The sequence below is a fragment of the Microcaecilia unicolor genome, chromosome 3, assembly GCF_901765095.1.
Source record: "Microcaecilia unicolor chromosome 3, aMicUni1.1, whole genome shotgun sequence".
In the NCBI taxonomy this organism is placed as follows: Eukaryota; Metazoa; Chordata; class Amphibia; order Gymnophiona; family Siphonopidae; genus Microcaecilia; species Microcaecilia unicolor.
The window spans coordinates 185,739,879-185,872,366 of record NC_044033.1 but is presented as its reverse complement, the minus strand read 5'-3'; the positions used below and the strand labels follow the sequence as shown (position 1 = coordinate 185,872,366).

General features: G+C 45.2%; 1 protein-coding gene and 1 non-coding gene across 5 annotated transcripts; one reads left to right on the top strand and one right to left on the bottom strand.

Annotated features, from left to right (window-relative positions):
- Positions 1-62,214: 62,214 nt before the first annotated feature.
- TRNAS-CGA lies at positions 62,215-62,296 on the bottom strand. Its single transcript has one exon. It is a non-coding gene; the product is annotated as a tRNA-Ser (tRNA).
- Positions 62,297-62,602: 306 nt separating this feature from the next.
- On the top strand, positions 62,603-121,357 carry SMARCC2 (SWI/SNF related, matrix associated, actin dependent regulator of chromatin subfamily c member 2). 4 transcript variants are annotated; one of them, XM_030196765.1, is made up of 28 exons: positions 62,603-62,732; positions 63,649-63,768; positions 65,608-65,693; positions 65,884-65,965; positions 66,069-66,161; positions 71,085-71,154; positions 71,488-71,557; positions 71,811-71,886; positions 72,733-72,864; positions 74,261-74,376; positions 74,511-74,635; positions 74,781-74,840; positions 74,928-74,965; positions 75,279-75,409; positions 75,630-75,701; positions 75,943-76,056; positions 76,638-76,791; positions 86,255-86,374; positions 86,462-86,524; positions 88,489-88,747; positions 89,231-89,395; positions 89,607-89,668; positions 89,880-90,006; positions 99,624-99,790; positions 100,249-100,383; positions 100,516-100,873; positions 100,999-101,403; positions 117,821-121,357. In XM_030196765.1, the coding sequence occupies exons 1-28, from the start codon at positions 62,622-62,624 to the stop codon at positions 117,961-117,963; spliced, it is 3,654 nt and encodes a 1,217-aa protein (XP_030052625.1). In that variant the 5' UTR covers positions 62,603-62,621; the 3' UTR covers positions 117,964-121,357. The 4 variants fall into 4 exon arrangements, with proteins under 4 accessions (XP_030052625.1, XP_030052624.1, XP_030052626.1 ...); XM_030196764.1 differs by having other exon boundaries at positions 89,604-89,668; XM_030196766.1 differs by having other exon boundaries at positions 89,604-89,668; positions 100,999-101,088; positions 117,821-121,356.
- The last annotated feature ends 11,131 nt before the right edge of the window (positions 121,358-132,488 follow it).

Below are 132,488 nucleotides of genomic sequence, written 5' to 3'. Positions count from 1 at the left end.
CCATGCTGAGATCTCAGCGCCATTCCACTTTTCTTAATTATGTCCCGACTTGGAGAGTGTTTGAGGCTTGGTATGCCAAGTTTGATTCTTCCCCCTTTCAGACCTCCATTGCACAGATTCTGGATTTTTTGCAGGGGGCTCGAGAAGAGTTTTGATGCTGTCCTCGCTTAAGGTTCAGGTCACAGCTTTATCGTGCTTTAGGGATTGGGGCCAGGGTAGGTCCCTGGCTTGTCATCCAGATGTAGCTATTTTTTTTTTTTCCTTTTAAAGGGGGGAATGTCTTGTGCAGCCTCCTGCGCGGGCTATTTTTCCCTTGTAGAACCTTAACTTTGGTTCTTTCGGCCTTGTCTCGTCTGCCTTTCAAACCTTTGACTTCCTGTACTTTGAAGGATTTGACTCGCAAGGTGGTTTTTCTTGTAGCTATCGCTTCAGCTAGGAGAGTTTGAGTTGCAGTCTTTCTTGTCTGTCCCCGTTTTTGAAATTCGCAAAGGACAGAGTGGTTTTGCGCCTGGTTCCTTCTTTCATTCCCAAGGTCTTGTCACGTTTTCATATTTCTCAGTCTATCGTTTTGCCCGTCCTAGGGTCTTCCTCGGGGTTGGAGGAGTAACATCACCTCAAGTGTCTTGATATTAGGAGGGCTCAATGTGCTAACATCAAACCGTAAAAGCAGCTGCCAATCCAGTAACTATACAGATAACAGTGTAGAGGACAGGGGGATCAAAAAAACAGGGTATAAAGGGTAAAAGTGGTCAATATGGTCCATCAATTTGCTGTGTTGCAGAATATAGGGACTTATGTTGGATCCTTGGGGTAGGCCTTTCTGAATAAGCTGGTCTTGAGTGATTTCCTGAAATTAAGATGATTGTGGATTGTTTCCACAGCTTTTGGCAGTGCATTCCATAGTTGTGTACTTTGGAAGCTGGATGCATAAGTGGATTTATATTTGAGACCGTTGCAGTTAGAGTAATGGAGGATTAAGTATGAACGGGATGATCTGGATATATTCCTGGAAGGTAGATTGATTAGGTTTGTTATGTATCCAGGGGCTTCTCCGTAAAGAATTTTGTGGACTAGGGTGCACATTTTGAAGGTGATAAAGCCAATGCAGTTTCTCTCGAAGGGGTTTAGCACTATCGAATTTGGATTTTCCATAGATTAATCTGGTTGCTGTGTTTTGGGCGGTCTGTAATTTCTTTGTAAGTTGTTCTTTACATCCTGCATATATTCTGTTGCAGTAGTCTAAGTGGCATAATACCATTGATTGTATTAGATTATAAAATACTTCTCTCGGGAAGAAAGGTTTTATCTGTTTAAGTTTCCACAATGAAAAGAACATTTTCTTTGTAGTGGAGTTTATTTGGCTTTCGAGTGTTAGATTGCGATTGATTTATAACACCAAGTATTTTTAGGCGTTCAGAGATAGTAAGGGTAAGATTTGGATGATTACTTCTGCTTATCTGTTGGCAGGCAAACCGGCTCCCAAGGGGATAAAGGCCCACTCTACTAGGGCACAGGCAGCTTCTTGGGCTGAGTGGTGTTCCCCTGTTGGAAAACTGTAGAGTGGCAACTTGGTCCTCGTTCTTTTTCCAAGCATTACAGATTGGTTGTGCAGGACCGTCAAGACATGGTATTTGAGGTGCAGGTTCTCACAGCGGGGTTGCTGGGGTCCCACCCATGACTTCACTGCTCTTGCTTCCCGTCAGTCACTCGCTGGGCCGGTCCGGAGGGACGCTAAGGAAGGAGTTAGATCTTACCTGCTAATTTGCTTTCCTTTAGTCTCTCCGGACCGGCCCAGATCCCTCTCATACAGTTATATATTTTTCATGGTGCATTTTTTTTTTTTTGTCCCAAAGAGTGTGGTGGTTTTTCTCTTGAGGAGAGTCATCTTGTTGGTTATGGTTCCTTTTGGTTGTACAAAAAAAGCCCACAATTTTAACATGCCTTACCATTTATGCTATATTCTAGTGCTGAAGTGGGACATTGTTTTGTAAGCGTGTCACATGGATGTGTTAGTCTTGTCTTTGGCTGCTCAGGTTCCCAGGTGCACAGTTTGTCTGTTTTTCTGCTTCGTTACTGTATACTGGAATCTTCTCAATTTAGCAAGGGCTCTTATTGGCTCTCTCGGATGAGTCCATTTTCAGTCTCCACGTGCTGGAAGGTGTGCACAATCCGTCAGTCACTTGCTGGGCCGGTCCAGAGGGACTAAAGGAAAGCAAACTAGCAGTTAAGGTCTAATTTCTCCTTACGTTTGCTCTTTTGTGATTCATGTACAACTCCTTAACCAATGTTTATAGCTCCTAGTATATATGATTTATTATTCTTCAGACATCATGGAGATTAAATGTTATAGCCCTTTTTTATTTTCTTCTCCCCAGGGCCACCAATAGTGTCCCATCCTTCAACATCTGTTGCTGTAATCTTGCCTTTTAGGTAATCCAAGCAAACATGGCAGGAAGCACCAGAAGAGTGGAGATTATACATCGCATTGCTATGGGGGCAAGGTCCACAGGGCTTCTGTTTTGGAAGCTCAGTAAGTCATTATTTGATGACCCTGTTTAGAGTTTGAGATTGTGGCCTGTGTTTGATATGAACCATATAAGATTTTAAGACAAAACAAGATACATCTTCAGTGGTTATTCATACAGTTTCAGTAGTCCATTGTTTTTGACCCATCCAGAACTAATTTGGCTGCTATGTTCTATAACAGCTGTAGTCTGTATAGTTGTTAATAAGAGAAACCTAATCCTATATAATAATTTGTACCTCCAACATTCCATGTCTGGCTGCCTGGGTTCGTAACATCTCCTTACGTCAGCCAGTCTCCAGCATTCCCGCCCCCCTTACTGTCCCGCCCTTCCGTCAAGATGTAATGACAGAGCGCGGAACAGTGAGAGGGAAGGGAACGCTGGAGGCGAGCTGACATCAGGAGGGATGTTATGAACGGAAGCCAGCGCTAGTCAGAGAACGTTCAGCTACAAATCGAGGGGCGGAAAGAATCGCGGGACATTGAGGGGAGGGCAGGGAGGAGGAAAATTGATGGACAGGGAGGGGAGGGCAGGGGAGAGAGAAAAAAAAGCTTACATGACATCCTTCCTAGGGCCCATTTCATTGTTGAAGAAGCGGGCATGGTTCCACTAGTATTGTAATAATTCAAGACTGCATGTGTTTCTCAGATGAGATTGTTAAATTATTTTATTGTATTTGATATACTGCTATAACTGTCTAGCAGGTCGAAGCAGTATATAGCAAACTTTTAATCCTAAAAGGAATGCCTTTTCTGATAGGAAAGTTCAAACACAAGAACAGACATATCCTTAAATAAAATCTCAATATTCAGCTTGAGAGCTGAAACCTAAAATGCTTTTTAAAGAAAGTGGATTTTAATAAAACCTTATATTTTAGAAAGGATTGTTCCGCACACAGAGCAGGGACAGAACATTCCATGGTTTTGGAGCCAAAAAAGGCAGCATGTCTTGTAGATTTATAACAAGCTTTTTTAGGACCAGGTAATACTAATAGGAGTGACATCTCAGGGTCCTTGATGGGGTATAAGGCACAGTAAGAGATGAAAAAAAGATCTAAAAAGTCTGAAATCACATCAAGAATCTTAGATTCATTATATAGAGACTCAGTACCTTCTACCATTGGGGAGAAGAGGTGATTTCTATGTTCTGACCCCTCCCCCATCCACAAAACCTTAGTTCTCTCATGATTTAATTTTGACTGTTCAATAAAAAAGATTCAACAATAGGCCTTGTTATGGGGGAGGGGGGAAGGTATGTAACTACATTTGTTTCAACATTTTTATTGATGACAATTTAGAGTAAACATACAGCCAACATTTCATATGTTCTCAGAAAATCATAGCAAAATATGCATATATAAAAAAAGACAATTATAAATTACCAATTTAACAATCTTAATCCCCCCATTTCCTACCATACCCCCCCAATATTTGATACTATTTTTAATGTCTTAGCGAGCTCCATTATACTGAGTCCACACATGTTAAAGATCCATGCATATGACAAAGATCAAAGTGATACTCCATCATCACAGCAAGAGAGGAGCCTTTAACCCATCATAAATCGAACTCTACTCCCCTAAACTGTACCATGGCTAATCCAGTGGTGGATGGGAGCACATTGAAGCCAAAAGTATAAAAACTTTTAATTGGGAGCATCTGTGGGATGAGCAGCACTGTACAAAAGAGCATCCCACAAAAATCAGTCCCACCTACCCCCCCCCCCCCCCAAAAGAAAAAAAATCCTGAACGATTACTTCCACTTCTAAATCTATAACAAATCCTCAATCTCACCAAAATGAACTCAGACTTAGTTTATAATCTCCTAGAACCTTCCAGTCTCAGAGGGGCTTTAAACCTAAGTATCTGTACCCTTAACCTATATTCCCCCCCCCCCCCCCCCCCCAGGATAACCCTATCCTGTCTCAGTAGACGACCTCCAACAACCACTCATGAATGTAATTTAACAAAGAGCTATGTCCTGAGGGTGATAAAACTTGAAGATAAGAATCCTAAATAATCAAAACCTCTGTTTTTGTGTTTACTTGACTAAGAGGCATCTCGAGCCTCCCAAAAAGCCAAAGCATGTTTACTCCACCCCTCCAAAAGGAAGTGATATCCACAGAAACCTAAACATCTAACACATTTTAAAAGCCACTAGTCTCAACTTTCAAAATAAAAGAAATTTCCCTTTCCCGCCCATTGTCCCCACAGCTATGGCTCCTAATATGCCTGTGGGGGTCTTAGGCACCAACAAGCGCATGGCAAAAACAAAAAAAGGTGGTTAATGCCTTCCAAGAAGTCTGAACCTTCAGACAGCTCCAGAAAGCACGAAAAAATTATTTTCCTCTGCAGAGTATTTAAGACATTGTGCATTAGGTACAAGCCCCACACAAAAAAAGTTGCAACTGGAAAATGTAAGCCCTGTGTAGGATTCTAAAGTGTGTTTCTTGTAAGAGTTATCACTACCATATGTGGTGTCTTTTCAAAGCCAAAAGTAGATCCTGGTCCTGTTCCCATCTAGTTTGCAGCCATTCAAGATCCTGCTCCGCCAGTCGCTCATTAAGGGCTCTATGACGACCAGCTATAGACAGCTTTTCTTCAAAGGTGGGGGAAAATTTGCTGACTTTTTTCCCTTCTATCTGTACTGCTAACGCTGCCCCGGGGCACACTAGAAAAATAATGCCTTAGCTGCCAGTAAGCAAAATGGTCTCCCCAGCCCTAGAATCCAAGGCTCTAAGGTCATCTAATGATTTCAACTCTTCCACTTGAGTGAGTATACATGTTCCAATAAAATCCAGCCCTGGGTTTTCCACCTAAGAAATGCTCGATTTTTCTCATCCTAGCAGAAAAGTAAGATTGCACCATTGAATCCCCACCTAACATGCTCACCACCAAACTTCCCATAAAAGCTGAAGTACACTCTGACCCCCAAAATGTGGAAGGAACCAGTATGAAGCCTGCAGCAATGAGAGGAGGTGGAAATAGGCCCTCTCATAAAAAATAGGAGTGTAGTCTTGTTCTCTAAAAAATAAAAAAATAACAATCTTATAAATGACATAATAGACACACCTAATTATTAAGCCGAATGTTGGGGAGGCCTAAATCCCCCGCAGCTTTATTTATTTATTAGGATTTATTTACCGCCTTTTTGAAGGAATTCACTCAAGGTGGTGTACAGTAAGAATAGATCAAACATGAACAATAGACAATTACATCAGTAAAAATATTCAAAAACAATACAAAGCATGGTATACTACTTACAATGTCAACACAATACATAATAGAACATTATAATTGATAGTGAAGGGTAAAGCAAAGATGTAATGTATAGATAGGTAAGAAAGTAAGAAGAGTTAGAAAGTAAGGTGATTGGTTTAAAGAAAGTTGCACATGAGGTTAGAGAAATGGTTAAATACTATCTCAGCTAGGGTAGGAGTGGATAAACATGTCCTACTGCAGTATATGCAGCCTGAGTCACTCCTTGTGTGTGTGAGTGAGACCAATGAGTTAGTTACTTCTTCCATTAAAGGCCTGGGTGAAGATCCAAGCTTTCACCAGCTTCCTGAAGTACAGATAGTCTTGTGTTAAGCGCAGCCTTTCAGGCAGTGCATTCCAGAGTGGGGGGGGGGCTAATCCGGAGAAGGCGCCTTTGGGTATCACATTGTGTAATGTCTTTTGGAGAGGGTGTGGTTAGTGAAAGTCCTTGGGGAGGACCTTAGTGTCCTTGGCGGTGTGTGGAGGATCATCCTATTTTTCAGATACTCGGGGCATATTTCCTTTGAGGGCCTTGAAGATCAGACATAGAGTTTTAAATTTTGCCCTGTATTGTACTGGTAGCCAATGAAGTTTTTGCAAAAATGGTTTGATATGGTCATGTTGCTTGCAACCTTCTACGAGTCTTGCTGCTGCATTCTGAATCAACTGGAGCTGGTGCAGGCCCTTTGTAGTCAGACCATTGTATAGTGCATTGCAGTAATCCAGTCTTGATGTTATGGCATGTACAACTGGGATAAGATTTACCTTCTTGATGTAAGGAGAGAGGCAGCATAACTGTTGCAAATAGTAGAAGCAGCTCTTGAAGGTTGCTTGGATTTGGGGAATCAGAGTAAGTGTTGAATCTAACTGTATTCCAGGTTACTGACTTGTGATTTGAGGAGGAGTTTGTACTTCCCAAAAGGAATTGTGATGTCAGGTAGGTATCCACTTGTGTTAGGGACCCAGAGAAGCTCGGTTTTACTTGGGTTCAGGCAGTTTGTTGTGTTTAGCCCATTCTTGAATGATGTTAAGTAATCAGTTTATTCAAGGCTGTAGGTAAGTCAGGCTCAATGGGTATGAGTAACTGCACATCATCTGCATAGATGTAGAACTGTGAGTGTCCATTGACCGAATCAACTCAGCTAGTGGCTTGAGGTAGATATTGAACAGAATAGGTGACAGTATCGATCCTTGTGGTACCTCACAGGTCAGTGTCCATGGTGGTGATGAGTTGCTGCCAAACATTATGGATTGTTGCCTGTCTGATAGGTAGGATCTGAACCAAGCAAGTACCGTTGCTACCCGTTTGTCAGTCATGCTAGCAGGATATCATGATCCACAATTGCCCACCAACCATTCATATCTGATCTTGGCCTTCTTTTTTTTTTTTTTTTTTTTTTTTTTTTTTTTGCCCAATAAAATCTTGAGCAACTGAGATGAGCAGAGGAGATCCTTATTTAGTAGTCATGAGGGAAGGGTTTGAAGAAGGTACAGCCATCTAGGAAACAAAATCATCTTAATCAAATTTATCTGGCCCATAAGAGATAAAAGTCTCCAACTAGCATTGTGTCTCCTCCAGAAGTTTAGAAATATTCATACTATATAGCTTGTCAGAACTCATCCCCAGCTGAATGCCCTAGATATTGAAATGTGCCCATTGCCCAACAAAAAGGAAAAGTATCCCCCAAAGCTGCCTAATGGTGTCTCCTCCAATTTCTGCAAGTAAAGCCTAAAACCAGCAAAATCACCATATTCAGAAAAACATTCCAACAGGGCAGTCCGTTAGCGTAGACATCTATGATCAAAGGATCCAAAGTTAATATAATTAACAGTAGAGAAGGTGGCATCCATGATGGGTGCCTCAGAGGATAGGAAAGGCATCAGAAAGAATCCCATTGACTGCCATATTGGCTTTGGGCTCAGTACATAAGGCAACTAATCGGTTAAAATGATGTCCAAAGCTGTAGGCCTTTGATACTGGAAACAAAAAATCCCACTGAACCCTGTCAAATGCTTTTTCCGCATCAAAACTCACCAGTAGGGAAGGCAGATTCGTCCATTCCCAATGTTTTAAGGAGGCAAAAATTTTGCATACATTCTTAACAATAGTGGCCCTTGACAAACCCCACTCGGGCCTCGTGTAAAAGGGTAGGCAATAACTGTGCTATCTTATTTGCCAAAACTTTACCAAGAGTTTAGTCTCCACATTCAAGACAGAAATCGGGCAGCATGAGTGACAGTAAGTTCTTCCCTGGTTTCAAAAGGACAACAGTGTGGACCGTATTTAACTCACCCAGTAACTGATCAGAGTCAAGAAGGGTATTTAAACAAAAAAATCAAAAGTAGAATTACCTCCTCTCCCATTATCTTATAGAATTCAATGCAAAATCTGTCTGACCCTGGTGCCTTAAGCATGGGCTTTGATTTAAAGCCCAAACCACCTCATCCTGAGAAATAGGGGCCCCCAAAGCCTCCTGCTCCTCCGTCGATAAGCAGGGAAGAGTCAATCCCTCCAAATATTGTTCTGCTCCCACCCCCCCTGGCAATTCTTCATCGGTAGGTGTAGTATAAAGGTTCTGCAGATGAGTAAGAAAACAATTTGCTATCTCCCAATCTGTGTGAAGAAGCCTACCCCATAGCCGATATGGTATTAATCCGGCGAGGGCCAGTTGTACAGGATACTAAGCACACCAGTAAACGACCCCCCCCCCCCCCTTATCCTCATGGTGGTAGAGACAATATTTACAGTAAGCCAGGGACTTGGTCACCTGTTGGTGTAGGAGTTTGTTTAGTGACACTTTGTTCCAGCAAGCGTTGTTTATCTGCCACATTAGCAGTTTTACCATAGTGACAGACAAAGACAACCTGCCTCTACAACCTGATGAGCTCCTGATCCCTCCTCACCCCGCACTCTTTTGCAGCTTTCCAGAACAAGATTGGCCAATGGGCTGCATTGTGTTTATAATCTTTCCACTTTTGCAACAAAGAATCCTGAAGGAAGCTATTAGAGCTAAAAGAAAATCCTTCAGAAAATGGAAGAAGGATCCGACTGAAAATAATAAGAAACAGCATAAGGAATGTCAAGTCGAATGCAGAGCGTTGATAAGGAAGGCAAAGAGGGACTTTGAAAAAAAAATTGCATTGGAGGCAAAAACACAGTAAATCATTTTTTGTAGGTATATTAAAAGCAAGGAGTCAGCAAAAAAATCTGTTGGATCGCTAGATGATCGAGAGGTAAAAGGGGCACTCAGAGAAGACAAAGCCATAGTGGAGAGATTAAATGAATTCTTTGCTTTAGTCTTCAGCGAGGAAGATTTGGGAGAGTTGCCAGTGAGTCATAGAAAATGAAATCTCTGTAAACCTGGAGGATGTAATGGCGCAATTTGACAAATTGAAGAGTAGCAAATTGCCTGGACTAGATGGTATTCTTATGAAACAGATGGCATCCAAATGGCAAATGACGTTTAATGTGAGCAAGTGCAAAGTGATGCATGTGAGAAAGAAGAACCTGAATTATAGCTACATAATGCAAGGTTCCACATTAGGAGTCACTGACCAGGAAAGGGATCTAGGCATCACTGAAACCCTCCGCTCAGTTTGCGGTGGTAGCTAAGAAAGCAAATAGAATGCTAGGTATTATTAGGAAAGGAATGGAGAATAAAAATGAGGATGTTATAATGCCTTTCTATCACCCCATGGGGTGACTGCACCTTGAATGTTGTGTGCAATTCTGGTCACCGCCTCTCAAAGATATAGTGAAATTAGAAAAGGTACAAAGAAGGGCAATGAAAATGATAGAGGATGGGATGACTTCCCTATGAGGAAAGGCTAAAGTGGCTAGGGCTTTTCAGCTTGGAGAGAGGACGCTGAGGAGAGATATAATAGAGGTCTAAAATGTGTGGAATGGAACGTGTAGATGTGAATCGCGTGTTTACTCTTTCCAAAAATACTAGGACTAGGGGGCACGCAATTAAGCTACAAAGTAGTAAATTTAAAACGAATAGGAGAAAATATTTCTTCACTCAACATGTAATTAAACTGGAATTCATTGCCAGAGAATGTGGTAAAAGCAGTTAGCTTAGTGAGGTTTAAAAAAAAGGTTTGGATAGCTTCCTAAGAACATAAGCCATTATTAAAATGGACTCGAGGAAAATCCACTGCTTATTTCTAGGATAAGCAGTATAAAATGTACGGTTTGGGGGTCTTGCCAGCTACTTGTAACCTGGATTTGGCCACTGTTGGAAACAGGATGCTGGGCTTGATGGACTTTCGGTCAGTCCCAGTATGGCAGTACTTCATTAACCAAAGTGGAAATCTCCACTGGGAAGGACTCCCTTGTTGGGAGCCAAGCTGCCAATCCATACCATGGCGTGGTCTAATATCCCACATGGTCCCATCTCTACCTGCTGCACCCAGGTTAGAAGAATATCTGGTATTAGAAGATAATCCAATCGTGATTGAGATGAGTGCACTCGAGAGAGATGTGTAGTCTCTGTTAGATGAATGTAAAAAATACATTTTGACTCAAGTGGGGTAAACCCTGGTGAGAAACCAGCTATTCCCTCTGGGGGTTATGAGATCTATCCAGCTGTGGGTCCAAAACATTAATGAAATCACCCCCCAACCACTAGTGGCATCTGTGTATAAGGGAGCAGATGGTCCAACAAAGATTTATAGAAATTCTTACTAAATTGATTAGGGTCATAGACATTACTTAAAACAACACTGTCTATGAATGGTGATCTGACATAAGATCACCCGGTCGGTCTTCTATGTCCTTATAAAGTGGCTGCAGACTATCTAGGACCCACTGGTGGAAGAGAATTGCAGCCCCCCCTTTTTTTTTATTGACTGCAGGGGATTTATGTTTAAACTGTTTTATTGACGATTATCACAATACAGATTAACTTAGAACATTCATATAACATTGCTTAATATACAAAACAGCATTCTTACAGCTTATACAACATCGCCAAACACTTTTCTTCCCCATTTTTCTCCCCCCTCCCCTCTGAACAATTACTTGTCAAGTGCTAATATCAGATGTTAAATGGCTTCTATTCCCAATATCATACACTTTAAGTACCTCGTTAGGTGCAATAGTGCTTATCACAAAATATCAGAAAACTAAACATCCAAGCTCTAGAGCACTGCCAAGCTTTAGCCGTATACATCTCACTCAACCCCTTCAACCCCCCACCCAATACCTCCCCCCCTTGCAAGCAGGATTCCCCTCTGAACTAAATTTACCACTCCAGGCTACCCATACTCTCCATTATTCCACTATTTATCAGACATTAACAAGCAGACTACGTCCCCTTGGACTGAGAATTTGCAGGTATGGTGTCCAGATCTGTAGAAAGCGTGCTCTGCGCTTAGGCGATTGTTTTGAGTCCCTAGCCTCCCAAGAGGCCAGGAGATGCACCTGATTGCGCCAATGCCAATAAGCTGGCCCTTCCGATGAGAACCAGTACTGCATAATGCATTTCCGAGCTACCAAGCTCAGCTTCCTACATAACATTATAGCTGGGGCACCTAATGGAGCAAACGCTCTTGGTTGGTCCAACAGAAGCTGCCTCTCCGTTCCTTGAATTCTATTCCCCAATCGAATCAAAAACCCTCTTACCCTCTGCCAGAACATACGCACCTTGGGGCATTGCCATAATGCATGATATAATGAGCTGGGACCCCCTCCACATTTAGAGCACCCCGAGTTGTCCGGCCCCAACATATGAGCCAGTTGTGCTTTAGACATATACCCCCGAAGGACCACTCTATAACCACACTCCCTCAGCCTCTCATCTGTCACCAATGCCCGGATGCCTTTCAAGGTAGCTGACACATCCCATGTTGCCAGTGAGGTCCCAAGATCTTGTTCCCATTTACGCTTAAGATCTACATATTGCCTCTGGGACCTACGCCTAACCAGAGCCCCATACAATGCTGATACAGATTGCTTCTCCATTTGCAACTCCTCAAAGAAGACCCTTAGCAGTTCCCCCATCCGCCCCCTCAGGGGTACCTGGCTCAAAGATTTCATATAGTGTCGGACCTGTGCATAAGCAAATCTATTGCCCCAAGCCGAACCCACTTTGTCTTGAAGCGCGTCAAATGTTATCATTTCCCCATTTTCCAATAACAGGTGTTCCAATCTTGTGATGCCCAGCCCTTGCCATCTGCCAAATGTCGGGTTGTCTATCCCTGCTTCAAAAACAGGATTGCCTACGATTGGGATTTGATCTGTAACGTGTGGTTGGCCCCCCATTTGCCGCATCCACCACTGCCACGTCTCCCGAAGGGGCTGTGTAGTATTATACTTTTTTTAAATTTAGAAGGGAGCCGACTGCGAGGTAAATGGAGCAATGCTAATATATCATATGGAGCAAAAAAGGCTTCCTCCAAGTCCATAGGTGTATAATACTGCGTGGTGTTCACCAGATCTCCTAGGTGACGCAACAAACACGCCTGATTATATAGGAACACATCCGGGACACCCATTCCGCCCTGTCTCCAGCTCCCTATTAACATATTTTGGCTAACTTTGGGCTTTTTGCCTGCCCAGCAAAATCGACTAAAAAGACGCATCATCCGTTTCAAATCAGTCCGTGTTAGGCGTATGGGTAAGGTTTGAAGGACGTACAACCAGCGCGGAAACAGCACCATTTGGACTAAATGTATCCGTCCCATTAGTGACAGTGGAAGACTCATCCAAGAGTCCAATTTAGCTTTAGTATATTCTAGTAAGATTTTAACATTCAACTGATATAAATCTAATGTATTCATTGTGAGTCGGATTCCTAAATATTTAAAAGACTCTCTAGCCCATCTCAACAGAAATTCAGGGACCCAGTCCCTCTGGTTCACCTCTGGCGAAGCCAGCGCTTCTGATTTGTCTAGATTAATACGGAAACCTGAGTAATCGCCATATTCACGAAAGGTTTCCAGTAACGTGTCTAAGGATTCCCTTGGGTTTGTGAGATGTACCAAAATGTCATCCGCAAATGCTGCAATCTTAAACATGTGGGTCCCTAAACCAACTCCCCGGATCAAAGGGTTTGCCATGATATCTCTGATAAGGGGATCTAAAACCAAAACAAAGAGAAGAGGGGACAATGGGCACCCCTGCCTTGTGCCCCTCCTAATACAGAAACTTTCCGATTCTACCCCGTTTTACTCTCAGGGTGGCACATGGGTTGGCATATAAAGCATGAATTGCCTCAACAAATCTCCCTGAAAATCCATAATGTTCCAGCGTATCAAAAAGGAACTTCCAGTGAACCTTATCGAAGGCCTTTTCCGCATCAAAGCTGATCAGCAATGATGCTACCTTCGCCTGTGAGCTGTGTTCTAGTGACGTCAGTATTGCTCTCAAGTTTTTACTCACTGCTCTACCTCCCACAAATCCCACCTGACTTTCATGAATCAACCTTGGGAGCAGCCTCGCCAGTCTATTAGCCAAGATTTTTGCCAACAACTTGGTATCATAATTTAATAGGGAGATAGGCCGGTACGATGTCGGCTCTAGAGGGTCCCTCCCCGGCTTCAACAAGACTATTATTTGAGCCCTATTCAAGTCTGGGGGTAACCTCTGTCTCTCTATCAGTTGGTTCAAAAATCTAGTAATTGCAGGTATAACTCCTCCTTCCATTAATTTATAGAATTCTCCCCTTAAACCATCAGGTCCCGGGGCTTTTAGTCGCGGGCTGCGGGCAATAACTAGACTGACTTCATCCTCAGTAATTAATTGATTGAGACTGTCCAACTCTTGTATTGTAAGCTTTGGTAAAGCCAGATTTTCTAAATACATCTGATTTAACAGACCGTCTTCCTCTGGGGAAGCGTACAGCCCTTGATAAAAGGCCCGAAAAGTTTCACATATTGCTTTATCTGATGTGTGGAGCCCTCCCCCCCTTTGCCTCAGTGCCAAAATGTTCTTAGTCCCTCCCCGGGGGTTAATTATTTTTGACATTAACTTGCCTGCTTTATTACCGTGTTTATAAAGCATATATCTATAGTAGAGCTGTGACTTGTGTGCCCTTTCTTGCAAAAGTACATTTAAGGCGGTTTGAAGCTCTAACACTTGTTGTTTATCACCTATCGCGTGTGTCTCCCCATATCTCCTCCGTGTCTTACAAAGTTGGTTACTTAAACGCAAGATCTTTCTATCTCGTGTCTTCCTCACAAAGTGCGTGTGACTTATAACTTCGCCTCTAAGAACCGCCTTAGCCGCTTCCCAAAACAAAACTGGGTCTTCTATGTGTTCTTGATTATGAGTGCTATATTCCGCCCAGCGGACTGCAGGGGATTTAATACAGTCCCCCACCCACTAGTGCTTCAATTTGGAATGTTCAATGTCAAGTGTATTTCTTGTAGCAATACAATATCTACATTATGTCTCTGCAGGGCTTGCAATATTTTAGAGCGCTTAATGGGAGAAGAGAGACCCCCTACGTTCCAAGTAACTATTTTAACCATGGTGATTCCAGTTTGCAGAAAAAGACTCAAAAAAGAAAATGGAAAAAAGAAAGTAATAGCAGTCTGTCCTAGCCTCCAGCCCACTATAATAGAGTGCTCAACAAAAGAGAAAAAGGTCAGATTGATGGACCAAAAATGTTTCTCTACCCCAACCCCTAGATAAGGGTATCCTAGGCCATCCCCATCCAACCTACTCACGCCCTTATTCCCTCCTGTTCAATCATAAACCCCAATATAACAAACAAAAAAGGTCTCGCACATGAGACTGATCACTATCCAACACCTATCCACCCTGACACATTCATACCCCCATCATAAGCCCTTAAAGCTCGATGTTTGTTTAGTAACTGCCTCCTTCCAAAGGGCATCAGGCTGCTACTCAGTCGAGATACCAGATGTTCAAAGGCTTAGCCAGAGGGAGGGGGGAGGGAACCCAAACCCATTTATACACTCGCACACAAAAAAGCAGAGAAAGGGGGGGGGGGGGCTCTCATAAAAATACCGAAGGAAATCTAAGTACCAAGCCCCCCACCCAAACCTTGTCACTATTCCAAATTTATATTAAACAGTAACCAGGACATTCACACACCCCCAGTAAAAGATAGCAAAATATCTAAGTATATCTCTTGTTGCTTCTTGTCCCAGCAAACAGTCCAGCTAACCAAATTTCTCCTCTATTAAACAGACAACTACGCAGGAGGGAGCAATTTCAAACATTCATACACTCACATTCTCAATGAAAAAGAGGGAAGGAGTGGGAGGGGGACCCCAGGAACACCCTGAAGGGAACCTAGCTTCCAATCCCCCCTCCACCCCCCCCCCCCCAAAAAAAAAAAAAAAATTTGACACAATATACAGTAACAGGGGTGCTCACACCCTTAACAAAAGGTAATAAAAAAGACACACCAAGTGGATCTTTGCACAAGCAAGCCTGTCTATTGTTGTTTGTGTCCCAGTTCTGTGTGATAAGCTGGCACCCTCACGGATAGGGCTATATATATATAAATTCCATGCAATCCGTATAAGGGTCCCTGAATAAAAAGGGAGTAATAAAAGCCAGAGCAAACCTTTATTTATTTATTTATTTCATGCAGTCTCGAACAGATTGGTGTAAAGGTTCGTCCCTTTGCCGCTACACTGGCCGCATAGTCCTGGAAGCATAACACTCTGGACCCCTCAAAGGAGAGGGTTTTACCCATTCAAAGCACATGCAGAACCATCTTGTGTGTGGAGCAGATGCAGCAGGATCACTGCTAGAGGCTAAATGTTGGATGGTTGTTGAGCCCTGATTCTATGTGTGCGCTCTATACGTAGGGGGCCCGAGGTACCCAATAATTGTAATTCCCTCGTGAGCCAGGTTTCCAGCATGCGGGTCAGATCTTTAGCTTAGATCTTTAGCTCCAAGGGTCTCTGGGTGGCTGATTAGGTGTAGATTATTTCGCCTAGACCTATTTTCAGGGTCTTCTATTTTTTTCTTCCAAGGCCTCAAGCGTAGATTGGTAGCATTCATGAGTATCTGTCACTCCCTGCATTCTATCTTCAAGGTCATTAGTGCACTGTTGAAATGTAGCAGACTCTCTGCCAACCTCATCCAACTTTATCTTCACCTGTTCTATGGCCTCAATAGGCTGCAGCTTTTTCACCAGCACCGCTTCTAATGCCGTGATAATCTCCGTAGCCCAGGCCGAGTTCTCCGAGGTGGAGGGGCTAGCTGGCGCCACTATTTTTGAGCTCCTGAGGCCAACTGCAGTCCTCCTGTTTGTGAGCAGGTTTACTCACCATTAGCAACAGGAAAAGTAGCAGATGCCTGTACACCTCACCAGCAAAGCCTAATCACCACCAAAGGTAAACAGTCAGAAGAAAGCAGATGATGAAAAGGCAGAGGTGCCGGGGTGAAGGCAGGAGACAAAATTGATCGTCTCTCCTGCAGCATGGTGTCACGTGATCTCTAACTACTTCGTTTAATAGCTGGTGGCAACTCCTTGAGCAGCAATAGCTTTAACTGTAAATGTTTGTCACATTGCTCTTAAGTCTTGCCACACCATTTCAGTAGGATTTAGGTAGGAATTTTGATTTGGCCAACCCAAGAAAAATAATCTCCTTTGCCGGAGCCGGTGATGGGAGGCGGGACTGGTGGTTGGGAGGCGGGAAATACTGCTGGACAGACTTATACGGTCTGTGCCCTGAAAAAGACAGGTACAAATCAAGGTAAGGTATACACATATGAGTTTATCGTGGGCAGACTAGATGGACCGTGCAGGTCTATTTCTGCCGTCATCTACTATGTTACTATTCTGTTGTAGATTTACTTGACTATTTAGGGGCGTTATCCTGCTAAATAACCCACTTTCAGCTCAGACAGATGGCTTCATTTTTTTCTGATTGCTGCATTGAAAGACTTCTGCAGATTTTTAGATGTTAGTCAAATTTTGTGGCTTGGTAGATCTTTCCATTTTGTTCTTGGGGTGATCTTGGCCAGAACTGCCACTTCTGGGTAGTAGCTTTTTCCATCTTTGACAGTGGATGGAGCCATGGCTGTATAGTTAATCTGTATGGATTTTTAATCTTCTATATAGATCCTCTGCCATTTCTTTTGATTGTGGAAAGGTGAGTTCAACCAACTTTCTGTTGAAGGCAAACACAAACCCTTTGCATCATCATGTAGTGCAGGGTGCCAAAACCTAGTTCTGCTGATTTTCCTCTGCAGGGTAGTTTACTTTTACCTAGTTAATTAAGCACCCAATTCTAATTAGCCAATTATGCTAAGGAATCTTGGGGGTCACTTAGTATTTCACACTGGTTCTGAATTTGCCTTTTTTTCATATTTTGTATCTCAAACATGAAATTGTTTAATTTATACCCTTTCTGTATAAGGAAAAACTAGTCTTGGACAAGGATATCATAGCAAGAACTTTGAACCTCAAGTACGATGAGAATTAAAAAATCTCAGCAGTGTTCTTGTATTTTGGATATTTTGATTAATTTTCAGAGCACATGGAAGCTATCAGACTTGAGAAACGAAACTGTACTTACTACTTGCCCTGAATTAGATCATGTTCAGACTGATCCAAAATTTATGGTGGTAAGGGGACAGAAGGCAGTAGCTGGTTCCTTCTAGCAGGCATAAGTCAACTTTTCAGAACAATAGGAGCCTAATGGTGAGGAGCAGTGGCCTGACAATTACAGAAAACCAGGTTCAAGTTCCACTGTGGCTCTTAGTGATTGTGGGTAAGTTATTGAACCTTTCTTTGCCTCAGGTATAAACTTAGATGTAAGCTCTCTGCAATAGGACCATATGTACCTTAATGTAGCTAAATTCAAATTCCCTCCCTGCCCACAGTGAAAAGAGTTTGCTTAATATTTGGAGTGCTCAAGTATCCCTAGAGGCCCCTAGTATGGTACCAGCTGGAAGTCTTAGTGGAAATGTAAGTCTTTGTGCAGCTGGGTTTGTCTGGCATGCTGTGCAGGGGACCTGGGGTGTTCAGTTGATCACTAAGGTATTGATGGCTATTTAGATTTATAGTGCTTAGGCATGGGAATGGTGATATGCTGGAGGGAAACTGAAGGAATTTTGTATGTGCATCTACATGAGTATGGGGTACAAATAGGGCTGACTTCTTGTGGGTGGGGTATAGCTATATGGGGAAGCATGCAGATGGGGTTGCTACCCCCTCTGTCCTACAACATTTAGAGAAAGGAAGCTAAGGGATGATGGTACTGGCAGAAGATTGGGTGGGGATGTGAGAGAATGTCATGCAGGGACAGAGATCTTTCAAGTGGTTTATTCAGGTTTGCGGTTGGGGTTATGTGCTTTCCAGTGTCGTGAAGAATAACTGGGAAGACTTGGACAGCTGTCATCTACTGTTACTATAATTTAGCAATAACACACCTGTTCTCTTGTGGTGTGAAAGCCTCAGACTAACTGCTTGTGTCTCATTTGAAGAACTGTACTTTCCTGATGGAAATTGTCTGGGATTGTGCAAAAATCAGAGGCGAGGTTGGACAAGCAGCTCACAACAACAGGAAGCTCATAAGCAGAGTGGTGGTGCTTGAAATTACTGTGACAAGCCAAAGATCTGCTGCACAAACTATATCCCCCTGCTATACACCCATCTGCTCCGTGATGACAAGGGAATATTTCTGTAAGAGACTATTACACCTACTGCTACTAGCTGAGGGGAGGGAGGAGGCCCTGTCCTGGGCCATTATGGACCGTCCTGTGTGTTTGAGTTAGAGGTCTACACATTGGTGAGTTGATAAAGCACAGGAGTGTATTTAAAAAGGAAAGCTTACATTTACCACCATTGTTTGTGAGATTGCTAAGGTAGTTGAATAATAAAGTTCTCAAACTGGGCTTTGGTGTCTGCCCAGCCCCACCTGTTTCCAAGATATTATTAATGACTATGGATAAGTGAAAAATACATGGTAAAAGTAAATGACAGCAGGTTACAAACCACTTGACTTATCAAGTCTGCCCAGCTGACTTGGTTCTGTGCTTCTCTGTGACAATGGGAAGATGAGCAAATAAATTCTCATATTTAACCAACTGCATTTCTCAATGTGTCTTTTTACATAAATTTTCACTCTGTTCTTACTGCCCTTTTTACTGTACCTGTCCCCAAGCAACTTTAAATTCTGTTCTAGCGCTGGTAGGCTGAGACCTAGTCCTCTTCCAGTTTGGCTTGTAAAAGTCCCATATTGAATTCAACATCCAAGCCCCCCCCTTCCATATCTTATTGCCAACTTCCTTAGCGTCCCTCCGGACCGGCCCAGAGAATGACTGATGGGTTGTGCACGCCTTCCAGCAGGTGGAGGCTGATAAAACTGACTCATCCGAGAGAGCCAATAAGAGCCATTGCTAGGTTGAGAAGAATCCAGTATTGTCAGTCTCCGGCAGGTGGAAGGTGATGAGCCTTGTCAGTCTCTCACTAATTTCTCTTTCTTTTTTTCTGGCTATTTAGTCTGTTAAAAAAAAAAATAATAAAAGATTTATATCTGCAGAGTTAATCATTTTGTCTGTTCTATTGTTTCTGCTGCTGGGAACTTGGTTTGGAAGCATAGGTCTGAGGGGGGCCTTTCTTTGCCTTGGGGGTGCCACAACTGGGGGGCTGGATCCCTCCCCCCACGTCCTCCTTGCATGGTTCGATTCCCTTGTGGACCGGGTTAGCACCTCAGACTCTTTGAGGGAAGAGTTTCTGAGAGTGGGAGAGGCAGCCGCAGTTTGTTTACAAAAAAAAAAAAAAAGTCAGCCGATTTCCTTCTTAGGATGACTGACAGGCGAAGCGGCTGTCCTCTCTGTTCTTGGCTTCTGCCGGCTGGTTCGGTGGCCGTTGTTTAAAAAAAACCAAACACCTCAGCGGGGAGTCAAAGCCATGCTACAGCTGTCCTGCCAGCATGGCAGAGAAGCTGTGTCGTGTGGTCTGTCAGTGCCATGGAGTTGGAAGCAGCGGGCGCTGTAAGTTTTGTACCGTGGTAGAGGGAGCATCGGACCCGGGTCCCTCTGTGGCGGTTTTGCCGTCCTCAGGGGTGGTTGATGCAGCGGTACACAGTGAGGCATGGGCGGTTCCCTTTTTGGCGGGGAACTGCCGCCATTTTGTCCTCATTGGCTGACCATTCCCTTTCTCACTCCCCTCCTGTGCAGGCTCAGTCCAGAGGACTCTGAGGGAGGTTTTCCCCCAGAGTTTGTAATGCAGATGTACAAAGCCTTTTTGCTGCATAAGGCCAATCCTCTTTCCATTTCCACACAGGCTCTGGGGCAGAATCAGCTGGTTGTCTCAAAAAGACCTAGAAGGTCCTTTGTCCCAGACGAAGCATTGGACTCAGATCTAGACCAGGACATGCCCGGTCTTGTAGATCAGGAATCCTTTCAAGGGGATGCTTTAGAGGAGGACTCGGCTGAGTTAGGGGCTGAAATGGATTCCCATGTTCCCAGGGAGGATTCTTCTGTGCTCAGAATTTTCCATAAAGATGGTTTGCAAGAGTTAATTTCCTTAGTTTCATCCACTTTGCATTTCGAGGAGGAAGAACCTACGGTCTCTGAGCCTCATAAAGTGGACCTCCTGCTAAAGGGAGTTTGCAAACCTGGTCGAACTTTTCCCATGCATCAGGATATTATGGATGTGATTCAGGCTCAGTGGGAGGCTCCAGACTCAGCATTCAGGCCTGCCAAATCCATGGTTCGCCTATATCCAGTTCTGGAAGTTGACAGGTCCCTGTTAAAGCCCCCTGTGATAGATGCCGTTGTCTCGGCAGTCACGAAGCGCAATACAGTGCCAGTAGATGGGGGCACGGCACTTAAAGATGTTCAAGATCATCTGCTGGAAACGTTGCTCAGAAGTAGTTTTGATGTTTCCGCTTTGGCAGTGCAGGCAGCTATTTGTGGGTCTTTGGTAGCTAGAGCTTGCTTTCGGTGGTCCAAAAAGGTGCTTGATAGGTCTTCAGATGACTTAACAGGTATAGATTCAAAAGTCGCTAAGTTGGAAATGGGTTCCGCCTTTTTAGCGGACGCCCTCTACAATCTGTTGCGGGCGTCTGCTAAATCTATGGCCCTTGCAGTAGCTGCCAGGAGATCTCTATGGCTAAGGGGTTGGTCTGCGGATGCAGCCTCCAAGTCTAAGCTCAGCAAGTTTCCCTTTCGAGGTTCGTTCTTATTCGGCAACAAGTTAGAAAAGTTGATTCGCAATCTGGGGGATACTAAAGTCCTGAGGCTTCCTGAAGACCATCCTATGGCCGCTGGTCGGGGCTTCTTCTCAAGTAAAAGTTGAGGACGCAATTCCTGACGCTTCAGGTCAGGCAAGTCAGCTCCGGCGCAGCGGTCACATTTCTTCCAGAGGAATCAGTCCTTTCGGGGGCGCGTAGGGGAGGCAAGGATCCAGGAGCCTCTTTACAGTCTCCCTCTCAATGAAGGTTTGGGGGCCCAACCTCTGGTTCCAGTAGGAACGCGTCTGTCGTAATTCTTCCAGGGGTGGGCCCAGATTACCTCCGACCAGTGGGTCTTTGAGGTTATTTGAGAAGGGTTAGAATTTGTGCGCCCCTTGTCAGACGCTTTCCTGGAGGCCCTTTGCCAATCTCGCTCCAAGGCGGTCATCAGGGGTACTCTGGAAAGGCTTCTCAGCCTCTAGGCCATTTCTCCAGTTCCTCTTTCAAAACTCAAGCAGGGGTGGTATTCAATTTACTTTGTAGTGCCCAAAAAGGAAGGCTTTTTCCAGCCGATTCTGGATCTCAAAGCAGTCAGTCGGGCTCTCAAGGTCTCTTCTTTCCGTATGGAGACTCTCCACTTGTGGTGGTCAGACCCGGAAAGTTCCAGTCAGCTCTAGATCTGATGGAGGCCTATCTGCATATCCCGATCCGGCCATTCCACCAGCGTTTTCTGTGCTTCGCAGTTCTAGATCAGCACTTTCAATTTCGGGTGTTACTATTCGGCTTAGCCACAGCTCCCCGAACCTTTACCAAAGTGATGGTAGTTGTGGCGGTGGCCCTCAGGAAGGAAAGGATTCTTGTTCATCTTTATCTGGATGACTGGCTCATCAGGGCCAAATCTTTTCAGGAGAGTGTCCAAGTTAGAGTGGGTAGTCCAGTTCCTCCAGCCTCTAGGCTTGGTAGTAAACTTCAAGAAGAGTCGTCTGCAGCCCTCACAGTCCCTGGATTACTTGGGGATACGTTTCGACACCCTCTCAGGCTGGGTGTTTCTCACAGAGGCAAGGATTGTGAAGTTGCAGTTTCTGATTCATTGGTTCCTTCAATTACTACTACTACTTATCATTTCTAAAGCGCTACTAGACGTACGCAGCGCTGTACACTTGAACATGAAGAGACAGTCCCTGCTCGACAGAGCTTACAATCTAATTAGGACAAACAGGACAAATAAGAGATAAGGGAATATTAAAGTGAGGATGATAAAATAAGGGTTCTGAACAAGTGAATAAGGGTTAGGAGTTAAAAGCAGCATCAAAAATATGGGCTTTTAGCTTAGATTTGAAGACGGCCAGAGATGGAGCTTGACGTACTGGCTCAGGAAGTCTATTCCAGGCATATGGTGCAGCAAGATAAAAGGAACGGAGTCTGGAGTTAGCAGTGGAGGAGAAGGGTGCAGATAAGAGAGATTTACCCAGTGAATGGAGTTCCCGGGAAAGAATGTAGGGAGAGATGAGAGTGGAGAGGCACTGAGGAGCTGCAGAGTGAATGCACTTATAGATCAATAAGAGGAGTTTGAACTGTATGTGGAAACGGATAGGAAGCCAGTGAAGTGACGAGGAGAGGGCTTCGGCCAGAGACTACCTTCAAGTCCTGGGGTTCATGGCAGCGATGATAGAGGCAGGGCCCTGGGCCAGATCCCTCCTCTCCAGGTGGTCTCCTCAGAGGGATCCCCTTTGCAGAAGGCTGCCCCTTCCAGCTCAAGAGCGGGGCAGTCTCTGTTAGTGGCTTCAGCAGTCCAACCTATCCAAGGGCATGCCTCTGGATGCACCGCAGTGGGTCATGGTTATAACAGATGCCAGTCTGATGGGTTTGGGGGGGCACATTACCTGGGACAGTGTGCCCAATGTGTCTGGAGGAGGCGACCAGCTCAATCAATCTCTTAGAGACGAGGGCAGTCGCCTGGCACTGTGGGCGTTCTGTCCCCTCCTGGAACGTCAACCAGTACGCATCATGCCCGACAATGCCACGGCGGTGGCATATATCAATCAAGGGGGTACAAGAAGTCTTTGATGTCATGGATCTATTCGCCTCCGCGAACTCTGCAAAGATACCAATGTTTTTCACTTGTCGGAGAGACCCGAGAGCTCGGGGCATAGATGCCCTGGCCAGAGGGCTTGCTGTATGCATTCCCTCCTTGGCCACTGATAGTCTAATCCAAAAGATAGAAGCACACAAGGGTCGAGTGATTGTCATAGCTCCGGATTGGCCTCGGAGACCCTGGTACGCCGACCTTCGGAGTCTGTTGGTCGGAGCTCCACTCAAGTTCTTGGAGGGTCCCGGGCTTGTTGGTTCAGGGTCCAGTAGCTCATCCAGAACCCGGTCGATTTTGTCATACGGCATGGCTCTTAAGCAGGCAAAGTTGACTAAGAGGGGTTATTCAGCTGCAGTGGTGGCCACAATGCTGAGATCTCGACGCCGTTCCACTTCTCTGAATTTATGTTCAGAATTGGAGAGTGTTTGAGGAGTGGTGTGACGAGTCTGATATTTCCCCTCTTCGAGCTTCTGTGGCACAGATTCTGGATTTTTTGCAACGCGGGCTCGAGAGAGGTCTCGCTTTGTCCTCTGAAATCTGTAGGGCAACAACTTGGTCCTTGTTGCACTCTTTCACCAAGCATTACAAGTTGGATGTGCAGTGCTATCAAGACATGGTTTTCGCAGTGCAGGTTCTCACAGCGGGGTTGCTGGGGTCCTACCCTTGATTTTACTGCCTTGTTACTTCCCATCAGTCATTCTCTGGGCTGGTTCAGAGGGACGCTAAGGAAGGAGAAATTAGACCTTACCTGCTAATTTGCTTTCCTTTAGTCCCTCCGGACTGGCTCAGACCCCTCACATGCAGCTATAGATATGTTTGCATTTTTTTTTTTTCTGGACGCAAGTTTTGCTAAGAGCGCAGTGTTTTAGTTGCTTTCAAGGAGAGTCGTTTAGTCAGTTTCTGGTTCTTTGTTATTCAAAATTAAATAATATTTATCAACACACAAAGTTGGCATGCTCCGTTCTAGTGCCAAAGGAAGCATAACGTTGTCATGTTCCACGGACTTCTTTGGTCCTGTGTGCATCTACTCAGGTTCCCAGGTGCACAGGTGGTCTGTCTTTCTTTCTGCTTGGTTACTGTATACTGGATTCTTCTCAACCTAGCAGGGCTCTTATTGGCTCTCTCAGATGAGTCAATTTTATCAGTCTCCACCTGCTGGCAGGCGAGCACAACCCATCAGTCATTCTCTGGGCCGGTCTGGAGGGACTAAAGGAAAGCAAATTAGCAGATAAGGTCTAATTTCTCCATTTGTAAGAATCTACACAGCCAACAAATCTTGACTTAGGAGTGAGTGCAAAACTAACCCATTTGGAGACACTGCCCCTGAGAGAAACCACCAGCACTAGCAAGGCTGTTACCTAAAACATCCAGCAACCCTTTGCTTATTGATGTCAAAAAGTTAAGAGCAGGGCTTCTGGTCTACCACAATCCAGTGGCTATGGTAAAAGGACTGCAAATTTAAGACCTTGAGATTAAATTGCTACAGGCGATGGGGATCAGGATGAAGATGCAGTGGGTACCTGGAGCAAAGACAACCCTTCTGTTCTCAACCCCACCCCATCATTCTTTCGCACCATCTAGGGCTTAAATACTGTTCTTTGTGCATGTGTATAAATTGTGACAGTCAGGCTCTGGAGAGGAGGATGCTGTCTGATGTGGTGGAGAGGGGTAGTGGTTAGGGGAAGGAGGATAGAAAGTGACCAGTGAAATGTTGTAGACACACTTCCATCTCTAGAGAAGCATTGAAAATGTCAAGCAGTGGAGCTGCCAGAACTCCCCTAAATTCAGTACCCTTGAATGTATCCCTTCATTTTGTACACCTTTTGTTTAGCTAGATTTAGACTGCCCCAATTTGACTGCCCCTATCGGACTGACCGTTCACTTGTCTATTAGATTGTAAGCTCTTTGAGCACGGACTGTCTCTTTTTGTTAAATTGTACAGCGCTGCGTAACCCTAGTAGCGCTCTAGAAATGTTAAGTAGTAGTAGTAGTAGATTCTATGAACACAGTCCTCTGAAAATTGTTAAGAGACTACCATGCCTTTGTTCCTATTTGTTTGTCTTCTGTGGCCCTACTCCAGACCCTTCAGCTGTCAACACAGAACAGAAATATTTGTTAAGCAATTCTGCCTTATCCTTATTAATTTCTACATATCCATTCCCTTCATTCTTGAGTCTTACAATGCCACTTTTGTACTTCCTCCTATCACTAATATCTAAACAATGTCTTGTCCCTCGTTTTACTGTATTGGCTTTTTCTTCCATTTGTATCTTTGCTTTCCCGACTACTAGCTTTTCTAGATATTGTTGCCTGTTTTCCTCTTTCTGTGATCTCTTCATGGTTTATAAAGGCTGACTTTTCAGCTACTACTTTTGAAGAATCTAAGTGGTTGTCTTTTTTCCAATCAATTTTATTAAATTTTCATAACATCCAACATACAGTTTGTGCTTAAAAACATCCCACAATTGAAACATAAGTGCAGTACCTAATCTCCACCCCCCCCCCCCCCCCACACACACAGCATCCCTCCCCCTTCCCCCACCCTGTTAAAATAACATAATCACCAGAAGGCCTTGGCTGTTAGCCCCCTGAGTCAGTAACCCTCCCTCTCCCCTACCCTATCAAATTCCAGGAGACATTCGAATGACAATAATCGTATGTAACAGCAGAACCAAATTAGATATTCAAAATAAGACTTTGTCCAAGTGGTGTCAATTACTGTAAATAAAGGGTCCAGATCTGCTTAAAGAGTTTCTTCCATTTTGGGGAGTCATGAGCATGTTTCCAGTGCCAGTACATGTGGGGATGATTGGGGGGGGGGGGGGGGTGGGGGTTGGATTTCAAGGTCCATGATTGCAAACTACATTTTTGTGCCAATAAGTACAATTTGTGAAACAATGTCCCAACTTTCTCTTTCCCCTGAAAAGATCCTGGTTTATCCAATAATGGTTGTTCAGGTGCATCCTCAATCCTGCAGGCTACAATAGTAACCATGTAGTGCGTGATCTGTCTCTAAAACCCGTGAATTACTGAGCAATCCCAAAAAGAATGGTAAAAAATGTTATGCCCTGACATTTATGACAGTTTTGATACTAACCCCCCCCCCACCCACTTCATAAAGTTGTGTCTGAGAATAGTATGCCTTATGCAGCATCCATAATAACATTTCCTGTATCACACGCAGGCGGTCATCCCTGGAAGATCTTTGCTATTATTAATCAGATCCCACTGTCTTAACTTCTTCCCAAGCCTCATTCCCACCATTGTTTCACTCTTTGTTGCCTTCTAAGTCATACAACGCCTTGTGCAACCCAGAAATAGTCTTTTACCCAATTGGAGACAAAGCAAATTCTTGTTCAGGGAATTTATGTAATGTTTTAATTGACAATAAGCAAATCTTTCACCCCCATCAAACACCCACCTGTTGTCTTGGGAATCGTAAGATAAAACGGATCCCTCTGCATCCAAGACACGTTCTAAAAGGCTGAAACTGTTTCCCATGTTAAAAAGGTAGGGTTGTCCAACCTTGTACAAAAGCTATATTCCCTTGTGTGGCTAACAGATCAGTGACAGTTGGATCCCCACCAAGCTTCCTCACAAAACACCCAACAAGCCTCCTGCAATAGGTGTAGAATATTCTGCCCCAAATGATACGGTAGCAAACCCCTCTAACCTGCATGAGTGAAAGAAAACTGTATGGTGCATAAAATCCTCTCTCCAGATTTAGTGGGGTGAATTGCTGCTGGTTAAGCAACCAATCCCTGAGATGTAACAGACACACAATATTATAAAGCTTTACATTAAGCAACCCCAGCTGCCCCCCACCCCCTGAGCCCAGTTCCCCATCAAATAAGGCAATCTCGCTTTCGGCTTTTTCCTGGACCAGCAAAATTTAGAAATCAACTGATTGTATCTCCTCAGATCGTTTTGCAACAAACGAATTGGCAGTATCTGTAACATGTAAAGACATCTTGGAAAGATGACTATATGTATTAATCTTATACGTCCCATCAGAAATAGTGGCAAGCTGGTGTTCAGTTTTAGCCAACATGCGGGCACCATTAATATATAGTGCAAAACGTCCAAAGTTCAACTTAGACGCCATATCGAAAAAAAACCCTTCTTTGTCTGGCAGCTGGAATACAGTTTGCTAGTGTTTGTGTATTAATCATTCTCCAAAGACAAGCAGGCTGATATTCTCACAAGTGGGTGACGCCACGTCGGCCCCGGAGGATTTTAAAGCAAAATGTAAAAATCTCTTCTACGGCGTTCTGTCGCGCGAGCGAACACACTGCGCATGTGCGCACACCTCTTCCCGCTCGCCGTGCGGACACGCCCCTCAGTTTTTCTTTTTCCGCATCTGAGGAGACACGGAGTTCGTTAGTGCTTCGTGTTTTCTTCAGGTCCTCGGAGTAAAATCTCTTTTTTTATTTTACCCTTTTTGGGTGTTCTTTATTTTTTCATTTGATCCTTTCATGGCAGGCTCATTGTGGCTTATATATACAGGTACTTTTTTGTACCTGGGGCAAAGAAAAGTTAAGTAGTTGCCAGAGTCACAAGGGGCTGTGCCTGAAAGGAAAACAAAGCATATAAGCTTCTCTTTTTCTTTTTTCTTATAAAAGTGCTGGCATATTGTTATCTGTGGGCTCTCACTCGCCAGCAAACTAAACAAGCCCACATTTTTAGGATCCATTTATTAAAACTTTACAAATGGCTCTCCAGAGCTGTGAGAGCCTGCTCCAGCACACCACTGTCTTTAAGCCACACAAGTGGTGAAGGTGTATGTCACAGGAAAAACCAGGAACCTAAGCAGGTGCATTCCTGGTCAACCACTGAATGGGCAACCTGGTGACACAATATCAGTGGTGTAACCTTTGAAGTGAGTCTCCACCCGCCTCGGCGCCTCCTGCTATGCAGGTCATTCGGGCGCATCGGAGGATGTGTCTTGGGCCGGATCATCTCCCTGTGAAGCGCAAGTAGTGTCTCAAAGACGAGACGTATTCTACTCTGCCAGGGATGCCCAAAGGAGATCATTCTGGAGTCCGACAGAGACCGATGCACGCTGGGTATAGTTATGCATCGAATAGGTCTCCACCTGCCTCGGCGCCTCCTGCTTGGCAGGTCATTCGGGCGCATCGGCGGATGTGTCTTGGGCCGAATCATCTCCCTGTGAAGCGCAAGTAGTGTCTCAAAGACGAGACGTATTCTGCTCTGCCAGGGATGCCCAAAGCAGATGCCCAGAGCTTTGCTCCCTCAGTTATGGAGGTATCCGGGCTTCAGACATCAGTCGGTGCCGAGAGCGTTGCTCCCTCTGTTATGGAGGTATCCTGGCATTGGACGTCGATGCACCGGTACATCGGTACCAGATATCGGTGCCGTGGATACCATCGGTGCCAGGTGTCATGGGTACCGTCGGTACCGAGGAGTATCGATACCAGGAACATTGGTACCATGGTCGGTGTCATGGGTCCCGTCGGTACCGGGTATCATCGGTACCATGGGTCCCGTCGGCACCGGGTATCATTGGTACCATGGGTGCCATCGATGCCGAGTGTCATCGGTGCCATGGGTGCTGTCGGTACCGGGTATCATCGGTGCCATGGGTGCCGTCGGTACCGAGTATCATCGGTGCCATGGGTACTGTCGGTACCGAATATCATCGGTGCGTCGGTACCGAGGAGTATCGATACCAAGAACATTGGTACCATGGTCGGTGTCATGGGTCCCGTCGGTACCGGGTATCATCGGTACCATGGGTCCCGTCGGCACCGGGTATCATCGGTACCATGGGTGCCGTCGATGCCGAGTGTCATCGGTGCCATGGGTGCTGTCGGTACCGGGTATCATGGGCACCATCGGCACCAGGTATCATGGGCACCATCGACTATCGGTACCAGGTATCATCGCCCATCGGTACCGAGTATCATGAGTGCCATCGGTACCATAGTATCAGGTATCGTCGGTACCGTGGATACATGGGTATCAGGTATCATGGATGCCGTCGGCACATGAGTACCGATACCAGATATCATGACCAGGTACCATCGGTGCCATGGGTGCCATTGGTACCAGGTGTCATGAGCACCGTCGGTGCCATGTGTACCATCGGTACCGTCGGTGCTGTTGGTGCCGGATATCATGGGTACCATCGGTACCACATGTCATGGCTACCATCGGTACCAGGTATCATGGGTACCATCGATACCAGATATCATGACTATCATCGGTACCAAGTACCATGGGTACCATTGGTACCGGGGTCCATCGATACCATGTGTATCATCGGTACCGTCGGTGCCATGGTCTAGCAGTCTGGTTTCGATTCTCTTGCATTTCCAGACTTTGTCCTTGGCTTCGGGACCATGGGTACCATTGGATGCCATGGGTGCTACCGCCTCCTGCGGCATCTAGCTTTTCACCTGGTCTCCTTCACCGATGCTGCCTCTGGTATGGGTGTTCGCACCCTACTGGGGCAACTTCTCGACCCATAGTAGCCTCCATATCGGACGTGTTTGGATCTGAGCTGCTCTGTTTGAGTAGTTAGTTCAGTTCAATGATGGTCATCTGACATTACAGTGGAGATTGTGAATCCCAATGCCCAGATGCTAGAGGTCCTGGACTACTATCTTCACCTGAGTCTTCTGCACTCAGAACAGATAGGAGTTCTAAGAACTTACTTCGGCGCCCCCGGGGCCAGAGCATACATCCTTAGCCTCTTTTGGAGAATGGCGTACCAGGCTGGCATGATCGCATCCCAAATCAAGTCTTGTCAGATCTTTACGAGCATTCCCACCGGAGTAGGCTAGACCTTTTCACCAAGTGGTCAGGTAGCACACGGTGTGTCGCAGGTTCCTGTCCAAGGGCATTTTCGACACTTGTAATGTAATACCTAGATTTCTGCTCTAGGTACAGTGATGCGCAGACTCTCATGACTGTGTGCCTCTCTCCTGGAGGAGGAGACTCATCAGAAAACTGTAGATATACTGTGCATACACTTCCTCATCTTGGAAGTTCTTTAGAGAGAGGAGTAGTTTTTCTTGTGCCTTAAGAGGTCGTACCTATACTCCTACTTCTCGACAGCCGGTTCGGGCTATGCCTCAGCACGCTCGTTCTAGTCAGCGGCGTGCACCTAATCAGGCCCCTGCAGCTATTCCCCAGGAACCAGAGGGGTTTTTTGACTGGCTCCAATTCAGTATAGCCACTAACAAAAAAAAAAAAAAAAATGTCCGTACCGGCCAATCTGCCTGTCGGGGGGGGAAGTTTAAATTTTCTCCACCAAAGGTGACTTCTTTTATCCTCCAACCGGTGGGTTTTTTCAACTAGTCCGGTTAGGATACATTCTCAATCTGGAATCAAACCCTCCACATTGTTCATTGGAAGCTTCATCCTTTAGCTTCCATCAAAAGTGAGTACTTGCAGAGGAACTCTCTGCTTTTCTCAGCGCCAATGCAGTCGAGCCCGTTCCACCAGGGCAAGAAGGGTTGAGATTCTATTCCAGGTCTTTCCTTGTGGGTTGCGTCCCATCATAGACATAAGGGGCCTAAACAGATTTGGTTCAGGATGCTTTCCCTGGGCATCCTTCTTCCCATACTTCAGGAAAACGATTGGTTATGCTCTCTGGATTTACAGGATACTTATACTCTCTTTGCATCCAGAGTATGTTTTTTCCTAGTGCCTGGCTGTTGTTGCAGCGTATCTTCATGGACTGGGAGTGCATGTGTTCCCTTAACACGATGATTGCCCGTCTCAACAGATTACAGCACAGTACATATTGAGACTTCTAGACACATGGCTTCCACAGTTCATGTAACTCCCATGGCACTTTTGCACATGACATCCGCTCAGTGCATCCTAGCTTCCCAGTGGTATCAAGTTTAGGGTATCTAGAGGATGTAACCCAACTGTTCGCCAGTCTTCGGTATTCCCCTCAGAGGTGGTTAATTCTCTCTATTTTGATTCTGAGGCATCTTACTCAGTCAAAAGCTGCTGACGAAGGTTGCATCCCTCCTGGCTATCCAACCAAATTATTTTAATTCAACAAACAATCGGGTTGTGATGTACTCGATAACAAAGGAGTACTGGATCTTGCCCTCTGAGTCAGGATGCCATGCAGATGTAGCGGTGGGCCCGCAATGCGGCATGTTTTCTCCAAGCCACTTATCTAATTGGCGTAAACAGCAGTCTGGCCGACAGGCTGAGCAGGATAATGCTACAGTTGAGCATGCCTATAGTTCGAAAGACCCCTCAGTGGATCTTTTTGCTACTTAGTCCAATCGCAAAGTCCCTCAGTTCTGTTCCAGGCTGCAGGTTCACGGCAGGCTACCATCGGATGCCTTTCTCCTTCTTTGGGAGACAGGTTTTCTGTATGCGTATCCTCCCATACATCTGGTGGAAAAGACTTTGCTGTTTCTCAAGCAAGATTGTGGAGCCATGATTCTGATTGCTCTTTTCTAGCTGCGTCAAATAGGATTCCCTCTTCTTCTGGAGTTGGAATGTTTTCCAGCTCTCATTACGCAGAACGAGGGGGCACTTCTACATCCCAACCTCCAATCTCTGGCTCACACGGTCTGGATGTTGAGAGTGGGGTTTCGTTGAGTTTTCCAGAGTGTCTCCCGACTCTTGCTTGCTTTCAGAAAAGATTTCACAAAGAGGTGTTATTCTTTTTCATGGAAGAGGTTTGCCGTCTAGTGTGACAGCAAGGCCCTAGATCCTGCATCTTGTCTTATACAGACCTTGCTTGAGTTCTTTCTACACCTGTCTGAGTCTGGTCTCAAGACCAACTCTGTCAGTATTCATCTTTGTGCAATAGAGCTTATCATCAACGTGTGAAAGGTCAGCCTTTAGCTGTCCACTTCACGAGAGGTTTATTTCTCCCCCAATATTGAGAGAATTCCTTGTATGTGTCTAGGGGAGATTATTTCTGTTGGGCTTAGCACCCACAATAATTTTGACAGTTGGCTCTTATGCTTCGGTCAGAGTTCCTATCACTCCTTATCCAGTATCTTGGGGTCCCAATGTCGTTTTCATCCAGCTGCTGCAAGCTCAATTCGGGCCACTGGATTCCTGCCATCTGAAGTATTGGACCTGGAAGGTCGTTTTCCTTAGTGGCTGTTCCTTCAACTCGTAAGGTCGGTGAGCTTCGGTCTCTAGTAGCTCAAGCGCCTTACCTTACTTCTCATCTTAACAGAGTAGTTCTCTGCATGCAGACAAAGTTCTTACTGGCGCTGGTATCAGAGTACCAGCTGATCCAGTCAGTTGTCTTGCCAACATTCTTTCTCCCTCATCTTACAAGCCCTGGCGAAAGCAAGCTCCGCACTTTTTGCGTGGAGCAGACGAGCTCCCTCGGACGGTCCGCCCAGTTGTTTATTTCTTTTAATGCCAGTTGCTGTCGGAAACTGCATAATTTCTTCTTGGCTAGCAGAGTGCATCTCCTTCATTTTTGTCCAAGCTGGACTGACTCTAGAAGGCCATGTCACGGCTCACAAAATTAGAGCCATGGCTGAGTCGGTGGCTCATCTAAGATCAGTCACTATTGAAGAGATCTGCAAAGCTGCGGCGTGGTCATCAGTCCACACATTTTCATCTTACTACTGCCTTCAGCAATAGCCGACTCGTCAGTCGGTTTGGGCAGTCGGGGCTGCAGAACTTCTTTGGGGTTTAGAATCCAACTCCAACCCTCCTAAGCCCATTTTTGTTCTGTTCCAGGCTACACTCATTTAGATATTTCTTCTTTTCAGGTCAATTTTATTCTGGCCTCGCCGTTGCGAGACTCAATTGACCACTGTTTGTTGTGTTGTGTAAGCCTGGAAGCTAGGGATACCCCACTTGTGAGAATATCAGCCTGCTTGTCTTTGGAGAAAGAGTAGTTACTTACCTGTAACAGGTGTTCTCCGAAGACAGCAGGCTGCATATTCTCACAAACCCTCCCACCTTCCCCTTTTGGAGTTGTCTCCTCCATCTTTTGGATTTAACTGAGGGGCGTGTCCGCACGGCGAGCGGGAAGAGGTGTGCGCACATGCGCAGTGTGTTCGCTCGCGCGACGGAACGCCGTAGAAGAGATTTTTAGATTTTGCTTTAAAATCCTCCGGGGCCGACATGGCGTCACCCACTTGTGAGAATATGCAGCCTGCTGTCTTCAGAGAACACCTGTTACAGGTAAGTAACTACTCTTTTGATGAATTGCCAAATCCTGGAAAATCCCACATCTAAACATAAGAATATCCATACTGGGTCAGACCAATGGTCCATCTAGCCCAGTATCCTGCTTCCAGCAGTGGCCAATTCAGGTCACCTGGCAGAAAACCAGATAGTAGGAACATTCCATGCTACCAAACCCAGGGCAAGCGGTGGCTTTCCCCTATGTCTATCTCAATAGCAGACTATGGACTTTTCCTCCAGGAACTTACCCAAACCTTTTCTAAGCCCAAATATGTTAACCAGTGTTACCACATCCTCTGGCAGTGAGTTCCAGAGCTTAATAGTATGCCATTGAATGACAGGAATGATCCCAGGTACACCAGAAAAGACACACCCAAAACTAACTTTAGAAAGCTAGAGAAGAAAGCAGAGGCCAACAGGAGTAGTTGGGCAGATAGGATGGATTAATTGATCATTTTCTGCCATTACCTGCTATGTTACTATGAAATTTAAATGTAAAGAAAGTGCCTTAGGAAGGCTTTTTAGCACCCCCATATTCATAGGCCCTACTGAGATTTTTGAAAACAAGGAAGAGGTTACCATAAACTGAGTTTACAGCTCTACTTCACATTTGTTGCTGCTTCAGGCTATCAGAATTGGTTATTAATCAAAATATTCAGCTGGGGGCAGCAAGTAGGATGATGATTTTGATGCCTCAGTTCATATTTGGAAAAATTGGTACCAGGTCCCTGTGGTCTGCTTGTATATATGTAGAGAGTGCTAGAATGTGTAGGGAGGTGATTGCAGCAGCTCCCAGGCCAGTTTTCCCTCAGCTGGAGGTGCTGGGCCTGCACCCCTCGCCCTCATATTCTGCCCTGTATCCATCTGTTAGTGTTTTTTTTATTTTTGTTTGTTAGACCTTTATCAATATCTCCCCTCAGCTCTCTCTTTTCCAAGATCCCTCATGTGGAATTATTCCATCAATTTTGGTTGCTTTTTGCTGTACCTTTTTAAATTCTGCTTATCTGTTGTTGAGATGTGGTGACCAGAATTGCTCACATTACTCAAGATGTGGTCTCACCACAGAATGATAGAGGTATTGTATGCTTTTTGTTTTATTATCTATTTACTAATAATTCCTAACATTCTGTTTTTGTCTGCCGCTGCCCACTGAGCAAAAGATTTCAACACATTGTCCACAGTGACACCTAGATCCTTGTTCTGGGTGGGTACTCCTAATGTGGAATTTAACATGTAGCTGTAACTTGGGTTATTCTTCCCAATATGCATCACTTGACACTTGTCCATGTTAAATTCCATCTGTCATCTGGATATCCAGTCATGCAAGGAAGCCCTCCTGCAATTTCTCATAGTCTGGATGCGAATAATTGTCATCTGCAAATTTTATTGCTTTACTGGTTGTTCCCATTAATCAGACATAAATAGGTTAAAAGCACTGGTCCCAGTATTGATAGCTGGGGCATTCCACTGTTCACCTTGCTCCATTAAGAGAATTGTCCTTTTACCCCTACTCTTTTTTTTTTTTTTTAACCAGTTCCCAGTTCACAACAGGACATTTCCTTCTATGCCATGGCTTTTTTTTTTTAAATGTTTATTTATATATTTTAACATACACTTCAAAGTATATTGCTGTAATTTACATATGAACAATCCCATATCCCCTCCCCCCTCCCTCCCTTCCCCAACTCCCTGCCCGTATGTCTCTTCCATTTTCATTCTGCAATAGTCCCAACACTGCTGCACCCGTGGTTAAACTTATGATGTATTTCGGTCCTTGCACTTTTAGTGGCGTTCAGAGCCGTGGTCTATGCCATGGCTTTTTAATTTCCTCAGGAGTCTCACATAAGTCTCTCTGTCAAAACTTTTCTGAAAGTCCAGATACACTACAGCAACTAGCTGACCTTTAGCCACATGTTTATTCATGCCTTTAAAATAATGAAGCAAATTGGAAAGCAGGGGCGTAGCTACGGGTACGCTGCTGGGTTGGTGTTTGAAGTGCATTGCCTTGGTAAAATAAAAACAAAAAGTTTTAAATTTAATGTAGGTGGGTTTCTGGGTGGACTCTGCAGTGCCCAGGACATTACAAAAAATAAAGGGTCATATTTAATGCTGGTGTCCTTTGGGGGGGGGGGGGAGGGGAGATGCCAGACCATGGGGGGATGGGTAAGGGGGTAGGACAGGGCTGACACTAGGCTACAGGGAGGTGTGGGGAAAGGGTAGGGCTGATGCCTAGCTATGGGATGGATGGTGGGAAAGGGAAGGGCTGATGGTGGGCTATGGGGATCGATAGGAGGGTACGGAAGGGAAAGAAGGGCAGATTCAGGGCTAGGGAGATGGATGGAGGGGTAGGGAAGGGAAAAGCTGATTCCGGTCTACGGGGATAGATTTGGGGGAGGGGGGGTAGGGAAGGTCTGATGCCGGGTTAAAGGACAATTTCTAATTTTTGGTCCTTTATTCTGTAATTGTTGAGGGTTGGTCTGTGTTCTGCATGTGACCATGTAGGTGAGAAATTATGCTGGCATGTGGCTTGTGTGGGGATCTATGAGTCTGACTTGTCTGGCTTTTACAATGGGATGCGTAGTGCTGTTGTGTATATTCACTGCTGCCTTTGTAAAGCTACTGTTATTGGAATTGGTGTTAAGGTTTGCAACATAGGATCTGAGAAGCCTCTATGCAGGATTTAGTGCTACTTTACAAAGTACCTGGCAGTGAAGGGATTTTGTTGCTATTATTGAGGTGCTACCAGAATTTGAATACATTGTTATATGTCATTGCTGTAATTATATTGCAGGATTCTGTCATGTGCATTGAGATGTTTGCCATTATAGTAGACTTATGTCTGGTCAAGTTTGATATGGCATAATGTAACTATATTTAAAAATATCAGTTTTTCCATTAAGTATGTCTGTGGTTTATGTTGATCCAGGGCAGCTGTTGGGCAGACTACTTAGAAATCCATCATCAAGTGCATTCTAAGGCATTATTTTGTAGTATCCCAAGAAACACTACTCATACCTATATACACAGTGCCCACCCATATTAGCTCTGGGCCCCACCCCCCCACCCCCCCAAAAAAATGTCAGGTCTGGCTACACCCACTGTTGGAAAGGCAAGACTTCCCTGAGCTGAATCCACGTTTGTCTGTGTTAAGTAATTTTGGGGCCCTTTTACTAAAGCATAGTGTGTGCTAAATATGCAGCCCATTTAATACCTATGAGCTATGTAGCACTGCTAATGTCCATTAGGGCCCCTTTGTTCTTTATAAAATCTCTACCATTTTGTCCTACACTAACATCAGACCTACCAATTTATAATTCCCAGATCACTCCTGGCTCCTTCTATTTACTTTATTTAAAAGTTCTTATATCCCACTTTACTTCCAAACCTAGGCAATGAACGAGACATATACATAATTTAAAAACACAAATCAATACACCCGATAACAGAACAAACATTAACACAGTCAATACAAGACTTTTTGTGTTGTAAGATAATTTACATCATGCATTATGACATCACAAAATATTAATTGAAGTGCCTGTATACAATCTTCATGAAAAAAGCTTGTTGGGGGGGGGGGGGGGGGAAGCTTTTCTAAATTAAAGCAATGATAGTATTGAACATAAACGATGTTGCAAAGCATTGCACAAAGGCCAGTAACTATAAAAACAGAATCTTAATATACATCCAGTCTAATGTGTTTAAGGCATATCAAGGAGGCCATATCTGCAGAACACAATGCTCTTGCTGGTTTATAGATTTTTAAAGTGGTGGCAATACATAAAGAAGAGTTACTGTGCAGTGCCTTAAAAATCAAGGTCAGGATCTTTAAACAAATTCTCCATATAATGGGAAGCCAGGGTTACTGGATCAACACAAAAAAAAAATATGTGCTCAAATGAGGAAATCTTATAAACCAGGCATGCAGTTGCATTTTGAGCAATTTGCAGTGCCTGGAGTGAATTCTGAGGAAGACCTAACAGAAGCTCATTATAATAATTAAATAATGGAAATACAAAAACCTGCACAATAGTCCAAAAATTAGTAGGACTTAGTCATATAAATGATGAAGCATTTGTATCTTAGAAGTATTATCCAAGGAATAATTTCAAAGAGAAAGAAGAGTCTAAATTGACTCCTAAATACCGCATTTCCCAAACAATAGGAATTTCAATGCCATCAAATTGAAAAGAGGCAGGAAAATCAGTAGTACTTGAACTACATAAAAACAAAACATCTGTCTTTGCAGTATTTCAACTAAACATATTTTGCAGAAAACTAGATTTTCACTGTTCATAGACCAGAAAAGCAATAAAACCAAAGACTGCTCAATGTGGAAAAAAAATTGTAAATCTATTGGTATACAGCCAGTATCTCATGCCCAGACATCCGTGAACCGTACTAATTAGAGTTATATAAATATTAAAAAGCAGGGTGTTACATTGGCTACTTTCCAATCTTCAGGTACCATATATAATTTTAATGATTGATAGGTTTCAGAATATTAAGAAATCTGCAATTTCATTTTGGTGTTCTGTCAGTACTCTGGGGTGTATACCATCTGGTCCAGGTGACTTGTTGCTCTTTAGCTTGTTAATTTGCCCTATTACATCATCAAGACCTACTAAGATTTGTTAGTTCCTCTGAATTGTCACCTTTTAAGTACATTTCTGGCATAGGAAGCTCTCTTACACCCTCCTTAGTAGAAGACCAAAGCAAAGAATTAATTTATTCTCCTGCTATGGCCTTGTGCTCCCCGAGTGTCTCTTTTACTCATTGATTATCTAATGGTCCAAACTGACTCCTTTACAATCTTTCTGCTTCTAAAGTTCCTGAAAAAGTCTTTATAGTAGAATCCTGCTTATCTGACAATAAACAGGACAGAAAGGTTTTTTGATAACTGAAAATGTTGGATAATCTGGACATATCAGAGGATGTGGTAACGGTTGTTAGCATATCTGGGTTTAAAAAAGGTTTGGACAAGTTCCTAGAGGAAAGGCCCATAGTCTATTATTGAGATGGACAGGGAGGGAAGCCACTGCTTGCCCTGGGATTGGTAGCATGGAATGGTGCTACTAATTGGGTTTCTGCCAGGTACTTGTGACCTGGATTGGTCACTGCTGGAAGCAGGATACTGGGCTAGAGGTATATAAAATAATGAGTGGAGTGGAACAGGTGGATGTGAAGCGTCTGTTCACACTTTCCAAAAATACTAGGACTAGGGGGCATGCAATGAAACTACATTGTAGTATATTTAAAACAAATAGCAGAAAATCTTTCTTCACCCAACACGTAATTAAACTCTGGAATTTGTTGCCGGAGAACGTAGTGAAGGCGGTTAGCTTGGCAGAGTTTAAGAAGGGGTTGGACAGTTTCCTAAAGGACAAGTCCATAGACCGCTACTAAATGGACTTGGGAAAAATCCACAGTTTCGGGAATAACATGTATAAAATGTTTGTACGTTTGGGTTGCTTGCCAGGTGCCCTTGACCTGGATTGGCCGCTGTTGGGGACAGGATGCTGGGCTCAATGGACCTTTGGTCTCATGGGGGGAGGGGGGGAAGAGATTCTAGGAAGCATGGCTGGTGCTTTTGGGGGGAGGGAGAGGAAAGGATGCAATGAGTGTTCCCTGACGTTTGGGTGGGTAAGTGGGCAAAGCCTAGATTTACTATTAACCTTGGATAATCCAAAATTTTGGATAACCGAAGGTCAGTTAATCAGAACTCTACTATATGAGATTTTTCTCCATAGCAAGGTTCTTTGAAATTTTTGAAGCCTTTCTTATTAATGCTTTGCATCTAACTTGCCAGTGCTTATGCTGCTTTTTGTTTGCTTCAGTTAAAAAAAAAGAAAAACAGTTGAAATTGAAGAGGTTTGAGAGGGGAGGGGGCAGCAATTTTTCAAATTTCATACCTAGGTGCTAAGTAAATGCCTATTTTCCTTTTCCAAGTCACCCCACAGCTACAGATACCACAGGGTTTTGCACCTGCTTTTCATGTGGGTTATTTTTTGATCCCGTTCAAACACATCCCTTAGAAATGGCTCCCTGGAATCCACTCATAAGTGTAGATGCTATAAAATCCTATACATACTTTAAATTGGATTGAGTGAGGGTGATTTTTCAGACAGCAACATGCAGCCTTCAATGCTTTTGTGGTTCTTTCTAGTGGTCTATTGTTACCTTAGAGTTTATAGTTGTCACTTTAAACTGATTTGCAAAACCTGGATTATTTTTTCAGTAAAAAAAAAAGTTTGATTGTTTACTGGCGATATGGCAACACACTTTACACAAGTGGGAAACCAACTGGGGACCATTTCTAAGACATTGCTCAGCTTCTTTGCATGGTTTGATGTTTACTTGCCTTGTTTTTTCCTGGACAATTGAATGTAGGGATGGGGGGGAAGGCTGGGGGAAATGGGATTATAAAAAATTGTTAAAATATGTTGAGGTTACATGTTCAATATCTCTTGTTTGAATAAGAAGACAACTCTGTCCTTTTTTTTTTTTTCTTAAAGTGTACAGGGAGGTTCCCTGCTTGTATTGTTTTCAAATTGCTTGTTTGGATAACAATAAAGACCTCATTAAAACTTAAAAAAAAAGTTTGATTTTTTTTTTTTTTACAGATTTCTGCCTTCATTTTGTATATAAGAGTATCCATACTAGGTCAGACCAATGGTCCATCTAGCCCAGTATCCTGTTTCCAACAGTGCCCAAGCCAGGTCACAAGTACCTGGCAGAAACCCAAATCGTGGCAACATTCCATACTACAAATCCCAGGGCAAGCACTTACTTCCCCAAGTCTGTTTCAACAGCAGACTGTGGACTTTTCCTCTAGGAACTTGTCCAAACCTTTTTAAACCCAGATATGCTAACCGCGGTTACTACATTCTCTGGCAAAGAGTTCCAGAGCTTAACTATTCCTTCAGTGAAACAATATTTCCTCCCATTTGTTTTAAAAGTATTTCCATGTAACTTCCTTGAGTGTCCCCTAGTCTTTGTACTTTTGGAAAGCGTAAAAAATCGATTTACTTCTACTCGTTCTACACCACTCAGGATTTTGTAGACCTCAATCATATCTCCCCTCATCTGTCTCTTTTCCAAGCTGAAGAGCCCTAACCTCTTTAGCCTTTCCTCGTATGAGAGGAGTGCCATCCCCTTTATCATTTTGGTCGCTCTTCTTTGAACCTTGTCTAATTCCGCTATATCTTTTTTGAGATACGGTGACCAGAACTGAACGCAATACTCAAGGTGCGGACGCACCATGGAGCGATACAAAGGCATTATAGTATTTTCGGTCTTATTTACCATCCCTTTCCTAATAATTCCTAGCATCCTGTTTGCTTTTTTGGCTGCTGCCGCACACTGAGCAGAAGATTTCAGTGTATTATCTACAGTGAGACCCAGATCTTTTTCTTGAGCACTGACACCCAAGGTGGACCCTAGCATCAGGTAACTGTGATTCGGATCATTCTTTCCAATGTGCATCACCTTGCATTTCTCCACATTAAATTTCATCTGCCATTTGGACGCCCAGTCTTCCAATTTTCTAAGGTCTTCCTGCAATATTTCACAGTCCGCACGTGTTTTAACAACCTTGAATAGTTTTCTATCATCTGCAAATTTGATCACCTCACTCGTCGTTCCGATTTAAATATTATTTATAAATATGTTAAATAGTACCAGTCCCAGTACAGATCCCTGAGGAACTCCACTGTTCACTCTTCTCCATTGAGAGAAATGACCATTTAACCCTACCCTCTGTTTTCTGTCCAATAACCAATCCCTAATCCACACCAGAACCTTCCCTCCTTTCCCATATTTTTCTCAGGAGTCTCTCATGTGGAACTTTATCAAAAGCTTTCTGAGAATCTAGATGCACTACATAAACCGACTCACCTTTATCCACATGTTTATTCACACCTTCAAAGAAATGAAGCAAATCAGTGAGGCAAGACTTCCCTTGGCTGAACGCTGACGCTCTCCCATTAAACCACGTTTGTCTGTGTTCTATAATTGTATTCTTTATAATAGTTTCCACTATTTTGCTTAGCACCAACATCAGGCTTACCAGTCTATAATTTCCCAGATCACCCCTAGAACCCTTTAAAAAAAAATTGGCGTCACATTGGCCACCCTCCAATCTTCAGGTACTACAGACTATGTTAACGACAGGTTACATAGTACTAACATCAGATCAGCAATTTCAGGCTTGAGTTCTTTGAGTAACTTTGGATGTATGCCATCCGGTCCAAGTGATTTACTACTCTTTAATTTGTCAATTTGGTTCAGTACATCTTCCAAGTTCATCGATATTTCTTTCAATTCCTCCGCTTTATCACCCTTGAAAACCTTGTCAGGCAGATCTCTTACATCTTCTTCCATAAAGACAGAAGCAAAGAATTCATTCAGGTTCTCTGCTATGGCCTTGTCATCCCTGAGCAGTGGCGTACCAAGGTGGGGGGGGGGGGTGGTACGCCCCGGGTGCACGCCGCTGGGGGGGTGCCGTGCGCCGTCAGCTTCGTTCGTTTCCATGCTCCCTCTGCCCTGGAACAGGAAACGAACAAAGATGACCGGCGCGCAGCACCCCCCCCAGCGGCGTGCACCCGGGGGGGGGTTTCTTTCACTGGGGTGGGTGTTGTCCTTTCGCCGTGGGGGGGGTCGTGCTGCACCGGGGGGGCGGGGCGCATCGGCGATCCGCCCCGGGTGTCAGCCCCCCTAGGAACGCCACTGTCCCTGAGTGCCCCTTTTGCTCCTTCGTGAGCTAACAGTCCCACGGATTCCCTTGCAGGTTTCTGCTTCTGATGTATCTGAAAAAGTTGTTACTGTGAGTTTTAGCCTCTGCGGCAAGTTTCTCTTCATATTCTCTCAAGTTTCTTTGCTCTATACTCTCCAACAGCTAGCTCCTCAATACCACACACAGCAGCTCCAGTTCCACTTTAAGATCTGGAACGGCTTTTCCTAGCTGCTTCAGTACCAGCAGCAGTTATTGGTTTCACTTTCCACCTGAGCTTTCTTTGTTTCAGACTGGTTTGTCTGCTAATTACCCTCAGATGCACACTCTGTGCTTGATTAGGAAAGCTCTCCAGCTTACTAATCACGTTTAACTTTCTGCTTTCCTTCTGTTCCACTAGCTCAGTGGCAACAGGCTGTAGCTTACTCTGAAGCCCCAAATATACTTGGTTTTTTTTTTCTATCTGCCCACTCCAGGCCAGATCTTTCCTGCTGCCCTGGCAGTACCATAACATTGCCCTTATAAAAAAAAAGAAAAGAAACCTCTGCTTATCCAGCAGCACTAACTACACTTCTTCAGGTCCCTCTCTCCAAGCAAAGCTAATCTCCTTAACCCATTGTAAAAAAAAAAAAAAACCTACACTATTGAAGAAGCCCCAGTTCCTGGAAGTACTTGGGTTGTCTCTTTTACAAAGTCACAAGGATCCCATCACTGCTAGCACAATGTGAGACCCTGGCTGAGGGGCATGGGGTGTGTTCCCAGAATTAACTCAGCCAAAGTATATAAACATCAAATAAATGTTTTATTTACTAAAACCTGGACTTTTTGCTTCACAGGCAAGGTAAATTTTCTTTTCGGGGAAAAGAGCAAGGGCTGAGCCCAACAGGGCCCAAAGCTCAGTCTATGGCCTGTAACTGCCATGCCCCAAACAGTTTATAACTTCTCTCCTTCTCTCTGGAATATCCAGGTCTGACCCCAGACCTCAGCAGACCTGTCAAGTCTCCCGCATTCAGCCCCGCTTTGGCAGGTCATCTCCCGCACTCCTGCCAAAGAGGGAAAGTCTTCTGTTGAAACACACTTCGCCAGGGGATCAGCAGCAGCAAAACAAGAAAAACAAGCATGGGGCTGCAGCAGCTTTCAGGCATGCGCTGTCGGCTCTGCTGGTCCTCTGCTCCCACAATGGGAAATTGGTGTCAGCAGGGGCAGAGGATGGCAGAGCCGACAGCGCATGCCTGAAAGCTGCTGCGGCCCCATGCTTGTTTTTCTTGCACCGCTGCTGCGACAGCGGGAGAAGCAGCAGAGGCCAGGAAACATGGGGGTGTTGGGTAGAAAGGGTAGGGGAAGGGTGTCAAGAGGGAGGCAGGAGGTGATAAATGGAGAGCAGAGGCGACAAAAAGAAAGAAGAGTGGGGACGCTGGATAGAAGAAGGGTACAGACAGAGATGAGTGGAAAGAGGGGACATGGAAAAGGAGAGGGGAGAGACAAGCTAGCTGGTCAGATGGAGAGAGAAGGAAGGGGAGCCCCTAGCTGGTCAGATGGAGAGAGAAAGAGAAATGCTGGTTGAAACTTGAAAGGAGGGGCAGAAAGAGGAAAAATGCTAGAAGGAGGGGCAGAAAGAAGGAAGATGCTGGATGGAAGAGGGGTACAAAGAAAAGAGATGAGTGAAAAGATGGGAAGAGAAAGAGGGGACAAGGAAAAGGGCAGGAGCGAGAGAAGCTGCTGGGGAGAATCTTGGGGAGACCCTAGCTGGTCAGAGAAATGCTGGATGGAAGAAGGGAGCAGAAAGAGGAAATATGCTGAATGGAAGGGTAGGGAGAGAATGAGTAAAGACACTGGAAGGATGGGGGGTGGGGGGAGAGAGAGAGAGAGAGGACATGCTGAATGGAAAAGGGTAGAGAGAAAGAATTGGCTAGAAGGAAGGGGAGACAGGGAGACCATGGTTGGAAGGATTGGGAGAGGGTAGATGGGTGGAAGGATGGGGAAAGAGGGATGACACTGGATGGAAGGGTAGGAGAGAAAGAATGAAAGTGCTGGATGGATGGAAGGATAGGGAGAGAAAGAGGAGACGCTGGATGGAGGGATGCAGAAAGAGGGGAAGACACTGGAATGATGGGGAGAGAAAGGGGGGAGATGCTGGATGGAAAGGGGAAGAGGATAGCATTAGTGAAAGACTGGAGAATAAGAAGAAGGGACATGGGGAGAACAAAAGTGAGGAAAAGATGAAAAGCCATAAATAGATGAAGTAAAAAGATGGAGATTAAAGAATGGATAGTAAGAATGGATTAAATCTGAACAGAGAGAAAGGCAGAAAAATAAATTGAAGAAAACAAAAATGACAACTGGACAGGAAACCCTGGCAAGAGAGTTAAGAGAAGACGAAGGAAGCAGAATCAAGAGACTGGGACCAACACAATTTGGAAAAGTAAATGGCCAGACAACAAAGGAACAGAAAATTTATTTTATTTTTAATTTAGGATAAAGTAATGTGGTAACTGTGTTAATAAAGGTTAATAAATGCAAATAAAACACAAAATAGAAGAAAGGTCCTGCAAGGGGTCTGAGCCCAGGCAGCTAGGATACACTCTTGGGCATGCTCCATCCTGGCCAGAGCAGCTGCCAGGGTACCTAGTTTCCAGTCAATGGTCTCATGCATAACCTCCACCCTCTCTAACCTAGTAGCCTGACTTGCAGGGACAGGTCAAGATAAAGATGCCCCTGGAGGTGCCAGAGTCTCAGCTCTCTGTATTGGTGGGGGAGGGGGAAGGAAGGTTACCATATGGTTGAGAAAAAGGGGGACAGAATGAGAGAGTCCAGGTTTTACTTCCATTAAAAGCGCTGGAAATCAAACCTAGACTGACTCAATCTGTCCTCCTTTAGCTGGAGCCATATGGTACCTCTACCATTTTCCCCTCTTGCAAGGGTGTGAGAGTCTCTATAAAACACAGCTAGGTAGGATGACCTGCTTGCTTTTTTCACTTCCCTCTTCCCAGGAAGGTCAACATCACCAACCTAGGAGGCACCTCTGTACCTTCAAGGAGATGGTTAAAATATATGGGTGGCCAGTTCAAATCCCAGCAGTAGAAATTATAACCCTGAGTTGGTTGCATTTTGCACCTCCCCCAGAGGTAAAAGTCACCATTCAAAGAGGCATTTATATAGCCTGAGGAAGGTAGGCTAGTGGTTACAACCCATAGTTTGCTTGTCCAGGGTAGCAGGTTCAAATCCCAGCCCTAGCAGTTATGACCCTGAGCTGTTTGCTTGAATTGTAATCCAAAAAGGTAGATCAGGCTACGTACTTGTGTTTCTCTAAGTGGCATTTCTTAGTGATGGGAAGTTCAAAATAGGAATACATAGTAAATATGATCAAACTATCTTGTCTTGTTTTCTGTTACTCCTCCTCCCTACTTTCTGCAACCTAAAGCACACCATTAACTATTAGGTTTAATTATCTTCAATATGATTGCCAAAATACAGTCTCAGACTATTTTAAAGTGCTTTCTTCTTGGCACACATAAGTTTTGCCATACTGGGACAGACCAAAGGTCCAGCAAGCCCAGCATCCTGTTTCATACAGTGGCCAATCCAGGTCACAAATACCTGGCAAAAAAAAAAGTTAAAACATGTTATACAAGCAATCTGGTTACATAGAATCTGATGACTCTGGTATCTGTTTTAAAGGTTCATTCATTAGAATTATGATATGAACCTACACTGCCAGAGACTTAATTCAATTTGGTTAAATAGCATTTGGTGACTCATGGACTGCAGGAAGGGTAATTGTATGTGTGGTAAAAGGCAAAAACAGAACTTGGGTTTACCTTGAGAGATGTCTGAGCTAAGTTGGGCATTTTCAGACTTTGTAAACTGAGGCTACCTGCAGGGCCGTGCCAAGGGTCTGTGGTGCCCCCCTGCAGGAGATCAGTTGGCGCCCCCCCGCAGATAAACAGTTGGCACGCGCGCCCCCTCCCCCCCTGTGAAAATGATCGCTGTCCTCGCATCCACGCTGCTCTCTCCCCTGCCCTCCCGCTCCCATGTCCCAACTGCCCGCCCTCTTCTCCCCCCCAAGATCCCTTTTAAATTTAACTCCGTCTGGCAGCGAAGGCGCAGCGTCAGTGAAGGAGGCGGCGCTCCTGACATCTATACTAGTCTTCCCTTTGCTCAATGTCCCGCCTTCTTCTGACGTAATTTCCTTGACGTCAGAAGAAGGTGGAACACTGAGCGAAGAGAAGATTAGTAGAGACGTCGGGAGCGCCGCCTCCTTCACTGACGCTGCACCTTCGCTGCCAGACGGAGGTAAATTTCAAAGGGATCTTGTTGGGGGGGGGGGAGAAGAGGGCGGGCAGTTGGGATGCAGGAGGGCGAGGTAAGCATGGAGCGGCGGGCGCCTCCTGCCCTGCTTACCTCGCTTACCGTGTTGGCATGGCCCTGGCTACCTGGGTCCTATTCACACCCACCCACCCCTAGGTGAACTCCCTTTATATAGGGCAATCAAGGGACAAGTATCGTCATTACATTTAGTCAATCCTACTTCTTGTTATTCCCTAGCATAGTTCACCTTTTCACACTTGTGAATCACATCAATATGTCCTTCATTTAGTGCAATACATGTTCTGCTTCAATCCTAAGGCAAACTATCTGGACCCTTAGAGCTTGTCCTATTTGTCTCCAAATATCAACTTTGAAAGATGAGATCAACAAATTCAAGAAGGAATTAGCTACAATTAAAGAAGAACCCAGGATTCCAGCCAATTTACCACCACCACTATCTCAGAGAATGAAACAGAGGAATAGATGGGTCACAGTAGACTCTGGTAGGCTAAGATCTGTGACACAAAAACCCTCACACTCCCAAGCTTTGCCCCTGTCAAATTCTTTTGCAGCGCTGCATCATTATGATGTTGAAAAAAGAAGTACTGTTGTGGAACCAGAGGCAATGAAAGCACAACCCAAGAAACATCCCCCCAAATAATGACAGATTGGTGAAAAGCAGAAAATCTGTACTGATCGGAGACTTCATTATCAGAAACATTAACTTAGGAACACAGTTCAGGGGTTCCAGCCTAGTGAAATTTCTTCCAAGATCTTCAGCTACAAGATGTACAGACCAAACAGTGAAAGTGATCCGAGAAGAGAGCAAGGCTTCAAACGCTGATGTTGTAATTCACCTGGGGACAAATGACCTGGCCAACAATAGCAAGTTTACAGCACAGAGCGCATTCCAGAAGCGTGGGGACGGACTGAAATCTTTGGTTTGGGACTGTGGCTTTTTCTGAAGTAATTCCTACATGGGGGAAGGGATAGGAAAGACTACGCAAAACAGTGGAATTCAATAAGTGGTTTGAGTCTTGGTGTGAAGAAGAAGGTTTTAGATACATAGAAGCATGTGGTAATACGTGGAAAAATAACAGGCTGTACTGTAATGATGGACTACATCTTTCTGTGACGGGAGAAATTCAGACAGTATGTTTCTAGACATTTAAACTAGAGGGTGGGGGTGACAAAAGGAAAGAAGGGATTTTGGAAAGTCACCCCCAGAATAAACATGATGGCAGAAGGAAAGGTCATGTAAATATAGAAAAACACCTAAAATCACTAAGCACATGGAAAGCAATGAGCACAAATGCTCGTAGTCTATGTAAAAAGGTTGAAGACTTGCAAGCCCTGATGTTTGAAGAAGGATATTGTTGCTATTACAGAGACGTAGTTCAATGATTCCCATGATTGGGTTGTGACCATACTGGGCTATAATATTTTTAGGAAGGATAGAGAAGGCCAAAGAGGTGGAGGAGTGGCGCTGTATGCGAGAGACGATATCAGAGTGGCTGAAATGTGGGGGAACCTGGTGTTCTGTCCCAGGTTTTACAGCCTGTTTCACTGACACAGACTACTCAGTAATTACTGTGGATTCTTTTGGATTCGTATTAGGTAAATGAGACTTGTATTACAGGTTCTAAAATCTAAGATACACAATGATTTTTTTATATATATATATATACATACAATTATTAAAACTGAAAAGAAACATACCTATAAACAATCATTACATCACTGGTCCCTACATCCAAACAATGCTAGGAGTTTCTAGACCAGGAAAAGAAGAAATAAGACACTATAATATACATACGTCCATCGCTGGTCCTTAATCTCTACATCCAGGCTTTTTATATCAGCTGAGAGAAGCCCCTTTTTCAGTGAAGCCGGAGTTTGACCAGGAATCTAGTTCTATACAATGCGTCCACCCATAGATGAGCTTCCAGCTTCACTATAAAAGGCCCCCCCCCCTTTTTTTATTAGGCTTGGAACTCATGTTCAGAGCTAAGGAAAATTACAGAATGCTTGAGAATTTCTCTGTTTTGGTAAACAAGCCTTACTGTGGGAATGTGGTCACATGTTTCTCAGTCCAGGTGGCCAATCTGAACTCGAAACAGGCTCCATCTCTCACTTCACATACCAAATTAATTACAGCTGTGTCTTATCTTCTACATTCCAACTTATTTTCACACAAAGTTAAACAATAATTTTTCAACAGCATTACTCCTAATCAAAAATACAGACCCCAAGTGCACTTGTCGGTCAAGGCAGAGTTGAAACACAATCTTTAAAATTCACTTCTATTGCATTCGGTCTTTGATTTTCAACTCTGTCTAAACAACAGTCCATACATAAGTTATTACTTGTTATTACTCTATATCAGTTAAAACAACCAAAAAAAAAAAGGAACAAGACAGATTATACAAGGTCCGAGAGAAGAGGACATTTCTCTGGTAAGTGAACACTATTTTGCTTTGTGCTTTGGGAACTTAAAGATTGGGGTTTAAAGGAGGAATTGTAGGCTAGTGTTAGGCAAAATAAAAATATAAAAAGCAAATTTTATCAACTAATCTCCATAGTCTTTTCCACTTAGTTTTAAAAACTTTGTACCACAGCATTAACAGAATCTAGCAGGCACTGCAGGATCTAGTTTAGTATTAAGGGGGAATAAAAAGAGAGAGAGAGAGAGAGGGAAAAGCAAGCAGGACCTAGTTTAGTATTAAGGGGGGAATAAAAAGAGAGAGGGAGAGAGAAAAAAAGCAAGCATCATTAACTAGTTGCTGTGGAGGGGCATAATCAAATGGGGCGCTCAAGTTTTCCTGGGGACGTACTCGCAGGATGGCTCCAGCAAGGGGCAGGGAAACCCGTATTATCGAAACAAGATGGGCATCCATCTTTCTTTTTGATATTACGGTCAAGGACGCCCAAATCAGCAAATTTGGGTCGACCTTAGAGACTTGGTCGTTTCTGATTTTCAGCGATAATGGAAAGCGAGGATGCCCATCTCAGAAACGACCAAATCCAAGCCATTTGGTCATGGGAGGAGCCAGCATTCGTAGTGCACTGGTCCCCCTGACATGCCAGGACACCAACCAGGCACCCTAGGGGGCACTGCAGTGGCCTTCACAAATTGCTCCCAGGTACATAGCTCCCTTACCTTCAGCCAGATGCACTAACTGAATGGAAAAAGCCCTTCCCTTACCGATGTCTTAGCAATTCAGAAAGGAACGGGCATGCATGAAGGAAATCGCATGCAAATGAGCTGATCGCTGTTAGCTCATTTGCACAAGATTTCCTTCCTAAGGAGGGGAAGCCAATGCAGAGCAGCCAAGCTTTATGCGTGGCTACTCTGCGCATGCCAAAGATGGCTTCATACTTGCAGACAAGCTGCGTGTATAATAGCTGTCTACAACCTTAGAAAAACACAAGTCCAGGTGAAAACATCCAAGTGCTTGTCAGGAATGTCTTTTTTTTTTTTTTTAGAGTATGGGTGAAAGACGTCCTTCACTATGCCTCCGTCCCTGCGATGGCAGTAGAGGACATCCAAAATGTGGATGTTTCTGTGAGAAGGATGTCCATGCCTCTGACACCCCCTTTATTTATTTATTTGGATTCTGGATCACAAGTAGCAGCAGTAGGATTTGAACCAGCCATCTCTGGATTGCAAGACCAGTGCTCTAACCACTAGGCCACTCCTCCACTCCCTTGAAATTTGTCCGTCCCTGTGGAGGGGGGCAGTTGAGGACGTCCAAAATGTTTGAAAGAAGGACGTCCATGCCTTCGCTATGTCTCCGCTGACACCCCCCCCCCCCCCCCCCCCAGGGACCTGCATACTGCTGCGATGGACCTGAGTACGATATTTGAGGCTGGCAAAAAAAAATGTTTAAGTTGTTTTTTTCAGGGTGGGAGGAGGTTAGTGACCACTGGGGGAGTCAGGGGAGGTCATCCCCGATTCCCTCCGGTGGTCATCTGGTCAGTTTGGGCACCTTTTTGAGGTCGTAAGAAAAAATGGACCAAGTAAAGTTGGCCAAGTGTTCGTCAGGGGCGCCCTTCTTTTTTCCATTATCGGCTGAGGACGCCCATGTGTTAAGCACGCCCCAGTCCTGCCTTTGCTACGCTTCCTACAGGCCCCCGGGAACTTTGCCCATCCCTGCGATGGAAAGCAGTTGGGGATTCCCAAAATCAGTTTTCAATTATGCCAGTTAATTGTTTAACTTATTCTCCGAGGACAAGCAGGCTGCTTGTTCTCACTGATGGGTGACATCCACGGCAGCCCCTCCAATCGGAAACTTCACTAGCAAAGGCCTTTGCTAGTCCTCGCGCGTCCATGCGCATGCGCAGCCGTCTTCCCGCCCGAACCAGCTCGTGTTCGTCAGTCTTCTTTTGTCCGCGCTCGGTACGGTCGTGTTTTCGCCGTGTCGGGCCCCGCAAAGTCGACCTCGCGCGTTCGTCGTGTTGTTCAAAAAACAAAAAAAAACCCATTCTGTGTGGAAAAAGACTCTTGGGTCTTTTTTCCCCCCGCTACTTTCAGCTTTTTCGCCCCGGTAAGTTTTCTTTCGTCGTCAGGGTAGGCCGCTTTTAGGCCTCGGGTCGAAGTTTTCTTCCCCTTGTTTTTTCGGTGCCTTTTCCGCCATTTCGACTTTTGATCTCGCCGGCGTGATTTTTCCGCCCATGACATCGAAGTCTCCCAGCGGCTTCAAGAAGTGCACCCAGTGCGCCCGGGTCATCTCGCTCACTGACAGGCACGCGTCGTGTCTTCAGTGCTTGGGGGCTGGGCACCGCCCGCAGGCCTGTAGTCTGTGTTCCCTTTTGCAAAAGCGGACTCAGGTAGTGAGATTGGCCCAGTGGAACGTTTTGTTCTCGGGCTCTTCGTCGGCATCGGCACCGGGGGTATCGAGTGCATCGACGTCTTCAGCGTCCAGAGCTTCATCCTCAGCCGCCAGTGCATCGAGGCATCGGCCCTCTGCATCGGTGCTGAGACATCGGACAGCTGCATCGACGTCGGTGGTACCGGGCCTGTAGTCTGTGTTCCCTTTTGCAAAAGCGGACTCAGGTAGTGAGATTGGCCCAGTGGAACGTTTTGTTCTCGGGCTCTTCGTCGGCATCGGCACCGGGGGTATCGAGTGCATCGACGTCTTCAGCGTCCAGAGCTTCATCCTCGGCCGCCAGTGCATTGAGTGCATCGAGGCATCGGCCCTCTGCATCGGCCCTCTGCATCGGTGCTGAGACATCGGACAGCTGCATCGACGTCGGTGGTACCGGGACCTCGTCGGCTGATGTCGTCGGACGGTGGTGCTTCGTCTGGAGTGCAGGTGAGGGCTGTCCATTCCCCTGCTGGTGGCGGTGAGCCTTCGGGTGGGTCTCCCCCTACCCTGAGGGCTCCTGCGGTACAGCCCCCCCGAGACCGACCTCCTTCGGCCTCGGCCTCGAGGAAGCGACGGCTGGATTCTACGTCCTCCTCGTCGGTGCCGGGAAGCTCCGGTGACATGCTTCGTTCCAAGAAGTCGAAGAAGCATCGTCATCGGTCCCCTTCCCGTGTCGGCACCGAGAGCTCTGGGTCGCCGAGGGAGTCGGCACCCAGCAGGCATCGGCACCGAGAGGACCGCTCACCCTCTGTTCAGGAGGTGTCGATGCGCTCCACTCTGGACAGCCCGGAACAGCCTCCACACCCGGAACAGGTTCTGACGTCGACGCCTGCATCGACCTCCATGCCTTTCTCTGCAGCCGCTCTGAACGAGAGCCTCCGGGCCGTTCTCCCAGAGATTCTGGGAGAGCTGTTGCGCCCTAACCCTCCGGTACCGGCGGTGCTTGCGCCACCGGTACCGTCGAGCGTGGCGCCGGCTGGCCCATCGCCCGAGGTGAGGTCTCCGGCATCGGTGTCGCGTGCGGTACCGGCTGCCGCCGCCTCCCAGGAAGGCTCCCCGACTACGTCGGCGGAGGGAGCTTCGCCGATGCGGGCGAGGGAGTCTACCTCTCGACGCCCCCATCGTGGACGTGGCTCCACAGAGTCGAGTCGGGCGAGGTTGCAGACACAGGTCCGTGAACTTGTGTCTGACACCGAGGGTGAGGCCTCGTGGGAAGAGGAAGAAGACCCCAGATATTTCTCTGACGAGGAGTCTGAAGGTCTTCCTTCCGATCCCACTCCCTCTCCTGAGAGACAGCTTTCTCCTCCCGAGAGTCTGTCTTTTGCTTCCTTTGTCCGGGAGATGTCTACGGCCATCCCCTTCCCGGTGGTTGTGGAGGACGAGCCCAGGGCTGAAATGTTTGAGCTCCTGGACTATCCTTCTCCACCTAAGGAAGCGTCCACTGTACCCATGCACCATGTCCTAAAAAAGACATTGCTGGCGAACTGGACCAAGCCTCTAACTAATCCCCACATTCCCAAGAAGATCGAGTCCCAGTACCGGATCCATGGGGACCCAGAGCTGATGCGCACTCAGTTGCCTCATGACTCTGGAGTTGTGGATCTGGCCCTAAAGAAGGCTAAGAGTTCTAGAGAGCATGCTTCGGCGCCCCCGGGCAAAGACTCTAGAACCTTAGACTCCTTTGGGAGGAAGGCCTACCATTCCTCTATGCTCGTGGCCAAAATTCAGTCCTACCAGCTCTACACGAGCATACACATGCGGAACAATGTGCGGCAGTTGGCGGGCTTGGTTGATGCGCTCCCCCCTGAGCAAGCCAAGCCTTTTCAGGAGGTGGTCAGGCAGCTGAAGGCGTGCAGAAAATTCCTGGCCAGAGGGGTGTATGACACCTTTGATGTTGCGTCCAGGGCCGCTGCTCAAGGTGTGGTGATGCGCAGGCTCTCATGGCTGCGTGCCTCCGACCTGGAGAATAGAATCCAGCAGCGGATTGCGGACTCGCCTTGCCGTGCGGATAATATTTTTGGAGAGAAAGTCGAACAGGTGGTAGAGCAGCTCCAACAGCGGGACACCGCATTCGACAAGTTCTCCCGCCGGCAGCCTTCAGCCTCTACCTCTACAGGTAGAAGATTTTTGGGGGGAAGGAAGACTGTTCCCTACTCTTCTGGCAAGCGTAGGTACAATCCTCCTTCTCGACAGCCTGCGGCCCAGGCTAAGCCCCAGCGCGCTCGCTCTCGTCAGCAGCGTGCGCCTCAGCAAGGCCCCTCGGCTCCCCAGCAAAAGCAAGGGACGAGCTTTTGACTGGCTCCAGCAGAGCATAGCCGACATCCAAGTGTCAGTGCCGGGCGACCTGCCAGTCGGAGGGAGGTTGAAAGCTTTTCACTTAAGGTGGCCTCTCATAACCTCCGATCAGTGGGTTCTCCAAATAGTCCGGCAAGGATACACCCTCAATTTGGCCTCAAAACCTCCAAATTGTTCACCGGGAGCTCAGTCTTACAGCTTCCAGCACAAGCAGGTACTTGCAGAGGAACTCTCCGCCCTTCTCAGCGCCAATGCGGTCGAGCCCGTGCCATCCGGGCAAGAAGGGCTGGGATTCTATTCCAGGTACTTCCTTGTGGAAAAGAAAACAGGGGGGATGCGTCCCATCCTAGACCTAAGGGCCCTGAACAAATATCTGGTCAAAGAAAAGTTCAGGATGCTTTCCCTGGGCACCCTTCTTCCCATGATTCAGGAAAACGATTGGCTATGCTCTCTGGACTTGAAGGATGCCTACACACACATCCCGATACTGCCAGCTCACAGGCAGTATCTGCGATTTCAGCTGGGCACACGTCACTTCCAGTACTGTGTGCTACCCTTTGGGCTCGCCTCTGCGCCCAGGGTGTTCATAAAGTGCTTGGCTGTAGTAGCAGCGGCACTTCGCAGGCTGGGGGTGCACGTGTTCCCATATCTCGACGATTGGCTGGTGAAGAACACATCCGAGGCAGGAGCCCTGCAGTCCATGCAGATGACTATTCGCCTCCTGGAGCTACTGGGGTTTGTGATAAATTATCCAAAGTCCCATCTTCTCCCAGTGCAGAGACTCGAATTCATAGGAGCTCTGCTGGATTCTCGGACGGCTCGCGCCTATCTCCCAGAGACGAGAGCCAACAACTTGTTGTCCCTCGTCTCGCGGGTGCGAGCGTCCCAGCAGATCACAGCTCGGCAGATGTTGAGATTGCTAGGCCACATGGCCTCCACAGTTCATGTGACTCCCATGGCCCGCCTTCACATGAGATCTGCTCAATGGACCCTAGCTTCCCAGTGGTTTCAGGCTGCTGGGGATCTAGAAGACGTAATCCACCTGTCCACGAGTTTTCTCGAATCCCTGTATTGGTGGACGATTTGGTCCAATCTGACTCTGGGACGTCCCTTCCAAATTCCTCAGCCTCAAAAAGTGCTGACCACGGATGCGTCTCTCCTGGGGTGGGGAGCTCATGTCGAGGGGCTTCACACCCAAGGAAGCTGGTCCCTCCAGGAACGCGATCTGTAGATCAATCTTCTGGAGTTACGAGCGATCTGGAATGCTCTGAAGGCTTTCAGAGATCGGCTGTCCCACCAAATTATCCAAATTCAGACAGACAACCAGGTTGCCATGTACTACGTCAACAAGCAGGGGGGCACCGGATCTCGCCCCCTGTGTCAGGAAGCCGTCAGCATGTGGCTCTGGGCTCGCCGTCACGGCATGGTGCTCCAAGCCACATATCTGGCAGGCGTAAACAACAGTCTGGCCGACAGGTTGAGCAGGATTATGCAACCTCACGAGTGGTCGCTCAATTCTCGTGTAGTGCGACAGATCTTCCAGGTGTGGGGCACCCCCTTGGTAGATCTCTTCGCATCTCGAGCCAACCACAAAGTCCCTCAGTTCTGTTCCAGGCTTCAGGCCCACGGCAGACTGGCATCGGATGCCTTCCTCCTGGACTGGGGGGAGGGTCTGCTGTATGCTTATCCTCCCATACCTCTGGTGGGGAGAACTTTGTTGAAACTCAAGCAAGACCGAGGCACCATGATTCTGATTGCTCCTTTTTGGCCGCGTCAGATCTGGTTCCCTCTTCTTCTGGAGTTGTCCTCCGAAGAACCGTGGAGATTGGAGTGTTTTCCGACCCTCATCACACAGGACGAAGGGGCGCTTCTGCATCCCAACCTCCGGTCCCTGGCTCTCACGGCCTGGATGTTGAGAGCGTAGACTTTGCCTCTTTGGGTCTGTCAGAGGGTGTCTCCCGTATCTTGCTTGCTTCCAGGAAAGATTCCACCAAGAGGAGTTACTTCTTTCTGTGGAGGAGGTTTGCCGTCTGGTGTGACAGCAAGGCCCTAGACCCTCGCTCTTGTCCTACACAGACCCTGCTTGAATACCTTCTGCACTTGTCTGAGTCTGGTCTCAAGACCAACTCCGTAAGGGTTCACCTTAGTGCAATCAGTGCATACCATTACCGTGTGGAAGGTAAGCCGATCTCAGGACAGCCTTTAGTTGTTCGCTTCATGAGAGGTTTGCTTTTGTCAAAGCCCCCTGTCAAGCCTCCTACAGTGTCATGGGATCTCAATGTCGTTCTCACCCAGCTGATGAAACCTCCTTTTGAGCCACTGAATTCCTGCCATCTGAAGTACTTGACCTGGAAGGTCATTTTCTTGGTGGCAGTTACTTCAGCTCGTAGAGTCAGTGAGCTTCAGGCCCTGGTAGCCCAGGCCCCTTACACCAAATTTCATCATAACAGAGTAGTCCTCCGCACTCACCCTAAGTTCTTGCCAAAGGTTGTGTCGGAGTTCCATCTGAACCAGTCAATTGTCTTGCCAACATTCTTTCCCCGTCCTCATTCCTGCCCTGCTGAACGTCAGCTGCACACATTGGACTGCAAGAGAGCATTGGCCTTCTATCTGGAGCGGACACAGCCCAACAGACAGTCCGCCCAATTGTTTGTTTCTTTTGATCCCAATAGGAGGGGAGTGGCTGTGGGGAAACGCACCATATACAATTGGCTAGCAGATTGCATTTCCTTCACTTACGCCCAGGCTGGGCTGGCTCTTGAGGGTCATGTCACGGCTCATAATGTTAGAGCCATGGCAGCGTCGGTAGCCCACTTGAAGTCAGCCTCTATTGAAGAAATTTGCAAAGCTGCGACGTGGTCATCTGTCCACACATTCACATCTCATTACTGCCTGCAGCAGGATACCCGACGCGACAGTCAGTTCGGGCAGTCAGTTCTTCAGAACCTGTTTGGGCTTTAGGATCCAACTCCACCCCCCGAGGGCCCTGTTTGTTCTGTTCCAGGCTGCACTCTCAGTTAGTTGGTAAATTTTTCAGGTCAATCTCAGTTATGTCCTCGCCGTTGCGAGGCCCAATTGACCATGGTTGTTGTTTTGAGTGAGCCTGGGGGCTAGGGATACCCCATCAGTGAGAACAAGCAGCCTGCTTGTCCTCGGAGAAAGCGAATGCTACATACCTGTAGAAGGTATTCTCCGAGGACAGCAGGCTGATTGTTCTCACAAACCCGCCCGCCTCCCCTTTGGAGTTGTGTCTTCCCTTGTCTTTGTCTTGCTACATACGGGACTGACGAACACGAGCCGGTTCGGGCGGGAAGACGGCCGCGCATGCGCGAGGACTAGCAAAGCCTTTGCTAGTGAAGTTTCCGATTGGAGGGGCTGCCGTGGACGTCACCCATCAGTGAGAACAATCAGCCTGCTGTCCTCGGAGAATACCTTCTACAGGTATGTAGCATTCGCTTTAGTGTAACGTAACCACAGAGGCATGGTATGGTTGCATTTTCAACATGGTAATACTGGAGCCCAGCTCAGGAACAAGTTATTTTGAGTCAGTCGTCACTGGACCAAATTTGCTTTCCTTGTGCCATCACCATCCAGCTGGATAGGCAGTGTCTTAAAAGGTGGAGGATAAAGGATTTTTTTTAACATTTATATCACACATTACCAAGCAAAATCAGGTTCAATGTGGCTTACATTTGAAAATACAGTGAAACAGAATAATAGAATTCAGTTATATCATGGGAAAATCAAGTTAGAAATCAATGGTGCTACCCTCATAGACTATTGTAACAATGAGTGGATCCCGAGAGGACTAAGAACGGGAGTAGGACCACAGATTTTCAACCTGGTTCCATAGTCCCACAGACCCTACCATCTTACAAACGTGCCCACCAGAATACAAAATCACGCACTGGACAAGAAATGGAAAAAAAAAGAGGAGGCGGAATAGCTATTATATACAAACCTGAATTCACCATCACAATCACAGGCGAATCCACCTCACCACAACTTGAAATTGCATCGACTAGAATCAACCATCCAAGCCTAACAGGACACCTCAGCACAATCCTATTCTACAGACCACCAGGAAAATGGCAAGACGCCCAAACACAACTCGTGGATTTCATCTCGAATACCTGCGTATCAGCCTCAAACATCCTCATACTAGGCGACATCAACTTACACCTAGAAGTTGACACCTTACCAAATACACGAGAATTCAAAGAATTCCTAAAACTCTGGGATCTGCAAACACCTAACACACAACCAACTCACGAAAAAGGACACACACTAGATATCATAACGAATAGATTCGAACCGGACTCATCTATCATACTCGCTAAAGTAACATGGACACCCACATTATGGTCAGACCACCATAAAGCAAATGTCACTCTTTACTGGCGAAAAACACAACTAAACACAAACACCAAACATAAACGAACAACCTACACCACGAGAGGAAAAATAGACCCCACAACATTCTGGCAACAGATCTACCAGAACGAATGGACTACAAACGCAGACACCACCCAATTCCTCCAAGAATGGGACGATATAAGCACAAGAACATTAGACAAAATTGCCCCAGTCCAAACAAGAACATCACACAGGAAAAATGCAAATCCATGGTTCACCGAAGAGCTGAAAAAACTAAAAACACAAGTCAGGAGACTAGAACGAGCTTGGAACAAAAAAAGAGACGAACAAACACGAAACGACTGGAAACTACTCCGAAGAAAATACAAATATACCATAAAACAAACAAAAAGACTACACTACAAAACACTAATAGGACCAAACTACAAAGACACACATAAACTCTTCAACCTCGTGAACAAACTGTTAGACACCACACCAGTTACAACCAACGGCAAAGATACACCAAGTGTTGACAACCTTGCGACATACTTCAAGGAGAAAATTATACTACTACGACACAAAATACCCGCCAGCCCTACAGAATACACCACTCTTCTAGACTGTCTAGATCCAGAAGAAGGAACACACCCAGCAGACAGAACCTGGACCGAATTTGAACTACTGTCAGAAGACCTCATCTCGATAACTCTCAAAAGATATGCCAAATCCAACTGCAAACTAGACATATGCCCAAATAGCCTCATGAAATCTGCTCCTCAACAATTCATACTAGACCTAACAAACCATATAAATCACATGCTACAAAATGGACTCTTCCCAAAGGAAAAAGGAAAAATCTTACTCACCCCAATTCCTAAAGATACAAAGAAAAACACGAGCGAAATAACCAACTACAGGCCAATAGCATCCATACCACTAATAACCAAGATAACTGAAGGTATGGTAACTAAACAGCTCACAAACTATCTAGACAAACATTCAATACTCCATGATGCCCAATCAGGATTCCGTTCGAATCACAGCACAGAAACAGTATTAGTCACTCTCATGACCAAATTCAAACAAATAATTGCAACTGGTAACAATATACTCCTCTTACAATTCGACATGTCAAGCGCCTTCGACATGGTTGATCATGGAATCCTACTACACATACTTGAATACTTTGGCATAGGAGGAAATGTCCTGAACTGGTTCAAGGGGTTCTTAACCATGCGCTCGTATCAAGTCACATCAAATTCAACCACGTCCAAAGCATGGACACCTGAATGTGGAGTCCCACAAGGATCGCCTCTATCACCAACTATATTCAACCTAATGATGATCCCTTTAGCCAAACTCCTATCAAACCACAACCTCAACCCATACATATACGCCGACGATGTGACAATATATATCCCATTCAAACAAGATACCAAAGAAATCTCCAACGAAATCAATCAAAGTCTACACATCATGAACACATGGGCAGATGCATTCCGCCTGAAACTAAATGCAGAAAAAACCCAATGCCTGATACTCACCTCCCAATATAACACAAATGAATTCAACGCAAAAAACACACCAACCCTAAACCTTCCAGTCTCAGAAACGCTAAAAATCCTTGGAGTCACCATCGACCGCCACTTAACACTCGAAACCCACGCAAACAACACAACCAAGAAGATGTTCTACTGCATGTGGAAATTGAAAAGAATAAGACCATTCTTCCCAAGATACGTCTTCCGCAGCCTAGTGCAATCCCTCGTCCTCAGCCACCTGGACTACTGCAACTCACTATACGTGGGCTGCAAAGAGCAAATACTGAGGAAACTTCAAACAGCCCAAAATACAGCAGCCAGGCTCATCTTCGGAAAACCAAGATATGAAAGGGTACAACCACTACGAGAAAAGTTACATTGGCTTCCACTCAAGGAACGCGTTACTTTTAAAGTTTGTACACTAGTCCATAAGATCATCTACGGCGAAGCCCCAGCCTACATGTCTGATCTAATAGACCTACCACCCAGAAACGCTAAAAGATCATCCCGAACACACCTAAACCTCCACTTCCCCACTTGCAAAGGCATGAAATACAAGACGTTGCACGCGTCAACCTTTTCCCACAAGAGCACGCAGGCATGGAATACACTACCGCGTAACCTGAGAAGGATTGACGATCAAGCTTCCTTCCGTAAACTACTAAAGACTCACCTGTTTGAACAAACTTACGGAAAGAGCCAACTCACATAGAGTCCACACTCACTATTCATTTTACATCCACTTTGATCCCTCATCCCGCACCCCAATCTATCAAGCACCTATCCACGGAACTATGGACACCATATGTCTTTGTCTAACACTACCCTTTAGCTTCCCATTGCCCCCTTCCAATTACTTCTATGTTGATATCCCATTGTCATATTCCAAATCTGATATTTGAATGTCTCTTATACCTTTGCACAATGTAATCCATAACCAAACTGTAACAAATGTATTTCTATTATTCATATCCTATTGTAAGCCACACTGAGCCCGCAAAAAGGTGGGAAAATGTGGGATACAAATGCAATAAATAAATAAATAAATGGAATCGCATTTTAAATCGATGCTCACTAGACCTCATGCTCCTTATAATTGAACGTAACAAAAAAGAATTACAAGAACAGAAACAAAAAATATCTGAAGAAATATCCAAGCACACCTAATCGATTAAACTACAGCCCAGATAAGTGCAAAATAATTTTCTATTTGAGAAATGGCTAAGCTAAAACATAATTAGAGCTAATAGCACTAAACCCGGAGGTTTTCAGACTTAGGAGGAGCCTGCACCGTATCTGATAATAGCAGAAAAACTTCCACATGAGATACGAGGCAGTCTGTCATTCACGTAAATATAACAAGGAGTGAATGCAGAGTATCTGAAGTCTTTCTTCCAGCAAGAAGAACATTGAGAGTAATTATCTTGCTATAGTGTGTATGGAAAGTATAATATACCACTACAATCCACAAAACAAAAGGAGCAAGTTCCCGCATGCCATCTTTTAATTTTGATGTAGGCACAGGAAATTCTTTTTTAATACTCCCAGGTTTCAACCTAATTCATGTTTAATGTGTGATATAAATGTTAAGCTAAGTTCAACTTTTTGTTCCCCTCTACCCACTCTACTGTTGCCACATTTTTTTAGATGAATTTTGTTTGCACCATAATAAATTGTTTTGCACTTAAATCGTGTATATATGAAAAAATAATTCACAGGTATGGTTGGGGGGTTTTATGACCAATGATAGAAGTTGTGAACTGTGATTTGGATACCCCAACTTTGGTAGACATCCATAAGCGTACCACAGTCATCTGAGGGCTTTCCCCCCACCATTCCCTTATGGTGCTAGATTAACAGAAGTTTTTTTTTTTCTCACACTCTAGTTGAAATTGAGTTTGTGACATTTATTGAGTGAGGTTCCGTTAGATTTTGTTACCTTGATATAAATAAGTAGATAGAAACTCAGAATGTTGAGCAGCTGATTCTCATAACATGATGTCTGTTTTAGTAGCCCTTTACCAGGAGAAAAAGAAATCTCTGCATGACTATACATGTGCCTAGAGTGGAGGAATAGCCTAGTGGTGCGAGTACCCGTCTTGCAATCCAGAGGTGGGTGTTCAAATCCCACTACTGCTCCTTGTGATCTGCAACAAGTCACTTAACCTTCCATTGCCTCAGGTACAAACTTAGATTTTGAGCCCTCCTGTACCTGAATGTACCTTACCTTGAGCTACTACTGAAAAAGGTGTGCACAAAATCTAAATAAATAGGGTGTCCCTATAACCAGCCCCTATTATGATTTATAACAAATTAATACTCTAACTATGAAAAGTTATTCCGTTATTATACTTTCTCTGTGTACATCCATATGACATGTTTGAAAATATAAGTGAGATTTAATTAAAATGCCATCAACACAACAACAAAGAACAACATAGATACAGCAACTCATATCATAGGTTCATTTTCTTTGTTTTGAGTCTATGGGGATGACGGCTGCGCGGGGGAGTGGAAACAGAGACAAACCAAATTGGTTTTCAACGTGTTGGTCTCCTGTTTTTCCAACCTCCTTGTGTTTAGGCACACCTGAAACACACCTATTTCTCAGCTCATCTCCGCCTATTCACACGCTACCCATTACGGCGCGTGAAGTGAATCATCACCGCACGCTAATAATTTCTCTACGTCGTGTATATAGATTTAGCGCAAGTTAAACCGTACATACATCAAGTAGACAACTACCTGAGCTTCGTAAATGGGCTTCTATAATCTGACCACCTGGTGCAGATTCGGTAGTGACTTTGCTTGGCTTTGACCTTTCATTGCAAACTGTGGGGATTAAAAGCAAAGTTCGAGAAAAGAAGTGAAAAACCATTTCCAACAAATTCAGTTGAATTCAGGATGGGGTGGGGAAATAGAAAAATTAAGACCGCGAAAATAAACTAGAAAACATAAAAAGCCATTTCCGTCACGGACAGGATTCGAACCTGTGCGGGGAAACCCCATTGGATTTCGAGTCCAACGCCTTAACCACTCGGCCACCGTGACTCCCAGGCACCGCCGCGCACAGCTCCCTGACAGAGCACGACAGTGAGAGTACGCGTTTCCTTCCCCATCGGCCACTATAATGTATTAATCTTTACATTCCCTCTAGCTCCTCTCTTCTTCTCGCAACGACTTAGTCTGACTGCAGCAGGAAAACTCTTTGGGCGAGCGGGCAGTTGTCTAAGGGAATAAAATTCAGCAAAATAAAACGTGAACAGGGTTCTTCTCGCCTTTATAGTCTCCCTCCTCTCGGCAGGTGGCGCTGTGTGGCGATGGTTCCGGCTGCGGCCGGCAGGCGGCGCTCTGAGCCCGCGGCGGCGCTCGGAAGATGGCGGTGCGGAAGAAGGACGGCGGCCCGAATGTGAAATTTTACGAGGCCTCCGACACTGTCTCGCAGTTCGACAACGTGCGCCTGTGGTTGGGCAAGAACTACAAGAAGGTAGTGGAGCTGGAGGGAGGAGAGGGCCGGGCGGAGGGCTGGCGCTCCACTCTACCCTGCTGCCCCGCCCGCTCGCCCGCAGCGCCGGGACCCGGGAACAAAGGGGGGAGGAGCGGGGCCGGGCCCCCGGAGAGAGAGAGAGAGAGAGCCGCAAGCAGGGAGGGGGCAGAGCAGCCTTATTGGAATACTGGCTATACCATACATCTGTCTGCAATTGAAAATCCTCTTTCCTGGAGTGATCCTGGCAGCCCATAATTCCCCCTCCCCCTCCCCCTCAATATCTCCAGTGCCCCTCACTCCCAATCTGCTCATCTGGGTGGAGGGGAAGGCCCCTCGTGTAGAAAGGAAGACGGCTGACAGCCGGCTAAGGTCACTGTGGGGCAGTGTGGATACAGATGATCCCATCATTGACCTTCTCTTGCACATCTTTGACCCTGTGCAGTCCAGCAGACAGACTGTCGGATGTGTGCGTCTGCCTCAGCTGCCTGCCCCTTCCATTGCTGCTTCCTCACTTGTAACCTTTGCTTGAGTTTGGGTGAGGAGACGGTGCTCTGTGAAGTGGGGTCGGGGGGGGGTCACCTTTGTCCAGCTGTCCGTTTCAAAGGAGGTGAAAGGATCCTTTTATTGTGACATCACAATTCCACGGTGACAAGTCTTGATGTTAGGGGCAGATGAGGTCAGGAACACTGGGGATTCTCCTCTTGTGAGAATGGCTCAGGTAGATCAAAATCCTCCCTGCTCGCTTCAGATCATGTGTCAGTGCTGTGACTGCTGGTGATGCCACGTGGACCTTGCTTCTTGTGGTTGGTGTCTGATACAGGAGCTATTCAGGTCTGCCTGTATCCTCCATAGTAAATTATTCTCTGGCTTTTTAAACCCTTTGATACTAATCTTCTGTCTTTCTTCTCCTTTCTAGTACATCCAGGCAGAGCCTCCTACCAACAAATCCCTCTCCAGCTTGGTACTACAGTTGCTTCAGTTCCAGGAGGAAGTGTTTGGGAAACATGTCAGTAATGCACCACTCACCAAACTACCAGTAAGAGTCAGAGGCACTGTGCCTCTCCTCCTCCAGTATTCTTCCCCCCTAAAGTGCTGTTAGCTCCTGCTATACTATATTACACCAAGTGGCAGTCTCCCCTCAACAGCATGCTCCCTTTTCCTACTATACAGCCATAAACTAAAATGTGTCCTTTTGTGCTCACCCCTCATAACACTGTGGGGGTAATTTTTGAACTACCACAAAATACATCAGTATTTGTTACTCATGGATTTTATAGTAGTTTTCAAAATAAAAGTATGAGTGCATTTTTACTTTGAAAATGGCCTAATGAAAAATTACCCATGTTCACTTGCACCCTTTTTTGTGTGGATACTTTTTATTAAAAAATTATGTTTTTGAAGATATGAACGTGTTATATCCTGTTTCAGTTTTCAAATGGTGTGAACAGTTTCCCATATCTCCCTATGATGCCTCCAGTTCCTATTATAATCCCTCCTGTTATATGCCAATATGCCCCCACAATGTGCCTGTCTTCTGCCCTACACCCTTGCTCCCTTTTCCCACGGTTCTTTAGATGAGCAGTAGGTTTGCTGGGTGAGTGAGAAAATAAAGATGGTATTGATATTTAAGAAATTGGATGAAAAAAGCATTTTATCTGGAGACGCTGCGAAGCAAGTACAGGAACAGAGGAAGTGAATTCTGGAAGTGAGTCAAAGTTGGGGTTATAGCATTCCTTTCAGGATGGTGGGTGAGAAGAGACGGCTGAGGGGAGACATGATAGAGGTATATAAAATAATGAGTGGAGTGGAACAGGTGGATGTGACGCGTCTGTTCACGCTTTCCAAAAATACTAGGACTAGGGGGAATGTGATGAAACTACAGTGTAGTAAATTTAAAACAAATCGGAGAAAATGTTTCTTCACCCAACGCGTAATTAAACTCTGGAATTCGTTGCTGGAGAACGTGGTGAAGGCGGTTAGCTTGGCAGAGTTTAAAAGGGGGTTAGACGTTTTCCTAAAGGACAAGTCCATAAACCGCTACTAAATGGACTTGGGAAAAATCCACAATTCCGGGAATAACATGTATAGAATGTTTGTACGTTTGGGAAGCTTGCCAGGTGCCCTTGGCCTGGATTGGCCGCTGTCGTGGACAGGATGCTGGGCTCGATGGACCCTTGGTCTTTTCCCAGTGTGGCATTACTTATGTACTTATGTGGTGTGGGCTGAGAGCCTCTAAACCAGAAATAAGGCAGTGTCTTCTTCTAACACTAAACTTATCAACAAACTCTGACAAGGTTGGAGAGGAGAGACAGGACCATAGTGGAGAGGATGCAAGGGTCAGTAGACTGTAGATTCCTAAAGGGGTTGGTGGCAGCTGGATGAGACTATAGAGAAGGGTGAATGGGGGAGGGACATAACCTTAGAAATCCAGGTGAGAGCAGATGGAAGAATGAACTAGGTCAAGGCAGTGGCCGTGTTAGTGAATTGAAACTGTAGAGCATAGTACTGGTCATACAAAGAAGTTGAGACAGAGCTTTGCAGCATTAGAGTCAGAGGGTTCATCAGAAGAGGTTCTGGCCATGGAAAGCTTCCCTCATGTGTTGCTACTACAGTTCCGCTATAATACAGATATGCTGATACTGTATTTTAGAGCTAGAGGGTCTCTGCAGAGTGCAGCAATAAAAATACCTTTGTACTATAGAGGGGATGTGGGGATGAAGTTAGGGGTCAGTACCACCTGCCAGCAAGAGCAATAGGAAAATATGGGAGGAAGAAGAGAGTTAGGATCTTTCTCTTCTTATGTTTGGAGGGGATGTCAGATCGCTTAGGGTTCTGCCCTGCTCATAACTTTCTCCCTTTTCAAATCTATTTGTAGATTAAGTGCTTCCTGGACTTTAAGGCAGGCGGAGCTCTGTGCCACATTCTGGCAGCAGCCTATAAGTTCAAGAGTGACCAAGGATGGTAAGTTACAAGATTGGGTGAAGGGGGAAGAATGGTTGTGGGACTTTACACTCTTGTTGTTTGGAAACCCAGAGCTTGGACACACATGCACACTCTGCTATTCTATTCCTGGGGCCCCTCTCCCACACTGGTGCATGAAGAACTAAGGGCAGTGACGTCATATATTGCTTTTTTCCCCTCTTTGTCAAAGGCGGCGGTTTGATTTCCAGAACCCCTCACGCATGGACCGGAACGTAGAGATGTTTATGACTATTGAGAAGTCCCTGGTGCAGGTAATTGACCCTATCCTCCATTTTTCCTCATGTGGCTGGAGTGAGGACAGGTTTTTATGTTTTTGTTTTTTCCTTCTCATTTTGTGCGTTTTTGTTCCTGCAGAATAATTGTCTGTCAAGGCCCAACATTTTCCTGCAGCCGGAGATTGAAGCTAAACTGCTCAGTAAACTGAAGGACATTGTGAAGCGTCACCAGGTATCACATGCCCACATCTCCCTTTGGGGTATGATTGTTATATCGATAGGTTGAGCAGGTCCCAGAAATGCAGCTCAAATTCAGATCCCAGCACCTAACTGGCTTCACTACCTCAAAAGAGGGTGAGCAAGAGAAGCACCAGCATGTAGGATCAGCTTTGAGAAGTCCTAAAAACTTTCCAGCTGCATGGACAGCTAGAGGTTCTGATTCTGGTGGATGTGCACATTTCATCACATGGCAGAGTAATCCTGTGAATGTTTATTACTTTGTGGCTCTCTATCTTTTCCACACTATATGGACCTGTTTTTTTCACTCTGCTTGTCTGTCACTCCTGAAGGAGGTGGAACTATGCATTCAGTAGTTACATTTGTCTGTCGTTGCTGCTACTACTACTAGTGCTGTGTATTCAGTGGCTGCTGCTGCTGCGCTAATTGAATTTAATTCCACACTTCAATTCTGATTTTTCCAAACCGGTTTAAAGTGGATTACAATAAGAACAAATAAAATTACATTTATCAGTGTTACATATTGAAAAAATAAAACATAAAAATTCAGGACTATTTAATACATTCTAATCCTGCAAAATATTTTTTTATTGTAAAGTCTTTTTATTGTTAGCAATAGGAAGAACAGACAAATTGAAATCAAGGAATACAATAGCAAAACAACCTAATTAGAGCAAAAAAAGAAAAAAACAAAGAGTTGTTCACCACTCAACTCAGGGAACCTATCTCTTATCCCTACCCTTCCTCTGTAACCATAATTCACTAATCTCTATAGTCCAGGGAAGTGATAGTTAAACCAGGGTGAGCAAATACCAAGAAAGGAATCTCATCAGTACAAGGTACTTCATAAAGTGAACTCCTAAGGAGCTTAGCCGAGATTGGGTGGCAGAGCCGGTGGCGGGAGGCGGGGATAGTGCTGGGCAGACTTACACGGTCTGTGCCAGAGCCGGTGGTGGGAGGCAGGGCTGGTGGTTGGGAGGCGGGGATAGTGCTGGGCAGACTTACACGGTCTGTGCCCTGAAAAGGACAGGTACAAATCAAGGTGAGGTATACACAAAAAGTAGCACATACGAGTTTATCTTGTAGGACAGACTGGATGGACCATGCAGGTCTTTTTCTGCCGTCATTTACTATGTTACTATGTTATTTAAAATCAACCTGTGAATTCTGGTGGGCAAAATATGAATATAAGGAGACCAGATCAATAGACAAGGTCTTTGGCACTTAAAAGTAAGATGTGCTTCTTTAGCTTCCCACTGGTTTCTCCACTGTCAATAGGAAGGAGCATCGGGCTGCACCCACCTCTGCAGTATACACATTTTCCCCACTAAAATAGCTTTCCAAAGTAATTTATGTTCTTTCTTTCTATCTTTGTGATGGTCAAATCCAGGGGCATAGTTAGGTGGGGCCACAGGGGCATGGGCCCCCACAGATTAAGCCCTGGCCCCCTCTACTTTGGACCCACGCCAGCTGAAGTCTTCGGCGTCTCCGCTGATGATCTGTTTCTGACGTCCTGCATACACGTCCTGTATGTAGTCCCATGCAGGACGTCAGGAGTCAGAAACATCATCAGTGAAGGCGCCAGAGTCGACCGGCGCTGGAGAAGACTTCTGCTGGCGGGGGTTGGGGATCCCCGCCAGCCAAGGTACCTGGCGGCAGCAGGGAAGGGGCAGGGGGGCAGCGGCTGGGGGAGGCGGGCTAAACTGTTCCCCTCCCCCCCCACATCGGGCTCTGGAACCCCTCCCACTGAGGTCTGGCTACGCCCCTGGTCAAATCATTGCTTATCAATGCCACAGAAGTCCGGACTTCAGGACCCAATAATTGATCTGTGTAGGTCAACATCTTAGTCCAAAATATTTGTATAAAAGGACAGGCCCAAAAAGCATGTACCAAAGTGTCTTCTGTTCAGTTACACTTTACACCCAACGGTGAGTTACGTTTTGCTTTATTTGCTAGTATTTGTGACCAGTAGGCCCTATGAATAAACCTGTAATGGTACACTCCCAAGTCTGCTCCATATGCCACAGATGGGAGAACACTGATAGTACGAATAACATCAAAGGACCTCAAATGGCATCCTATTTCATGTTCCCAAGCTGTGTTTATAAGTGTGTAATCTTTCTGGACCCATACCTATATCCTGGCTTTTTAAAAACAGTTTTCTTAATCTATTCCCAGTAGGAAGTTGAAAGTGGGCTATGCCTGTACCTCATATAATGTAGGAGTTGATGATAAACAAAATCTGTGTCCATTCCCCCCCCCCCCCCCCCCCCCCACCGGAACTAGTTGTATATCCGCTATGCTAGTGTTTCAAGGGAGCCATCCTAATTAAAGACGTGTTCAATTAAAATTAAGCCCAGCTCAGTTTCAATAAATAAAAATCACATGTATTTCTGGAGAAAAAAAGGCCATTATCCCTAATGGATAATTGATTAGTAGTCCCAGGATCCCCTTTCCACAATTTAATCATATCTTTTCATTCTAACCGCATAGATTTCACAAGGCAGCTAGTTTTCAACTTAGATGGTAGTGGTGTAGAGGGGGTATTCAGTAAAAAAAAAAAAATTTGAGGTGCCAAGGTGCAATGATGGCTTGCTCTTTCTCTAAGGGTGTTTAATCTTGAGTATTCAGAAGCCAATCCTGCAGGTGACGAAGCAGACGTGCCAAATTATAACTTCTTATATTCAGAAGCCCCAAACCACCTACCCTCCAGTTCCCATAAAGATATTGAAGCTTTAATTTTGATCTCTTCCCTCTCCAACAAAAGCGTCCAGTTATTTTATTTAGTTTCTTAATGTCTTTTTGTAGTAAATATATGGGGATTGTCTGTAGAAGATAAGCACTTGATGCAAACTAATTCTGCCATTCAGCAACAAGGGTAGTGTCCTTCAAACCATCTGTTGGCGTTGAATAGTCTCTAACAAGGTTTTAACATTCAGGGGCCCAATAGACTTCATATCTACAGGCAATTGTGTTCCTAGATACTGAAAGGAACCCTCAGCCCAATGCAATGGAAATGAATCTCCCCATGTTCTCCTTAGTCAATGCCTCAGATTTAAAGAAATTCAAAGTAAATCCCAAGAAGTTCTTGTATTCAACAAAACTCTTCAGTAGGGTGAGTAAAGATTCAGGAGGGTTAGTCAAGTGCACCAAAAAATATTAGCAAATGCTTCTATTTTAAACTCCGTGTGACATAGAGGCATATTTTCAAAGCACTTTGGGAGTCTAAGTTCCATAGGTTTCTATGGAACTTTGGGAGGCTAAGTGCTTTGAAAATGAGCCTCTTAGTGTGTTAACATAAATAATAATAAGAATGAAAGCGGGCAACCTTGTCTCATCCTTTTAGAAACTGCAAAAATATCTGAGTAATAGCCATTAACCTATAACCAAGCTCTGGATCCAGTAAGTAGAGCTCTCACTGCTGAAGTAAACCTACTTACTATCCCGTATCTTTCTAGGGTTCCAAACAAGAAGTCCCACCTAACACGGTCAAAAGCTTTTTCTGCATCAAAGCTAATGACCAAGGTTGGCCCTCCTTCAGTTGTCATCACTTCCAATAAGGCTAACAATTTCCAAATATTATGAAACACACACCCGTCCTTGACAAATCCTGCTTGTGAGTCCACTGTTATGTTATGAGGTACCCTTGCCAACTGATTTGCTAAAATTTTTGTTAACAATTTGGCTTCAGTATTTAGCAGCGAAATAGGATGGTAGGACCCCGGCATTAAAGGATCCTTACCTGACATAGGTAACACTATTATTTGAGGCAGTGTCAAGCTAGGAGGCTTAGGTTTTTGATCCACAATTGTATTAGCAAATGGAGATGATTATTATTATTATTTGTTACATTTGTATCCCACATTTTCCCACCTATTTGCAGGCTCAGTGTGGCTTACATATTACCGTTAATGGCGATAGCCGATTACGGTATGAACAAATACATGGTGTGAATAATACAAAGTGATATTGTGGTGGAATGAAGTACATGTGTATGGTAGGTTGGATTGGGGGGTCTTAGAGAGGGAGAGGGGAAGAAGAGTCAGGTAATGTTCATTAAGGTCTTTGGTTTCATTGTGACGTAGGTGTCCAGGTATTTTATGTTGAGACGGTGGGGTATGCTCTTCTGAACAGGTATGTCTTTAGTGCTTTCCGGAAGTCTAGATGGTCGAGCATAGTTTTTTACTGCTTTTGGCAGTGCGTTCCATAGTTGTGCGCTTAAATAGGAAAAGCTGGTTGCATAGATGGATTTGTATTTGAGTCCTTTGTTGCTTGGGTAGTGGAGATACAATAGAGTCACCCAGTAGCTTATAAATTTCAATTCTAAACCTGTCTGGGCCAGGTCACACTACGCTGAATTGCCCAACTCATCTCATCTGGCAAGATGAGGGCATCTAGTCTTATTCTATTTTCTCTACTGATCTGTGGCAAGTCCATACTATTTAGATAACTAGCACTTTTAATCCCTCCCCCAAAGATTCTAAGCAAAGCTGTTGATAATAGTCTTGAAAGAGTTTACCGGTTTCTCCATCCGTATTGACCTCCCTTTCCTGCTGTATTCTTCAAATTCAAGATCTTTTTGGACCCTCATAATAATGGATTAATTGCACTAAAAGCTTCTTATGCTTGTTACCATGTTTATACAATTGGTACTTAAAATATTGTATGGATTTCCAGGCCCTCTGGTGTAAATCCTGCAAATAGTTTTTAAACAATAAATATTTAATTACCAGTAAAGAAACAGCTTTGCAGGGCTTTTTTTTTTTTTTTTTTTGAAGTAACACATTATCAGCTCTATACTAGTCCTGCAAATATTTTATCCAACAAATAGGTTTTGAATTGATGTTGATGAACCAAACAGTTATTACATTTTTCATTGCTGTCTTAGTTGTCTGAGCCTTATTTTGTTTTGTTTTAGGGGACAGTAACTGAGGATAAGAGTAACGCATCCCATATTGTCTTCCCTGCACCCAGCACCTTGGAAGAAGGTGAGCCCTTTTCTTCAACTGCATAATCTGCCTTGTTTTGTCTTTTTAAATGTCCTGGTGCCTAATCTACTCCAGGAGACACTGTAACGTGTTCTGGCCCTGTTTAATGCTATTTCTTTTTTGAAACTTTAAATTTTATTGAGAGCTTGAAATGGTTTAACAACTCTGAACTATTAAAGTAATGTTTCAATACAGACATTTTAAGGTAAAAAAGAAAAAATAAAACAGGCAACTCACTTTATTCTAATACAAACGCTCTCTAGATAATACCCCACCAACCTCCTTTACAGCAGCACCCTCCTTTAATGCTATTTCTTGTCTCCTTGCTCTCAGAAGAGTGGGTGCGACCAATCCTGAAGAGAGATAAACAAGTTCTCCTGCACTGGGGCTATTACCCAGACAGGTGAGAGAGAGCACAGATCACCCACCACAGCATAAAGATGTGGCAGAGTTAAACACATACAACTGTTGCAGGGTTAAAGGCACAAGGATGTGGAGGGTTATGGGGATGGAGATGATATAACTATGTGGCTGGGATCATTACAGTCCTGGGACAGGGTTGTACTACCTCTTATAGTTGTGGGTGGAAGCAAGACAGCAGATATATATGGAGAAATGAAAGCTAAGAAGCTCTGCATTTCATGTTTTTTCTCAAGTTATGACACCTGGATTCCAGCAAGTGAGGTAGAAGCACCAGTGGAGGATGCACCAGTCCCAGAAAAACCCCGAAAGGTAACTTGCTTGTCCCAGTAGCATAGCTCAAGTCCTGTGTGTCAAACCACACACAGTCAGTACATACTTTGTTACCCTATTCTGTGCTCATTACCCTGCTAGCCTCTGTATCAAGGCATCAGAAACCTGGATTGTCCCCAGGACCTGAGTAAATTGTTGATTTCCTACCGTGCAGAAGTTAGGCTATTTTGGAATTAAATTCCAAATAGGACAAATAGCCTCAGTTCAACTGGCAACCATTACAGAGTTGGTTAAGCTGAAAAAAGACCTCAGGTCCTCTATGTTCGTCTTTCTTTTGGCAGCCTAACAGCTCTCTACATGATAATCTAGAGGGAAGAGAGAAAAACTGAGCATCTGCAGCAGCAAAGCAAAATTATTTCTCACCATCAAATAAAGTGATTCACTGAAGTCCTTGGATCAGAACTTGGGAAGTTTTCAACCTTATCACATTTGGTGATATCTTTCCCCACCAGCAACTTGTCAATGTCTGATTCAGTAAAGCGTTTTATTTTGGGTTGTTGTTTTTTTTTTTAATTTGACTCAAAAAAAAAAAAAAGAAGAAGAAGAAGAAGAACCATGAACAAAGGCGAAATACAATGCTGTATTATTAGTGTTATAACAACTGTAAGCTACTAACCATGCAGAATCATGTTGTTCCCCCTCCCCCCCCTTCCCCAGTGAAAGGTATAAGCGGGTTTGTAATTCTTCATGCACTGCTACAGTATCTAATTCTCTGTCAGTAAAGCATTTTAAACCACTAAGGGCAGATGCTGGAGCAGGAACACAGGGCTTAAGGTAGGGGGAATTAGAAAATAGGGCCCAGGCTAATACGTTTTTGTGTTTCAGGTCCATGCAAAGTGGATTCTGGACACAGACTCTTTTAACGAGTGGATGAACGAGGAGGATTATGAGGTGAATGATGAGAAGAGTCCTGTTTCACGTAGAAAGAAGCTATCAGCCAAGACACTAACTGATGAAGTAAGAGCCTTTCTCCTCCCCAGTGCCTTGGCTCTGTTAGAGCTCTAGGATTGAGCAGAGTAAGAATTGAAGAGCACTTTTTTTTTTTTGTCAGTTTTGAGTTTTGCAATTTCATTCATGGTATTTTAATGACTGTATTGAATACTGTATGCAAAACTCACTCAGTTCAAAAGCGGTTAGCATATCTAGATTTGAAAAAGGTTTGGACAAGTTCCTGGAGGAATAGTCCATAGTCTGTTATTGAGATGGATGTGGGAAAGCCACTGCTTGCCCTGGGATTGGTTGAATGGAATGTTGCTACTAATTGGGTTTCTACCAGATACTTGTGACCTGGATTGGCCACTATTGAAAGCAGGAAACTGGGCTGGATGGACCATTGATCTGACCCAGTATAGCTATTCTTGTATTCTCAAAATTGCTGCCAATGGACTGAGTTTTGGAAAAGTGCTCTTCAATTAGTCTGTCCTCCAACCCTGCCCTGGGAATGATCTTTCCATATCTCTTCACTCCTAATTTTCTCCCTATCCCCCTTGCTGTTGTCTCTCCTCCCCCCCCCCCCCCCCCCCCCCCATTAATCTCTTTTTTTTTACTGCTCACCTCTTTGTCTCTTTCCCTTGTCTGTGATTCCCCCTCCTGACATGTTAACCTGATTTTGACACTGTGTACTGCTATGGATTTACAGCCTGTCTCACTGACACAGACTACTCAATAATTACTGTGGATTCTTTTGGATTCGTATTAGGCAAATGAGACCTTTATTAGAGGTGCCAAAATCTACAATGATTAGCTATATACACAATCATTACATCACTGGTCTCTACTTCTAAGCATTGCTAAGCGTTCTTAGACCAGGAAAAGACGCTATAATACACTATACATACAACATCACTGGTCAGGAATTTCAGTCCTTTATCTCATCAGCTGGGAGGCCTGTTGCAGCGAAAGCCCAAAGTCTCCTTATGACCAGGAACAAGTCCTCTGCGTGATAAGTCTACCCACAGGTGAGCCTCAAAACTCTGCTGCAACAAGCCCCCCTTTTTATAGGGCTTTGAACTCATGTTCAGAGCTAAGGAAAATTACAGAATGCTTCTCTGTTCAGGTAAACAAGCCATACTGTGGGAACGTGGTCACATGTTTTCCAAGACCAGGTGGCCAGGCTGAACTCAGAAAACAAGCACCATCCTTCTCTTCACATACCAAATTAATTAAAGCTGTGTCTTATCTTCTGCATTCCAACTTATTTTCGTACAATCAAAGTTAAACAATCATTTTTAAACAGAATTACTTCTAATCAACAATACAGACCCCGAGTGCACTGGTTGGTCAAGAAAGAGTTGAAAAACAATCTTTAAAATTCACTTTTATTACACACTGGGGTCTCTCTTTGCCCTTGAAGGTAAACAGTCCAGATTCTGATCGAAAAGACAAGAAAAGTGGGAATTACAAGAAAAGGAAACGGTCTCCCTCTCCTTCCCCAACCTCTGAGGCCAAGAAGAAGAACAGCAAGAAGGGGTGAGGCAGATGTCAACTTTGAGAATTTTTCTGGCACTTCCCTGGAGAGAGGGGGATCTTTTGTATTAGTGGTCAATGGCTTTTGGAACTTTATAAGCTGTACACAAGTTACTAATGCAGGTATATTTTTACAGTCCTTCAACTCCATACACAAAGTCCAAACGTGGGCACCGTGAGGAGGAACAGGAAGACCTAACCAAAGACATGGATGAGCCATCCCCAGTCCCAAATGTGGAGGAGGTCACGCTGCCCAAAACAGGTAACTCAATTTGGAGTACCACTGGACCTAGGCAAGTCACTGCTGCTGGTCTCCAGTTCACTACAGTGACTCCTGCTGAGAGAGCCTGGGACTTAAATGCAGGTTTTGATAAGGATTCTTCTAACCTGGTGCCTTTCTTCCGTAGTGAACACGAAGAAGGATTCGGAGTCTGCACCGGTGAAGGGAGGCACCATGACAGACCTCGGTGAGAGCTGCTACTCCACTTTCTCAGTTTCTGATTTTCATCTCGCAACACCTAATCTGAAACATACTGATTTTCTTTACTTTACAGATGAGCAGGAGGATGAGAGTGTGGAGACAACAGGCAAGGTGAGAGACTGAGAACAGGGGAGTGGCATGGTAAGACATAGGGAAGGGAGCAGCATAATACAGGAATAGGAGAAGCAGTATGACTAGGGGATAACTTTTTAGTCCAAGCCCTGCTTCCATGATGAGCTTTATAAAGTACTTCTGAAAGCAGTGGGAGGGAGGTGTGACAGGATTGTAGGGGCCATTTTGGGGGAGAGTCTCTATATTCAGAGGTGCTGAGTATTCTCTTGATTGGAGGCATATTTTGGGCTATGTACTGTTGTCTTTTTGAGTTCTCTTCAGAACAGATATGAGGGCTTTATGGTTTTGTCAGGATGAGGAGGAGAGCTCTTCAGGAAGCAAAGGGGAGCAGGTGAAGAATGCAGACCTCCATGAAGACAATGTGACAGAGCAGACGCACCACATCATCATTCCCAGTTATGCAGCCTGGTTTGACTACAACAGGTAATGCAAAGAGGTCTGGTGAGGTCATGGGTTGTTCCTGCAAGCCACACTTTGCTATAGGCTGCTTTTACAGTGTTACCCTCCCAACTGGGCCACCATCTGAACTGGGCCTGTGCCAACACCAGGGTAGTAAGGGGAGCTCAGGCCCTGTTTTGTTTGTTGTCTTTCGTCCAGCTCGGCCTCTCATTATTAATGCCTTTCTTACTTCTCTATCTTGCAGTGTCCATGCTATAGAACGTAGAGCATTACCAGAATTCTTCAATGGCAAGAACAAATCCAAGACTCCAGAAATGTAAGACAGTGCCACATTGTGAGAAGAAGTGCAGTGGGAATCAGCAGCAGCCTTTCATCGCTAGTACTCCCGAATCCAGTTATAATCAAGTGTGCAAAAATATTGTACCCTTTAATGCATGCTAACATGCACACTGATAGATCATCACTTACATGCACTCAAACATGCAAGTGCACACACTGATATGGAGTATAACAGTCTCTCTCTCTCTCTCTCTCTCTCTTTCTGTTCTTTTGTCCAGTTACCTCGCATACCGTAACTTCATGATTGACACGTATCGACTGAATCCACAGGAATACTTGACATCCACTGCATGCCGTCGCAACTTGGCTGGAGATGTATGTGCCATTATGAGGTATGCAGCTAAGCTACTCTGCATTCACCTCCTGTGTTAGCTCTGTATAGTCTCAGTACAGGAATAGCAGGAGATGTTTTAGGGCAGGTCTGAGATTTATTGGCAGAACTGTGTGTGCTGTTCAGTGCTGAAATAAGAGGGAACTACAGAGGACTAAGGTGCATTGGCAAAGCTATATGTGTGTGAGGATTTTTGGTATTGGAATGGCAGGAAATGCTGTAGTGCATGACAGAGGTACATTGGTAGAGTTGCTTGTGGAGGGTTTCAGTATTGGATTAATGGGAGATGCAGGACAGAATTGGGGTACATTGGCCATGCTTTATGTTGGGGGGAGGGTTCTTTGTATAGGAATAGTAGGGGAGCCCTGAGATGTATTGGCAGAGCTGTATTTGCTGCAGTACGGGTGGCTCTTTACTGGAGTAGCGAGGTGCTGCAGGGTAGAATCCAGGTACATTAGGAATAAAAAGAATGCTGTATTTACTGATTACTGAACTAATAGTTTTAAAATAAATCTCAAAGGTTTTATGGTGTAGTTTTTCTTTTGATTGAGTGTAAGCCTTTTTTGTGTCTCTGCCTCTCAGGGTTCATGCTTTTCTTGAGCAATGGGGGCTCATCAATTATCAGGTGGATGCTGAAAGCCGACCAACTCCCATGGGACCCCCACCGACTTCACACTTCCATGTTCTGGCTGACACTCCCTCCGGGCTGGTACCACTACAGCCCAAAACCCCTCAGGTACGCTCAGGTGCCTTTGCTGCAGGATATACATAGTGATTCAAGTAATCAGACATGCCAAGAAACCCAAAGGTGAATGAAGTTCAGCCCAAGGCTGCCCTTTGTTTTTGGTTGCTGGAGGTGGATGTGGTGCTGGATCCTATGATCTATGCTGAAAACTTAAATCCATACTGAAGCCCGTTGAACTGATATCGAAAGTATAATGCATAAATGCAAGAATCCTTGAACTCCACTGATAATGGATAACATATCACAAAAACACACCAGGAGTAATAGACATGTATTAAATATGGAGTAAAGCTCTCAGATATATTACACTCCTATGTGGCACTCAAAATAAATAACCGCTAAAAGGGTGAACTCATTGCACTTCATTCATTGGTATAAAACTCCAAAATAGAAGGTGCAATTTTTAAGTGCAAATATGTGCAATCTGTGTGTTTGGAAATTAATAATAAATTCACAGTTAATGGCTTAGTTACTAACTGAGTTCACCCAAAACTATAAAAGAGCCAGCATTATGAATAATCCCAAACTCTTTTCTCAAAGTTCAAGGCTTAAAGTTGGATGTATATAGCAAACATATAGCAACTTCAGTTCCCAGATGCAAAGCAACTTGGAGACCCACCCTGCAAAATGATGTCACAATGATGTGACATCATTGATGATACATGATGTGGAGGAGTGGCCTAGTGGTTAGGGTGGTGGACTTTGGTCCTGGGGAACTGAGGAACTGAGTTCGATTCCCAGTTCAGGCACAGGCAACTCCTTGTGACTCTGGGCAAGTCACTTAACCCTCCATTGCCCCATGTAAGCCGCATTGAGCCTGCCATGAGTGGGAAAGCGCAGGGTACAAATGTAACAAAAATAAAATAGATACTATTGGAGATTCTACATGGAATGTTGCTACTATTGGAGATTCTACATGGAATGTTGCTATTCCACTAGCAACATTCCATGTAGAAGGCTGCGCAGGCTTCTGTTTCTGTGAGTGACGTCCTGCACGTACGTGCAGGACGTCAGACTCACAGAAGCAGAAGCCTGCGCGGCCACATTGGTGATCTGCAAATAGTAGCAACAGTGGAGGAGTGGCCTAGTGGTTAGGGTGGTGGACTTTGGTCCTGAGGAACTGAGTTCGATTCCCAGTTCAGGCACAGGCAACTCCTTGTGACTCTGGGCAAGTCACTTAACCCTCCATTGCCCCATGTAAGCCGCATTGAGCCTGCCATGAGTGGGAAAGCGCAGGGTACAAATGTAACAAAATAAATAAATAAACTTTGACAATGAACAAAGCAAATAGATTCTTTGTGATTCTACTAATTAACACAGATGCATGATTTAAAAAGGTTAAATAAATTCATTAAAAAATCTCTCCACCCTCCTCTGTACTTTGATACTAAATGGAATTAAATGATAGTGTTCCATTCAATACATTCGTTAAGTCCCAAGGGAGAAACTGTCTGAAGTTCAAGCATACAGAACTGCTTGCAGCGGGGCCAAGACAAAATCCCAGTCCTCACCCCTCCTATTTGTTGTTTTTTTTTAAGTATTCCCATGCTTTGAGTGTCCCTTGGTCTTTGTACTTTTTGAATGAGTGAAAAATTGATTTACCTCCGCCTGCTCCACACCACTCAGGATTTTGTTGACCTCAACGTATCCCCCCATAACCATCTTTTCCAAGCGGAAGAGCCCTAATCTCTTTAGCCTTTCTTCATATGGGAGCAGTTCCATCCCCTCTATCATTTTGGTCACTCTTCTTTGAACCTTTTCTAATTCTGTTATATGGGAATGGGACTTGATATACTGCCTTTCTGTGGTTTTTGCAACTACATTCAAAGCGGTTTACGTGTTATATACAGGTATTTGTACCTGAGACAACGGAGGGTTAAGTGACTTGGCCAGAGTCACAAGAAGCTGCAGTGGGAAACCCAGTTCCCCAGGATCAAAGTCCACTGCACTAACCACTAGGCTACTGTTTTTTGAGATACGGCAACCAGAATTGAACACAGTACTCAAGGTGAGGTCTCACCATGGATCGATACAGAGGCATTATAATATTTTTGGTCTTATTTTGTATCCTGCTAATAATTCCTAGCATCATGTTTGCTTTTTTGGCCACCGCTGCACACTGAGCAGAAGATTCAGGGTATTGTCTAAGATGACACCTAGATCTTTTTCTTCAGTTCTAGCTCCTAAAGTGGACCTAGCATCAGATAACTATGATTCAGATTATTCTTTCCAATGTGCATCACTTTGCATTTTTCTACTTTTAAATTTTATCTGCCATTTGGATGCCCAGTCTTTGTTTCCTAAGATCTTCCTGCAATTTTTCACAGTCCGTATACGTTTTGACAGCATTGAATAGCTTTGTGTCATCTGCAAATTTAATCGCCTTGCTCGTCGTTCTGATTTCCAGTTCATTTATAAATATGTTAAATAGCACCGGTCCCACTACAGATCCCTGTGGCACTCCACTATTCACACTCCTCCACTGTGAAAAATGGCCATTTAACCCTACCCTCTGTTTTCTGTCCAATAACCAATTCTTAATCCACAGAAAGACTTTGCTTCCTATCCCATGACTCTTTAATTTTCTCAGGAGTCTCTCATGAGGTACTTTGTCAAAAGCTTTCTGAAAATCTAGATACACTACACCAACCGGTTCACCTTTATCAACATGTTTATTCATGCCTTCAAAGAAATGAAGCTGATTAGTAAGGCAAGACCACCCTTGGCTGAATCCATGCCGACTCTGTCTCATTAAACCATGTTTATCTACGTGTTCTGTAATTTTATTATTTATAATAGTTTCCACTAGCTTCACATCATGACCCTTGATTTACCACTGTACATTATTAATCCCTTTTATGTATTTGGACTTTATGCTGGAATAACTGAGCAGGCAGAATAACCAAATAGTCTTTCCATTATGTAGCTTCCCACTATTTCAGAATCTGTGGGAATAATTGTGTCCATCAATGAGTAGGTGGAGATAAAGAACTGAAAACTGAGCTGAGACACATTAGCATCCAGTCCAGCTGCTTAGTATTTTCTATCTCCAGCAGGTGGATGGACATATTTTTCAGCCTCTGGTTCTGATTGGTTTGCTCCTGGTCCAGTTGGTCAACTGGTACCCAGTTGAGCTTTGTGAGTGACTTGAGTCTGCAGAGTCTGGTGGTCTTCAGATCCCTGTCTATGGTGCCCCTTGAATTTACCTCTTTCCTCCCTTCACTTCCTTGTTTTCTGAGGAGCTGGCCGTTTCCAGCAGAACAACCTTTAAAAAAAGGAAAAAGGTTTGCTGGAGAGCATGAGCCTTTCTTATCTGTGATAAGACTTGTGGAGATTGTGAGCTTGGCGGGAGCAGCTGGCAGTGGTAAGTCCACCTAAAATTTGACTCTGAACTGCTTAGAGGGCTGCAAGTTTTACTTGGTGTAGAGGATTCACCACTTGGGACACATTATGTTTCACTGGTGACAACCTGGGTTAATGGTGACTCCCACAGTGGCACTTAAGTGGTATTCCCACTGTGGGGACCCACAGGCTGGCATCAGGGTGTTGCAGTTCGTGCAAGATTGGAATCCCACGGGATGTGGAGGGAATGGTCAGCTACAGCATCCAAATATGTCGGGGTCTTCAGGCTCTCCAACAGGGCCATGCATAGTTTGATGCAGGAGAGCATGGGAACAGGCACCATTTTGTCGGGGCCTAATGGAAGTGAGGCGCAGCTCTGTCTGATCATGCGTGAAGCATAGCCGCCATTTTACAGTCTCAGGGCCCACCAGAGCATTCAGCTGCATCGAGATACTATTTTTTTTTTTCCTCCAGAATTTATATTGCTCTTAAACCAGGCCTATTTACTGAAGCAGGGACAGTCAGAGTTGCCTCAAGGTGCTTCAGTTTCTCGCTTCACTGCCCCCCTGGCTCCTAAGAGATGTTTAGACCTCAAGGAGTGGGCAGATGAAAACTATCTGTGCTTCTTCCTCCTTATCTGATGTGCCCTCGGTCTATTCAGAGGAGCCATCATTGAAGAAGCCGTTAGAGGAGGGAGATGATCCAAAAGTACTGAGGTTGTTTCTTAAAGAGGGACTCTGTACTCTTATTTCTGAGGCACCGGTAGTCCTTTCTATTTGGGTGCTTTCTGGTTCGGTTTCTGGTTCGGTGTCAGGATTTCCATCTTCATCGATCATGAGGGGGCTTAGAGGTCCTTCTAAGGCCTTCCCAATGTATCTAAACATTCAGGACCTGATTACAGCAGAATGGATCTCACCAGACTTGGGGTTGAGAGTGGGAAGAGCCATGGTTCATCTCTACCTGTTGGTTCCGGAGAAGAAAGAGAAATTGCAGCTTCTCAGGGTGGACTCCCTGGTTACGGCAGTGACTAAGAAGACCCTCTTGTTGGTAGAAGTGGGCATTGCCCTAAATGACATACAGGTAGGAAACTAGAAGGCTCACAAGCCTTTGAAGTGGCCTCTTTGGACCTTCAAGCGACAGTGGTTCAGCTCGTTTGTGACAAGAGCATGCCTTTGAAGTGGCATCAGCAGTTAGCAACACAAGATGGGCACCATAACACTTGGCAATTTATGATATTTTAATGGTTACAACCTGCAGTATGTCTTTGGCTGTCACAGCATGTCGACAACTCTGGTTGTGGCGTTGGGCAGCAGATGCAACGCCAGTCACGTCTAGTTACTGCCCTTTCAGGGCAAGTGGCTATTTGGAGATCTCAGTAACTAGGTGAAAGAACTGGTAGAAACTAAAACACAGCGGTTGCTGGAGGATAAGCAGAAAGCCTCTGGTCATGCATCTTCAGGGGGCTCTCAGTCTCTATTTCGAGATGACAGTACTGGCAATATGGTCAGAAGTCCCGCTTTCAGGCCTCCTCTTGGTCAGCTAGAGCACCCAGTACCAACAGAGATTCGTAGTGATGTGAGGTCGGTCCACTCTTCCTCTGGTTGAAGGACATCTTCAGGAGTTTCAGGTGGAGTGGGCCAAAATCACATCAGACCAGTGGGTTCTGGATATTCTTACAGAAGGTTACAAGTTGGAGTTCTCCCGCCCAGATGCTCCTCTATTCTTGCAGTTTCCATTTCGAAAGGGGACCAAGGTGGTCGAGGTTCAGGCTACCGTAGATTCCTTGCTGGTGCTATGAGCCATTGTTCCAGTTCCCCAGGCTGACCAGGAACAAGGCAGATACTCTTCTACTTCATTGTCCCAAAGAAGGAAGGCACCGTTCATCTGGTCTTAGATCTCGAAGGTCTAAACCGCTGCCTCTGAGTGTCATGGAGACACTTAAGAGCAGTTGTAGCTTTGGTTCAAGCAGGAGAATTTCTCCCAGCCCTTGATCTCAAGGAGGCATATTTTCACATACCCATATGGCTGCCACCTCTGAGATTTCATGTTTTTCAGTGCTGTGCCGTCACTTCCAGTTCAGGGCTTTGCCCTTCGGTCTTGCATGGCTGCAAGAAAATTTACCAAGGTTGTGGTGGTGGTGTCCTTTTGACGCCAAGGAATTAGAGTTCACCTGTATCTCGATGACTTGCTTATTCATGCATCTTCCTGTTCGGAAGGCATAGCAATAACGAACAAAGTTGTCTGTCTTCTGCAGTCATTAGCTTGGGTAATTGGTTTCGAGAAGAGCAGACTACATCGCAGAAGCTGGAGTATCTGGGCGTTCAATTCAACACAGCATGGGAGAGGATCTTCTTCCCAGAGTGGAGGAGGTCAAAACTGGTTCAACAGATTCGTCATCTTCTTGGTCAAGGCAGGCCCAGGGTCTGGGGACTATATCCAGGTTCCGGGGTCAGTGATGGCAACGGTGGAAGTGGTGATATGGACAAGGGCTCATATGCAGCTGTTACAGAAATCTCTTATTAGCTGCTGGTCTCCGGTATCACAGAAGTACCTTCATCTTCCTTGGATGCTGTTTGCCAGAGTATGCAGTGGTGATTGTTGACCAGGAATTTGACCGTCTGAGCTCACACAATGGGAGGTGGTGACAACAGATGCCAGCAAGTCGGGTTAGGGAGCTCATTACAAGTTCCATCTGGCACAGAGCACCTGGATGGAACAGGAGTCTTGGTGGTTGATAAATCGCTTGGAGTTCAGGGCGGTGCGTAGTTCCTTATTTTGCTCCCTTTCTAATAGAGGCCCCGGTCCAAGTTTTCTCTGACAATACGACAGCGGGACCCATAGTTATCCAGTTGGTGGTGGAGGTGGCCTCCCTCATGAGTTGGGTGAAGAAAAATCTCTGCTTGTCAGAAGCTCATATCATGGGATCCTTGATTGTGAAAGCGTACTTCTTAGTAGGCATTCCGACCTGGGAGAATGGGAACTGTCCAACCAGGGTTTTCAGCCGATAGTGGACTGATGGGGTTTTCTGCTTCTGGACTTGAATGCAACGAAAAGGAATGCCATAGTGTCCAAGTTCTTCAGCTGTTAGAAAGATTGGGAATCAATGTCCTACTGCAGCCCTGGCCGGAGATACATCTACCATATTCCTTCCCTCCATGGTAAACTATGAGTTTAAACAGATTGCATTTCACCGGGGTTGAATAACTCTCATAGCCCTGGATTGACTTCAGAGGCCGTGCCCCTTTGGTCTTACGGCTTGGCCATTGAAAAGGCTCAGTTGAGATGAAGAGGTTATTCTGATTCGGTCATTGCTACCTTGCTTCAGGCTTGGAAACGCTCTACATCCATGGTGTATGCGAGAGGGCTTGTATTCTGAATTCAGACTTTCTCCCTTCTCTGCTCAGATTGTGCACATCCTAGTGTTTCTCCAAGAAGGTCTTCAGAAAGGATTGACATTGGGTTCTTTAAAAGTTCAGTTGTGACTTTGGTTTATTTCAGGGCCAACTATAGAAGACATCTCTCTTGTAGCTCACCCAGATACCGTGCAATTCTTGCAGGTAGTGGGCTGCTTGCGGCCTTCCTATCGTATGCTGTGTCCAGAGTGGGAACTTAATTTAGTCTTTCAAGCTCTTCAGACACTTCCTTTTGAGCCACTCTGGAAGGCCTCCTTGACAGATCTTATGCTAAAGACAAAGTTCTTGGTGGCTGTTGTGTCAGCATGTAGGGTTTCGGAGCTTCAGACTGTCTCTTGTAAGGATCCTTTTTGGAGGCGGGGGTTCTTTCTGCATATGGTTCCTTCCTTTCTTCCAAAAGTAGTATCAGCATTTCATCTCAACCAATCTGTGGAGCTTCCGTACTTTCACAGAGAGGATGAAGAGGCTTCTCGATGTGCGTAGTGTCCTCAGATATCTGGAAGTCACGAATGAGTTAATTGGACAGACTGAGCTTTTTGGAAAACAGAGGCTTGGCCTCATGGCTTCCAAGCCCACAATTGCTAGATAGCTGACTATCACATCAGCTTATTTGCTTGTGGGGAAGCAGGTTCCTCAGGCCTTGCAGGTTCATTTTATGAGGTGTTCAGCGACGTTGTGGGCAGAGACTACCTTACTGTCTCTGGCTGATATTTGCAAGGCAGTGACATGGTAGACGCTGCATACCTTTGCTATGCACTACAAGGTGGACTTTGCAGCCAGTTTTGGGTTTCAGTCCTCAGGGGCGGTGCCAGGATCCCACCCACTCTTGAGATTGCTTTGAATATCCCACAGGTTCTGGAATAGTGGGAAGTTATGTAATGGAATGAGAAATTAGGTCTTATCTGATAATTTTCTATCCATTAGTCCTTCCCACTATTCCAGAAACCTGACTAAGGTTTCTGAGATGTTTAGTCAGTGCAAAGTAATGGGTTAAATAACTACTGTCACCTTTGCATGGTGCTTCTATATGTCTCTTGTTCTGTTGTCCACAAATGAGAGAGGCCCACAAATGTTTGCTTATCTGGTTAGTATTAGGTTAGCAAAGTTGTTTAAGGTTGTTGTGTTAATTCTGAGTTTCTCTTTACTGCTTGTCTTGGTAAATACTGAGGAGCTGGACTGGATGCCAGTAGAGAGATGTCTCTCAGTTCAAGTTTTCACTTCTCTATCTCCACCTGCTGGTTGATGGACACAACTATTTCCACAGGTTCTGAAATATTGGGAAGGACTAATGGGGGAAAAATGATCAGGTATGACCTAATTTCTCCTTTCTGCTGTCATCTACTATTTTACAAAGAGGGGCATTTTCAAAAGAAACGTCTAAGTCAGGATTTAGACGTCCAAATTCCGAAGCGGGGAGAAGGTAATTTTCGAAAAAGATGGATGTACATCTTTTGTGTTTGAAAATACCATGGATGTCCCGAGATTTGGACATTTTGCGATTTGGACGTCTTTGATTTTTGGCCATTTTTGAAAAAAAGATGTCTAAAGTCAAGCCATTAGGACATGGGAGGAGCCAGCATTTTTAGTAGACTGGTCCCCCTGACATGCCAGGACAGCAGTCAGGCACCCTAGGGGGCACTGCAGTGGACTTAATAAAATGCTCCCAGGTACACAGCTCCCTTACCTTGTGTGCTGAGCCCCCCCCCCCCCCAAAACCCACTACCCCCAACTGTTCACCACTACCATAGCCCTTACGGGTGAAGGGGGCACCTATATGTGGGTACAGTGGGTTTGTGGTGGGTTTTGGAGGGCTCACAGTTTCCTGCACAAGTGTAACAGGTAGTGGGGGTATGGGCAGTGGCGTTCCTGGGGGGGGGGGGGGGCGGTGGGTGCGGTTCGCCCCGGGTGCACGCCGCTGGGGGGGGGGGGGGTGCCGCGCACAGCTGTCCTCCGTTCCATGCTTCTTCTCTGCCCCGGAACAGGTCCTGTTCCGGGGCAGAGAAGCAGCATGGAACGAACGGAGGACAGGCGCGCGCGGCACCCCCCCAGCGACGTGCACCCGGGGGGGGGGTTCTTTCGCAGGGGGCGGGGCGCATCGGCGATCCGCCCCAGATGTCAGCCCCTCTAGGAACGCCACTGGGTATGGGCCTGGGTCCACCTGTCTGAAGTGCACTAAACTACTCCATAGACCTACATGCTGCTGTCATGGACCTGAGTATGACATCTGAGTCTGGCAAATAATGTTCTTCACCACACATTTTGGGGTGGGAAGGGGTTAGTGACCACTGGGGGAGTAAGGGGAGGTCATCCCTGATTCCCTCCAGTGGTCATTTGTGGCACCTTTTTGTGCTTTATTCGTAAGAAAAACAGGTCTAGCTCAAAACGTCATAAGTTTTAGTGTTGGACGTTTTTGCTTTGTTCCATTATAGCTCAAAAACGCCCAAGTCCCGCCTTGAACATGCCCCCGATACGACCCCTTGAGATTTGAACGTCCTTCCGACGGACTTCTGAGAAAGATGTCCAAAATGCGGTTTGATTATGATTTGGATGTGTCTGTGAGATGGACGTCCTAACGCCAATTTATGTCACTTTTTGGACATCCATCTCTTTCGAAAATGAGCCTGCTAGTATCCTAGCTGCTGAGTAGTTCTGAACTGTTTGTGCTTGGAGTAAATGTTGTGCCTCTTATGTCTTCGCAGCAAACCCCAGCTTCCCAACAGATGCTAAACTTCCCAGATAAAGGCAAAGAGAAGCCAAATGATCTGCAAAATTTTGGCCTTCGGACAGACATGTATACCAAGAAGAATGCTCCCTCTAAAGTATGGAAACTGCTCTCTTGAGAAGCTAAAGTGGGAGCCAATACCATGCATGTATCTCTTAGTAATGCCACATTCTTTCCCCCACAGAGTAAAGCGGCAGCTAGTGCCACCCGGGAATGGACAGAGCAAGAGACCCTGCTATTGCTGGAGGTAAGAAAGACCAAAGAATACTGGAGGGACAGATGAGAAGGAGGGAAAACCAGTAGGATGAAGGGGATGGACGAGTAAGTGGGAGAGATGTGGTAGGGGGAGGTCTGTAGTGGTACAGAGGGTGTGAGGCACAACTGGGAAACGCTTAAATTAATTCTCTTCATGGACAGTTAACATAGCACTATGTGAGCGAAACTCTGAGTAAATAAAGATTAGGTGCACAAATGAAGATCACTTTTCCAAAACTCACTCAGTCCAGCAGTAGTTTCGAGGAGAATAGGTAGTGGTTTTTAGACTGAATGAGTTTTGCATAGAGTATTCAATGCAGTCATTAAAATACCTGTGAGTTTTGGCACAGGAAGAACTGACAAAAAAAATGGACTGAGTAAGTTTTGGAAAATTGCTGTTCAAGATTTTTAATCTAAAATCTTGAGTGACTAATTAGACACATGGGTTTGTTTTTGTATTTATTCGTTATTAAAAATCACAAAATATACAACCACAATCCTGAGCAGCAGACCAATAATACCTACAACAGATCCATAAACATAAGTGGTAATTTTCATAATTTCACCCTTCCCGCCCTCCCTTCAGTACCCAAAATACAAGGTCCAGATTGCTTATGTTGTTTCTTCACAGCGATCTGAACCCAACAATACCAATAAAATCCCAAACTAAAACCTCCCCCCCCCCCCAAAAAAAAAAACAAAAACAGTGCTTGAGGTCACAAATTCAACAAATAACTACGGGCACGGTGTGGCAAATGATCCCAAACTGGGGACCAGACTTGTTGGAAAGTCTGCCGAGGGAATCTCCTCTGTACATCCAACCTCTCCATCTTCATGAGATAAGAGTTCATTTCTCCAAGCAGTCACTGAAGGCGCACTGTTCTGATGCCAGAAAAAGGCCTTCTATAAGAGCAGATTGGGTCTAGATCGTAGGCCTAGGGAAACAAATTTAGAAAAAAAGCATAATATCAGCTTGAACCTTCTGCCCAATATCAAGGCCATGTAGTTCAACGCCCTCATGCAAAACAGTTTTACCAATGCACATGACCAGAGCATATGTACTAGTGTAGCAGGAACCACCCTACATTGCGGTTACTCTGCTATATCCACAATTCATGCCAAATATGCTTGATGAGGAGAAAGGTAGAGCCACAGCAGATATGTATATTCCATAGCGTCCCTCCGGACTGGACCAGGATTGGACTGATGGATTGTGCTCGCCTTCCAGCGGGTGGAGACTGAGAAAATACTGGTCCGGTCCGGAGGGACTAAAGGAAAGCAAATTAGCAGGTAAGATCTAATTTCTCCTTGTTGCTTCTGAAAGGCTCCAGATCGGGTAAGCTTTTTCATCAATAGTCTAACGCCATCCCCTGTAACCAGTTTGCATGTCCTCATTCCAGACTCTGGCCAATGCTTTATAATCCCATGTAGGCACCAAACTGTGCAGGTCTAATCTGATAGAAGGACAAGCTAGCCTTAGTTTGTTTAGTCAAAAGTAAAGTGGGCACATGTATTTTCATTTTTAATGTGATATCTTTATCACTTTCTGCTTATTGTCTGTATAATTTTTTGTTGTAGTCCACCTAGAACTATATATATATAGGTGGAATATAAGTGCTGAATTAAATTAAAATTCAATTAATATGAAATATTCACTATGAATAGTGAGGATATTCCCTGCTATGGGGAAGTTGGCCACACTAGTTGAAAGAGAAGGAATTGGGTTCAGGTGTACACATAGAACCAGAAAGTGTTGGGTAAGTGTTCTGATGGGATGGAATGCCATCTCCTCCTCGGGATGGTGGATGACAGAGTTGTATAGACATTTAAAGAAAGTGCTCTCACACTTGTATAATCCTGCCTCTTCCTGCAGGTGGCTTTTGGCATCATTAGAGAAACGCAGACGGTACCGTCTAAATCCCTAAAAGTGAAGCCATTCTCTTTCCATTCCTGTAGGCACTGGAGATGTACAAAGATGACTGGAACAAGGTATCAGAGCATGTGGGCAGCCGAACTCAGGACGAATGCATTCTCCACTTTTTGCGCCTGCCCATCGAGGACCCTTATCTGGAGGACTCGGAGGCCTCGCTGGGACCACTAGCTTACCAGCCCATCCCCTTCAGCCAATCTGGCAATCCTGTTATGAGCACAGTTGCCTTTCTGGCTTCAGTTGTAGACCCAAGGGTGGCATCAGCAGCAGCCAAATCAGCTCTAGGTATCTGGGCAAAGACGTGACATAGTGTGGGCAGCAGCACAGGTTCTGCCAGATGTATAATGCGTTGTGCGTGCGTATTGTGTGTGACATCATAGAATGTAGGAAATGTGTGTTTTATACACCACTTTGTGGAGCGTAGCTGATAACATGGAATATACAGGAAGTTGCCATATGGCCAGCACTCAGGGTTCTGGTCAGACACATCAGGATTTATAGTGATATGATCTACTTGTATATAACATGTCTTTTCTTAAACTTACCCTGTTAGATAGAGGGTGCTTTGGTTTCTATAAACATGTTAGCAACTTTTAGGCAGATATGGTGTACCTAGCTGGGAGGTTTGAATGTTGGTCTTATGTACCCTTGGTGTGTCTATGTTGAGCGTTCTGTAAGATACCCTTATCTGGCAACCAAAAGGTAAAAATCCATCCGATGAAGTGCTAATGACAAATCCAAGATATCCAATATCTTTGACTCCTGCAGATGAGTTTTCCAAGATGAAGGAGGAAGTCCCCACAGCATTGGTGGAAGCCCACGTCAGAAAGGTAGAAGAGGCTGCCAAGGTCACCGGAAAAGCTGATCCTAGCTTTGGTCTGGAGAGCAGTGGAATTGCTGGGACCACATTGGATGAGCCAGCAGAAAGGATAGGTGAGCACAGAGGTGGGGGAGAAAAAGTATAGACAAAAGGGAGAATATGAGAGAGAGAGAATGACTGAAGAAGGGGGTAGGTAATAGGAGGCCAACAGGCAGGTGGAGATTTGGCCAGCACAGACCAAAAGGAGTGGGTGTAGATTATACGGATTTCATATGCCCTTTTTTTTTGCTATGTTATATGTTTTCTTGCTCTTTTTCCTAGAAGATGGTAGCAGTGATGAGAGTCGTACTGAGACACAAACCATGGAAGAGAAGAGAGAGGCCAAGGTATTGCATTATGCTCAGCTGGTCCTGGCCCTTTCACTCTGCTCTTCTCTTTCCGCCTAGGCTCTTGCACCCCTTCCCTTCCTCCCTCCCAACACAAATTCTTAAGGTCCACGGTTGTTCCCTTCTGCAGTGTTCAGCTTGCCTGTACCATGCATCAGGTAACACCCTCAGGCATGTAGTGGCCAACAGTTTATGGTTTACCATTATACAGGAGACAACAAGAGAAGGAGATGATGAGGATGGAAAGGAAAAACTGACTGAAACTGCTAAGAAAGAAGAGGAGAAAGGAAAAGAAGGGGAACCAGAAAGAGAGCTGGAGAAGAGCGATATGGACATAGGTACAGAGAGGTCTGAAAAGATACTCCAGACACATTCTGGAGAGGGTTTGCTTATATGGTGGAAGGGTGATGATTTTCCAAAAGTTTTCAATCTTGCAGTAATTAACCTCCTCAGTAATTTTACAGGAAAACATTTAACATGTATCTGCTCCTTAGTTGCAGTTTAATGTCTAATAGTATGGCTGTAGGTTCAAAAAACACAATAGCGTTTAGATTGTCTGAGAAGAGAATCATGACGGCAGATAAGGGCCAAATGGCCCATCCAGTCTGCCCTTCCTCAGTAACCACTAGCTCCTCCTTTTCCTAAGGGATCCCACCTGCCTGCCCCATGCTTTCTTAAACTCTGAGACAGTCCTTGTCTCCATGACCTCCACCAGGAGGCCATTCCATGCATCCACCACCCTTTCTGTGAAATAGCATTTTCTTAGGCTCTTCCTAAGCCTGTTTCCTCTTAACTTCATTCTATGCCCGCTCATTCCAGAATTTTCATTCATTTGGAAAAGGCTCACATCCTGTGCATTAACGCCACTGAGGTATTTAAATGTCTCTATCATATTCCCTGTCTCCCACCTCTCTTCCAGCATACACATGTTGAGGTCCATGAGTCTGTCCCCATATGTTTTATGAGAGAGACTGTTTACCAATTTGGTAGCTGCCTTCTAGACCGACTCCATCCTGTTTATATCCTTCTGTAGGTGCGGTCTCCAGAATTGCATGCAATACTCCAAATGGGGCCTCACCAGAGACTTACACAAGGGCATTATCGCCTCTTTTTTCCTGCTGGTCATCCCTCTCCTTACGCACCCAAGCATCCTTCTGACTCTGACTGTCATCTTTTCTACCTACTTGGCCACGTTAAGGTCTTTGGACAGAACCACCCCCAAGTACCGCTCTTCTTCCTTACATAGAAACACTTCACCCCCAATACTGTACCGTTCCCTTGGATTATTGTAACCCAAGAGCATGACCCTGCATTTCTTAGCATTAAATCTTAGTTGCCAGTTTTCAGACTCTTGAAATCTAGGACCTTCAGTCTCAAATAAGTCCTCTTCCCCTTTGTCTTAATATTGAACCTTACCATTCGGTGATCTCTATGTGTCAAATGATCTCACACAGTAACATCAGAAACAGTGTCCTAGTTTGTAAGCACGAGGTCTAGAATAGCTCCATCCCGCATCGATTCCGTCACCCACTGCTGAAACAAATCTTCCTGTAGAGAATCCAAGATCCCTTTGCTTTTAGTTGACCCCACAGCAAGGATACCCCCAGCCAACATCTGGCATGTGAAAATCACCTATCAGTAGTACTTCCCCTTTCCTAGCTGTTTTATGGATATCTTCAATTAAGTCTATGTCTGTTTCTTCTGACTGTGAAGGTGACCTGTATATTACACCAATGTAAATTTTCCTTTCCCTCTTACCAATTTAACCCACAGCGCTTCTTCCTTACCCCATATGTCCTGTATAACGCCACTCCTCCACCTTGTTTCCTACCCTGTCCTTCCTGAATAGATTATAACCAGGTATAACTACATCTCAGTCATGGTTCTCCGTGACCGCCACTATATCCAAGTCTGTTTTTATCATTTCAGCCTCTAGATTTAGGCATTTGTTTACCATACTACGGGCATTGGTATGTAAGGCTCTCCAGATGTTACCCTGTTTTTCCCTCTCTATAGGGGTATTTGGTGTCTTACATACCTGAGGACTGCTAATGACTTTGGGGCTTTTCTCACCCATCCCTAGCAAATTTAGTTTAAAGCTCTCTTTAGTACTTCAGCCAGTCTGTTACTAAATACACATCATCCGTTTCTTGAAAGATGGACACCATCACCGCTCAGTAGCTCTTGGAAAATCATCCCATGGTCAAGGAAACCGAAGTGCTTACGTTGGCACCATCCATGCAGCCACACATTTAGCTCCAGGATGCGAGCATCCCTCATTTTGCCTTTAACTGCAACAGGAAGAATTAATGAGAACACTGCCTGCGCACCTAGGTGCTTTACCTTCTGACCCAGAGCCATGAAGTCACGTTTGATATGTTCAGTAGGATACCTAGCAGTATCATTTGTGCCCATATGGATTAGCAGCATAGGATTGTGGTCAGTAGGTTTGATGAGTCTAGGCAATCTTTCCACTACATCTCAAATCTTGGCACCAGGCAGACAACACACCTCTCTGGACATCGTGTCTGGTTGACAGATGGGCGCCTCAGTACCGCACAGAATCGCCAACCACCACTATTTTTCGCTTCTTATTTGCCACTGATCCAGTGGCCTGGGGATTTCTGATTGTTGTTTCCTGCTGTTCCCAAGATTTTTTTTTTTTTCAGTTCTTCTACCTCCAAGGTTGTGAACCGATTTCTTCAGTTCAACAAAAGATAGAGTTGGGGGGTTGATTTTGTAGGATTGGTGAACTGTGTCCAGCTGTCCTTTTCTCCACAAAATGTTCTCTCCGTCTGCTGGTGATCCTCAGTGTTTCATCTTCCATCTCTGGGATGATTTTCTGGTTGTCACAGATGCTTCTTAGTATTGCCAGCTCCTCTCTTAGTTCATGTACTTCTTTCATGAGGGATTCAATGTGCATGCATCTATTGCATGAAACCAGAATGTTGTCTTGAGCCAAGCATTCGGTCTGGACAGAGGCAGGAGCTGTAATGAGAGCCACAGCTTTAAGGGCATGTTTCTTTGCCATATTACAGTTGTAGGAGCTATTTTTACCTGTGGATACAAGAAGTAGAGAGGCCTTCCAAAGACCCAACCCTATTTTTTCCTTCACCTATTCAGTAAGTTACTGGAAACAGGTAGTTTAATTGTAAACTTTATAGAGTATAGAAGAGTATGACTTCTTGCCCCCTTTTGAAGTGAGCAAAGGTAAGCCTGTAGTAAGTTTAGGGTCAGAGAAGTTAAATTGATATCCTTATATTACAGGTATGAAAAAAGTAACAAACCTGTGTTTGTTAAAAAGAGATTTTTTTTAAATTCTAAAATAGGAAGGGCACCTGGTACAAAGCTGGAGAGCAACTGCAATCAGTTTTTGAAAAACCAATCATCTCTATCTTCAAATTGGATATAAAGAATAATATGTCCCCCATCGTACTGCAAATTGGATATAATGAATGATATGTTCTTCATTGTATTTGTACGTTTGGGAAGCTTGCCAGGTGCCCTTGGCCTGGATTGGCCGCTGTTGTGGACAGGATGCTGGGCTCGATGGACCCTTGGTCTTTTCCCAGTATGGCATTACTTATGTACTTATGAGAGATTCTGTTGTTGTTGTTTTCTCTCTCTCTTTGTATTTTGATTTGATAGTCTTTAAATTGTATTTTTCTTTTATCTAGCTAATCCAGTCCAAACCAATGTGTTATGTCCCAAACTGTATTTTCCTTTCATTCAGCTAGACCAGTCCAAACCAATGTATTATATCCCCCAACCAGCAGATGGAGGTAGAAAAGTACTGACTAGTCCCAGGTTTCAGTTGCTATTATACCAGTGATGTCAGTGGAAACTGTTTTTGTACCTCCATCACCAATGTAATAGCAGGTGCAGCCTAGAGCTAGTCAGTATTTCTGTACCCCAGCAGATGGTACAACTGCTTTTTTTGTTTGTTTGTTTGTTTTGTTTTCCTCTGGCCCGATTCTCACAGACCTATGCCATGTGTGGTGGTCAGGTCCTAGCACTGTCTGTGATCTTGGGGTTAGGCTGTGGTCCTTCCCCTGGTTGAGCTAGGGGTGCTTTACCTCCTGTAGGCCAGGAGTCCTCGCCATTAGGTTGGTCCTCCTCGGCTGCCATCACAGACCCCTGCCAGCTGTTGTCAGCTCATTCCATTTCCTCCTTTTCCAGATCCTTATTTTAAAAAAAAAATAGTTGACTGAGAGAACTTCATGCTTTTTGTTGCAACTGAATCTGGGCATTTTTAAAAAAATGAAAGTTTTCAGGCTCAGCACAGGGATCCTGACCACTCCTGGATCTCCAGAATTTGGAAGGGGGGGAAGCTCCTTTCCCTTTGAGGGGGTAGATCCAGAGAGGGATGTGCATCTTCAGGGACAGCTGGCATGCCTACATTGCGGTGTGGCTTGTGTGGCAGCTGCTGGCTGTCCAGTACAGCCTCATTGGTGTGCTCTGATCGTGGAGTGGAACTATTGGGTGCTTCAGGATGGCTCCACTTGAAACCTGGAGCCACTGGTGTGGGGATTCTTTGCTGCTGGAGTTGCTCCTGCACCCACGGTGACCAAGCATTTTTTGACAGGAGTGACAGTCATGTTGGAGTCTAGCTGTGTGGCTCCTGCAGTGGGGCAGACTCCATATGAGCATTCTGTGGGGAAGGAGTCCTCTCGGAGATTTCCTTGGGCCCACTTTGTCAGAACCAAAACTTTAGAGCTGTTGGGGGCCCAGGTTGGAAATTTGGACCCTTGCTGGCTGTGGCCATTTCAGAAGGGCTCATTAGGGCCCTAGCAGCATAGTGTGGGGCAGATGAGTCAGCTTTGAGGGACAGACCTGAGCCACAGGAAGGCCCTCCTCAGGTCCTGGGGTCCCTTGCTCTGCCCCTGCTTCCTCTGCCTCCACCCCTGCAGCAAGGAGCTGTGGGAGGCCAGCATAAGGTTTGATGACATCCTTGATCTCTCCTCCTGTGAGGACACAGATTGGGAGGAAGAGGTGTAAGGGCCATCCTCCCCTGCTTGCTCTGACTCCGTAGAGTTGTGGAGCTTTTCCCTGGGGAGGAGCAGGATTCCCCAGTGGTATGGCTTTTCTAGCAGCAGGAGCTTCTCACCCTTATTGAGCAGATGGCGGAGGTCCTTCAGTTGCAAGTGGTTCTTCTGGAGGAGACCAGTAAGGGGAGGATATGCTACCCTTGCTGGTTACTGAAGGCTGATGAAGACCTTTCCCTTCCATTGGGTGCTCTCAGAAATGGTCCTCTGTGTGAGCAAGTGCCATGGCTAACTCTGGAGAGTCCCTCCCCCGAGCCCTTCTGCAGACAAAAAGAGCTTTTGCAGGTGTGGGGGGTTGGTTTCCATCCAAATTTTATCTGGGCAGTCTTTCAACATGAAAGTCCAGAGGACCCATTGAGTGGGACTCTAATGTGACGGTGCAGACTCCTGGTGTGGTCAGTCATCTTGGAGTGAACTGGGACACTAAGTTAGAGGATCTCGAGGCCAAATTCTCAGAAAGAGGTTTCAGTGACCAGGAGGACAAAGGATGTTTTGGCAAGGATCTTGGGGGGGGGGGGGGGGGGAAATCTTCATCCCGAGGAAGATCCCTTGGTGGTCCTCACTTTTCATTGAGAGGAACTTTCGGAGCTGAGTACTCGGGTCTTCTACATTTTGAGGGCAAGGTGGCCATGGAGGGTTCGGCTAAGAAAGGGGGATCCTTTGGTGAAGGGCATCAAGCAGCCACCTAAAACCTTCCCTGTGAGCCAGTGTCTTAGGTACCTGGTCCACACAGGGTGGACTTAGCCAGATGTGCCTTGTAAAGTTGCTCAGGCTAGGGCAAGCTTTATTCCATCTCAGCAGAAGATAGGCATACCCTTAAGCCTCCTACAGTGGATGCGGTGGTTACCATTGTCACTATGAAGACCACTATTCCAGTGGATGGTGGTGCCTGAAGGACCCTCAGGATAAAAGAATGGAGACTCTACTGGTGTTGCTTTGAGCTCTCGGCATTGGCACTCTAGGAGTCCAATTGTGGGGGTGTGGTAGCCAGAGTTTGTTTCAAATTGGTGGAAAAGGTGATAAATGGCCCTCCACTATCTCAGGGTGCAGTGGACATACAGGTCGCTAAGATAGAAATGGGTTCCTCCTTTCTAGCTAATGCGTTATACAGTACAATCTGCTAAGGGCTTCGTCTGAGCATATTTAATTTAAGTTCACATATTTATATTCCGCTGAACCAAGCTAGTTCTAAGTAAATTACAACCGTTTATACATTTATTTTGATTGTATATTGAATTTTTTTGGGGGGGTGGGGGGTTAATCATAAAGATTAGGCATATGGCCTTTGTGGTGGTGGCCTGCTTAATGGCTTTGTGGTTGGGCTGCAGATGTGGCCTCTAAGTATAAGCTGAATTTCCCTTCATGGTTCTAGGCTGTTCAGGAATGAGCTTGATATGTTGATAAAGAGTTTACAAGCGTCCAAGATTCCCTGTTTGCCAAATGATAAATCCAAGAATGGAGGCCGGAGGAGTTTTGTTGTGAGGTGGATTTAGGAATTTGCATAGTTACTGCCCTGGTAGAGTTATTGGGACCCAGAGGAGTCATTTATTTCAGATGCTCAAGCCTTTCAAGGTGATTGTTGGGGGGGGGGGGGGGGTAGGGAGTCTGGCTCGGGTACCCCTGGTCCAGGTAGAAGTTACCAATGAAGGTGTTGGGTTTCTACCTCTGGTGGCAATAGGGGCACAGTTAAGCGATTTTTCTTTTACTAGATGTGGACTCAGTTTACTTCAGAACAGTGGATTCTCGAAGTTATTTGCAACGGGTATTCGCTGGAACTCGAGTGGCCCCTACCATATCTTTTTCTACGGTTCCTCCATTTTATTTATTTATTCATACTTGTATCCCACAATTATCCAAAAATGAGTTTCGGTTCAATGTGGCTTACATTTAACAGTTGTTAGAAATTATATTGTTTTAATTACATTTATAAGGTTGTATGATGCTGTGATTTACAGTGGTTGGCAAGATGACTAATGCGTATGGAATACTTATTGGGTTTCTCGAGAAAGGTATGTCAGCTCTTTTCTTAAATGAAAAGATGCATTACAGTTAGAGGTTGTGTTGTGTACTGTTTCAGAATGATTAATGCATATTTTACTCATAGAATTTCCTGAAGAGGTAGGTCGTCAGGTCTTTTCTGAACTGGAGGTAGTTTGTGATGTTTCTTATGACTGTGGGACGAGTCGGAGAAACTTAATGAATTCTCTGTAAACTTGGAGGATGTAATGGGGCAGTTCTACAAACTGAAGAGTAGCAAATCTCCTGAACCGGATGGTATTCATCCCAGAGTACTGATAGACCTGATGAATGAACTTGCAGAGCTGTTGTTAGTAATATGTAATTTATCCTTAAAATCAAGCATGGTACCGGAAGATTGGAGAGTGGCCAATGTAATGCCGATTTTTAAAAAAGGTTCCAGAGGAGATCCGGGAAATTATAGACCAGTGAGTCTGACGTTGGTGCCGGGCAAAATGATAGAGACTATTATAAAGAACAAATTAAAGAGCATATTCAAAAGCATGGATTAACGAGACAAAGTCAACATGGATTTAGTGAAGGGAAATCTTGCCTCACCAATCTACTACATTTCTTTGAAGGGGTGAACAAACATGGATAAAGGTGAGCCGGTTGATATTGTGTATCTGGATTTTCAGACAGCGTTTGACAAAGTACCTCATGAAAGACTCCAGAGGAAATTGGAGAGTCATGGGATAGGAGGTATTGTTCTATTGTGGATTAAAAACAGGTTAAAAGATAGAAAACAGAGTAGGGTTACATGGTTAGTATTCTCAATGGAGAAGGGTAGTTAGTGGGGTTCCCCAGGGGTCTGTGCTGGGACTGCTACTTTTTAACTTTTTTTTTTTTTTACATTTGTACCCCACGTTTTCCCACTCATGGCAGGCTCAATGCTGCTTACATGGGGCAATGGAGGGTTAAGTGACTTGCCCAGAGTCACAAGGAGCTGCCTGTGCCTGAAGTGGGAATCGAACTCAGTTCCTCAGTTCCCCAGGACCAAAGTCCACCACCCTAACCACTAGGCCATAAATGACCTAGAGATGGGAGTAACTAGTGAGGTAATTAAATTTGCTGATGACAAAAACATTCAAAGTCGTTAAATCGGGGGAGGATTGTGAGAAATTACAAGAGGACCTTACAAGACTGGGCGTCTAAATGGCAGATGACGTTTAATGTGAGCAAGTGCAAAGTGATGCATGTAGGAAAGAAGAACCCGAATTATAGCTACGTCATGCAAGGTTCCACGTTAGGAGTCACAGCCCAAGAAAACGTTGAAACCTTGAAACCTTCTGCTCAATGTGCTGCTGCAGCTAAGAAAGCAAATAGAATGTTAGGTATTATTAGGAAAGGAATGGAAAACAAAAATGAGGATGTTATAATGCCTTTGTATCGCTCCATGGTGCAACCGCACCTCGAATATTGTGTTCAATTCTTGTCGCCGTATCGCAAAACAAATATAGTGGAATTAGAAAAGGTGCAGAGAAGGGTAACAAAAATGATAAAGGGGATGGGTTGACTTCCCTATGAAGAAAGGCTAAAGTGGCTAGGGCTCTTCAGCTTGGCGAAAAGGCAGCTGAGGGGAGATATGATAGAGGTTTATAAAATAATGAGTGGAGTTGAACGGGTAGATGTGAAGCGTCTGTTTACGCTTTCCAAAAATACTAGGACTAGGGGGCATGCTATGAAGCTACAATGTAGTAAATTTAAAACAAATCGGAGAAAATGTTTCTTCACTCAGAGTGTAATTAAACTCTGGAATTCGTTGCCAGAGAATGTGGTAAAGGTGGTTAGCTTAGCGAAGTTTAAAAAAGGTTTGGACGGCTGTGTGTAGAGAGCCCAGTCTTCCTAGCATGCCTTTGTGATCAGCAGTTGTTCTAGGGGTTGATCCCTCCTTTAATTTACTGTAATGCCATCAAAAGTTTTCACCATCTCCACAAGTTATTCCCCTTCTTTGCATATCCCATAGGCCTTTGGTTCCTCAGTGGGATCTGAATCTTTTATTTACAGCCTTCCCTGGTTGGTGCCAGGTCCCTCCCCCCCCCACCCCCACCCCCGGGCTACTCCTGGTATCTTGGCTAGTTTCCTTCCTGTATTAAAAAAAAAAATAAGCCAAAGAGTTTTTACCCTGTCAGCCGGTTGAATGGACTTTTCCTTCAGGAATCTGTCCAAACCCCCCTTAAACTCCGTAAGGCCAGCTGCTGCCACCACATTCTCCGGCAATGAGTTCCAGAGTCCAACTGCTTTCTTTGAGTCTTGCTAGACCAGTTCAGGATCCCACCCTGGAGGATGGAAGGGTTGGAAGTATCTGCTGACTATTTGGGCCTTCAGTGACCTTGTGCCATTTTCCCTCATTTCTGTTTATTTATTGAATTGCTTGTTTTCTGAAGAGGGTTTGGAGATCCTCAAGGGGTTCCATTATGTTTTTTATTTTGTTAGTTTCATACTGACTAGCTCCAGGCTGCACTTGCTATACTGGTGATGTCTCTGAAAATTGTGTTTCTCAACCTCTGTGTGCTGTTTGGGGGGGGTATAACCCATTGGTTTGGACTGGTCTAGCAGGACACAAGGAAAGGAAATTTAACAAGTAAGAATAATGTCACCATTTGATTTGAAGTCTTGTTTGTTATATGAACTTTGCTGGTGTTTTGGGTTTTGTTTTGTTACTGAAATAAAAAAGCACCAATTAAAAACTAGCTGAAGGGGATTTAGGCATGGAAGGGAGGGATGTACTTTTCTAGTACTTTTTTTTTTGTTTGTTTATCCCTGGAGCCCTCACTGTTGTATGGCTCTGCGGAGTGCTACCTGTGCCATCGTTACTCGTGGAAGCTTCTGTCCAGGAGTGAACTGGAATGGAGGGCACATGCTTGACTTCTGTGTTTTGTTTCCTTGTGTAGTTGACATGGAGAAGGACAAAGAACAGAAAGAAGGTCAGGAGGATGGTGGGAAGGAGGGAGGAGATCCAGAAGGAGAGAGGAAAACTAAAGTAGAAAGAGACATCGGAGAAGGAAACCTTTCCACGGCTGCAGCTGCTGCTCTTGCTGCAGCCGCTGTGAAAGCCAAGGTAAGAAGAGCATTCCCAGCTACTGAAAGAGTGCAAGGTGTAGGTGTTCTTTTGGGTGCAGCACAGCTACCAATTCACAAAACTATCCAGCTGTACCATTCAAAGGCCCAACTGGAATAGTAGGTGATACTGTGGGGCAGAGGCTGCCAGTGGTTTGTTGCTGCTGGGCAAGGCAGTAATAAGTTACATTTCATACAGGTTTAGGTAGGTTTGAGAGTTGATATTGTCATGCATTAGATGCGTTTTGGGTGACAGGTGAAGTGCAAGGGTTCAGGTTTCAGAAAATCATATGTGGAGTCAGCAATATTGTACAGGGAGCAAGATGCAGATGTGGGGATAAGGTGCAGGGGATCATACAGGTCAGAGATTAGCTGCAGAGGATTGTATGGACTTGGGTTTGTCATGTTATACTATATTTGACTTCCTTGAGCTCTTGCATGTTTCTAATGTTTGCACAGCACCTGGCTGCAGTGGAGGAACGGAAGATCAAGTCTCTGGTGGCGCTGCTGGTGGAAACACAGATGAAGAAATTGGAGATTAAGCTGAGACACTTTGAGGAACTGGAGACCATCATGGACCGTGAGAGGGAGGCGGTGAGACAATATTTTCTGTTAGACAGCCTTGGAATGGAAACTCTTTGTAGTGAAGTGAGAATACACCTTGTGTGGTACAACTGTAACTGTGTAAGATGTGAGCTATCACTAAGTTTCTCTTCCTTTTTGTAGCTGGAGTACCAGAGACAGCAGCTGTTGGCAGATAGACAAGCCTTCCACATGGAACAGCTGAAGTACGCTGAGATGAGAGCACGGCAACAGCACTTCCAGCAAATGCAACAGCAGCAACCTGTCCCCCACGCCATGCCACCCACAACCCATGCCATTGTAGCCTCCCAGCCCCCTGGTACAGCAACCTGTATCAGCTCTGCAGGCCAGACTACAAGCGAGCCAGCTGGGCAGCCACTGACAGCAGTGAATCAGCAACCACCACCCCCACCCCCACCACAGAGCAGTCCTCAGCCAGCAGCAGCACCACCACCACCACCACCACCACAGTTGAGCCAAGCACAGGCTTCGGCACCACATGGTAAGAGGATTATAACTACAGCAGCACAGTCTGATGTCAACTGACTGACTGCACTGAATGCTATGCTTTAGTATTTGTGATCTCTTCCAGATATAACATGCTGATTCTTCCTCCTTTGCCTGCAGGCCCGTCCCTGTTCCCCAGTCAGCCACCTGCTGTCCCGCTGAAGTCTGCACCCATGTCCGTCAGCATGCCCTCTGCTGTGCCCGGTAACGGTATGCCCTGTGGAATGCCTTCATCCATCCCATTTAGTTTGGCTAGTAATGTAGTGGACTCCATGAATATTAACCTGCCTGCTAACCTCCCCACCCTGCCAATGCATGGTAACCCCCCCTGTAGCATGCCCGGGGGTCTTCTCACGCGTCCTAACCTGCCTGTCAATGTGTCGTCTTCATATCCTACCATACCAACGACTTCCATCTCACCTACCATGCCTCTGCTGTCAGGGCGGGGGTCTGCAGCCGCTCACAACCCTGCCATTGTAGCCGCAATGCAGGGAAACCTGATGCCAAACAGCAGCCTGTTACCAGGTGAGAGTCGCAGAGAGACTGTAGGAGGCTGATAAGAGCACATGTTGTGAGAGTGAAATGTTACAGAAAGGTGAAACTGCACAGTAAGGGCGAGTGGAAGGTGCATTCTCAAGTAAGAGTACCTCTCAGCTATTAAGAGTTTGAAAAAAGGAAAAAAGATAAGTGGAAGGACTTGTGAGGAGCTTCAGAACATACCCTGGGATCAAAGATGAATGCCAAAATATATAAATAAAATAGTTCAATTGGGGGCTTTCCAGGTGTGTAATTTGGGGAGTGGGAAAATGTGTGATAATTGGGCTTTTGTATTTCATTTTGTTGTTTGGTGAAGGGAGAGAATACAAAATGAGCTTTAAAATATTTTGACTTCCTCTGGTCCCTGACATAGAGGATAGTACATAAAATATCTTTTTCTCCAACAAATGGGATACTGGAGTCCTAACATGAATGACATCATCCGATGGAGCCCAACATGGAACTGTACTCCAGAACTGACTTTCAGAATTTTTGAGGCAGTTCAACTGTGCATGCATTACCCACCTGCCGCTGTTGGCATGGGATCATGCCATGCTTACATTTTTAGTGGAGGTATTGACATGTTTTTAAATGTTCTCCTTAGAACTTTTTCTGTCAGTTATTGCCAAATATTTTTTAGCTAAAATTGTGTAAGTTCCTTATCACTGTTGTGCAGTACTCTTCCCATTAGTTTTGTTAGTTTTTTTAGCCGTTTTTTCGTCTTATTTTTTGCATCAGCTTGGTGTAGGCCTCTTTAGATCTTTTGTTGTTGTTTGGTTTATTTTTCATGAGTCGTTTGATTTCGCTGTGGCTATTTTTCTAGATATTTGCCAGAAGAGAACCACCAGTGGCTTCAAAAAGTGCACCTGGTACAACAGGACCATATCTGTAACGACACACAATTGGTGCCTGTGGTGCCTGAAGCTTGATTAAGATCCCTCTCAATGTATGCTGTGTTCACAGATTTCAGAGGGATTCATGGTTGAGAAAAACAGCATGATAAAGAGGCTGAAATTTATGATGCCAGTGTCAATAAACTAGACATTGAAACTGGCATCATAAACTTCAGCCTCCATGTGTCCTGGAGCTACAGCAGACACTGGGGTGTATCGATCACCCTTGACATCAAGCATTGATAAGGGGACAAGAAGATTTATTTATTTATTTACATTTGTATCCCACATTTTCCCACCTATTTGCGGGCTCAGTGTGGCTTACAATACATTGTAAAAGATAGAAGTGCAATTGGTTGCAGTACAATTATGGGTTACATTGTGAAGAATTATATAAGACAGAGTAAATTCAGGATATTCTTGGGGATAGAACAGTGGAATATAACAGTGTCATTGTCCTATTTCTGTATGAAGAAGAGGGAAGATTAATTCTCATCTTCATTGGTGCCAAGAAACTGAGATGCTGGTCAGCACACAGAGATTGGGACACCTTGACATCATGCCAGTGTTCTCCAAGTTCCCCCATTGTGAGGACTTCTCATCCTCCATAGCTTCAGAGATGATTCATCAGTCTCTAAGGAATTTTAGACCCTGCTTCTGATACATCCCAAGTAACTCAGAAGAACGTAGCCATTCCTGCTGTAATGCCCATACCTTTTGTTGATGGCATCTTTTGAGGAATAGCTTGTGAAGTTTGGGAAAGGAAGAGTGCTTCTTTGCTTGACATGATTCTGCTTCTGCTGCTTCAACATCCTTAATGTTGAGGACAGTGTGGGGTCCATCCAATTTTGAGTCTCATACACTGCCTGCTGGAGACTCTTCAACACCAAGACCTTGAAGGACTGCACTGCTCCATCGGGGCAGAAAGCTCCATCAGAGATCATTGGTGTTTTTTGCACCTTTGCCCAAAGCCTGACCTGGGTTAGAAGATCAAAACAGGCAGGGACTTGTACTTCTCAATTGAAGTATTTTTCTAAGTGATTCCGAGCAGTCCTGGGAATCTGAGGTCAAAACAGAGGTCTTCTCTAAAGAGGGGTCCCTGGGTTTTCCATCAGATCCCTCTCCACCTCTTGAGAGATGTAAATTCCCACCAGAGGAGCGCAGTTCCATTGAGTTTTTGAGAGAGATGGCTAGAGATGGAGGAGGTGCCCAAAGCAGAAACATTGGATATCCTCCAATTCCTTGATTCACCCAAGTACATAAGTACATAAGTAGTGCCATACTGGGAAAGACCAAAGGTCCATCTAGCCCAGCATCCTGTCACCGACAGTGGCCAATCCAGGTCAAGGGCACCTGGCACGCTCCCCAAACGTAAAAACATTCCAGACAAGTTATACCTAAAAATGCGGAATTTTTCCAAGTCCATTTAATAGCGGTCTATGGACTTGTCCTTTAGGAATCTATCTAACCCCTTTTTAAACTCCGTCAAGCTAACCGCCCGTACCACGTTCTCCGGCAACGAATTCCAGAGTCTAATTACACGTTGGGTGAAGAAACATTTTCTCCGATTCGTTTTAAATTTACCACACTGTAGCTTCAACTCATGCCCTCTAGTCCTAGTATTTTTGGATAGCGTGAACAGTCGCTTCACATCCACCCGATCCATTCCACTCATTATTTTATACACTTCTATCATATCTCCCCTCAGCCGTCTCTTCTCCAAGCTGAAAAGCCCTAGCCTTCTCAGCCTCTCTTCGTAGGAAAGTCGTCCCATCCCCACTATCATTTTCGTCGCCCTTCGCTGTACCTTTTCTAATTCTACTATATCTTTTTTGAGATACGGAGACCAGTACTGAACACAATACTCCAGGTGCGGTCGCACCATGGAGCGATACAACGGCATTATAACATCCGCACACCTGGACTCCATACCCTTCCTAATAACACCCAACATTCTATTCGCTTTCCTAGCCGCAGCAGCACACTGAGCAGAAGGTTTCAGCGTATCATCGACGACGACACCCAGATCCCTTTCTTGATCCGTAACTCCTAACGCGGAACCTTGCAAGACGTAGCTATAATTCGGGTTCCTCTTACCCACATGCATCACTTTGCACTTGTCAACATTGAACTTCATCTGCCACTTGCACGCCCATTCTCCCAGTCTCGCAAGGTCCTCCTGTAATCGTTCACATTCCTCCTGCGACTTGACGACCCTGAATAATTTTGTGTCATCGGCGAATTTAATTACCTCACTAGTTATTCCCATCTCTAGGTCATTTATAAATACATTAAAAAGCAACGGACCCAGCACAGACCCCTGCGGGACCCCACTAACTACCCTCCTCCACTGAGAATACTGGCCACGCAATCCTACTCTCTGCTTCCTATCTTTCAACCAGTTCTTAATCCATAATAATACCCTACCTCCGATTCCATGACTCTGCAATTTCTTCAGGAGTCTTTCGTGCGGCACTTTGTCAAACGCCTTCTGAAAATCCAGATATACAATATCAACCGGCTCCCCATTGTCCACATGTTTGCTTACCCCCTCAAAAAAATGCATTAGATTGGTGAGGCAAGACTTCCCTTCACTAAATCCGTGCTGACTTTGTCTCATCAGTCCATGTTTTTGTATATGCTCTGCAATTTTATTTTTAATAATAGCCTCCACCATCTTGCCCGGCACCGACGTCAGACTCACCGGTCTATAATTTCCCGGATCTCCTCTGGAACCCTTCTTAAAAATCGGAGTAACATTGGCTACCCTCCAGTCTTCCGGTACAAATTATATCGTAGTGATAGGGTGAATCGGATTGGTGGAGGGGTAGCATTGTATATTAACGAGAGCCTTGAATCAAATAGATTGAAAATTCTGCAGGAAGCAAAACACTCCTTGGAATCACTGTGGATTGAAATTCCATGTGCAAAGGGGAAAAGGATAGTGATAGGAGTGTACTACCGTCCGCCTGGCCAGGACGAACAGACGGATGCGGAAATGTTAAAGGAAATCAGGGACGCAAACAAACTGGGCAACACAATAATAATGGGGGATTTCAATTACCCGCATATAGACTGGGTTAATGTAACATCTGTACACGTAAGGGACATAAGATTTCTTGATGAAATCAAGGACAGCTTCATGGAACAGCTAGTTCAGGAGCCGACAAGAGAAGGAAAAATACTAGACTTAGTCCTTAGTGGTGCTCATGATCTAGTGCAGGGGGTAACGATACGAGGGCCGCTTGATAACAGTGATCATAATATGATCGGTTTTGATATTGGCATTGAAGGAAGTGAAACTAGGAAATCAAGTACGCTAGCGTTTAACTATAGAAAAGGTGATTACGACAAAATGAGAAAAATGGTGAAAAAAAGACTGAAAGGAGCAGCTCGCAGAGTAAAAAACTTGCATCAGGCGTGGATGCTGTTTAAAAACACCATCCTGGAGGTTCAGGACAAATATATTCCACGTATTAGAAAAAAGGGAAAAAAGACTAAACGTCAGCCGGCGTGGCTAAACAGTAAGATAAAGGAAATCATTAGAGCCAAAAAACAATCCTTCAGAAAGTGGAGAAGAGAACCAACTGAAAGTAACAGGATAGATCATAAGGAATGCCAAGCCAAATGCAAAGCGGAGATAAGGAGGGCAAAAAAGGACTTTGAGAAGAAATTAGCGTTGGAAGCAAAAATACATAGTAAAAACTTTTTTAGATACATTAAAAGCAGGAAACCGGCCAAAGAGTCGGTTGGGCCGCTGGACGAAAATGGTGTTAAAGGGGCGATCAAGGAGGACAAAGCCGTAGCGGAGAAATTAAATGAATTCTTTGCTTCGGTCTTCACCGAGGAGGATTTGGGGGGGACACCGGTGCCGGAAAGAATATTTGAAGCGGGGGAGTCGGAGAAACTAAACAAATTCTCTGTAACCTTGGAGGATGTAATGGGTCAGTTCAGCAAGCTGAAGAGTAGTAAATCACCGGGACCTGATGGTATTCATCCCAGAGTATTAATAGAACTAAAAAATGAACTTGCGGAGCTACTGTTAGAAATATGCAATCTGTCCCTAAAATCGAGTGTAATACCGGAAGACTGGAGGGTAGCCAATGTTACTCCGATTTTTAAGAAAGGTTCCAGAGGAGATCCGGGAAATTATAGACCGGTGAGTCTGACGTCGGTGCCGGGCAAGATGGTGGAGGCTATTATTAAGAATAAAATTGCAGAGCATATACAAAAACATGGACTGATGAGACAAAGTCAGCACGGATTTAGTGAAGGGAAGTCTTGCCTCACCAATCTAATGCATTTTTTTGAGGGGGTAAGCAAACATGTGGACAATGGGGAGCCGGTTGATATTGTATATCTGGATTTTCAGAAGGCGTTTGACAAAGTGCCGCACGAAAGACTCCTGAAGAAATTGCAGAGTCATGGAATCGGAGGTAGGGTATTATTATGGATTAAGAACTGGTTGAAAGATAGGAAGCAGAGAGTAGGATTGCGTGGCCAGTATTCTCAGTGGAGGAGGGTAGTTAGTGGGGTCCCGCAGGGGTCTGTGCTGGGTCCGTTGCTTTTTAATGTATTTATAAATGACCTAGAGATGGGAATAACTAGTGAGGTAATTAAATTCGCCGATGACACAAAATTATTCAGGGTCGTCAAGTCGCAGGAGGAATGTGAACGATTACAGGAGGACCTTGCGAGACTGGGAGAATGGGCGTGCAAGTGGCAGATGAAGTTCAATGTTGACAAGTGCAAAGTGATGCATGTGGGTAAGAGGAACCCGAATTATAGCTACGTCTTGCAAGGTTCCGCGTTAGGAGTTACGGATCAAGAAAGGGATCTGGGTGTCGTCGTCGATGATACGCTGAAACCTTCTGCTCAGTGTGCTGCTGCGGCTAGGAAAGCGAATAGAATGTTGGGTGTTATTAGGAAGGGTATGGAGTCCAGGTGTGCGGATGTTATAATGCCGTTGTATCGCTCCATGGTGCGACCGCACCTGGAGTATTGTGTTCAGTACTGGTCTCCGTATCTCAAAAAAGATATAGTAGAATTGGAAAAGGTACAGCGAAGGGCGACGAAAATGATAGTGGGGATGGGACGACTTTCCTATGAAGAGAGGCTGAGAAGGCTAGGGCTTTTCAGCTTGGAGAAGAGACGGCTGAGGGGAGATATGATAGAAGTGTATAAAATAATGAGTGGAATGGATCGGGTGGATGTGAAGCGACTGTTCACGCTATCCAAAAATACTAGGACTAGAGGGCATGAGTTGAAGCTACAGTGTGGTAAATTTAAAACGAATCGGAGAAAATTTTTCTTCACCCAACGTGTAATTAGACTCTGGAATTCATTACCGGAGAACGTGGTACGGGCGGTTAGCTTGACGGAGTTTAAAAAGGGGTTAGATAGATTCCTAAAGGACAAGTCCATAGACCGCTATTAAATGGACTTGGAAAAATTCCGCATTTTTAGGTATAACTTGTCTGGAATGTTTTTACGTTTGGGGAGCGTGCCAGGTGCCCTTGACCTGGATTGGCCACTGTCGGTGACAGGATGCTGGGCTAGATGGACCTTTGGTCTTTCCCAGTATGGCACTACTTATGTACTTATGTACTTATGTACTACACTCGATTTTAGGGACAGATTGCATATTTCTAACAGTAGCTCCGCAAGTTCATTTTTTAGTTCTATTAATACTCTGGGATGAATACCATCAGGTCCCGGTGATTTACTACTCTTCAGCTTGCTGAACTGACCCATTACATCCTCCAAGGTTACAGAGAATTTGTTTAGTTTCTCCGACTCCCCCGCTGTGATGGTGCCCATTCTCAGAATCCTGGAGGAGGTTCACATAAGAATGTGGGAGACCTCCTCCCCATCTCTTTTTCTCCTCTTAACAAGAAGAGTTCAGAAGGTTGCCAGATTTGAGAAGTAGCAGCTTCTTCACTGTTTCATGGTGGTTGAATCTGCTCCCAAAAGAGCCAGGTGCTCCAAATAACTTAGTTCATACTTAAATTTTATTTGGTATACTGCATGGAATGTTGCTATAATTTCAGATTTTGCCTGTGACCTGGATTGGCTACTGTTGGAAACAGAATACTGGCTAAATGGCTATTCTTATGTTCTTATGTAAATGTAGGAAATGTAGATGGAATGCGATGACCATAGATGGAATGCGATGACCACAAATGCTCGCAGTCTAAGCAATAAAGTTCATGACCTTCAAGCCCTGATGGTGGAGGCAGACTTAGACATTGTTGCAATCACAGAGACGTGGCTAAATGGTTCCCATGAATGGGATGCAAACATACCAGGCTATAATCTATTTAGGAAGGATAGAGAGGGTCGTAAAGGTGGAGGAGTAGCTCTGTATGTGAGAAATGATATCACAGCGACTGAAATGACAGGGACCTGGGGAAAAGAAGAAGCGATATGGATCACCTTAAAAAGAGATGATAGAACCTCAGTCCACATGGGTGTTGTCTACAGACCTCCGACACAACTGGAGGAACTAGATAGGGATTTGATCGCGGATATTCAAAAGTTAGGAAAGAAGAGGGAGGTGCTGTGGCTGGGAGATTTCAATCTGCCGGATGTAGATTGGAAGGTTCCATCGGCGGAATCGGAGAGAAGTAGACAGATCGTGGATGCTTTCCAAAGTGTTTTGCTCAGACAAATGGTGACGGAACCCACGAGGGAGGGAGCGACGCTGGATCTGGTGCTCACAAATGGGGATAGCGTGTCAAATGTCCGAGTGGGTGCCCACCTGGGCAGCAGTGACCATCAAATGGTTTGGTTTGATATGACTGCTGTAGTGGAGGGCAGCCACTCAAAACTCAAAGTCCTGGATTTCAAGCGTGCTGACTTTACTAAAATGGGGGAATACCTGAGGAAGGAGCTGATGGGCTGGGAGGAAGTACAAGAAGTGGAAGGACAGTGGTCCAGGCTGAAAGAAGCTATAAATAGGGCCACAAACCTTTATGTAAGAAAAGTAAATAAAAGCAATAGAAAAAGGAAACCGATATGGTTCTCCAAACAAATGGCTGAGAAAATAAAGGCTAAAGAGTTGGCGTTCCCGTGTTCCTGTTCTTGAGTTTTTGTGTATTTCTGGAAGGAATACCGGAGGAAACTGAAAGAAGCCAAGAGAGAGATACGTCTGGCGAAAGCACAAGCGGAAGAACAAATGGCTAGAAATGTAAGGAGGGGTGACAAAAATTTCTTTAGGTATATTAGTGAAAGGAGAATGACTAAAAAGGGAATTGTGAGACTAAAAGATACTGCGAACCGCTATGTAGATAGTGATGAAGAAAAAGCAAATTTGCTAAATAGATACTTTTGTTCTGTTTTCACAGAAGAAAATCCTGGAGCAGGACCGCGATGGACTGGAAAAAGTACAAATGAAAATGGAGTGGATACAGCATCATTTACAGAAGAGAGTGTGTATGAACAACTTGTAAAGCTAAAGGTGGACAAAGCCATGGGACTGGACGGGATCCACCCCAGGATATTAAGGGAGCTCAGAAGGTTCTGGCGGGTCCTCTTAAAGATTTGTTTAATAAATCCTTGGAGACAGGAGAGGTTCCGAGGGATTGGAGAATGGCGGAGGTGGTCCCTCTTCACAAAAGTGGTGATAGGGAAGTAGCTGGAAACTACAGGCCGGTAAGCCTCACTTCAGTTATTGGAAAAGTAATGGAAGCGATGCTGAAGGAAAGGATAGTGAATTTCCTGGAAGCCAATAAGTTGCAAGATCCCAGACAACATGGTTTTACCAAAGGGAAATCGTGCCAAATGAATCTCATTGAGTTTTTTTGATTGGGTGACAGGAGAATTGAATCAGGGACAAGCTATGGACGAAATCTACTTAGATTTCAGCAAAGCTTTTGACACGGTTCCCCACAGGAGGCTTTTAAATAAACTGGATGGGCTGAAGATAGGACCTAAAGTGGTGAACTGGTTGACGGACAGACGCCAGAGGGTGGTGGTGAATGGAGTTAGCTCGGAGGAGGGAAAGGTGAGTAGTGGAGTGCCTCAAGGATCGGTGCTGGGGCCGATTCTGTTCAGTATATTTGTGAGTGACCTTGCCGAAGGGTTAGAAGGTAAAGTTTGCCTATTAGCGAATGATACTAAGATCTGTAACAGAGTGGACACCCCGGAGGGAGTGGAAAACATGAAAAAGGATCTGAAGAAGCTAGAACAATGGTCTAAGGTCTGGCAATTAAAATTCAATGCCAAGAAATGCAAAGTGATGCACTTAGGGAATAGAAATCCACGGGAGACGTATGTGTTAGGTGACGAGAGTCTGATAGGTACGGACGGGGAGAGGGATCTTGGGGTGATAGTATCTGAGGATTTGAAGGCGACGAAACAGTGTGACAAGGCGGTGGCTGTATCTAGAAGGTTGTTGGGCTGTATAGAGAGAGGTGTGACCAGCAGAAGAAAGGGAGTGTTGATGCCCCTGTATAAGTCGTTGGTGAGGCCCCATCTGGAGTATTGTGTTCAGTTTTGGAGGCCGTATCTTCCTAAGGATGTAAAAAGAATCGAAGCGGTGCAAAGAAAAGCTATGAGAATGATATGGGATTTGCGTAGCAAGACGTATGAGGAGAGACTTGCTGACCAGAACATGTATACCCTGGAGGAAAGGAGAAACAGGGGTGATATGATACAGACGTTCAAATATTTGAAAGATATTAATCCGCAAATGAACCTTTTCCAGAGATACGAAGGCGGTTGAACGAGAGGACATGAAATGAGATTGAAGGGGGGCAGACTCAAGAAAAATGTCAGGAAGTATTTCTTCATGGAGAGTGGTGGATGCTTGGAATGCCCTCCCGCGGGAGGTGGTGGAGATGAAAACGGTAACGGAATTCAAACATGCGTGGGATAAACATAAAGGAATCCTGTTCAGAAGGAATGGATCCTCAGGAGCTTAACCGAGATTGGATAGCAGAGCCGGTAGTGGGAGGCAGGGCTGGAGGTTGGGAGGCGGGGATAGTGCGGGGCACACTTATACGGTCTGTGCCAGAGCCAGTGGTGGGAGGCGGGACTGGAGGTTGGGAGGCAGGGATAGTGCTGGGCAGACTTATATGGTCTGTGCCAGAGCCGGTGGTGGGAGGCGGGGATAGTGCTGGGCAGACTTATATGGTCTGTGCCCTGAAGAGCATAGGTACAAATCAAAGTAGGGTATACACAAAAAGTAGCACACATGAGTTGTCTTGTTGGGCAGACTGGATGGACCGTGCAGGTCTTTTTCTGCCGTTATCTACTATGTTACTATGATGAAAATAACATTTATGTGGTTTACAGAGGAATAAAATAAACGAAGGGCAAAAAAAAAAGTGAGAGAGCTAAGGGGTGGGGGTGGGGAGAGGGAGGTAAGGATGGTGTACAATAGGATCCTTTATTACAAACCATGGTTTTAAAAAGGAAGAATGATCAAAAAATGAGGAAATGTTTAAAGGAGAAGAAACATTTCTGAATAACAGAAGGCTGCAGATGGAAAGTAAGGTCCTTATCAAGAATAACTGTGAACCATTGATAGAAAATAGGGGCGGAGAGAATGTGGAACTTAAAAAAGAATGGATTCAGCAGGTGTTCACAGAGGTCAGCAGGATGCAAATCTCTCATAGCCTTTCACCTCCCCAAGGAATAATATTCATCTTGTACTAGCAAATGGACTGATGTGGTCCCATGCCATAGTGGTAGATGGAAAATGGCACATATGCATAGTTGAACAGGCTCAAAAAGTTTTGAAGGTCAATTCGGGAGTAAAGTTCCTGTGCTGGACTTCATTGGATGATGTCATTTGTACTGCGAGGATATGTATCCTGCTATCCTTGCAGAACACCTGCTACGGGTAAGTAACTTTGTTTTCTCTGTCAACAAGCAGGGGTAATGCAGCTCTGTGTGTAGATCTCCTCTAGCTCAGGCAAACCTTTGCAGGTTTCCTGAGCATGCGCAGGCATTCTTACTTTGTGCCCTCCCACTTACTCATTAGTCTGTTTTGTGCCAGCTTCAGCGATGCACAACTTTTCCTCCTCAAAAAGGAAACAAAGAAAACAAACCCTGTACAACAGGCATTTCCCTCCTCCCAACAGGCCCAGCACTGGCACCAGTGGTAGGTTGTAACTTTCAAAAAGAGCCGTGACCCACTAGGTTGTTAATACTGTTCCTGTGAAATCTGAGGCCTCTAGAACATGTGGCCCATCATGTTGGGATCTCTTCTCAATGCCAGCCCCCCCCCCCCCCCCCCCCCCCGACTCCCTCTTCCTTCATCCCAGGTGGCATGGAAATTGTATCTTTCATTCTACTGTGAGGCCTGAAATACAGAGAATCTGTTGTGGTGAGGAAACCGGGACAGACTGCTACAGAAAAAACAAAAGAGCAGCTCTAGACTGAAGCCCACTACAAGCTCCACCACCTGCAGGGAGAGACACTCCTCTCCCCCCCATGCTGTCCAGCTAAGCAATCCCCACCACAAAACTGAATCTAAGACTCTATATAGTCTCCACTGGTCACTCGGGCACATCTGCAACATTGGAACCCTCCACCTCCTGCAAGCACATAATAATGCTTTTAAATAGGTGCATCCAGATTTAGAGATGGAGTTGCTGTCTACCCTCGCTCTCACCCTCACATTATGATACAGCACTGTTTTCAGACTCAGACAACACTGAGCGTAGCTTTCTCTGCTGGTATGGCATTGACAAGAAACTTGCCCTATTCATGATGTCACATTGGCATAAAATCCATTTCTAGAGAATCACTTCTGTCCCTTGTTCCTGATATTTAAACTTTTCATAGTCCCTGTCTTGGGATTCCTAATAGGTGCCAGACAACCTTCAGTCACAGAAAGGGCAATTCTGTAACTGGGTGTCTGCATTTATATGCCAATTGTGCATATAAAATTAGAGGATAATAGCACTTAGCATGTAAGTGTATGCTTAGGTGCCATTCTATCACTTTCATGGGTAAGCGCTTGTCTTTAAAGATGCATGTAAGTAGCACAGTTGTAAATACAAGGGGGCATACACATGGGTGGAGCACCCACTTATGCGTGTAACTTACAGAATACACATCTGCAATTGCAGCTGTCTTGCGAATCCTGCTTTAGAGTAGGTCTCTGTCTTGCAAAGAGTCAAGAGCTTCTACTCCAGCTCTTTCATCATCCCTAGTGAAATTAGAAGGATATGACCCATTCTTCACATATGTGAGCTCAACTCCTTTATCAGGAGGGAAAAGTTCAAGATGATTGTCTACCATCCTTCCGCTCACTTCTTGCAATGATTGGCTTGTGCCTTGACCTGAAGAGTGCCTACACCCAGGTACTCATCCACCCCCAGCACCATTATGTTCTGAAACACTGTTACCAGTATCGGGTACTCCCTTTCAGCTTATCCTCAGCACCCAGGGTATTCACGAAGTGCCTTGCAGTGGCTGCCGCCTACAAGCACAGCCACTTCATCTATCGATGTCTTAATAGTAACATAGTAGATGATGGCAGAAAAAGACCTGCATGGTCCATCCAGTCTGCCCAACAAGACAACTCATGTGTGCTACTTTTTGTGTATACCCTACTTTGATTTGTACCTATGCTCTTCAGGGCACAGACTGTATAAGTCTGCCCAGCACTATCCCCGCCTCCCAACCACCAGCCCCGCCTCCTAACCACCGGCTCTGGCACAGACCGTATAAGTCTGCCCAGCACTATCCCCGCCTCCCACCACCGGCTCTGACACAGACCATATAAGTCTGCCCAGCACTATCCCTGCCTCCCAACCTCCAGTCCCGCCTCCCACCACTGGCTCTGGCACAGACCGTATAAGTCTGCCCCGCACTGTCCCCGCCTCCCAACCTCCAGCCCTGCCTCCCACTACCGGCTCTGCTATCCAATCTCATGAGTGACTTTTTTTGTTTTGTTACATTTGTACCCCGCGCTTTCCCACTCATGGCAGGCTCAATGCGGCTTACATGGGGCAATGGAGGGTTAAGTGACTTGCCTAGAGTCACAAGGAGCTGCCTGTGCCTGAAGTGGGAATTGAACTCAGTTCCTTAGTTCCCCAGGACCAAAGTCCACCACCCTAACCACTAGGCCACTCCTCCATTCTGTTCATATCCTTCAGGAAGTGTGCTTTCAACACCTTGGATTCCTCATCACTTACACCCTAGTCCCAACATCTTTATTAGAGCATTTCCTGACGCAGCTTTCATCCCCAAGGACAGGCAAAGCACCATCTGAGTGCTCTCCAACCATATTTATAAATAGCAAGTGGATGGGTTCAGCATTGGCAACCTCTGTGAAAGCTGTCAACGCAGAACCTAAGAAGTGCCTTCCAGTGGTGACAGGACCCCTCCATTCTCTCCAGGGGTTGTCCTTCCAACCCCCTCAGCATGAGGCTGCCCTCATGATTGATGCATCCACATCTGGATGAGGAGCCCATTTCCAACAATCCTCATCTGAACAGACAACCATGTTCTACATCAACAAGCAAGGAAGTGCAGGTTCTTTCAATCTTTGTCAGGAGGCAATCATCAAGATATGCAACCCAATACTGACCTTGAGGCCATGCTTCAAACTCCCTATCCACCAGGAGATCTCACTTGTGTTGCAGACACCTTGATCCTCAAACTGAGTCCCCTTAAATGGTCCCTGGACAACTCGCATGCTATGCCTCTTCAGCTGAAGGGGCTTCCAAGACATGGATCTTTTTGCAGTCCTAAGGAACCAGAAATATTGTGTATTCTGTTCCTGGTGAGCAGCCCCACAGAGGCCATTCCACCTAGAGCAATCCCACTTAGATCTCATGGGACCACTGTCTCTTTTATGTAGTTCCTTCCTATATTCTTTCATCTACAAATGTCTTCAGAAGACAGTTCAGAACAAAGCCTATGTAATCCTGGTAGTGCCGTACTGGGCAAGACAGATCTTGTTCCCCTTTTTCCTTGCCTTCTTGCTTTGGCGGTAGATCAGCCAGTTCCCCTGAGAAGTCATCCATCCCTCCTTACCTAGCAGGAGATAATCGCTTACATCTGAATCTCAAATCATTGGCTCTTGTGACATGGATATTGAAGGGCGACTACTTTTTCATATCTCAGTTTCCAGAGATGTGCAATATATTACCCTGGTCTCCAGGAAAGCCTGTGGCCTGAAATGGATCTGCTTTGTTGGAGCAAGGACGTAAGAGTAGCCATACTAAGACCAATGATCTTATCTAGACCAGTATCCTGTTTCAAACAGTGGCCATGCTCACTGCCATCTTTCTTATCATGCCTCTATCACCTTTCCCAGATGCATCAAAATTCACGTTTGTAAAGCTTCATTTTTCAGCCATTGCAATATACCATGACTATTAATGACAGACCAATGTCCTTGTACCTTCTTTGCTTTATGTGCAGCTTAATTAACATATGGCTTTCTATGATAACCAGCTCCAACATGAGGATCTCAACATTGTCCTTGCCCTACCCATGGAGCCTTCATTTAAACCTCTATGCTACTATTATTCCAAGCAACTCTCAAGTATCTTACTTGGAAAACCATTTTCCATAAGCAGCTTCCCTCTATTCCAGAACCTGTGGGATAGTTGTGTCCATCAACCAGCAGGTGGAGATAGAGAACTGAGACATTAGCCCTTCCCACTGTTCCAGAGACCCGACCAAGGTTTCTGAGATGTTTAGTCATTAAGAAGTAATGGTTCAAATAATGATTATCACATTGCACGGTTCTTCCTGCATATCTCTTGTTTTCTACAAGTTGTCCAGAGATGAGCGAGATCCACGCATGTTGCTTGTCTGGTTAGTTTTTGGAAAACGAGTTGTTTAAGATTGTGTTTATTCTGATTTCTCTCTTTACTGCTTGTCTCAAGAAATACCGAAGAGCTGGACTGATGCCAAGAGAGAAATGTCTCAGCTCAGTTTTCAGTTCTCTATCTCCACCTGCTGGTTGATGGACACAATTTATTCCCCATAGGTTCTGGAATAGTAGCAGGACTAATGGAAAGAAAATGATCAAGTAAGACCTAATTTCTTCTTCCTGGTCACCATCACTGCACAAGGGATCAGCGAAATCAAGCTCTGGTGAATTACTTGTCTTGCACACAGGTTTCCTCAGAGTCGTCTTCCACACCTATCCAAAGTTCCTCCCCAAGGTAGCCTCCAATTTTTACATAAATTAATCCATATTCTTCCCAGCTATCCTTCCAAAGTATACCTTCCAACTGCAGACAAGCCCTTTTCTACTAACTCCATGGCACAGAAGACATCCACAGGAGCTCCCAGTTTATTGCTTTTAATCCTATCAACCTGTGTGCAAGACTAACTAGACATATGCTGTCAATGGATCTAAGTTGCATTGAATTCTGTTACCACAAGGCCAACACTTCATGTCCATACACAGTTTGCACTCATCAGCTACAGGTGAAGGCCTCTTTCATCACCTGTCTTCAATCAGCTTCTGTACCTGACATACGCATGGATGTTACTTGGCCCTCTGTCTGCATTTTCACCAAGCATAACTGCTTGTGTCATCGTCTCTGTGGGACAGTCCATGTGGACAGTCTATTCTGTACAACCTTTTCTCCCTGTAGGTCATTGTCCTTAACATCCACTTTATGGCTTCTCTTGGTCACCCACTGGAGACCCCTCTATTTAGTAACTCTTAGCTTTGCAGTCACCATACAGTGTACCTGCATTACACCTGCTTGAAGTTTGTTAACCTGTAATGGAAAGGTTCTCTGTAGACAGCAGGAGATGAGGGGAATGTAGCCGCCTTTCCTTCCCCTTGTGCCCTTTTCATGAAGTTGATAGCTGAACTATAGACTGAAGAGGAGAATGGAGCTCACACCAGCACAGATACCTACTCAGAAAATCTGTAAAGGCTTCCTGAATTGAAGGAGATATTCTGCACACGGAGTTGTCAGAATGTTACCAAATAGTGTGGCTACATTCCCCTGCTTTCCACAGAGAAATCCTTGTTACAGGTAAGCAACTCCACTTTGTTTCCCTGTTTCTGTGGAGATGCACAATATACCTAGGCACCCAGTGGCCCAGGATAGAAAAGAAGACCATACTGTGACATGTTCTCCTTGAGTTTTAGGCAGTCCTTAATAAAAAAAAATATATAGCTTTAGGAAACCATTCTGGTTTTTATGAAAGGGGAAATCCCAAGTGAGTTCATCATAGCCTGGAAGCAAGTGAAAAGATTTTTTTTTTCTACAGTAACATCTGATGAACTGCATTAGCCTGAGATAAGTTGGAGAGGAGACCTGTTTATTCCCTCTGCCTCCTTGAAAATATTGCATGCAGCCTTGATGCCTGCTCCTACCCTTACCCCTACCCCACCTCCTTCTTGGAAATGGTAGTCTGCATCGGAGATGGTTTCCACCACTCTGACTAGTTTGTTAGTGGTGACGCTGTAAGCATCTTAAGAGGGTGTGAAAGATGTGTTGAATCTCAAGTGAGTGGATGGGATGAGCAAGGTACCTGATCTTCTGATGCCACTATATCTCATTTACTTTTCTCAGACTCAGGACCTTCACTACCACCAGACTCTTTTCCACCTGCTGCCAGTGTGGCAATGCCAGTGCCGCCCCACAGTGAGAACAGAACCTGGAGAGAGCCCCCTGTGATCCCATCTTTCCTTTCCACATGCCTCCAAACAAAGTGAAAGGGGCTGACTTATTTCAAGAAGGAAAACAACCCCCACATTTCACCATTGAAGAAAAACAGTGAGAGGTCCTTGCCGCAGCTGGAGTTGGAGTGCTGAGGTCCTTACTCTCTATGTACCATGTGTGACATGCTGAAACAGCTTGGTCACTTTTACAGGTGTTTTATTTTCGTGGTGAAGGGATTGGGGCTTTTTCCAATTCTCCTGTTGCCCGAGGAAGAGACCTGCACTGTTATTTATCAAGAGAGAGAATGTGTGTGCTCTGTTCATTATGGACTTTCAAGGTTCAAGCATCTGTGACCACATCACACCCAGCGATTGAGTCACCATTGGGGTGGGGTGAGGGGCTGTACTTGCCCTGCACTGTCCCCTCAAATCTTCCTTTCGGTGCTTGTGCATTCCTTCGACGCAGTGACTGCTGGGGCAGCTGCTGGAGTTGCTCTGCTGTCCATACGTATTCTTAGCTGGACTGGACACTTCCTTGTGTGCTGGGACTCCACGCTCTTCTTGTAGTTTAACCCCTGTGACTATTGAGGAGCCTGAGCCAGGAATATAATGTCATAGATTAATGTAGTAGTACAGTGTTGGAGGCTAATTACTGTGCTGCCTAGAGTACCCCTCTGAGGGAGAAACATGTAGCAGGTCACTTCACTGCAAGTTCCTGGGACTGTGTAGAGGATCAGCAAACCTTGATTGGTCTTACCATGGGCAGAATCCATTCTGATTTTCTCCTCACAGGCAACACTGAGTATAGCACTTCTTTTCAGTCATGGGTGTAAGTTTAATATGACCATGGAACCTTCTGTTTTCTGTTGTTGCGGCTGGTAAGGACATCGAGCAGCCTGTTAACATAGACGTCTCTACGTAGATACAGAAACATTCAGTGAATGATATTCTCCCATCTCCAGGGTCATTCTGGTACTTGTAATCCTGCTTCATTCAGCTACAGAGCTCCACGTCAGAGTACATGAAGCTGGGAAGCCTGATAGACAGCCCGCCTACCAGCGATGTGGAAGTAGGATGCTGTATCACAACTTCTGGCTACAGCTACCCTGTGTTCCCACAGCTTCATGGGGACCTCTAAGCCTGGTCATCTTCAGTATTTCACTTAGAAATGTGTAACATGTACATTTAGAAAAGTTACTAGGCACAACTGGGCTCCAAGTTCCTCTTATGTTCTGTGTTTGCGTCGTCAGAGTGGGGCATAGAGCCCCTTTGCATGTTTCCGTGCAGGCCTTGAGTGGTAACTGTTGCAGAGTAACAAGACTTGGGTGTGGCTTGAGAGGCACTGTACCGGGAATAGGACTGACAAGGGGTGTGATGTCGAAAGTTAATGTACATTTTGCTCTTTTTCTAAATGAATTTGTTTTTGTGTTGTGAATGGCTTATTGAGTACTCTTTTTCTAATGGTTTTGCTGTGTTCAAGCTTGCCTTGGGCCACCTCTGGTAAGATGGCTGTCTGAGGCTGCTGGGACAATGCGCAAAAGCAAGACAGATGATTTTCCATTGTCTTCCTTTACCTCTACTGTGGTTGCTCTGTTAGTGTTATTTCCTCTACCCCACCCCTGCCCAACTGGGCAACAACATGTCTGACCATACTTGCTGCCTTTCCTTGCTCCCAAGAACTCCCAGAGGCATTGTCCTCACAAGGCGTTTGAAATGTCTGTGGCAGGCTGTTCTTCCCCTCGTCCCCCTATCTCAACTTGTCCATGGTGTTTGTGAGCAGACCAAGTTAATGTGTTAAACTTCTCTTCATTTTAAAAGACTATTGTGTTCCCGTCAAACTGCCTCTCCCCTATTCTCTACTCTCCCAGTCACTGACATGCTGTAAATTGTTTAATACATTGTATCAGATATAATTTATTGACTTTATATACCACCTTGCACAACAGAGAGTGGGGGAGGGGGTAAAGATAAATGGGAGAGCATGATCCTTGTACTCTGCAAAGTGAAGTTTTTTTTCTTCAGCAAACCAAGGGTGCTATGACCAGGTCTGGGGGGGATTTGGGAGCTGAATCCAGAGCCATAAGCAGGTCTTCATCAGAAAATAGGATAGGTTCTAAGAGGAGTGTGCTTCTAGGCCTGTCCCTCCTGCACTGTGTCTAAGATTTGTTTTGTACTGCTAGGGGGGAGACTCTTGCCACATGTTCATTTCATGCTTGTAGATATGTGTTTCATGTATTCTGCAGCTCAGCCCTCAGCCACAGTGAGGCGCCCAAGGGAAATAAAATCCCTAAAGTTGCCAATCAGAGCCTTTCTCTTCCTTCCCCGTGGGACCAGCAAGCAGGACAAGTTCCCTTTCTTTGGGAATACATGGTGAAGCTGGAGCATGGGTGCTGTGGTCAAAGGGTTTCTTCCAGGGGTGGCAGTTCTGGTTTGGAAAACACAATAGCTCTTGCTAGGCCTGCAGGGGTGAGAAACGCCTCTGTAAGTCACAGAGTTGGGAGAGACAAGGGTGCTCCTCTATTACCTGTGGCAAAATGCTGTTTGTATAGCCCTTGTTCAGAGTGCATTTGCATAATGTTGTAAATTTATCATCACCAATATCTTTTTCTCATTGAAAAATTTGTTCATAGCACATAGTAAAAGTTCGGATTTACTTGTAGTCTGAACCCAGAGAACTACTCCATTGATACAGTTTGATCAGAAAATATATTTTGTAATAATCGACCCCTTTTTTTTTGTATTTCCTTGGATGGCTTATTTTTCCGGGATGCTGGGCTGTTCTCCGGTCTAGTTTCTGTGCTTGAGCTTAGTTACAAATAGCTTTAGATGGGATTTTCTTATTTGTAGTCCTGCTGCTGACGGCTTTTATCATAACAAATTATCAGAAAATGCCACAGAACAGAGGTTTGGCCTGATTGGTTTCTGCCAGGACATTAGAGGTTAAATTTTAGAGAGAGGAGTAGCTGCCCTGTGTTGAGATCACACACAGGGAAGGAGGGCCATATGTGATAAAACTTATCAAGACATAAAAGGGAAAATGCTATACTCCAGTATTTCGCAGGGATCCTGTTGGGTAGCCTAGGCCACAAAGACATGGATACCCTTCCTGCTGCACTGTGTGCCCGATTCTGCAAAGGACCTGCTGAATAAAGCATGAAGGGAGCTGTAAGCCTTGTAGCTTCTTTTTCTAACTAAGGTTGCTGTGGGAGAGAGCTCTGAAGCCTGGAAGGAGCTGAATCTTTTTGGTGCCTCCCTACCAGGAATGCAGTCTGGTGGTAGAAGTGAGTCTCTCCTACTTAACCCTTGTACAAGGGAAGGAACTGGCTGTTTTCTGTCATCACATCAATACAAATAGGATTAGCAGTGAAGCACTATTACAGTATTATAGGATGACAGGCCCCTCATTGGCTCTTTCTGTATTCTGACTGAATCCCTCTTTTCAGACACCAGAGCCTTTCTCTTTGTGGCCTCCACTTTTGTCCTGCTACATTTGAATTGTGCAGGCAAATTTATCGTGTGCATTGCTTTTTGTAGGCCTCGTTTTGATTCCTTGAATGTGGTCTATGTAATGACCATTAAATATGAAGTTCATCTGAATACCACTAAGGAAGCTTGCCCCATATGTGTGGACTTCTTGCCCTAAACATATGGTTGGGATGTCTTTGGAAAGAATGAAAGCTATAGCTGTTCCAAAAATCACGTTTTATAGTCCTGCAGATAAGATCCCAGAGGCAGGTCTAGAACTGGAGTGTCTCATCCAGTCAGAGCCCTCCAAAAAGGAGGAATGAAGGAAATAATTCTTGGAGGACCTGGGGAGCAGTAGTGCTCTATGGCTGGTGGGGATGCCAAGCCCCACTAGCTGAAGATGTCTTCTGTGCTGAACAAACATCACTTAATTCAGCAGGTGTGCGCTGCTACGCTTGCTCAGTTAGACCTCAACTTTGCATTCACGTGAGAGCTGGTATTAGCAGTCGTAGCATTCCTGCTGAATTAAGTGCTGCTTGTTTAGTACAGGCTGGACTCCTGCAGGAGGTGTTGTCGGCTGGTGGAGCTTGGCATTCCCACCAGCAAAGGTAATGTTTTATTGGGTGGGGGGAGAGAGAATACCGGACCCCTCAGTTCACCTTTGGGAACCCTCAAAAATGGACTTCTGGTTATGCCCCTGGTGCTTTGCTGAGATTTGACTAGAAAATCTGCCTTTGCTGTAGTAGATTAGAAAAGGAAACCCACAAAAGAATTATATTTCTACTGGGAGAAGAAGTTGCAGCTTCTGTGGCAGAAATGATAAGTAGTAGTAGTAGAGAAACTTAAAATAGAGTGAAACAAAGCAGTTAGGGGATTCCTCCTCTCAAACCACCTCTCCCTGTTCGCCCTGTCCCCAATTACCTCACCCCTGCAACTGCCCTACTACTACCCATGCAAACTCCCCACCTCCCTATAAAGTACATGCTGTGAGTATCCCACCACTCTGCAAACTGCTTCCCCCCCCCCCCCACTTCACAAACTGCCCTAACCCCCAAATCTACCCAAAAAATACACCCTGCAACTGCCCCACCATCCTTCAAATTGCCCCACCCAAAAAAACCAGCACTCACAATTGCCCCTCTGCCCTACAAACTGCCTTCACCTACAAAAACTATCCCACACAACTGTCTCAACACACATAATACATATTCATGCATGCACATGGAGATGGATTGGAAAGAATTTCATAAGCTGTTCTCTGCATGTTTTCTCCACTTGTTAATTCGTGGAGTTACTGCATGCCCACACCAAACAGCATATGTGTTTTCTCCAGCTAGCGCATTATCTGCTGGATACAGGAAGTGCTCCCTTTGAGCTTTTAATTTGTGTGTATGTGTTGCACTGTACTGTTAAGTTTGATATGATTAAGCAACTACATCTGAGGTCTGGCTTGTTTCAAAAGAGTGCCCTGACTCTTTTTTTCTTTCCATGTCACATCTGGTAGTCTCCTTATGCTGCAGGCTGAGGCTTGGCCCCAGCACACAGAGACTTTATTTGGCGTGGTTGTGCGTTTAAGTTGGCTGCCCCTATTTGGCTGGGAATTCCTATCAGGATCTGGAATTCCTAACAGGATCTGTGCCTTTAGCTTCTCATACCACAAATGGGCACTTGCCTACTGAAGTATTGGTGTGAGGGTAGGAGTGGGGAATACTGAGGCACAAATGAAGTGCAGCAGAGTGGAGGTGCTGCCTGCCTGCTGCAGTAGCTTCGATATTTACTAATTAGTATTATTTTCTGTGTTTTTGGCTGAAGAAAATAGACTGTTACTGTGGCCAGAAATGTAGAAAAGCTCCAGTTCTTCTATGTGATTATGTGATGGGCTAGGCTGTAAGTAGGTATCGTGACAACTGCCAAGCAGGGAAGGTACGGCAATCTTGCCAAATCGTGTAAGGTTTTTTGGGTTTTTGTTTTAATCTGACACATAATTTTGCCATCATTTTGTGGACAGATGGGCTTACTATGCTGAGATGCATCCTTTTGTGCACAGAGACCTAGTTTCCCAGCTTTTTGGGTGGTGCATTGGAGACATGTTTTTATAGATATTGACTTAGCATATTGTACATTTACTGACAGATGGCAGTGCAGCTCTGGGTGAAAGAGGTGGGGTGAGATTTATAGAATCATGCCAGCAGTGTGGCTGGAGTCTTAGAAGGTAATAGGGAAAAAAAGATGCAAAGGATAGGGTTCTCAAACAGTATGTATGTATTATTTATTTATTTGTAGCATTTGTATCCCACATTTTCCCACCTATTGCAGGCTCAATGTGGCTTACATTTGCCGTAGTGGCGATTTTCCATTTCCGGTCTACAGAGTTGCACATGGTTTTACATTCAGTGCGTACATACATGGTATAAGAATACAGTGTGATCTTGCGTATGTGTCAACATTATGTTGTTGCTCAGGTATTGACATTAGGGTAAAAGTGATAGTGTTGGCAGTGAGGTTAGTCAGCATTGTTACATCCCCTCTTAGTTACTGGTCCTATCCTTCCCCCACCCACACCACACCCGTTACCTCTACTGCTAATACTTCTCTCTGCATCAGTTGGCAGAAAAGAGCTTCATTCTTTCAGCCACTTTCTACTGTGAAAAACCTTGTCAGAGAAAATTGCTGTTGGTTTCTGACACCCTGCCAGTAAGAGTGGTGCGAGTATAAATTAGAGGTTTATACTGGGACATAATCTGGTCCTCCTCCCCACCTGGCCCCAGTCAATTATGTTCTGTCCTTGCATCATCCCCATTGCTGTCCCCTTACCATCCCAACACTTTTCTTTTCCCATCCACATACCCAACTCGCATTTAAGAGATCTTGTAAATTCAAAGAAAACATACGAGTCCTAAAACTTGTTAAATTTGACACAATAATAGGCATTATTTTGTCAATATTTAAAAACATTATTAACAGGGACTAAGAAAAAAATCATTCGAAACTATGTAAAAATAATAGCCATCTAGATCCAAGCAAGGAACAGGCAACGTGTCAGTTTTGGCCACACATGGGACCTCTGTTGCCAGTAGGTAGTAAGAGACGAGCAGAATTCTTTGTCCAAGCTCAATATATATGTATCCACTTTGTCGATCACTGAAGCTGTTTCCTGATTCTTGAATAAGTCTCCACAAAAAAATCTGCCTCTGATTCTTCTTGTTTTGGACGTTTTGTTGGTGGTTTTGGCAACTGACTGCACTCAAATACAGCTTGATCTGTTGTGGTGTTCGTAGTCTGTTTATGGCCACTATTCTGCCCTTCAACTGTCATCAGATCTGAACGACCCTTTGGCCTTGGATCCAGCAATGTTGCTGCCAAGTGTGTCTGTAACTGTCAACAGGGCCGGTCTTAGGCAGGAGCAACAGGGGCGGTCGACAGGGCTTCTAGGGGGCCCCGCATCTCTGGCATGTCTGTCCTCCTGTCTGCGAACACCTCCCTGCTCCATACCTTAATGTGCATCCACATTTCAGTAGCGAGCATCAGGCAGCGGCAGCGAGTTTCATATCCTGTCAGCTGCCGAGCCCAGAGCCTCCTTGCTGCTGTGACCAGCCCCTTTTTGATGTTACTTCCTGCTTCTGCAAGGGCGGAATGCAGCAGTGAGGAAGCTCTGGGCTCAGCAGCTGATGGGATATGAAAATTGCTGCCACTGTCAGCTGCTCTGTACTTAAATGTAGTGGATGCATATCAAGGTATGGGGTGAGGTGGAGTTCCAAGAGCTCTAAACCTCCTTTTAAATTGATACATTATGACTTATGGAGGGGGGGGGGGCTAGTCTGCACAGGGCCCCACAGTTACTAAGACCGGCCCTGCTGCTCAAGGGACTTGAGGCATCCTGGGCCAACTCTTGGTTTGGTGCACTCCCCTCTCTCTTTCAGGTCCTCTCTCCCGATCTACCTTTAAACGTGGTTGCCTCCTCTTGAGCACCGGCAATGTTTCACCTATCACTACCCATACCAGCTCAAGTATCTTCCCTCTGCCGTCCTTACCCCACTTTGATGTAGCTTCCTGTTTCTGCAGGGATGTGACAGAGGGAAGACAAGCTGGTGTAGGCAGGGTTAGGTGAAAAACTGCTGATGCTTGAGAAAAAAAAACAACCACGCTTGAAGGTAGACCAAGGGGAGAGGGGGCTTGTCAGACCCAGGGATTGAGGTTTTGGCTGCTGCAGGGGAATAGGTGAGGCAGGATTTTGGTGCTCTGAGCCAATACCTCACCTGGTTCTGACTGTAAAATATCAATCCAGGTGATCATGCTATTACATGGCTGGCTGAGCTTGCAATTGTCAGATGCCATTTTTTTTTTTAGACGCCATTTTAACTGATATTTTGTTAGGACCACCAGATGTAGTGAAGTCTTAGTATCTGTCAACAAATCTTTTGTAGCCCTGTCAAATGGTTCCAACACCATAAAAACTTCTGCCAGTAAGAAGTCATGAATAGCGCACAGTGTGGTCAGGAACTGCTCGTTTGCACCTGGTTCAGTGGCAATTGCACACAGTTCCTCCATATAGTCTGCTACAGATTTCAAGTGTCAGTAGAACACTGTTCCACCAAGTTGACATGCACTAATTGAGCATTTGCTTCAGTGAACAGTTGACAGTTGTTCACTTAATGAGTGTAGACCAAGCAGACCAGAGGGAGATAGCAACACAAATCAGCATGAACTAATAGCAGTATAATGGGTCACCGATGGAACAACAAGGCAGAGCCGAAAGGTTAGAGGAAGCAAATTTTATTGAAGGACCCAACACGGCCCATGTTTCGGCAAGTGCCTGCATCGGGGGGGGGGGGGGGGGGGTTAGAAAGGTGTTACAGCAGTGCAAAGCTTCTTGTAAAAATTCCAGAATCACAATGGCAAAGGATCAAACACACAGAGCAGTGCCTCTAGCAGCTTTAGCGAATGTCACAGCCATACTTTGCCATTGTTGATTGTGGAATTCTTCTAGGAAGCTTTGCATTGCTGTAACACCTTTCTGACTCCTGATACAGGAAATGCAGGTCGTGTCAGGTCCTGCAATAAAATCTGCTTCCTCTGATCTTTAGACTCCCCCCTTGTTGTTCCATTAGTGGCCCACTACACTACTTTAGTTTTGCTTAGTGGGTGTAACCACCTCCGTACCCAATGTTTCAAGCTTGCTTACCTCACTGGGAAGGCCATTCGGATGAGCTTCAGGTTTTGATGGCTGGAGTCCATGAGAGAGTATGAGATTGAGATTAGGGTTTGTGCAACCTATCCAGACCTGATCTCAAAATGCTGCTTTCATATTAGCATATTATACTCCTTACTGTTGAGGTTAGTTTGTGTTTGGAAGCTTTCATATTAGCTGCTTATCAGTCACATAGATGAGACTAGCTTGGTGGAGATTATACGCTGCCAAAATGCTTGAAAGAAATCAACAGATATTCTCACCAGTTTGCTTGTTTCAGTGGTCTCCCTCATTACCAACATTTCTGAACACATGCACCAGTTGTCATCAAGCTGAGTTCCTCTTTCAATTATTACGTCTTCTTTTTTTAAGTTGAGGTATTGGTGTCAAGTATCTGGTCCCCATCCCTTCCTGTCCCTATTCGCTTTTGATCTGTCCCCCCCCCCCTTTTTTTTTTTTTTACTTTTTTCTCCCCCATCCCCATGGATTTCTACAGGTTTCCTGTTGTCCTTATCCCCATGCACACCTCTAGTATGAATGTCCCTACCTAGAAACAAAACGGAAATAGAAAGAGTTACACACTCTGCTCCAGGTGCCTATAATCCTGTGGACCCTCTCTGACCTGTAGCTTTTACCTTTGCTTCTGCACCACTTCGGATCTTGCTTATCCCTTTTTCTTCAACACTGGTATTATTTATGTCTGTATTGGTGGCCTCTTTCATGCATCCACAATATTTTCTGTGAAGAAATAGATCTTTTGTTTAGAATCTGTCTTCCACCGTCGTATCAGTGTCTTGTTGAGGGTCTATCCTCCACCTTCATATCGTGGTGTCTTGTTCTAGAATTTCTTCCACTGAAAAAAAAAAAGATGATTTTGCTTTATGCATTATTTATAGTTTTGGGATATTTTAATGTTTTGATTGTGTCCGTCTCCTCCTCGAGGGAGAACAGATGTAGGTTTTATGTTTCATTTTATAGGGCAACAATTTTTTCTAGGCCTCCTCTATGCTGTCTGTAGTCTTTTGGAGGAATGACCTCGTTCTAGATCAGGTAGTTATCAACAACCTATAGACCAGGGTTCTCAACCCAGTCCGCTGTCACTACTTGGCTATAGTGGCATAGCCAGACCTGAGATTTGGGGGGGTGGGGCAGAGCTAATATGGGTGGACACTATGTATATAGGTATGAATAGTGTTTCTTGGGATACTACAAAATAATGCCTTAGAATGTACTTGATGATGGATTTCTAAGTAGTCTGCCCAACAGCTGCCTGCATCAATATAAACCACATACATACTTCATGAAAAAAAATGATATTTATAAATTACATTATGCCATATCAAACTTGACCAGACATAAGTCTACTATAATGGCAAACATCTCAATGCACATGACAGGATCCTGCATTATAATTACAGTAATGATGTATAACAATGTATTCAAATGCTAGTAGCACCTCAATAATAGCAACAAAATCCTGACACTGCCAGGTGTTTTGTGAAATAACACTAAATCCTGCAAAGAGGCTTCTTAGAGCCTATTCTGCAAACCTTAACACCAATTCCAATAACATCCCTTTGAAAAGCCAGACAAGTCAGACTCCTAGATCCCCACACAAACCACATGCCAGCAGAATTTCTCACCTACTTGGTCACATGCAGAACACAGACCAACCCTCATCAATTACAGAATAAAGGACTAAACATTAGAAATTGTCCTGAACCCTACATCAGCACTTCCCTTCCCTACCCCCCCCCCTGTCGAGCGTCAGCCCTATCCTACCCCCTACCCACCCACACCCCCATGGTCTGACATCTCCTTCCCCCCACCCTGAAGGTTATCAGCATTATATATGACTTTTTTGGGGCACTACAGAGCCCACCTCCACCCAGAAACATGCCTACATTACATTTAAAACGTTTTTTTTTAATGTTAACCCAGCCACTGTGGAGGAGTGGCCTAGTGGTTAGGGTGGTGGACTTTGGTCCTGAGGAACTGAGTTTGATTCCCACTTCAGGCACAGGTAGCTCTTTGTGACTCTGGGCAAGTCACTTAACCCTCCATTGCCCCATGTAAGCCACATTGAGCCTGCCTTGAGTGGGAAAAGCACAGGGTACAAATGTAACAAAAATAAAATAAAAAACCCACCAAGGCACCACGACAAATACTATATAACCTTTTTTTTTTTTAAATTTCACCCTGGGTACTATAAAAATGTATTGATGAGGGGTCTGGGTGGGGTGGGTGGGCTCTTCACTGCCTAGGGCCAAAAAAGGTATATTTAATCATTATACTTCTTTTTCCCTAGGCAGTGAAGAGTCCACCCAGAAGCCTACTACCAGCCAGCATTACACTGACTGGTCATTGAACACTTTAAAATAAAAATATATTTATTTTACCTGGGCAGCTGGGCTTCGGTGGTGGCAGGTGGTGCAGACTCAGAGAGTACTCACTGTGCTCTGCTCTTGTGGGGCTGCAGGGCAGTGGTGGGGGTGGGGAGGGGGAAGGCTAATCTTGATCCCAGCAGGGTACAGAATGAAAGAACTGTAAGTCCATTCATATGACGGCAGCCAGCAGGGCAGATTTTCCCATGCTGCACTAGAAGCGTAGCCAGCTGGCAAATTTAGGGTGGGCCTGAGCCCAAAGAAGGTAGGCCCGAAAACTCATCTCTTCCCTGCCCTCCTCAGACCCTCTCCAGTGCTCTCCCTGCCCTCCTTCTCCCCCTCCGGTGCTCTCCTCAGCCTCCCTCTGGTTCTCTCCTCCCCCCAATAAAACCAAAAGAAATACCTGAGCTGGCAGGGGATCCACAAGCCCCGTCAGCAGAAGATCTCCTCCTAGCAGAAAGAACACTTACACCGGGGCCAGCCTCTGGTTTAAATCTTTTTTACCTCCGTCGAAGCGGCCAATCATTGAAAGCCCTGCCCATCAAGCCTTCCCTTTGTGAGTTCATTCCCTCAAAGTCCCGCCCTCGCGGAAAGAGGAAATGATGTCAGAAGGTGGGACTCTGAAGGAACAAACTCACGAAGGGAAGGCTTGATGGGCAGGGCTTTCAATGACACAGCCACTTCAACGGAGGTCAAAAAAGATTTAAATCCTGCGCGAGGGGATGTTGGGTGAGCGGGTGGGCCTGGAGGGAAAGTGGCTGGGCCTGGGCCCGTCCAGGCCCGCCTGTGGCTACTCCCCTATGCTGCACTGTGGTGCTGTCGTGTGCACTGGGAGGGGTAGGGGATCAAGCAAGGAGTGGAGAAGTGGCCTAATGGTTGGTGCAGCAGGCTTTGATCCTGGCAACCTGGGTTCAATTCCCACTGCAGCTCCTTATGCCTCTGGACAAGTCACTTAACCCTCCATTGCCCCAGGGACAGAGAAAGTACCTGCATATAACGTGTACAGCACTGCGTATGTCTAGTAGTGCTATAGAAATTATTAGTAGTAGTACTATTAGCATAGCAGCAGAGTGAATCTGGACAGGGAATGAGTGCCCGGAGTAGCGTAGCAGCGCTGCAATGGCCTACCAACTTCCACTTCAGGGCTCGTCCCGCCATTAAAAAAAAAAAAGTGAGCAGATAGGAGAAGGAGGACCAGAGAGCTGCCGGCTGCCTGGGCAGGCCTGAGCCAAGATTCCACCCAGGCCCACCTGTAGCTATGCCCATTGGCTTAGTTGGCTATCATGTTTACTGTAACTGCTGAGAGATATACAGCAGTAGCAGCTATACCACACTCTTCTTTTTTTTTTTTTTAAGGGAAATTGTATTCTAAACTCCTTCACTAGATGGACCGTGCAGGTCTTTTTCTGCCATCATCTACTATGTTATGTTATGTTATGTTATTATTGGTTCCTGACACAGGCCTGAAGTGGGCAAAATGTTTTATACTAAAAGGGCTTCTTTTAAATTTCTGCAGTTCCTGTGTGATCCACTTCCTTTGTATCCTATTTATTGCAGATACCCTGAAAATTTGACCTGAGGACTGGCTTGGGAACCCTTGCAGTAGACTAATGATATCTGTTCTTTTTGTTTCCTACTGGGTTTAGCCTTCCCTATGCACTGTAATGTTTTCACTAATCAGCATCCATAATACCATGCTCAGCACCCATCCTGTGAATAAGCAGCAGGTCAGATACAAATGCTGCATCAGTAAACATACACTATGAAATGTCAGATGTGGATGATAAGTAAGTACATGTTCCACAGATATATTACATGGGTTAGGAGCATGTTCTTAAGGCATAGAATGGTAGCATATCTACTATAATAAAACTCACCCTCAACGTTCTGAAGACAACGTTCTGAAGTCACTCAGTCACTCCCTGAAGGGTTAATGGATTCATGGTGGTGAAGCCACAACACTGACCATGTCTCTCTGCCCCGCCCTCGCATGACGGACCAATCAGAAAAAACACCCTCAATATTCTGAAACACAAAGGACCATCACAACACCGTTCCCAGGTAACACTAGGCAACGTAAGACGGACCAATCAGAGGAAACTACGTGACAATAAGGGAGGAGCATTCCCCAGCAGAATGGCTCATCTGGGCAGCATGGAGAGCACAGAACCACCGCTGGAACGAGAGAAGAATATTCCTGCTGTGGGTATGTGCAAAAATAGACCGGGGGGGGGGGGGGGGGGAGAGAAATTTTTAAATGCCTAATGCCAGTACTGAAGAGTGCCAGAGGGCCCATAGCAAAGACTATATTTGGGATCGCTTGACATGGAGTCAGAGGAGCTGGAAAACAACGTGCCCGTCACCATCTGGGACGTGGGCGAACAGGACAAGCTGCAGCCCAGCTGGAAGGATTACCCGCGACCCAGCCAGCAGCAAACAGTGACCAAGGAAGGGGGAGGAGTACTCCTTCCCTGCCTAGGAATCGCTGGAGATTGGCTGCCAAACTAACGAAGCAACCGCACACCGATGCACCACCTCCATCATTCAAAAGGCATCCACTCTTTCTTCAACAGAAATGCAAACTAATAATACAAAACAAAGAATACCCGTTTTCTCACGCAGCTACAGGTAGCTCCCCACCCCCTTCCTCTTCCCCTTTTGCCAAAGCGGCCGTGCCCAACCATCCCCAGCCTCAGGCAAGCGGTCTCCCACCTCAGGGATTCCCCGAGCATCCGGAAAAAGACGGCACAGCTTTCCGCAGTGCATGTTCCAGCATTTCCCTGCAGCCGGCCTGAAATGGACCGAACATACCGGAACACCACCCGATGGCCCGAGACCGTGCTCCTCTCCCTTCCACCAACTTAAAACAACCATCCCCGTCCTCAGGCAAGCCGTCTCCCACCTCCAGGATGCCCAGAACCCCAGCCCAATGGAAAAAGACGGCGCTGCTTCCCACAGCACATTTCTCTTCCAGTATTCCCCTACAGCAGCCCTGAATCGGCCAAAAAATACCGACAGACCAAGAACGTGCTCCTCTACCTTCCGCCCATCTAAAACAACACTGCTGCCTCAGCACAACACACAAAAAAAAACCCGGAAAAAACAATCCACCACTCAGCAAAGGCTGACCCCCCTACAACCACATTTACATTTCACCAACAGAAAGACCCCCCTCCACAAACCTCCTTGACAGACAAAACCACACACACACAATACAACAGACACACACCAATCCATCCCACTTTGCCAGCATAGCACAGCACATCCCCCAACCCCCCAAGCAAAAAAACAAACAAACAAAAAAAAAGACACACATCAACAACCTGCACACACACACACACAAAATAACTCTGTGACACATACACACACAAAAAAAAAACACATGCTAGCGCCCGTTTCATTGGTTTCGGAAACGGGCCTTTTTTTACTAGTTCTTTCATAATTAATGACACAATACGGAAAATAAAAAGCTTCTCCCTCAGTTTAAGGACACCCCTTTTCCCTGGAAAGGCAGGGCCATGTTACAGACAACCTTGAGTGAG

Excerpts from the sequence above, each read along its gene's own strand:
- SMARCC2 (XM_030196764.1), top strand. The coding sequence starts at position 62,622 with ATGGCGGTGCGGAAGAAGGACGGCGGCCCGAATGTGAAATTTTACGAG. Across the intron at positions 71,558-71,810 it reads TGGGGCTATTACCCAGACAG|TTATGACACCTGGATTCCAG; the intron begins GTGAGAGAGAGC and ends TTTTTTCTCAAG. Across the intron at positions 74,377-74,510 it reads AAGAAGAACAGCAAGAAGGG|TCCTTCAACTCCATACACAA; the intron begins GTGAGGCAGATG and ends ATATTTTTACAG.